The sequence below is a fragment of the Lagopus leucura genome, unplaced genomic scaffold, assembly GCF_019238085.1.
Source record: "Lagopus leucura isolate 7727_CA_CO unplaced genomic scaffold, USGS_WTPT01 Super-Scaffold_100157, whole genome shotgun sequence".
NCBI classification, from domain to species: Eukaryota; Metazoa; Chordata; class Aves; order Galliformes; family Phasianidae; genus Lagopus; species Lagopus leucura.
Genome location: NW_024962334.1, coordinates 42,065,658 through 42,187,553, shown reverse-complemented (window position 1 = coordinate 42,187,553; position 121,896 = coordinate 42,065,658). Strand labels below are relative to the sequence as shown.

Below are 121,896 nucleotides of genomic sequence, written 5' to 3'. Positions count from 1 at the left end.
TTTTTGTCCAGTGACAACAACGGATTGTTATGATGACTCTACGCAAAAACTACACAAAGGTGAGTTGAAACTGACTTCTAACTTCTGCTGTAAATGATGGAGTGCCACATTCCTGTATTTTTGAGTACTGTGGCCAAAACTGCTGAAGGGGAAAGACATCTGTCATATACCCTAAAATTTAGCTTAAATCTTTATCTCCCAGGATGGAGCTCCATGTAGAACCTCTTTTCTGTACTGCTGATTTACACATGTGGGTGTAGCTGGAGCATTCTCAAGGCAGAAGTTAATTTTTGGTTTAACTGCACTGCAACAAGAATTTCCCTAGGGATTCAGTTGTCTGAAGCACACAATGTACTCGTCCTATCACTAAACCAAGAATAAACACATTCTACTCTTTACCCCTCCCTATGGATGGTAGCTCTTTATATTTGTTCAGCATGCAAAATGGAAATACCAGTCCCATCAGCCCTGAAATTTTACAGCTAGTTCTAAAAATGAACCCCCCAAGGCTTTTCAGGCAAACCGAGAAGACTTTGTTTTTCATCCTGCTATTGCAGAAGCAAGTCTCTCCCTTTTGCCGTATCAGGACAGCAGAGAGGGCAGTTCTTTCCTCCTCACAAAGGCTGCTGAGGCAGCTGGTGGGACGATGGGCTGGCATCAGGAGCAAGGGCATGCCACGGCTTCTGTGTCTTGCTGCTGGGATTCCCACTTACTAGTGCTAGCTCAAACTCAAACCCAGTTCTTTCCTGAGCCCACCAGACATAATACCCTGTCTGAGTTAGAGCTAGAAATGCGTAAACAAGAACATAAGCAACAAAGCAATGCCCTCTGAATGCAGCTGAGACACCAGCCCACAGTCCGAGAGCGCAGTGGAGAGCAAGAATACCTGTATCCGAGTAGCACGAAGCAAAAGCAAGCATTGGCTGTATGAACTGATGTATGCACAACTGTCCTAGAAGATACATAATACTCCAGTAGTTATATAGTTAAATGTTTTCCTCTTTTTGTCCTCCATCTGATGTTACCAGAGGCTTTCGAAAGCTATCTTGCAGATGAAAGACCTCCTAAATTACAGCAACAGGAAAATAGCTGTAATGGTGCATATATTGTGCTTCCAAGATGAAAGTCACCTTCTTACACTGAGAAAGCCACAGATATTAAAATAGGCAACTACATAAACAAGGTTAAATAATGTAAAGTATGATTCTTCAGATGGGAAAGGAGTGAGCTGGATGAGAGTGGTTTCTGCCTTCCTGTTTATTTACATTTTTCTCGTTATTTTCAGGTAAGCAGTGAGCTTTAAAACACAACTCAAGTTTCAGCACACAATACAGAGCCATGCAAATTGCCACAGTAGGGCTGTCTAATCACAAAGCCTGCCTCTGATAACAGCTAACAATGGATGCCTCGCGCGAAGATACAGACGTTCATACAATGGACGGTGTTTATGGGAAAATTACTTTCTATCTCCAGGGAAGACTGGTTATTTTATTCTGTGCTTACGTGGGAACCTTAGTCTTCACTCCTCTTAACCTTACTTAATGTAACAGCGAATATTTTCCCATTACCCGTTCGAATCCTTCTGTCAATCCTGCGACTCATGCAGCCCATGCCCCCATTAGGCGAGGCTCTGACCCACCAACCCCTGTTCACAGCCCGCATTTTTTTCACCTCCCTGTTGCACAAGGAGAATTTCCAGCACGCATTCGTTCTCCCGTTTGACCTGAACGCAGGGTCTGCCTGGAGCAGCGTGGCCCCCAGCCCTCCCTCAGCTGGCAGCTGCAGAGGTAGCAGCCCGCACCCCAAAGGCAGAGGAGGAGAGAAGCGAGCACCTCTAAGGCTCAGCAGGGCTCTGCCCGTCAGCGCAGGGATAAGGATCCAGCGACAGGAGGAGCCCTCCTACCCCCAAATAAAAGCAAACACCAGCTGCTAATGCTGCATCCACAATACCGTGCTCCACAGACAACGTGACTTTATTCACAAGTATGATTTTTACAGAGGTAGAACAAAATACTTTGTATAATTTTTTTTTAAACTTCTTTTTGACTATATACAGAGAAAGAATATAATAGAGTGGCGAGAAAGAAAAGGTTGTAAATGAAACAATATTATGCCATCAAATACAGTACAAACAGCATGCAAGAACAGCTTCAAATGAAATCTTGCTGGTGTAACTTTATTTTATTTCTAATGTGGTAAATGAAGAGTAGTAAAGAGTCATGCTCTAATTGGATTGAGTATGCCACAGCTCTGCAATTTTGTTCCGATTGTTTTTTCTTTTACAATAAACCAACAGGACAGCTTTCTTCTCACTGTGGTGGGGGATGCCTCTGTAATGTCCAGGGTAATCTTAACAGAAAAATATAATAATCAAATCTACAAAGTGTACTCTCATTTAAAAAGCAAAACCATAGAAACTGTACAGTTTTAAAAAGCGGATTATTTCAACTGCTTCTTAAGAGAATCTTCTAAACAAAGAATAAAATATGCAGAATAAAAATTAGGAGAGCTATTGTTCTGTAACAAAGCTAATCAAACACTTGTTTTCTATTCCAATAAACATTTATTTATTTATTTTAATTAATGACTAGTCTGGAAATTATGATGTGGGCTGGATCTTATTAATGTTTCACTTGACAAATAATGCATGAACTCCTTACAGGTTCTATAGCTGTCATTCCCGTGGGGACGGATGGAGATTGGTTCTGCATGCATGCTAGAGACAGAAACAAGGTTTAGTCATTGGCACAGATTTTAAAAATATTCTTAAATGTTTTAAACCTCCTGTAGCATCTATAAAAATAATCTTGCTTGCTTTGCTACTGAATTAAGATTTGGATTGGGGATTTTCTGCTACAACTCATTCTTGACCCTTACAACTGCTGAAGACTTCCACTGGCTGTTATCCAGGCTGCTCCAGCTCCCACGAATGATGGTCAAAGGCAATGGTTACAGCTGCACCTGACATAGACGATGGTGACAGCAAAACCCACACTGCTTTCCCCATGGCAAGTACTGAAACTCAAGGATCTGGGCTTTGGGAACTAGGCTGTCCTGTTCTTCTGTCCCTCCAAATCCAGTGCTTCTTGTGGGAAGGGTGAAAGCAGGGGTGGGACTGTGCTGCTACACCTACATTGCATTGCATTGGTGGCAAACACTTCCCTGTCCCTCATGTCTGCACCCATGGGACAACGTAAGCACAGGGCTGCTGGCATCTGGCCACCTTCACTGCCACACTGGTGGGAAATGAGGCTTATCTCCCTATGCTTTGAACATTGAGGAAGGATACTGCAAGCACTGGGGTTAAACTGCCCTCTGGCAGCTTCCCCCTTCAGTATCATTTTAAAATTCAACCACCTGTATATTTGACTCGTCTTCATCAAGAACACTAGGATGGTCAATTAAACGTGTGCTGTTTTGGGATGCATTGGGTGTCAACCCTGCCTCAATGACTGTCCATCTACTAAAGATCAAGCATAACACTGACCAGGGAAGGATCCTGGGTCCCATCTGACACTTACCCCACTTAGCAGGGAACACGGGGCAGGTTTCAAATCCAGTGCAAGTGGCCTGGGGCAGCCTGAGTCACATCCTTTATCCAGCTGTAAGGATCACAAACCGCAGTCAAAAGGACAAATAAATACCTGTCCTGCATGAGAAATCTATCTCTGTGGTTTCACCAGGTTTGTATTTCCATGGTTTTGGCATCTCCCTGGGAAATGGACTGTCAGACCCTTCTGGATCACCCTGGTGCAACTGAACTCCATTTCACTCACAGGCCCTGCAACAAATGACTGCCCACATTTATAGATGGCATTTATGGAGAGGTGTGAACAATGCCTTACCTGCACAGATGAAATAATCTGTGTGGTAGCTTACAGTCAGCAGACTAAACCTGGCATCTCTTTGTGGAAGAACTGTGCAAAACGGCTGAATAAACAGGATTGTCCATGACATTCAGTAGGAGATATCCCAACCCTCTGAGTAAGACTGCATCCTTCTGCTGTGTAAATCAGCCCACAAGTATGAATAAAACAACACATCCCTGCCCCATTAGCACTGCGGAAGATTAATGCCCTCTAATTTACACTAAATAAACTCCAAAGCATGAAGACCAATATTTTAGTCTCATACTCAGCCGCTTGTGAAATAATAGAGATCACCCTGAAATTACTATTATGAAATGCAAATATTTGCAGAAGAACAATTAAAAAATATTCCTAAAGTGCAAATGAACAGCTTGTCAGCCATGTTTGTGGTGTGCAAAGGGATGGTCAGGAGGTGAACACTAATAAATCTCAGGGCTGAAATCTGTGCTGAAAACCCATTATCTTTTTGGCAGTAGGCAATGGTACAGCATCTTGCCCTGAGAAATCTTTTTACCCAAGAATCTGAGGGGTAGACTTAGGATGCCCTTATTTTCTTCCTTGGACTGTTTGTATGGATATAACTACCCGTATTTGCAGAAAGCTGCAGTACATGGCTCACAGTAAATCTACCTCAAACAGTTGCTGATACTGCTCAAACTGATCTCATCTGCCCCGATCTGCAATTGTGTGTTAGCTGAAGTAATAAAAGAAACCTGTTAAGCCTAAATTATCAAATGAAAAAGGCAATTTTCTCATTCATACTCCATTAGTTTTTTTAGTTATTGCTAGGAAAGCTCTAAAATGCTTAGGCCATAAAATAAACATGTGGCTTAATGTACAGCACATGTACTTAAGAGGATGATGGCATCTGCAGTAAATGCTCTGTACTGCCATAGTAATGGGATGCACAAATTAAGCAGCAGCACATACCAAGAAAAGCATGCAAAAATGTATGGCGAAAAGTAACAAGTCTTCTGCTTTAATTGCTAAAAAGAATAGATCACCAATATTCATGCCTACAACACAAAACTGCAACCTGGCTGATTTCAATAGATGCCCGTTACCTCTGTTCCAGCAAAACTCTCCAATATTGTATTTTTAACATTTCACTGATTAGAAGTTTATCAAACTTTCAGCCTCCCAAATCAGATTTAATTATGTATTTTCCAGGTATACAATGCCGTTAAGATTTTGGGGAAAAAAAACAACAACCAACACTAAAATGTTTAAATCACAGAGATGTAGGATAACGGATGAAAGTGTCCAAGTATTCAGTTCTGAAAATGAAATTCAGAGTCACATTTGAAAATGTCACTTTCAGGCCCTTCATTCTAACAAATCAGAGTACCTTCCATCAGTAGCTTCAATCCCTTTAGTAGAGTGCCACAACTAAAACTGTGGTTTCACATAAGCAAAATTGCATAACCAAGCCATTTACAGACATATTTTAGCATTACTTTGCAACAGCAGGTATTAGGATTTGAGAACAGAAAAATCTCTGAAACTTATGTGCTTCTTTATCCATTAATAGTTAAAATAGGCGTCATTCAGAAAAAGGAAAAGAGCAGAAAGGTGCAACAAATGTCTGGCTCAGACAAACTTGATGAGGATCATAAAATGCAGATTGGCAATTCTTCCTTCAGCCAGGCTTTTACAGAAATATATTTCCCCGGCTCGAAAGGATCGCACAGCAGAGCTTGAAAGAGCAAAATGCAAAAATATAAAGAGAAGAGTCCCGTTTTCTTCCTCAGTAATCCCAAAATGTCAGCAATCCGTGTCCATGCCAGCTCTGGACATGCACCTGGTGGGCCAGGTGCCTTGCTCATGGTTGGAGGTGCATCTATGCTTGCCTACTCCACGCTGTAGGCACTTGGCCAGAGCTGTGGTGCTCACTGGTCCCCAGGTTCCCATTAATGTGACCAACTTGTTCTCCCCAGTTGCAACAACCGTGCTGGCCTATTTACTTATAGCTCAGATTTTCTTCCATTCACAGCACAAAGCTGAAAAGTAAACAACAGTTAAGAAAATGTTTGCTTGCTAAAGCTCAGCATGAGAAGGTGCAAGCTCCCTTTGCCAGAGCCTAGACCTGTGTTTACTCACACCCTCTGCACAGTTCCATGCCTCCGCTTGGCATTGTAGAGGGACAATTGCCATCCCTTTCAGGCCCCTCACTCTCATTTGGTTTTTAAGGAGTTACGAAATACAACAGAACACTGTTTTCTGAGACTATATTAACTGCACTAGTTACCCACAATACTGAATATTCGCTATTAAGAACAGGAATGTGTGCTTTCCAAGTTTGACATTCAGGTCTTCGAGGATGAGAGAGGGATTAGGTGGACTGTTGTGTCACTTAATCCGAGGCTTTGATGTACTTTCTTAAAATTTGTTTTAAAACCCAAAAACAGAAGACACATTTTAACTGTTGAATTTTATCAGCTTAGGAGTTTCTAAGGACCCTATCACTATGTGGTTACAACAGAAAATACATAGTTAAGGTCAGGTCACGGTTTCCAAGAACATTCACAGGGACTGAGGATGAGGAAACGAGGGCTGGATCCTGCGGGAACCTCCGGGACACCGAGCTGCTCACTGAGGAAGTGCCTTGAGTATTGCATTCACTTCCTCTGCAACTGCTGTCAAAGCAAATTCGAACTGCTCCTGCGGAGAGAGCAAAGGCATATCATAGAATCACAGAATATCCCGAGTTGGAAGGGACCACAAGGATCCTTGAGTCCAACCCCGGCTGCACACAGCAGCACCCAAACCCAGCCCTGTTCTCAGAGCAGTGTCCCAGTGCTCCATGAGCTCCAGCTTTGGGGCCGTGCCCGCTGCCCTGGGCAGCCCGTTCCATGCCCACCGCCCTCTGCGGCACAGCCTTTCCCTCATCCCCAGCTGCCCTTCCCCTGACAGCTCCATGATATTCCCTCAGGCCCTGCCGTTGCCCCTGTGAGGAGCTGCAGTCGCCAGGATGCCTCCCCTCAGCCTGCTCTGCTCTGTGCCCAGCAAACCCAGGAGCCTCAGTGCTCCTCACACCCTTGGCCTCCAGACCCTTCACCATCTCTGTGTCCCTCTTTTGGACACTGTAATGGTTTGATTAGTTTCTTATAACGTGGTGCCCACCCAGCGCTGGAGGTGAGGCTGCACAGCACAGAGCAGAGCAGGAATTCCCTCCCCAGCTGCCCCCAGGGTACGGTTGGCCCTTTGGCTGCAGGGCACACTGCTGGCTCAGACCCAACCTGCCCACAGCCACAACCCCTTGATCCCTTCTCCAGGGCTGCTCTCTCATCCCCCAGTCTGTACACAGAGCCAGGGTTGCCCCAACTCTTTTACAAATTGCTCTTTTAAAAATTCATGTGGCTGGTGATTGCCCAGCTCTCCTATTAGTTAAGAGCAGTCTGCAAAGCCTTTCTGATCCTGGATAAACAACCAAAAAACTTTCCGACGTCCTGGAGCACGGCTCTGCAGCTGAGCATCCTCAGGACATTGTTGAAAACAGGAATATGCAGGATGAACTGCATGTTGCAACAGCAAGGAATAAAATGCTTGGGGATTATTGATGCCACATAACACGTTTGACAGCATCCTGAAACTAGAGTCATTTTAATGGAGAAAAATGTTGGTAGCAGAAACTAAGCAAGTGGGACACAATGATGCATTGCAATTGCTTGGCCAGAAACATTTGGGAGTAGTTGATCATCAGCCATTTCTTCCTGACACGAAGATAGAAACTCATTAACAACACTGAGATATGAAGTAGGCGATACACTGCAAAAGAGAAACTTTGGCTCCTCTCAGGTGTTTCTAGTTGAAATTAGCTAAATGTATACTTCTTCACATTATGCCTACTAAACAGAGAAGTGCCTGCTTTTTGCTTTACCTCTTATTAGTCTTTTCCAGCTTCCTTTTTCAACTGCTCTTCGGTACCCACAAATTACCTAGCAATATTTGGTCCACTTTATTCACATTTAGGAAATACTCAGGAAGGTTTATGCTACTAATTTACCATAAGCATGAAATGAAAATCAGTAACAGATTTCTGTGCTGAGGTAGGGGAGGTGTGAAGGACACAGGCAGGAATAGCCACTACACCTATCTGCAACCCTAACGTGCTCCTAAACTGTCTGGTTCTAAAGAAGGACAAGGGAGCTTTGCTTCCTCAAGGTTAGCAGGTGTTGTACTTTCTAGAGTGAGTAATCTTTCTCAGAAATTTAGCTTAATGAAATATCTGACAGGATGATTTTCTGTCTGCTTCTTTTCAGATGGAAAAAGAAATGTGTGTGTTTCACTTAGAGAATAAGCAAACCAAGGACAGCAGTCAAGGACTGTGCAGAAGCGTTTGGATTTTCTAGAAATATTCCAGTGGTTTACACCAACTGGGGTTAAGAGCTTTGGAGGAAGTGACTTTAAGAACCGAAGTCTGAGATGAACCCTGCCAGGATGCCATCTGTGCCTCCAGTCAGAACAGGGGTGTGCAGCAGGAGCTGCCCAGGGCTGTGTGGGATGGGTGCAGCAGTGGCAAATGGCTGCTGAACGCAGCCAGCCCTGAAGGCGGTTACTGGCCCGACAGCACTCACTTTCAACACTGGAAGTCTGCAGGAAGGATGAAAGGACAAACTATCGGTGAGCGACTCGTAATGCAGGAAGACAACTGACTTTTAACTCCTGCACTTCAGTGTCAGTCTCGTTCACCTTGTCTCAACCCTCTGCATCCAGCTCCTGAGTGCAGATGCCTCAGAGGGCAGCCATAGTGGGCACAGCTACCAAGCAGAAAAAGAAGACTGAAACTCAGAATAATTTATCAGGGAAATCAATGTACAAGAATTCTGCCCTCTGTTTGGTGCTGTCAAAATGGCATTCTTGCACATTTGCTGGACTGCATCCATTGTTTTTTAATCACACATCAACTCACCCTGAAGATTAGAACTCACCCTCATTAGGCATAGAAAACAGTCTGTGGGTCTGCCTGTGCCTGCCTCGAGGTCTCTGCAATTAAAGCAGATGAGGAAATGCTGGTGGCCACCCAAGAGCAGCCGCTATTTTTTGAGCATAGCACAATGAACGTGTGAGCATAGCTGGAGGACAGAGAAGGCGTTCACCCAGCCGCACCACGTCAGAACCAAGATGGGGAGCACAGCAGTAGTAGGGGAGCTGATCCAAGCACTGCCAGGCTGCAGGGTGATGCAGCCAAGTGTCCACATGGTCAAATGCCTCTTCTGAGAGGTTGGTGACTGTCCAGAAGGAGGGAAGCTGCTATCACCTGTGTAATGAGGTACCTCATGTACCCTTCATTTTACCATAAAGAAAAACTTGTAAGATCAGGGATTACAATATTTTAATATTAGTCCCATTGCTGAAAATAACTGAATTCACTGAGCAAATCAGCCCTGAAGTGCCTTTGCCTCTCACAGAGGGGTGGCTCACACAAGAGCATGGGGCATCGCTGCACAGGCCATGGAGAAGGCAGCTCTCACCTTAGGACCCTGAATTGAGCAACACCAACTTCCACACTTAGATATGCATTTTGGAGAGAACTTCAGTGGAGATTGCCAGCTTCCATCAGGTGTGACCCTAAATTAGCGAGGCAAAACAACTCATAAAGCATCTTTACACCAGAGCTCCAAATCGACTGCGAAATGTTGCCATAAAGGAGACAGAAAATAAATGTTTGATCACGAGATGTTTGAGAACTGGGTGTTCTGGGGATGCTGCATCTGAGCTCTTCTCCCTCCTTCTTTCTGCAAAACACATGCAGTGCAGCTCCAATTGAGGTGTACTACCACTCTCCAAAGGAAAGCCTTCACATCCCTTCCATACCTACACACAAGGACAACCAAAGATAAAAGCAACTGCAACAATTTTAACGGAGCTCAGTCTGACATTCTCTAGAGCTCATTCACATGTGCTACTCACGTGGACAGGACTGACTTAGACACCTAGGCTTTGCCTAGAAAATCAAGCTGGGCAGGCATGTTGTGTTGTCAGCCCACTTATAATGCAGAGGTGACATGAACATATTTAGAAATAGTAAGTATAGAAATACATAACAATATGCCAAATTTCTTTAAGACCTTAAATAAAAATTCTCTAGAAAACAAAGTAGGTGCATGCAGTATGCAGCATATATGTATAATACGCATCATAGTAGAGACTGCTAGTGGAAGGACACAGGAAAAAGGAGAAATATTTTTCTCATGACAGAAAACACGCTTTTCACACATTACTTTTTCCTCTCACTTGTGGCATATCAATTCTACTTTATGATTCCCCTGCAAAATAAGTAACAAAACCACAAACCCACTATTATGCTTCTCAGAAATGCAGAATGTCGTTATGATAATTTCATTACCGCTTATTATATACAGTGCTTTTGAATTAAAGATCCTTTCCAGAAGACAAAATGTTGCAAACAAATCTTTCGCATGCTTATTAAAAATGTGGAGCGCTGCCTGCTGGAAACACAATCACACTGCTAAAGGAAGTCGGTGTTTATTTTGCCCAAGGATATTCTCTAACTGGCATTTCTAACCTGACTTTTAATCCATTGTTTTAAATTACTCCAGGAGTCTAATATTCCTCATTTGTATTCAGTTGGGAAAGCACAGGGGTTTGTTTAAATCCCTCAGAAAAATTCTCTGGGGACACTGCACTGCTAGCATGCAACCAGATATTTATAATTTGCAAGACATTAGCTTGAATAAGTGATTTGGGTGGTTTTGAGAACATAAGAATGATGGAAGAAGGAGCAAGAGGTGAGATAAGCCACATCCTGGGAAAATTTCTCATCCTGAAAACACTGGATACATTTGCTTTTCTGCAGCTCTTCCAGAGGGATGTTTGGAGGGGAGAAATATCTCCAGTGAGCTTCTCAGGGGACTCAGGTAACTATTTTTGAGCTAACTAAGAGAAATTATCCACATCATCTCATTCTTTGCTTCTGGAGCTGTTTCTGTTTTTTCTTTTGTTAAAGGCAATAAGCTGTAATTTCTCAGAAAAGAGAGACAAACCAGAATCAGAGCTCCATATTTCTACAGAACTGCCATAAACTGCCATACATTGGGTGCGTTTACAGAGTTTGCTCAGGACTTGCATTTTCCCTTGGAATACATATGTGAGACACTGGATGCTGTGTGCTATAGGCCTTTTTTCCTCCAGTCAGATTAATCAGAGCAGAAGAAAGATGTGTACAATTTTATGTCTTACTTGCTGATATGGGTTAGTTAGCCTTGGCTGGCTCATCTTAATTTTTCATCTACTTACTTACTGGGTAAATAATACCTAATCTGCACCCAGTCACCCCCGCTCCCTGTTTTCCAGTATCACTTCTAATATTAAGTGAGAAGATATAGCATGATTAAAAACAGATTCAGGAAAAGTTATGAACCAATGATTCCTGAAAAACAGATTTATTTCACCTTTGTCCCTTAGCAACTTCAACTCCCTAAATGTTACAACGTTCCTATAGGTTCCCCCAGACCACTTTGCTCCAGTTATTCAGTTTGGGGTTATAACTCTCATTCAAGGTTTTACAATGTCACATTCAGATTTGTTTGGTCTCCATGTAATGAACAGTTTTCTTTATGGTCATGTGTGCATCTTTAACTTGCAGCAAATACCCCCTAATATCATTCCATATAAACTGTAACAATAAAAAAGCTTCATTCCTAATGGAACGAACAGCAGTCACACTGCCAGCTATCCTTAAAAGTTACGTATTACAGCGAACTTTGAGGCTGTTACAACTGATGGTAATTAAAGAGTAAGGTATTCACCACACCATGGGGTACAAATGCAGTCACAATGCTTCATCCATAAAGGACATGGCTTTAGACACGCTGTAAGGTCTTCCCCTCAAAGATGCTAAAAATGACTTGACTTCCTTTAAAACTATATTCCCTTTAATTCAAAGCTTTACTTTCAGAAAAAAAAAAATCAAATCCAATAGTCGCATTCCCTTTAATGAGTTGAAGGCTTTTAGAAAATATTAGATGCACAGTTAAGCACACTTACTCTAAAAAAATAATCCATATTTTAGAATGAAAACAATGTCATTTTTTCACATGCACATTTTCTTTAGTAAACTGTAGACTATCTTGATTGCCGTTCATATATGGCAATCAAGATAGATGTTGGAGACGCTGCAAGAGAGAGAAGTAAACACCAAAGAAAGTAGCCTAGATAAATCTTCAGCATAAATAAACCTCAGTTGGTAGGGAGCCAAACAGTAATCAGCAAGCGACGTGCATTAAATTAGGTCATACCCTCTCTCTTCTGTCATGAAAACAACTACTGTGAAAGACCTTTAATGTATTTAAAACCCCAGTGGATTTATTGACAGTACCTTCGTCTGGACCATGCCTGGTCTCTGGTCCCTCAAGTGCTCCAGGGTAGCAGCAATATCAATCTCTTTAGCACCTGCAACAAACCACAAATTGGGCTGAGTTCAGAGCACAAGATAATCCATGCTGCATCTGTCAATCTCTTGCTATCGGGCTCCCTTTGGGCTAACAGTACAATTGAAAATTATTACATCCATCTCTCAGCAGACTTGGCAGGCAGCTGCAATTTTTGTGTTCATATAGAAAAAGAAGAGGTTGGGGCAGCTTTTATTAACATTAATTCAAGAACAGCTAGAGAAAAACAAATTCTTACAAATGCCTTTGTACCTAGAGCAGAATTTATTTAGCAGAACCTAAGGGTCCACTGTGGCCGTGCCATTGAGTGCCCTTTGTCACTTCTAGGATTATGCATGGAACGAAGGGCCCAACCCACACAAATATTGATGTTGTTAAAACAAGGTTCAGTTGAACTTCTGCCACCTGCCACTGAGATCCTGCTGTTTTCCTCCTGAATTTCATATTCAGTTTGAGATTCTTCTCGATCGTGTCATTTTCCTTCAGTGCCTAAGCAGATATGTGTTACTGGAGAAAAAATCAAAACCTTGCTTCCTCCCGTTAGTCCCTGCATGAACTCCAAGAGAAGAAGTAGGGCTGGAAACCCTTCCTGCTGAGTTCAGCGATGGAATTTGGTCTCACATCTGTCCCGTCTGCATCTTGCCAGAACAACACACAGCACCAAAGCACTGGGCAAACGGGCACCATGAGCACAGCAGGACTGTCCCACTCCCACTCCACATCCCCCACTGCCCCATACATTTGTCACTTTCTAAGAGGATGATCAGTTTGCAAGTGCCTCCATGAAAATATCAGCTGCATCAGAACTGGAATGAATTCATTCAGTAAATGTAACAGTGCCAACTCAGATATTTTTGTTTACTGCTATGAGTTGGGGCATTGTACGTTTCTCCTATCACTCCCCTCCATACTGTATGGGAATTTTCAGGGAACAGCATTAGACAAAATAGTAAGTTTTATTAAAAAGTAAACAAAAAAAACCAACACGCATGCTTAAAAGGAACAGAACAATACATATTAACACATGCTTTTAGGTCTGGTAACAGTGACAGTAGCTGTGATAATGTCTTTGATCTGCTGTAGGTCTTACAACTGCATTTTATCTGGAAGCCATCAGAAAAGGTACAATCTTTGTGAAGGCACAGCACAGGAGCTCATTTCGGTGTTTGGTCCCATGCAAGCACAAATTAGTGGGAATTTCCTGTTCCCCCACTGCCTTCCATGGGAGCGGGGCTATGTAAGTATCTCATGTGCTTTACAGCCTTACTTGTGGCCTCATTACATTCCCAGGATTAAAATATCCTACTAGCACCTTGGCTTGACATTAGAGGAATTCTCTTTCTCAGAAATTAAGATATGAAGAAAATTTAACATGCTGACATGCACAGATGAGGTTAACCACGGTCCTAGTTAGCATCCCTGCAAGGATGAACCCCACTGAGCTGGTGAGCCCATGTGTCCCACGGGCTTCCTTGTGGCTGCAGATGCGTGTGAGCCCTCCCCAGAGAGAGATGCTCTTCATCTGAAGCTACTCTAGCCTCAGGACAACACAGTAACATATTAGGTGCTGGGAAAAGGTTTCTGACAAGACCTAATAACACTCCTTAATGGCCAGATGGGCTTCTGAGCCTACCTTTGAAAGGGTTAATTCCTCCATTGCTGTGATGCAGATTGCAGGCATTTACTGGTGAACCGATGCTTGCTTTTTTATCATCATTAACAGAATGACATGCCTAATAGTATGAACAATGCCTGACAATAAAACCCTGATTTAGCAAAACACTAAAGCATATGCTTGCACTGGAACATAAGAATAGTCCTGGTGAGCCAGGATGCTTAATGGGAGGCTAGCTTTGGAGGGTTTTGCCAACAAAAGTCCCCGCATCAACATTTTTCACTCATCAGTACCCCTGAGCCCACGGGTTGGGATCAGCACAGCACCCACAAACACTTCTGATGGCCTCAGTCAAAAGTAACAGAAAAGTAAAGTGAGGAAAGCACGATTTTGTCCAAGGCACGTGTCCATCTTAGAGACCAAGGGTGGACAGGCAAAGGCAAACAACAGGCACAGATCCATTTCTACCCCTTTCTCACACGCCTCTGATACAATGGTGAAAGGAACTACCTAAGTGCCTGGAGAGGCAAAATTTCATGCTACAAAGACGGGCACCTGTTTTGAAAGAAAAATATCCTGGAACAGAAAATTCATGAGAAAAAGGATGAAATTAATGGCACTGAATAAAGCCAGCAGGATTTTTTTTTCTCTCCACATGAACAGACCTCTCCCACATCCACCAGTACATGTTCTCCATCTATTGCCTTATTATGCCTAAATCAACAGAGTTTGAATATAAATTGCTAGACACAGAAATGTGCCAAAAAGGGAAGATTTTCCATCTTTTCTCCCCGCCAATATTTATTTGTTTAACAATACTACTGGCTTCCGAAAATAAAAGGGGAGATAAAAGAGGGAGCATTTAAAGAATGAAGAACTGCCATTTCACTTCTGGCTGTATTTCATCCTGTAGGGAATACATTTGGGTTCTGTTTGAGATAGGTTCCTTTTTCATACAGGGTTTCATCACGTGTTTTTAATGAATGGGAGAATGTAACTCAGAGTGAGAACTAATGCTGTACCAGCAGTGATGCAAAAAAACAACCACGCAATCCCTCTGCAGCTCAGTGAGCTGAGCAAATACCTCCTAAAGCATTTCCACACCAACACAACGCAGATTTTAAACTTCAGCAATGAACCATCATCCTTCTAAAGACTTTAAGTATGCACAGTAAGTGCACAACAGTCCACATCAGAAACAACTGCGTACACTGAGAGAGCACAAGAGAAGGCGCGAGCTGAATTATACTTTGCCCCCAAGGAGAAAAGCAGTTGCTGAAGTTTAGGGTCACATCCTTTCCAGCCCTTTCTCTCCCCGCAGGCAGCAGAGCAGGAAGCATGCTGGCACTTAACAGCTGGTGCTCCTGATTAGCAGCCCTCAAGGGGTTAAAGTGTTTGCCCTCAAACAGTCATATAAATGGAGGATCCAGCGTGTCAGGAGAGCATGGGTAAAAGTGGAATCCCCAGCTCCTCGTGCAACAACTAATGAGCTAGCCATTGCTGCTGCAGTAGGCTTCACGACACGACCAGCAGCAGCTCAAAATACTTAAAATTATTACTAATTTCCTAATGTTAATTTCATTATTGTAAAAATGAAATCTTCCCCTCCTTGTCTCCTCCCTCTATCCTGACAGAGGACCCATCCTGAAAGGCACAAGACACAAGAAAGACACTTGATGAAGGATGCTCCCTTCCACTCTGCTGCAGCATTGCAATCACTGTGACGGTATGGGAATGGGACGAAGTTTGCAAAGAGGACAAATGTGTTTTTATACATTAGCTGGGAAGAAATAATGCCTATAATGAAAAAGTGGTTTTCAGGCTCAACAAAGCACAGAGATCGTGCACCTGAAAACATACTGGCATTTTTTCAGTTATAATAACAATCAGCATTTGTTACATTAGTTCAAAATTCTGCCTTAATTAAAGCAAGTTTCTAGATTTCATTTTTGTGTAATAAGCTTGAACATACTTGCACTGAAAGCAAAGGCAAAAGTCCTATTATTTTATTCATTACTAATGAAAAGTGCAGCACACATTCTGTGAGACTGAAAGAATTTTATATTAAAGCACAGTATTAAAAGGAATTTTTTAGAATCTAGATTCTCTGAATCTTCTGTATATATAAATAAAATGATCCTTAAATACTTCATCAAAGTAATTATTTGCGGGGGGTTTCTTTTTAAATTACCAAAGCTGAAGAGTTTTCTTTGTGCATGTTTCACAAATACATATCACTCATGAATATTACATTAAAAAGGATTTTTCTAGCTGGGAAAAACTTTCAGATCTACAGGCATACATCCAACAGATGTTATATCCAACATAGATGTTATATCCAACAGATAGGATTATAACTCTGCAGAACAGCTATAAATTCATTACTGCTAGTCCTAAAGGACAGCCTGGTCATTAGGGTGCTATGTTTAGGCTCATTTGACTTCTCTTCCAGCCTGAGATTCCGCCTTCCTGCACTGCTTCAGTTAAATCATTAAATTCACCCTACGTTTCACACCAACATTTATAAAGGAAACCATTTTTCTTCCTACCTTGTAAGTTATTATGAAGGCAAATCTATTTGGATAGTAAGGAGGTGAGGACTTAGATAAATACTCTGTTTTCTTCTTTTAATTCAACACCCTTTACACCTCCCTCGGCCCTGCTTCTGTTCTTCCTGATCACAAAATGATCCCAAAACTGAGTATATGATGCAGGAGTCACGGTGAGAGTTGTAAATATGGGATTATTAGCACTGCTACCATTTCTCCGTAAGGAGACGATGATGATCTGTGTGGGAGTAAGAATTTATCCCACAGAAAAATAACAGAGCACTAAGGGGAACACTGAAATGAGTTGTCAAACACCTTTATTTTTGCAGCAGTAAATATTCAATAGTCAGACATTACCTTCTGAATGCATCTTTTTATACGTATTATGTTCTATAGATTTTGAATTAGACCTTAAAGGGCAAAGAGACTTGTTAGGGCAGATTAAAAACGGGCTTGTTGAAATTTTGAAGGAAGATGCCATTCTTTCCACTGATGTTGCTAGAAGCTGAAAAAGACCCAATTAATAATTGCAAGAGGCTGCTGATTGGCAGCTCTTAGCCTCAGAGTCACTCAGTTGGAAGACTCAAGCCTAACATTGTGAACTAGTAAGAATGCAAGTGAGAAAAAAAATAAGGGCAAAAATATAGTGTCGGCACGGACAATCAGCTGTCTCATCACAGCAGGTCTGCATTTAGGAAGAATACAAACATTTTTCACGTTTGGGTGATGACTGTGTGACTCACACCTACATGAGACGCCTCACGGCCAGACCAACACCGCGCACAGCAGTTCATGCTGCCTTTCCTCTCACTCCACGTGAGTATTCTCACAAACGGGCTCTCTTGGGTTGAGTATAACATTTTCCAAGCTCAGCCTTGTCTCGGCAAGGAGACAGACAGGGAGCTGTGGAGCCCCAAGGAGAGGCATCCCCTGAAAAAGAGCAGACAGTGCCTAAAACCAGGTCTGCCAGGAACCTAATGCCTGCATGGCACAGGGTACAGGGGTACAGAAACACAGTGGGCGCTCTGGTGAGTCTACAGTGTAAATCAGCACTCACAGACACTCTCACAGCTATGCTGTTTCTTGCACCCATGCCAGCTGGACATAGCACGGATATGCCACAGATCTGCACTGCCCCCAAAGCCCTAGATGCCTCCAACTTCCCACTGACAGCCACTAAAGGATGGCCTGCATAGCTGCTCCAGCCAGGGTCTGCACCATTGAGTGCTTAATGTTGCTGTGAAACATTTAATCACACCATATGAGGGGCAAATTCAATCTGATTAAAGAAGAGAGGGTCATAACTAGGGGGAGTGTAACACCACTTCTTCACTGACCATTAGTTTTTATAGCACGCCGGTAGTCTTTACTAACTAGCTGAGTCTCAAAGGCTCAGCCTCATCTTATCTACTCCAGCCATGCTTGAAGTTCGAGCTGGAGTTAGTCATCTCCTCTCCCAACAGCCAGGAGAGGTAGGAAGACCCTGGTGGGCAATTCATTCGCCTGAGAATTACTCTCCAGAGGTTTTAATCACTCTCTGATGGCAACTAAAGAGACCTAAACAACTAGGTTAGGTGAGATGCTTAATGCTAGATGCTTTATTCTTCTACAGTTATATGAAACAATCCGGAGTCGAAAAGAGATGAGTTTTTGCACTGTGGTTTCAGGCTCACAAACGCTGAAATCTGTTAAATCTAATGGTGTTTGACATGCGTGTTTTGTGGCTGCTGCTTTCCCCTTCCCTCACCCCCTGCTTTTGAAACCTTAATGGAAACAGCAAAGGAAAAAGCACCATGGAACCACAACCAAAAGACAGACCAGCTGCCATACATTGTGGGAACACCACAGCACTGAAAAACACTTTGTAGGAGGAACTGCTGCTTGTGACAGCTGATTTGTAACTGCTACAAAATCCAAACAAGAATATTTTCTTGCTTCAACTTACATCGTCTGTGTGCCCATTAACTAAAAACACTGGTAAATACTAGAGTCAAAAGAGAGAGCTGAACAACAGGTAGAAACTACAAAAATAAAAGCAATTTTTACTAGCCCAAATGTCTACTGCTGGAGCTGCTGGAGTTGTGCTACAGCCAGGAGGAACTTTTAATGCTTTTCATGGGAGGAGAAAAGCATCAGCAAAACCCAATGATTTAAAGATAACAAAGAAAATAAATGTATCCAGGCTGGCATTTTTATTTAACACTGATTCTGTGTGCATGTATGTATGCAGTTAGGGATGGATTCAACCTATATCTGAATTTATGAACAATCCATATTCTTGGTCAGAACACGTAAGTGATTCTATACATCTAAAAATCAGATCCAAATGACTATTTCACTACTTTTAAAAAAAAGCAACAAAAGAAAGCACTAAAAAAGCAAAAACCAAAACTATCACCATCACCAAAAAACCCCCGACAACAAAACACATACCAGGCAAAGAAGACATATAAATGGAGAAGGGATGACTTTAATGAAAGTAAAGTGATGAAAAATATTGTGACAGTCTTATACACACATATGCACACACACAATCTACATACATAATGTGATACTGTTCACATATTTTATATTAATACTTGAAAACTGCACTTTCAGCTTACCTACACCTATAAATGTAACTGATGTGGCTTCAGCACAGTGCAGTTCAAAGGAAGGTGATACTAAAGAAGGAACTGCTAGGAACTGACAGGTATTTTAAAAACTGCTACAGGAAAACAATTCTGCTGAGCTTTCACTGATTTTCAGCAATAGAAACTCACTATTGACACACTGGTTTTTAAGGTAATATCCTATATCAATGAAGAAAAAACATGCAGTCCAGGAGCAAATGGGTGCTAATGTGAGACCCAGCCTTTTCCCCCTTTCCGCATACATAAGACTGTATTATAGCATCCTTCTCAACATGCATAGCTTCTTTGCTATGTATAATTTCCCCCAGAAGTTAAAAGAAAAAGAAATATGCCTAAATTACTATATGTGAGGAACTGAATTTCAAAATCTATATTCCATATGTGGTAATATATCCCAGTGTCACCCATGATGACTCCAGAAAATACGAGGGTTATGCACTTAAATTTAACTTATACAGGCGTGCTCACACAAAGGGTAATGATGACTCAACAAGGATTGTGGATGTGCTGCTACTGCCTGCTTATAGTGTCAGCTCCTATGGAGCTTTACACAATCTGCTTCTTTCTTTCTACACCTCTTCTACAAAATGCCAGCTAACGACCCAAAAAGCAGTTCATCTCCACGTGCTGAAAGAAACGTGAAAATCAAGACGCTTACCGAGAAGATCTTATTTCTGAAGATGTCCCTCAGTTTGCCCTAAGAAGTCTCGGAGTCCCCTTTGGAAAATGTGAATTTACTTTACCCAGGACTCAGAAGCAGCTCGCCCACTTGAATCTATTAAATTGGAAGAACTACATTTTACATTACATTTTACTTCGATTTTATGTTGCATGTAGGTGGCAATGCTTTCACAAGACAGTACATGGAGTTGAATAAAATTGGAGTACATTGAGTTGAATCAAAGACTCAACCATTATGGGCTAATTCTTTTACGAGTTTATCCTTAAAAGTGACTGAACTGGTGCAGCTGTAGAAGTTCAGTAATATATATGCACCCTTTAAAGCCAGAAGACCACCATTTGGTCAATTAAATACTTCTCTTCAAATCTTCTATGGACTTCTGCATGAGATTAACTACAAAAAACCAGTTATTCACTTTGTATGTAAGCGTCCTTTTCCAAACATTTGCCCAGCTGCTTCTTGAACCAATACCACTGTACTTCTATGACCAGCTTTTCCACTTTTCCAAACCCTAACCTACCCATTGTGCAAAAAAAATGCCGCCCAAATTCCTTATCTGCTTGTCTCCTCCTTAGTTTCAGTCAATGACCTCTTGTTTTCAAATTAGTCACTATCTCAAGCTGCTTACTGACATCAATACATTCCTTTCAGGGTCTTCTGACGCTCTATGGGGACCCCCCTTCGTGCTCCCTTTCCCAAGGAATAGCCCATGTCTGCTCAGTCTTTCTTCACAATTCCTTTTCCCCAAACCCTGAATAATTAGGTTTGCTTTCTACCACCATTTCCTAGTCCCAATTCTTCTCCAACAAAATCCCAAGAACAAAAAATAAGTACAAAATACATACCTTCCAAAGTAATCCCTGAGCACTAAACTATTGAAAAGAATCCAAAACAAAGAAATCCAAAACAAAGAAATCAATAATTCTTTTTTTTTTTTCCTTTCGAATCTCTATATTCATACAGGAAATCATTTAAAAACACTGTCCCCACAGCACACGCAGAGAAACAACCAACTACTACACCTTCCCCGTGGTCACTCATTCATCTCAGTAAAAATCTGTAGCCCGTTTTTTAATGTATCCTCATATTATTTTTTTTTACTAACTGATGAGTGTAGTGTCAAGAATATGTCAAAATTTCACAACTTTATGCATTAAAATATATTTTGCAAAAGAAAAAAAAAACAACTGTTCTAAACAGTTGTTTTTTTTTTCCTCCCAAAATAGAGAAAGTTTCCTGAGCATCACAGGCTTGACCATAAAAAAATGCCCTATACATTCCCTATACACTTCTGCATGTAGCTTGGGGCCCAGCTCTCATTGTGATTAATTATCTGCTGGGAAAGGCTGCAAGAATGAGCACTATTTGCCTAATTGTGTTTCCAGGGTAACTCATTACATAAAAGTTACAATACATAAATGCAGCTCATTTGAAAAACGGACCTTATAACATATGATATGTTTACAAGGACAATAAGAACTTCCTTCAGAAATTGAAATAGCCACATCTCAGATTTCCATGGTTAGCACTACTGTGAAGAACTGAAGCAGTCTTGTGGATAGCTCAGTATCACACAAAATAAAAGCTAATTTTTTGGCTTTGCCAGCCTGCATTTTTTGCTAGGAGAATCATCTACCTCAGACAAATGTCAAAAAACAGTGATGCAATAGATTCAGATTTACGACATGAAAATAATTGCATTCTAAAGTTCTAATTTTTTTTTCTGCTATGATTTTTTCTTTTCCTCAAGAATTACAATTATTTCTAATTACACTCCTTTCCCTCTTAACCTTACATACATTCCTTTAAAAAGCATTTATACTACATGTTCCCTCAATCAGTGTTACACTTGTGGTATCTGAAGCTTAATTTTCACATGAGAAAGTAGATTCTGGGCTGAAGAAATACTCCCTCATTCACCAAGAACATGTCAGAAATCAACTGCTTGGGACTTGAATCTGTACAACTGAACACTGGAGTGTTCTCAAATTTTGCATAAGGATTGAAAAATAAGCAGACCGAATCCATTTCAACATGACTACGGGCAATAATTTTCTTTCATAAAGTCCCTTCAGAGAGGAATCAACTCCATGACTTCATTATGATCACTAAATCCACACATTAGATAAGCAAAACCTCATCAAGCATTCAGATTAGCCAAAATCATTTGATCATGATGAGTCAGAAGGCGACTCTAGGAATCTTTGGTTTTGTCTTTAAATGTTATAGTAAAAACTGCACCTGCTCAGGACTCACAAGACCCTCAGACAATAGTGTGATGGGGGCAAGGAAAGGACTTGAGGAGATAACCTCTGCAGTCAGCTCAGGCCAGAGTGCATGCGCTCATCAATTATAATCCAAGCTTTTCAATGGGAGAGAAGAAACGCTGGCCTTCATTACATCAAATCTTTTTGCTGGGTTTTAGAATTCTGAAATCAATACTTTAAAAGGAGTTGAAAATTCATATTCACTTTCCCTTTCACTCATCTCGTTCCAGCTAGTTCAAACACAAGAAAATGGATGGTCAGCAAAACCCACATAGCTGCCAGCTGGATTAATATCTAAAAATCAAACTTTTATCAACACTGTCCAAGCCTCCCAGTTCAGAAAAATGAAAGGAGGAAGAACCATAATCTTATTCTTTTCTTTTACATGCCAGAAACACTTAGTAAAAATGTTTTGAAATATATTAGACTTTTAGCTACTAGAATACAACTGCAGAAAGGACAAGAAATCAGAAACTTCCCAAATTTGCTGCAGATCACAGAAAACCCCATACTCATCAGCTCAGAGTTACTGTGAGTTTAGGGTGAGGAAGGAATATCAAGTGAATTCATCTAAAACAGTTCATCCTCTTTAGTAACAAAAGATAAAACCTGTAAATACATGAAGAACATTAAAATTCTTAGCAGAAATCATCCTCAGCAAAACAGTCTGTCAAAAACCCAGGGAGTACTGTTATCTACAAAAACAACCGATTATCATTTTCGGTGCTTATCTGAATCATGAAAGCACCCAAGGAGCTCAAATACATCACTTACAAACTTCTTCCTTAAAACTAAAATTTGCCCTAACCTGTCTGTCAGGGAAATCAGAAGTGACTTTGGTAACTCTTCTAACAATTTTCATATTCATGTAAGAATCACATGCTACTGTAAGGCCAGGCACCACATCACATCGTTTCTGTTATCACTTTGATGGGGACAGGACTAAGGCCTCGTAACTGCTCTGCTCATGAATATTGCAATAAAAATACTTATGGTAATAATGTATATGATATACAGAAGCACTGGGTTGCTGGAACAACTAAGCAGAAGTACATCCTTGCATTTAAAACTTTCCACTGACACGACACAGCAATGACAGTGCTGAATAGACATCGTTGTTCTCTCGCTGTTCCAGTTCCTAATAAGATTATTTAATGTGGCTATTTGGAGCGAATGCACAGATGCAGCCATTATATTTATTGTATAGAGAATAGTGAAATTCATTAAAACCTTGACCCAACAGGAAATCCTCCATGCTGCCATGCTGCTATGGGAGGCCTGCGGGCTGGCAGGCAGCTGAGACCCAGCCCTGGCCTGGGGGTGCAAGGCCTCTAAGGGGACGTTGCCACCCCCTCCACTTCTCCTGTGCATGAAAATCAGGTGCCTTTTTAAATTTTCATGTTTAATTTCACTCTTGCTTTCTCAGTGGAGCTGCAGCCGTCAGCCTGGTGCAGCAGATGTTGAGCACCAAATCCTCAGTTTCTTTCTCCCTGCTTAAGGAGCAGGTCGCTTGCTGGTGGTTTTCAGCATGTAAAATAACATGAGGCACAGCAACAGGCGAGATAGGAGGAGATACCAATTTATAACATGCTTAATAGACTAAGTATTAGCACTAATTCAATGAGCAGTAGGGGAAAAAATTGTTAATGACAAAGGCGTTTACAGTTAACTGTCTAAGAGAATGTGGGGAAGTAAATCATTACATGAAAAAGGAGCTCCTTTTCTCCATCTACCCCATTAAAAACCCCACTAAAGAGCCAAGGCATTTATTGATTGCTTTCTACTTTCCCACTGCCGAAACTAAGTACTCCTCTATTTACTTTGATTTAAAAATGCATTATTGTCTACTTTCTAATAAACCAGACAGTGGAACAAGAAACTCAAATTATTCTAAGTTTATTCTTAAAAGTCCTTTTTTTTTTTTTTTTTTTTTTTTTTTGAAAGACTGAAGGCCTTAATCCTTAAAAGCCTTTTTGAAAGAAATGTTACTAGATGCTGGCCCTGCAGCTGGGCCCAGATTGAAAGTGCACTTACATTTTTATGTTTAGCACTGAAGGACTCTGAAGTTAGCCCTTGCACTCCACATAAAAGCTTTGGAAACGGCATTCTTTGCCACTCGTGCAATTCATTCTCTAAGAAAAGGAAATGGAAAGAAAGATTTCATGTCCAGGGCTTCAGGCCTTTGATCATTTGATGAACATTGGATCCTCAACCTGGGCCTCCAGCTTCTCAGGCCAGACAAAGAGGGCCCCGGCCGCACAGGCTGGGCTGTGGTTCCCTCCCGAACAAAACCTTTGGTGGCCGCACAGTGTGACAGCCTGGGAAAGGCCCACCTCAGCAGGGCTGAGATGCTCGCTCTGCCCTTTGATCTTTCATTTAAACCCCAGCCAAAGCTCCAGGTCAGGGGATTTCGTGCTGCACACCCCCATCGGCAGAGGGGAGCAGGTCAAGAACAAAATGGGGGTGACCGATCTCCAAAAAGCCCTATGACGCCTTTCTCTGGCCAGTTTCACATGACTTGTCTCGTATTGTGAAACACTAAGCCCGCACTTAAAATGGAATTTGACATTACATGGTACAATGGAGTCAATAAATGGCATTCTTCAGTGCTTTTACAACAAAGTCAACCCTCCCTTAAGTGGCTGAAAGCCTGGAGCTAGAAAATACTTCTCATTTACTTTTTTTATGCAAGTAAATTGCATATGTTTTAAATCTAGTTTTCATCACAGCTTCATGTTTCTGATGACTGAAGTGAGCTGAACAAATACCTAACAAGGTGTATATTAATTTTACTTCGTACCATTGCTCCTGCTTTCAAAGACTCGGCTGTCACAAGGAATGGAACAAGTGCTGCGAATATCTCCATATTTCCTCAGAGAGAAAACCTATTTTCCAGTGAGCATGAAAAACTGATCTCATCCCACTGGAAAATCTTCAGGGTACGGCTAAGAAGAAAACAGGCACACAACTTCTTTTAACATCAGGACCAAGTTCCACATTATGCTCACAGGCACAAAACATGTCCCTTTATGTCCATGTGTGACCAGCCACGTTAACAGTCAGAACACAGAGAGGAAAAAGGGGCATCACATCAGTATGCCCCACAGGACTGTGATATGTGGATGCAATAGATGACTGCAAAGCAAGTAGCATATTTTCAAACCACATCTAAAAATAAGAGTATGTTAGAAGGTTTTCAGCAACAACTGTAAAATGATTAGAAGTCAAAGGACTAAATATTACTTCTCCAAATAAATTAATTTACATTATTGCAGTAATCCTTTTACTATAAATACAAACACACTGTGCTTAATAACAGATCGAGGCAGCTTATGAACTCAGCGTAGGAATTAAGAAAGGCAAATAACAATTTTTTATTTATTTTCTTCCTCACAGGTTATTCTTCCTTCTAAAATGCTGTTCTTTCACAGCGTGATACAAACATGGTCAAAGGCATGGGAAAGGGGCATGATAAATCAAGTTGATTAGTATGCCAGGTTTACCTGCCCACTTTTATCCTCCCTCCTTTTAAAGACCACATCAGTATTAAAAATGTGGTTTAGTTCTGCCATACAGAGATTATTTTAGGACATCTCAAGCAATTCCCACTGCAAACCATTTAGTGATCAATAAGATAATGATCCAAATCTCTAGAGAATCCACAGGCACTGCTTTTAACAGAGAATAGTATATGTTTACCACAGGACAGATGATTTCCTACTTGATAAGTTAACTAAGTTTTCCAACATTGAACAGACAGTGGCAGAATTGTGAACTAGATAACTTATTTTCAGTCTCATGCAAAGGTCACTGCAGCGTTTTTCCTCCTAAAAGACAAATCTGTACACAAGGGAACTTGTCTGGTACCACCTCTTCAGTGAAATACAGTGATAACAGGGAGCTGCACAAAGAAAAGGAATTGTGCTTGACCATCATGTCTGGATAGGTGACAGCAGACTGGGCAAAGGCCATGAGGCATCTCAGGACCTAGCCCACATAATCATTAAGCAAGAACTGTTTAGCCTCAAAGTACCTTCTTCTAGAAACTATGATAACTATGCTCAATGATGAAAAGTTAAAAAATTCAAATAGTTCTCAACAGCTCAAGAACATCTGTTCATTCAAAAAGCATTTGCATTTGGGTTTGCTGTTTGAAATCATTATGAAAATAAAAACTTAAGAACATTCAGGAAAATAAATGTACAATTTGCCTCTAATTTTTTCTCAGCTTTTCTGTGAATATTGCTCCCCACGTTGCCATGGCAACACAAGCACATCTTTCAGTACAGAGGAAGTAACAAGCCTTTTGATTCTCACCTTTAGCCATTTTATTGAGAACCATGTCAATTAGAATGTAGGTTCCACTTCTTCCTGCACCATCACTGCCAACAGAAAGGGAAAAAGAAAAAATAAGCCTATCAATGTGCATCTCAACTCAACATAAGGTTACCTGCCATTATGTTATACTCCCACACAGAAGGCAGAGGACTGAATGAGGGTAAATGTAGGGTACTGAGGAGAGAGAAAGCTTGCCCTGAATTAACACTAGCTGTTTGGGGAAGCTTAGCCTGCATCGATAACAGGGCCTGGTTTTATTTTATTTTTTTTTTAATCAAGTTGTGTTTATGCAATAAAAACATTTTAAACAGAAGTGGAAAAGTCAGTAACCTTAAAACAAGACGGCATTTCTGCTATAAAGTGTAGATATAATGTGCTTACAGTCACCTGCATACGAGTTCAAGAACTACAGAATAAGCCTAACCTAAGCGTTATCTAGAACTGTCCCCAAATGTTGTGGATTATACTTGAACAGCGTGGCCAGTGGGATGCATGCAGAGACCTGTCTGAGATCTGAAATATTTGATTAACGATGGACTGCAGTCTTTCTTCAGTGTAGGTCACGAGTGATTTTTCTCTTTATTTTTTGCTTTAACTGTTGTTTAGGTGCAATGACCAGAAGAAAAATTATCAAGTAATTGCTGAGAAACAGCTTTAACTTTTTGTACCTTAAGTCATTCCTCAGAGATGTGAGACCAAGCCTTGGGATGGGAAATGCTCCCTAATGTGAATGCAGCTTGAGTCCCTTTCAGACAGCAATGTGTAATTGCCAGCATGATGCTCTGTTAGAGCTGTTGTTAGCAAACATAATTAAGACTTTAAGTAAAAGCTTTTTTTCCTTCCTCCTCCAAAATTTTTTCAAAGGTGCATGTGTGACCAATTAGACTGTATGTAGGTTTATTAATTAAGCCATTATTTTTATTGATAGCTCAATTTGTGTACAAGTATAAATGAAAGGAAAAATAATAGAACAGTGTGAAGCATGTTATTACGTTCTGTTTATAGACAGGCTGTGAAACTTAATTTTTGTTAAGTCTGTGTAGACAGGTTTTTTTTTCCCTCTTTCAGTTCCTAGATCACTGCTTAGAAAGAGGTAATGGTAATATATTTCTTTCCTATGGCTGTAAAGGGAACAAAGACACAATCTCATTAGTTAAGCTGAACAGCAAGAGACAAAATGGGGATCGAGTCCAATAAAAAAAAAAACTATTGAACGAACAGTAGACATTTTCATCCATTATACGAAGGAAGGTGTAGGAAACTTAAATGGCTCTTCATTTGGTGTATTTCTTTTCTCAGGCTTCCTAAAGGCAATGCAAAGGAGCTTGCTCCAGGCTGCTCTCATCTGCAGAAGGCCTCCTGGCATCTGGTGAAGGCAACTGCCGAGTCACCACCTCAGCATATTTACACCACATGCTCCTCCTCTTCCCTCCCACAAACAGCGGAATGCCACATGTCAAACAACCTGCCTCTCAGTGGGGCTGTTTTTTTCTGCCTTTCCTGTCCACAAGAGTATCTTGAATAAAGAAGTACAACATTCTTCTTCTAATTTAGAATCCCTGAAACCAAACATTAACATTCCTAGAGCAAAGTTTTCCATTGACCTGCCCAATAGATTTTGTTTGCATCTAGGAGTGTCAGGCCAGAAGTTTACTCAATCTGTGGATTGGCTTCCATTCCCTAACACTGCCCTCTCCTTACCATGATCACTAAAAGCAAGAGAAGAAGAAAAAAACTTTACTGAGTGTGAATAAAATAAAGGAGGGAACACATGGAAAAACACTTCCTTAGAAGGAGATGACTGAAGAAATTGAAGTATTATATGCATATGTAAAGATGGCTATACAGTGCTACTTCAAGTCATAACATCCATAAAATCACAGGAAAAAATAATTTTATTACGAAAACAAACCCTAAGCATTATTTAGCATTAAGAGCCAGACGATTTATATTTAATATCTTCATCCTGCCCTAATATCTGTATAGTGGTTCATCTAAAGCTTTCATTTGCTTGCTTTGCTTACATCTATATTAACTTCTTGCTCATAGAAATCTCTGTGAAGCTATTTTAGAAATCGTACTTGCCTGCAGTGAACAACTACTGGACAAGAGCGACCCCTGTAGCACTTGTTTACTTTCCTGAAAAAAAGCAGACACAAAAAATTAATTAAGCGTATTACATATTGCTTCTTCAGACACATATCAAAAATAAGCAATATGAGAAAGCTAATATTACAGTCCTGAAATAAACTAATTCATTATCTCCTGATAAAACAAGCAGTTGTTACATACGTAATCTTGTTTAAAGTTTGCTTCTGCTTGGCTGTTGCAGAGGTCCCAGATAACATCCCCTCCTGGCTAGGCAAAGGAAATGATCTCCTTTCTCCAATGTCTCAGACGTTAGCTCCAAAAAGATTATCATGAGATGTTTTAATTTTAAAGCCAACTTTGAGATCACAAGCTTACTCAAAGAAAGACTGAGGGGCATCAAGCTGAATCCAAAATTAAAAATGGTGATTCTGGTATACTTTACATAATGCGAGCTGTTTGGTAAAACCAATTCTTTCCATAAGAGCAAATAGTAAACGTTCTGAAAAGCTTCTGACAAAAATGTAAAACGTATTCCATTTATTGTAAAAGTAAGTCAAGCAATCTGTAAGATGCACTGCTTCGGGTCTAATGCAAAGGTCTTAAACACTTAATATTTATATGATGGCCTCCTCCAGCATTCTAGCTGAAGATTCTCAGTGGTGAGACTATATCTGAAGCGAAACAGTAAACGTACAGATATGAAAGTCGAACAAAGGCACCTAGTCTAAGAATAGAGCTTGCAACGTTGGCTTAAATCTATTTATACTGTCTTACAAAAACCAAAATCCCAAATCTTCTCTTCTGCTCCAGAATATATTTCGCATATAAAGTATGTTACACATCCAAAGCCCATCAAATATGCACACATATGCTAACAAGGCAAGCTGAATAAAGGATCAAACAGTGAAACGCTTCCTCAGGAAATCAAAACCTTTCATTTTCCTTGTTGAGATGCTTGAGCTTACTAGATCTAGGTCTCCTCTAAAATCACATCATAAGGCAGCTTTTGAGGGATGCCCAGCCACCCTGATGGTGCCCAGCTTAGTGCAAGTGCTGCAACAGATCCTAACTGCTGAAATGAAGAAGCGAGCTGCTGGAATCTGGTGACTGCTACAATGTTGTTATGAATTTTAAAGCACAACTAACCTCCTGAATCATTCAGTTCTTTCTTGGCTTTTCATCTATTCGCTATCATCTGTGCTGTGAAAGCATGCATATAACATTGCTTACAGTATAGCCTGAAGATGCCTAAGCTTCTAAATCTGACAAGGAGTTTGGATACCTGGAATGAAATCCAAACAGGCTACAGAGATGCTGATGACGGTGCAAGAAGCTGGAATTTCACATTCTGCTTTTTACTATCTGAGATTCTAACCAAATGTGATAATAATATTAAGTTCTTATAATAATTCTGTTTAAACATTAGAATTCATGATTTTTTTCACAATCCTTTCTCTTCTGTTCTTTTATGTAAATTCATACTTATATTCTGTGTGTTTTTATATCCCTTGTATGCAAGCAATTAATGCCATAAAAAAACTTTCAGTGAGTTAAGTGACAAGCAAGAAGCACCTGAACTTGGAAATTATATAGGACATGTATATGCCCATGAACACAGACATACACAGGCACTATCAAGCAAAACACTTCTATAGTTTCAATGACTTAAACTGCAGTAGAGTTTTAGCATGAATGAGTCACTTGACTATTCATGCTTGTATCTGAGGATCAGCTCCTTCTGTACGAGGGCTACTCCAAAAGTAATGCCACCTATTTTTAATAAAATTGTTGGCCTTCAGCATCATAGGTGAATGTTGGTGGTGTGGTGGTAGAAGCTGAGCCTTCCCACCAATATTCCATTCCATTCTGTTGGTGTGTGTGACAGATGGCAGCAGAGGGGCAGCCTGACAAAACATTGTCTGATATGGAAGTACATGTAAAGCAAAGGTGTGGAAGTGAATTCCTCCATGCAGAAAATACTGTACCAATTGCCATTCATCGATGCTTGCGTTGATCAAACAGTGGGTGTCAGCACACTGAGGCAGTGGGTGGTGCACTTCAGCAGTGGTGACAGCAACATGAAAGACAAACCACGTTCCAGACGGCCATGCAGATTTTTACAAGCATGGCGCGCCGGTGCTCATTTGTCACTTGTGCAATGGTAGTGACTATGTTGAAAAATAGAGTGTTGCAGCTGAGAATTGGCTCGATCGAGTAGTGTTATTGTGCTGTCTGTATCTGCTGCAGTTCACATGGGAATCATTAGGAGACATTAATTTTGGAGCAACCTACATACAATACGAAAGTCTCACTTTCATTTTTCACATTGTACAGTAAACTATTTTTAAAATGTCTCTAACATCAGCTGATAAAACGAGTCTGCATTCCCCACAGCAGCTGGCTATCCTCCCCCCATCACGTGCACTAGCGAAGGGTAGTTTCTGCATTTAGTAGATTACACAAAGGCTAAGAACTAGAGGGGTATTTACCATTTCTTTTTCTGCTTGTGTGGCTCCTTTGTTCCTTGGCACCGCTAATATGATAGTTGCATGTTGTGACTAGCCACCTACCACAGTCCTAATATACTTTCAGTGACAAATTGAACTAAACCTATCAGAAAATCAGACAATCAGAGACGCACATTAGGGAAAGACACCTTATGTTTATCAGTTTTATTGAAGGGTTTCAAACATTTTCATTATCACACATTTCAGAAAACACGTTAAAACAAAGGGTTTCAATCCAGCTGGTTCATAGCTTTCTCTGTATATAGTGTAAGTAAATATGTAGAACTGCAACAACATCTCACTTCATTCTTAGTTCTGGCTAGTGAGTGTGAGCTGAAAATTCATCAATAAGCAAAGTTCTTGAATGTTGAAGAAAATATATATTTTATATATATATATATATATACATATACAAGAAGAATCAACTTAGAAAGAATGATTAGTAATACAAACCAACCCTTGGCTCATTGAGTGAAAAAGAAATCATCATGCAAACCATCAGCAAGCAAAGGTCAGAGGTCGTTAGAGGCTCAGAAAAGGGGTTTCCCACATTGTCCCTGCAGCAGAGTCACAGTTTCCAATGATCACTTTTGTGACTATGCAACTGGGCTCATATTACTAGCTGCAACATCACAAAAATGACACTGGCAACCGCTAATTAGCTGGCAAAATAAGAATTTGTCCATTTTTAAAGTGAGCAGTGTTAGTAAATGCCATTGCACACAGCAAGAAGTGATAGCATAATAGATATATAGTTTAAGCAAAGCCCTCACATGTGATGCTAATTATTTTTTAGCTTAGCAGTCCCTCTTTATAGTGTAAATGTGCTCCCTCTGGGCCCAAGAAATATTTAATTACACATATCAGTGCATGACTAACAAGCTAGTCCAGAGCAATAATGATTGGTCTATTGTTCAAAATGAAATTAGGACTCCAGAAGCATTTAAAACTGACCAGTGGTTTCTGCACTAGCCTCACCTCTCAGGGACTGTCTTTTGTACAGATTTTTGAGATATGTAAAATAATCTCTTTTTGGCAATTTATACCTGCATTATGAAAGTATGATAGATTATTTCCCAAGGTTTAATGTGTCTGCTAGATTCTAAAACACTGATACATAGCAAGAGAAAGGTAAGCTTTCCGTCAAAGAGGCTTGCAAAATTTACGTGAATAAAGATTGTAAGGTCCATATTTCTACAGACTCTGGGCAAGGTAATTTTGGGAATCCAATTTTTCTTGGTGATGAATTATAAAAAATAGAGGGTTGGTTATGTATATGCTTAATTTCATATATGTATGTGAATATATAAATATACACACATGTCCATATATATATACAAACACACTGAATGCACATAGAAACATAGGTTAAAGGAGATGAGAGCAGCCCCTTCCGAGCACCACCTTACTGCGAGTATGGCAGCGCTGCCAGACATTTATTCTGTGGGCTTTATGACTCAGCTGTTGTAATCCAGCAGAGCTTGTACTTTAAATAGGAAGCTTCAGGTGCAAACATGTATTGTATAAATGAATGCCAAATACATTCCCTTTTTTGTCCTTAAAAAACAGCAACATCAGATGACCAAGAAAACTGAGATTCTTTGACCAGTCATTGTGCATGCCAAAATTCCTTTTCAGAAGGAATTTTACTATGCATTCTGTATTATGAGTTCATTATACAAAATCTGCACGTAGCAAATGATTACAGTACCCTATGCTGGACTGCAAATACATATTAAATGAACACTCAGAATTCAATTAAATCTTAACAGGTTCATTCCCATATTTGCTTTAAATGGTAAGAATAGCAGCTCAGCTACTTCTCTCATCTAGTTATAGTTTTGCTTTTTTAAAGTATTGTTCAACACATCCTCAGCATGGCTCTTTAACCCTTACACGGTATCTCCAACCAGCACCTTGGTGATGCAAACTGAGACACCTAACCCTGCAGTTCACAGATAGATCTTAAGTCTTAACGACTCAAACAGGAGTTGAGGTGCTCCAAGCTTCAGATGTTCTGGTTGTATAGGCTGATTTATAGTCAAGTGACACCAAATTTCCCACTACCTTCAAAAAGCAGAATCAGACACTGTGTTGAACCAGCGTGGTAGCTTTGCACAGCTTAGCAAAACCCATTTAGCAAAAATTCACTACAGGCAACTTCTTCAATACCACCAGCAAAGGAAAACCAACTTATAAAAATCACATTAAAATCTGTATTTGAACCCAGAAAAGAGAACTTCAGAAAAAATTCGGTTACAGTTTCAACTCCAACCTATGACTATGCTTCCTTCCTTCTTCCACTATGGTTCTTGTGGTGTGATTGGAGCACGTCCTTATGATCTTACCTAGCCCCAGCTCTCAGTGACTGCTGTACTCTGTCACTTGACTTGCAATGGTTGAGGTGGCTCTGCCTTGAGAATGCTTGCAATACATTAAAAAAAAAAAAAAAGACTACTGGTGGATAAATGGTGGCATTTGGCCCTAAATTTTTAAGGGCAAAATTGCGCCAGCAGACAACTGAGCAACCAGGTCCTGCTTGGACATAAACCAGCTTATCACCTCAGATGCATATCTCTGCATCAAAGCTCCAAGCACTGACTGAAAGAAATAAGATTGGACCTTCTGGGCCCTGAGCCCTGTATAATCACTTTGGGGGGTTGTGGATAACACTGTAGCACAGAAAAGAAAATGGGAGATCCCAGAGGCTGCTCATGGATTGAGAACCAACTCTTGAAACCTCACAGAGATTCTTTTCATTAGTCATGAGCACACTGCAGTGGATTAGCGGGTACATGCTAACGCCTACACGTGGTGTGCTGGGCATGGTTTGCAATCAAGTGAAGATTACTTCTCTCCAATATTTATCATGCACGGCTTTAATTTTCAAATTAAAACTTAGACACAGCAGACATGAGGGAAGGTGACAAGTCTTCACAGTTTTGCCTTCGTCTGTATTTTAAAGCCATACTGACTTTCTTTAAAATCCTAGAGGGCATGCTTTGACAACATTTTCATCTGCTGTCTCCAATTTCCCCTTTTCTTCAACCAAAGAAAGTCCAGAGGCCTCACAAGCAAACACTACCATGGTAATGCCATTATTGCCATGTGACTCCAGTGTGATTTTCTCCTTAAGCGTGCTCATACAATGCACTCTGTTTGTGAGATGCCTGCAATAAGGATCATAGGAGAGCCACACGGAAGGCCTGGAAGTTCCAGACGGCTAAATACTTGGAAAACAAAGAAGTACAGAAGCACTGAAGAGCTGTACAAAGAGAAGAAGGCAGCAATCTCTAAATGGGAACTGAGCGTATCTATTCGTGAGGCAATAGCAAAAATCAATCCATTGCAGATTTTTATGTTAGTTTATCATTGCAGCATCACAAGGGTGCCCTCCCAGAAGAGAATTATCAGTATTACAACTAGTTTAAGTTTAGTTTCTCAGATTTGAATTGTCTTAAATAAATTTCCATACTTTGTGCTTTACCTGCGGAAATCCAGCAGCGATCTTGTGGAAGCAGGAACTCTCTGATCATTCCAGCTGAGGAAATGGAACTGTGTCACCGTGCGGGTCTCATTTGTCTGCAGGTTCTTCAGGTAGAAGCTCCTCACCAGGAAATCCTCGCACCAGATGTGCTCAGAGACAAGGTTTACCTGCACCCCAGAAAACAAATGGAGATCAAGAATTGCAGTTGCAAGCCACAACTTCAGAACTGCAGGTGTAAGATGCCCTGGATGAAGGAACTGCAGGAAATTTTATTACCAAATTGAGCATCGCTGTGAAAATAACTTTCTCTAGCAATCCGTTGTGTCAGGAAGGGGTTAGCTACCTCTGCTATCTCGTTGGGAACACTAAAAAAATATGCTGATAGTTTTAATGTGAAAGGAAAAAACACGAAATTGAAACCTGACACTGTATGAATGCAAAAGGCACTGCCTAAAAATACACCAGCCTGCCAGATGCTGTGCACACAGAAATGCCCACCATGCATTGCTCAGCCCACCAGAGCGGTCTTAGAAATCTCACAGTGGAATTCATGTGAGAAGTTAAAAGTCAAATTTTCACCTATGTAGAAAAATAAGCATAAAAACAGAACTTATTTTCAGAGCTGGGTCTTCTCAGAAAGGAAGCTTTTTCACTTGTTAGTTTAAATAGCAATAGTCCTTGATATTTTCCTATTTCTATTTGGCACTGTGGTGTTATTTTCTTCCTCTGCTCAGCCAGACAGCTGGAAAAACACGACAGCCATTGTCAAGGCTACATTTCAACAAAACTGATGACACAGTATTTTGGGCTAGCAATGTATAGCAGAAAATAAAAATGTATATTCATTGTTGTGACTGAGGCAAATGGTAAAGATAGATAGCATTAATTACGAAAGCTATATGGATGCTTTTCTACAAACATACACATATGGCTTTCCTAAGGCATAATTCACTAGTTCTAAAAATACTATTAGTCCTATAAAAAATAAATATACATTTCTGTATATCAACCACTTGCAAGACTGTTTTAAAGACAAAAAAATCATTGTCCTTACTCCCCTGTAACTCAGTTCACGATGTTAGTAGGTGCAAGCCACCAGGCAATTAAAACCACCCAAATTTCTGGCAAACCTACGACTACTCAAAGACAAACCGAGGCTACTTAAGATGTACAGGTTAGACCAGATGAAACGGCATTTTGCCCCATATGAAATGAAGCCATGCTCTTCCTGTCCTGCTTACACCCAGTGCTTTGTCTCAGTACCTCGTAGATGTGGTAGAGGTTTGACCCTTCGTCGGGCCAGTAGTGGTAGCACTGCTTGACTCCGCTTTCCGTGAGGGGTGTCAGCATGACAATAACGACACAGCCGTTCTCCCAGACCATCTGCAGACAAAGAAAGACACCATAGCCACACTGTGACTGCCTAATTACTGCGTGACATGTATAATTACTGCACTCAGACACACAATCAAAATTTATTCCATTCACAGGAAATTTATTTCATTTTCATTAGACACTTTTACTCTGCAGCTGCTTTCAAATCCCTGAATAAACCGGCACCATATTTTGCAGGCATCCATGAAATATTAAAGAATTTCCAATGATTTCAATTCACGTCTTCTGTAAATTCTCTCCTTGTTCCTGGTATTGCGTTCAAATGCTTTTCTACCAAACTTTTAGATCCACAAAGGAAGCACTGAACAATGCTTGCAAAACATGCAGCTCCTTGGTGTTTGATGCTGAATACCCAAGGAGCACAGATATGCCATTAGCATTGCGTTGACCTGCTAAAGTCCCATTTGCTGAAACCTGTGTGTCCTCATCCCTGATTCTTCTCAGCTTTCCACACAGCCAAAGCTACAGAACTGCTGCATTGCTGAAAGAGGCATAAGAGGCACAAAAGTTGCACCTCAGCAATAATAAGGAAATAAGCAAAGGGCAAGGGAAAAAAATAAACTGACCAAATATCTTCTTCCAAAAACTTTTCAAATGGAGAAATCATCCTTTCACACAATTGGAAAAGAATTATTGCAAATGTGGAAATACTTTCTTCTTCATTCATCCTTTTGTTTCTTCCTGTTCCCTCCTTCCTATTTTTTTTTCCTATCTTTTTCTTTCAACCTCTCCCCTTTTTCCTAACCCTTTCCTTCCCTTCTTACATTTCTTTTTTTTTCTTTCTCTCCCAGCAATACGAGGGAAGCCCAAGCCATGCTGCAGACAGTGCCCTCTCAGACACAGGTACAGCACAAATGAAGGGGAGCTGCATCTTCACAATCAGCATGATCTCAATAACTCAGACTAGCCACAGAGCAGAGCACAGGAATCTCAGTGGAAGGAGTTGTGGCTGCCTCACATCAACAGCAGAACAAGATGCTCTGGTCTGGCGCATCTCTGTTCCAAACACAGCCCATGGCTGAACAAAAAGGCTCCTAGGAATTAATACCAAGCAGCATAATCACTAAAAACTGTTATTATTATGCTGTACATTGATGTTATATTTGCATACAACTTTCATTGTCTTTTTGCTCGCATATGAAATTACTGAATGAAGAGTAAACGGCTCTTTTTGTGAAGGGTTATGTTTATTTCACAGAAATATTTATAAGCGACTGTATTGACATGTAAATTTTGTAAACAAAAAAGGCCTTTGTCTAAACTGTGCAAAGATGAGATGATACATTCAATTCAAGGATTATTTTTTTTAATTACATATCAAATAAAAAGGTTTCCTATTCATGGATAATGATGTTGTCCTTTTCTTTTAAGAATAGCTTGAATATATAGAAACAAATAACATTTTTTCTTGCTTATTTTTTCCCCATTTTGTAACATAATTGAAACAACTTTTAAAAACAGCTTAGAATCACTTGGAAGAAATTGATGTAGGGTTTGCACAGAATAGGCCTATTTATGATTTTGGAGAGAACCACATGAAAAAAAATTGCAGTTGAATACAAGGAATAAAAGTAATCTTAATTCTCTTTTCCTTCCCCTTGGAAAGATTTTAACATGCAAAATACCCATATAATCCATCCTCCCACCCTCCTGCTAAAAACTGACAGCACTGCAAGAACTGCAAAATACTTCAAACTGATGGACAACTTATTTTACAGACTGACATGGATTCATCAGTTGTATTTTCTTTTGTCTCTGCGTTCCTTTTGGGTCACAGCTGGCAACCTTCACTTTATGTAAGGAAAACGATACAGATTTCATTCATTCTGTCGTAGTTTCACCTTTTTTGAGTCAGCAATTAGACTACGATCAGAATTCAAAACATGTATCTTACTTTAAAACTAGCCCCACTAAATCAGTACTTTCATCACATAACAATTTAATGTGCCTCTAGAAGGTATAGAAGCTCATTGAAGCCATTACGAAAATGAGGAGAAACACAGTTTTTATGAGTGTAATAAAAATACAATGATCTAGACCATAAACTAATCATCGAGCACTCTGCTTGTGCCACCCAAGTGTAACATTACAGAAGCCCACTTGCTTAGAGAGGAATCCTTACAGTTTGGCAGCCCCGCTCATTGGTTCAAAGACACAGCATTTCATTAGACAGGGGCTGTCTGCATCTCTGAAGATTTCATCAAGCATAAATCCAAATGAAAGTTAATTTAAACAAACAATTTGAAAGTTACTCTGGAGTATAATATTTTTTTTCAGTCATAGAGTGAAAATGTCAAAGTCAAATCTACTAAATCAAGGAGGTAACACAATCTAGTGGCAACATGCCTGTTTCAAGCAATTGTTAGTGCATCCTGTGCTTATCACTGAGATGGGATATTCAGCAAGACTCACAGGCTATGACTTGAGCACTACTGCTCTTTTTTTCTCCTCAATAACTTAGATATTCAACCATTAGGTGGTTACCCGGATTGCTTTCCAAATGAAGCAGATGAGGGATGAGCAAAAGGCAGCTCACAGAGTTTCACACAGTCTGTTGCTCCATTTGTAGTTGGTGATGGACTCAGGAACAGCTCCCACCACCCAGCATTCAGCTGTGCTTTAGATGGTGTGGATATGGCCATGTGCTAGAAAGTGGCCCTAGTGACTGGTACCACGGGCAGGTAGCATAGCCTCAGGCCATATAACGTTCCAAAAGCTCTGGGAAGTGCCTCTGGTTACCAAAGGGAAATTTCAACTGGATCCAAACAAGGAAGGATGTTCCACTGCAAATTCACAATAGTTTACGTAGTTCTGAACTTTGTATGATTGCACAATTTACAGGAAGCCACTTCATGCAATATAAGAATACAGAGAATGTAAGGTTCTCACAGCCAGAGCCGAGGCTTTTCTTTTTAGCTATCTGTGTGGAGCCTCACAAAATTAAGTCTTAGACTCTAAGTGTTAATTACTGCTAGGCAAAGAACCATATTAAAAAAAAAATAATAATAATCAAACATTAGATTGCTTAGCACAGTTAGTTTTAAGTTTGTAATTTACAGTAAGACTTGAGAGGAGAAGAAATGTTGAATAGAGACTTCTCAGAGTTTTAATACAAACACTATGCTGAAAAAACAGAGTAATTTTGTGTGACTTGCCTACCTTCAGCCTACATGCTATGTTAAGTATCCCTAATGAGGTTCTGCTGTACACATCATTCTCAAAACATTTCTCAGACAAGAAAAAATGCCATCCCTTCCCATTTATTGCAAATTAAAGGCTGAATCCTGCAGCCCAAAGACGAGCAGTAAGCACATTTGACATCTGCAGGATCCCCTGTTGACAAAACCTACCACGTGTAGAGACCCCACGCTGCGGCTATGCAGTGTGCCAGTCCCACACAAAGGACTTCTGCGTTGGGAGGAATTAAGTTTAGTATAAACTGCAAAGGAGCACCAAACAGCTTTTCCAAATGTCAGGAGAATCACTGGTACAACCACCACAAATTCAATAAAACACCAGCTTTTGAAAGTTAGTAAGTATGTTTTAAAATTGTGTTCGTTTGTAAATTAGATAGCTAATATGAACTCTTTTTTTAATTCAGAAACTTGATCACTTTGAAGCTTCAATTTATAATGATAGATCCAACCCAAATTCTCTTTTTTTTAGCCATTTTCTTCCTTATTTTAGTGATGGGGAAATGACCAGATATGTGTTCCATTCAGACACTGTTCTTTTTGGCCAGGACTAGTGGAAAAGGCCTCTACAATGCAATGATTTAAAGTAGAAAATAACTGGGATAATCAACTAATAAAAATAACCTTTTAAGCACACCAGTTGCATTTTGAAAGAGATCTCCAGAATCAGTCTTTTAACTCCCCAAATAGTTGATCACTGCAGCTGTTTGGATAAACAAGCAAACAAAAACCAAATAATTTCTAATGATGATGAAAAATTAACATGGATAAAAACAATTCCTAAAACAACAACAAAGTAATGTATTAAACCTTACATGAATAGATTACATACATCCTCTACACATCTCCACTGTGATTTCTTTCAGGTTCTCCACTAAAAATAGGAAATGTGTTGTGGAAAATGTTATTTATTGAATATTTTAAAACCAAGACCTGCTGTCCATTTACGAATCCATAGGTGTGCCAAACAGCTCAGTAAATCTGTAGTTTTAACAATTAGCTGTCAATAATCTATGTTTAATTAAAAATTGCAGTATGAAAGGCATTTTAAAACATGAAGTGAATGCAAATTGCTCCATATACCACCTGTGCTACATTTCTGCTGTTGCAGCAACACTTCTTCAGAAACCATTGAGGAGGGCAAACTCAAGCTGGCTGCGTGTTGCAGTAACTCCTGCTGTGCCCAAGAAACATGAACTACTCTTCTTCTTCTTCACAGGAGATTGATAACTCGAGCTTTATGAGTAAACGATTTAAGTATTTAAATACTTCCTTTATTATTGCACTGCTGACAAAACCACCCTAAAGAGGGACAGTCTCACAGAACTGCCAGGAATTAACTTTTCACTTCAGCATCTGAGAGACGGAATATAAAAATGAAAGGGACAGAATTTTTGAAAGGACCACTTCTAAGTACTTCCTCTGACCTGAGCCGTAATTAGAAGTGAGCATGGTAAGCTCACACAGCTGTACTGAACGCTTATGGAATTCCTAATGCTGTATTTTATTTCACGTAGCTTGATAAGTTACTAGAGCTCTAGGGGCTACTGTTCTGTGCCTCTCTCTCCCTTACTGTTTTTCTCTTATTAAATTAAAATATGCATATTTTACACATTGAATTACTCTGTGTCTTTTCATGCGTTCTTCTTTCTGAAGGTGAAAACTGAGTAGACATGCAGAAAGTCCCTTCCCAGGCAAGGAAAATAAAACTTTGGAGCCAAAACTGCTTGAAAGCAGAATGTTCTGCAGAGAAGAACAAAATACCAAAAAATAATTTAGTCCCTAAATTAATTTCAGTGCTCCAAATACATGCTGAACTGGGAGCATCTAAACCAGCAGTGAGAGCAGGAGAGGGTCTGCTACAGTTGTGCTTACTTAACCCACAGGCCCAGAACACGGATTTTGCAAGGAGAAACATTAAGCTACAACCACACGGACTTCTGGCCTTGGGGATTTTCCCTTGGAGATCCTGATGAGTAATCCTTTTTTCACGGGAAACAATCACCAGACACTACTTTCTTTTTGTTTTTCTGAACTTCAAAACTGGAAGGGAAAAGCTAGTATTGGCAAAAAGACACACAGATTTATCATATCTTCAAGACTGCAATTCAAGGACTGTGTTCTTAACATGCTGGTATGATCTGGGAGGAAAATGACAATCAAATTTTGAACTCTGACAATATTCTCTTGAATACGAAAATACTATAAAAATAATTTTAGACTAAGAAATGCAGACTGGGGCAATGAAAAGCAAATGAACTCCGTGGGCTCAAATCAGGGCTTTGGTCTTGGGACTCTTTCTGCACTTTACATTTAATAGTCATGCAATACAAATAGAAAATAATCAAAAGAGCAGCTGAATGTCCCAACCACAGCAGCATAAACCTCTGTTTCAGCTAGTAGTAGCTGCTTGTCTTTAAAAAGAAGAGTGAAGCATAGTCTCAATTTCAGTAATATTTCATGTATTAGCCAACAGTAGAGGAAATATGTAATGAATGTAATGAAAAGCATGGGTTTGATTCAGAACATGTAGGTGAACGTTCTTTTTTCCTCCTGGAAGTATATCCTAACCTGAAACGGTCAACACCTGCATTCTGTCCTGGTTCTATGATGAACTCAGAGCTGTTCACACGTGATTCCATCACTGCCAGATCTCCAGAGGTAAGACTCTGGGAGAACGATCTAGCCTGAGCTATGCACCTTTTCAGGTAAAAGATTGGGAATTTTCTGGCCCAAACAAGTGTTTATTTAATCTTACGGCTTATTGTTGTAGGTGCTTTTAACCTTATTGCTTCTCTGCAAAATCAGGAGAGTCATATTTCTCTATTCCTTTCACAGAGGTTTATGGTGTTCATATACTCTGCTGATTACATTGGTCATGGATACAGGAAATCACAAAAAGGCAACAAATACTTATGTAAATAAGCATCATATCTGATTTGATTTTCCAAGGAAATAAAGAGGCATACAGTAGGCTGCTTGGCAGGGACTGCCTCATCCCTCTCACTGTTTCCCCTACTGTGGTGAAATAAAATCAAAAAGAAGTGAAAGTGCGCTTCTCCCCAGAAAGGGGAAGGGCAGATGTTGGCAGATTTATGAAAGCAAGGCACAACGTGGGACACTAGCAATTCCAAAAGGAGAATAAGACTGTGTTACCCAGAATAGAAAAAGATAGAAAAGGCCTCCTACAGAAATCTCCATTTGGAGGCCATGAACTTTAGCAGACATGCAGTTTATAGAACTGGTGTAATTAAGAACAATATTTTTTTTCAGTCAGTTCTAAATACCCAAACTCCTAGGACTGTTTCTTGCGTATTATCCCTGGTTCAGAATACTTCAAAATTTAAGGCATGTACTTCATGTCAAATACTTCATGGAATTATAACCCAGCACATACGGAAAATAATAAAATTTTATGCCTCCAGAATTATTCACAACATGGAACTCCTGCTGCGAAAACTTGTTATAGATCAGAAATGTTCTACATCCTCTTTCTTTTGAATTATGTTCAAAGAGATGTTGAATTTTCATAGTGCTATGTGAAAGAGCTGAGTGAAGCTGCTGGACAAAATCATCACCTTTCATTCAAGATAAATGCAAGAAACAAGCAAACTCTTTTAAGAAGCTTGATAACTGAAATTACAGAAGTTATCATCAAAAACAAGTGAAATAGGAAGCATATGGACCTGTGAGTTTTTCCAGAAACTGATATGCTTAGTGCAGAGAGAGGCATTAATAAAGGCAAGATTAATCAAGATAAGATGGAAGAACATGTAAAAGGAATAAAGAAACCACGGCACGGCTGACAAACTAGTATTGTGGTCCTGGTATAAGAAAAGCCAAAAGAAAGGTTGGAGCCAAACACTGGGTGAATGAGGTTTGGAAATAAAGAATTCATTTGATTCTGCCTCTATTTATTTCTGTTCAAAGAAATAAAACTCTGTACTTCTTTTGTAAATAAAATGGAATTGTATCAAAGCAAAAACCTGTCCTGATGATGAATTCTCTTTCCAGCTGAGAAGAAAACAACACACAGACCCGGCAAATTGTTTAACCACTCAGGTAAAAATGGATTAAAACCGTGTGAGAAGAGTCATCCTGTCTTCAAGAAATGGAACTGTCAGGTGGAATTCCCACTGAACCAAAATAGAATCAATGAATGAGGTATATCTCAGAAATAGTAATTGGTAAAGAGAGATGAAATCAAGACCAGATGAAATTAAAAGAAGGCCTAAATCAGCTGGAGGCTTTTCAAAATTAATTAAGTAGTGGCTGGAAAATTTCCAGAACAGTCTAAGAGATGACATGCAGGCAGAGATGAAATCTCTGCTTGAGCTACAAACACAGGGAATCCAGACAGATTAGGAAGCCCTGTGGCAAAACAGATCAATGAGGTGACTGACAACACATCTGCTGCAGGCTAGAAAGTTTTCAAAGAAAAAGGTAAATCAGGGAAGTTGGAACTAACTTGGGGCTTGCTGGCTGACAGGAGCTGTGGTAACGATGTAAGGAGCTGCAGAAGTAGACTGGAGGGAACTCTGATACCTGGAAGTGCCTTTGCATCATCAGAAAAGCCACAGTAAGACTTTTTTTTTTTTTTAGCATTATTCTTCTTATGACATCAAGTTGATTTGAAAAACATTTAAAAATAATCCACATACCCCCACACTGCTGTATCTCCAGCTCAAAGACTGCTTCTTTGAAATAATAACTTCCATTAAGCAAATCTCTCTCCAGCTAAGATTAAAATCCAAATTTTACAGAACAGAAACACGCTCAGAAAACGCTACGTCTGATCAGCAGCTCTAGTGGCTGAAGTGAGATGGTACTAAGGAACAATACTTGCTCTTCTTCCGTATCTTACCACAAATAATATTTGTAAAAAAAAAATAGTGAGAAGATTGAAACTTGTCCTCTTTCAGCCTCATAAGGTACTAGGCCTGGATCTGCTTATCAACGGTAAACAAGATGAGCTTGGATAAAGCATCATCAATGATTGATTTAAAAGCTTTGCACACACTGGGAAAGAGAAGACACTGAGCTGACCATGATCCCTGTTCAGGTCTGGGCAATGTGAAAGCAGTAAATATGAATTTGACTGCTGAGTGTCTAAGAGCACTTGCACAAAAATATTGGGCACTGGATCAACATATCTGGTTTTAGAGAGGCCTGACAACAGAACTAGGAAAAAAAGATTATCCAAAACTAATCAGTTAGGTCTTAAACGGAGATAATGAATGTGAGTAACAACACTGTAATACAGAAAACATAGAGATGCACAAGACCAAGCACTGCAGATCAGTGTTTGAGTTAAGGAATTTGGTTCCTTTTTCACACATCTATGTTGGAAAAAGAGAATCAGCAGTATCTACAGCTTTACCCCTCTGCTAACATGCATTTGGTCCATCAGACCACCAAAATGTTGGTCTAACGTTAAATCCACAAAATAAGTACAATGCCTGACTGTTAGAAGAGTTCAATCCAGGTTTAAGAGAAACTAAGTTTAGAAATGGAGTGTCTGGAAGTAAGCACTGAACCTAATTAAGATAGGTCAGGAACAGTCCGGATTTTATGATGGATATTAGTTGTGCTGTAAATGCCAAGAAGTAGTTTTACACTTTCAAGTTAAACAAATATTTGTAGACAAGTGTTTTCCTGAAAACAGCTTGAACTGCTTAAAGGAGTGGAAGCAATTACCCTAGCTTCTTGCTGGGGTAGTCTGACAGCCAAGGAAAAGCAGAGTGGCTGGTGCTCACCGTGCAAATAGGATTTAAGTCTCCGTCTGCAAAAAGAGGAAGCAATAGATCTAGTAAATATTGGCAATGAAAGCGATGCCAAGCTCCAAGAGTCTCTGTTGGAATTGCTAAAGCATAGCATTGTGCATTTAGACAATGAGCAGCTGAATGATCCCAGGTCTCTCTACTGTGGAGTTGGTCACTGTTGTTACTGTCAGTTGGAAAACTGCTCCACTGACCATGCAGAAGGGGAACAAGCAGCCCAGCTCAGCACCAGCTGATTTGAGTGGAGGGAAGGGGAGGAGAACCACTAAGAAAACGTAACAGAAATGAATAATTGAGCCTTTAAACAATCCCTAGCGGCAGCACCACAATCTGAATAAACTACAGAAAATCATATTCAAGTAAACATCAAAGGATTCTGCTCTAAAAGGAGTTAACACTGCTCTCCATGGCAAGTTCCCCTTACTTTACTTCATACAGCTACTGCTAGGTGAAAAATGGATGCAATCTCAGCTCCTGCTTCTGGACATGAAGGGCAGTAACTTCAAGCCATGGCTTTTTACTTTTGCAATAGACTTGCTGCATTTTAGTGGTTATTGAAAAAATGCTATGCAAGGAGTTAGTCTCAGTGCATTTATCACACCTGGTTAATAGCCTGGGCCAGGTAACAAAGCTCGGGACATGAAGCAGCATGGAATGTGATTTACCCAATGCTGATGGGACCAAAAAAAGCAGGTAACGGAACAACCAACAGACACAGCTATGTTGAAGTGACAGATACAATCAAAATGAAGAAACACTTTTCAACGGAACCATCAGAAAAACCAACAGAAGTACATCACATCAAGAATGGACACAGCTTCACAGAGGAGGAGTGAATCAGGGCAGTCAGATGATTTCCTTGGTGCTCAGTACAACTAATCTGGTGGGGAAGAGGGGGTGATCTGTCACCAATGGATTGCAGGGCGAAGATACAACTAAAAAGAGCAGAAGGAAAGTGAAGGAAAATAAAGTCACAAGCAGCATGAGGAAAAAAGGTCAAAAGAGATCTTTAAGAACAGAATTGGGTGGAAGTGGCTTGGATTACAGAACAAAGAAAGTTTCAGCTTTGGTCACCACGTCTGTGCAAGCAGGTTGTCTAACTGTTCAAATCAGAATAGGAGAAGAACAAAATATCTCCTTTACACAATGTTGGTATGATTAATTCTGATTTCTGTGTCAGCCGCAATGCTTTCATACAATTTGTTCTTTTAAAGTCTTTAAAAATGAGAACAGAGTTTCTCAATAGTAAAGACAAAGCTACAGGTAAAAGTATACAACATATAAGCATATAAATGTGAAAGAAAAATACAATTAAAAGGGATCTTAAAATAGCACTGCACGCGCTAACATGGTATTTGATTTTGCTTGTTTACTTAAGGACACATTATCAGGTAGCATGCCTGATACAGGAACGCTCTCATCAAGGAAAAAAAAAAAAAATAAAAAATCAGTCTCCTCAACTGTGTCTAATTACCAAACATAGATGGCAAAAATCACAATTTACTTGAAAATGTAATCCGGAAGAGCAGCTCAACTCACTTCAAGCAGAATGCATTTGTTCCACACTTCTAAAAACAAGGCCCAAAATACCTCAGGTTGAGTATTTAAATACCCAGACACTCAAAGTCAAACAAACGATCTGAAAATCTCCTGATTGCTCTTCTATCAGAGAAGCAGTAGGGAATTATGCTACGAAAAGCATAAAGATTATCTTTAGTAAGGTCCAATTGATACTTATACTCACAGACCTACTGGTGCAGATGAAGAACGAAGGTGATTTCAACTCAGTGGAAGTTCCTAAATCACAATAGCTTTTCTGAAATGCGTACTTAAATAGTCTCTCTCTTCAAAACAAAATAAAATAAAAACATATGCTCATGATGATAAGCTCAAGTCAGCTGTAACATTTTCTACTCAATCGGCTTCCATAAGCTTTCAGACAAACTTTTACACTTTCAAAGGAATACATACAGCATGTAATGTTGGCACTCAGCCTGGCCGTGTGTGTGTTTGCATCGGAGAGCTGCATAAGCAGTTGAAAAGGCTGCATGCTAACACTCCTATTTGTGCATTGGTAACTATTGCCTATACCCCAGCAAAAAAGGTATGGACCTACTTTACTTCATGTAGAAGGATATTAACTCAGCATTTAACTCAACTACCTGTGGTAGGGAAAATGCACAAGCACTAAAGCATTGTGGAGAACTGGGGCATGTGAAAACCAGGTTTTGGTGCAAAAATTCACAACTCACTGTGCTGGGTCTTCTTTGATCTGGAAGTTGAACTGACTTGTGACTATGCTCTTAACAGGGTCAAGACCTCTGAAAATCACTCAGTATGTGACAGCAGTTTAGTTATGGAGATCTGGTCAAATTTGACATTAAAATATGAAGAATTTGACCACAGGTTTTTCCATATAATTTCTAGATCAACTCTTCCCTTCAAAGGGCTTCTCACATTCATAAATTTTAAGAAGATATTTCAGCTATGGTATTGAGTTACTATCGTAATTCAAATACAACAGATTTTACACTCTCTGTGTTTCGAGAATGCAACAAAACATTTGACTTGCAATATAAAATCAGTTTTCAAATAGATGTTTAACTTACCTGCCAGAAGTCAGCAACAGTAGCAGGGAGAGGGCCCTGGGTGGCAATAAAGGCTGGGTTTCGGGGGTCGTGGTCCATCTGAAATCAGGAAGGAGAACACAGACTGGATTTAGTTGAAGGAAAATCCTTTGCTGTGTTACAAACGGAGAGTACACTGGGGCACTAACAAAGGACTTCCTAAAGGCCTGTTACATCCCTCCATTCTTCACTGGCAAGCAAGAACTTTATTTCTATTTATATGCCCAGAGGAGACCATTTTCCATAAAAGACTGATGCTACCACATGAATATCAGCACGTGTGATGAGCAATGTCCCGTGTCTTCAATATGCAGTGTAAGATCATTTACGGTAGCTGACAAAGGCATTTGAGGTCAGCGCTGTGGTTTCATAGCAACCTAGGAGCCATCTGAAACTTTTTGTTTTGTTTTGTTTTACACTGAGTGTTAAGAATACTCCAAACATTTAAAAATGTTCTTCATTTCCACTATCCCAGTCAAGGGCTCATGTAACTCAAGAAAAAAAAAAAAGCAAAAATGGGGAACAAATTCAGTTTCTGGCTTTTTCTGGTCAGCTGAGCTGCCTAAATGCATGGATTTGCCCACAACAGAAGAAGTTCTGCCTAAAGACCTTAATTATAACATTTAATTCAAGGAGCAGAAAATTCACTGAGCAGAAAAAATAAAGAATCTAAGAAACAAAGCCGTGAAGAGTAAATAGGATTAGTGTGTTACAATGAACGTTTTCTAACCGATGGGTGGTTTTCTTGGTTCTAAATCACAGGAACCATTCTGCTGAAAAAGAAGATCTGCTGATGGGATTAAAAAACAAACAAACTCATTCCGACCCTGAACTAGGCAAGACAAAACTTCAAACATAAAGAAGAAAGACACTGAAAACAGCAAGAGTTAACTTACACCCATGTAGCTGAAGGCAAAATTTCTCTCAATGCATGATTCTGCTCTATAAGTAAAGATCTGAATAAGAATGAATGTGAGTCACATTTGCATTAACAGGCATCTCCTGAATTTATTCATAGCCTATCAAAATGTTCAGTGATGGTACATGTCAGCATAAAAGAAGGCACCTCATAATTATATGCACATAAAAGCGGGAAGGACCATAAAAGAACAGATGTAAGTTATTCTAACAGAACAACAATGTGATGAATGTTGCAAAAAAGAAGAGAATCCTTTAATGCTTCTAATTTTCTGATGTATAATTAAACTGGACTTGATATTAAAATTCTCCATGACAACACAACACAGGTAAAACGAAGCCACTGAATAAAAGCTTACTTCTAATTCACCACCCACAGTTTTCAGAAACCTTGACCAGAATGTCTGTAATACCTTCATTTTATTCTGAGCTTCGTTGAGATGCTTCTCTGATCAGCAAACAACTCTTCACAACAAGCAATCGCTCAGAACAAATTTCAGCCTTGCCTCTTGACAAAAGCAATTTTGATAGCAGGACATTTTCTCCCAATCTCAAAATACCCAGTAGTAAATAACTTTCTTCAGAAAGCAGTATTAGTAGAAGAAACTTACAAACCATTTCAAACTGGGCACCTTTCTGTGCGTTTTGCTTTCTGTTACATTTGATGCACTGAATTGGACAATGAAAACAACAACGGATGTGATTAAGCAAAGGCAGGCCTAAAGGTTATTTCTCCTTATGGGCAGCCTGGTCTAGCATTAGATATGTAGGTTGGTGACCCTAACTGTGGCAGGGGCTTTGGAGCTTGATGATCCTCGAGGTCCCTTCCAACCCAAGCCATTCTATGATACCACGACTCTATAGCTAAATACTCTGTTTTGAATCCTGTGATTTAGTCATGTACTGAAATGCTTTCCTACACCGTAACTAAAAATCTTGGCTTACAAAAAGTAACCTGCACCAACAAGAATGTACTGCTCCCCATGGAAACTAGTGTGCATGCATGCAGCTTACTTGAAAATGATGCCACCTGTCAAGAGTTCAAGAGTCTGACTTGGAAACATAACCAACAGTGAACACACAAAACTTTATAAAAATAAGAGCTTAATTTATCCTTAACGCAAATTTGTTATGCCAGAAAACAAAGGCAGAAGAAATCAAGGATGATGCAAATAGTGCTGTCGTGGAGGAAATACTTGTCACCATTCAGCTGGTTGACTCAGGAATAGGCCAATCTTGGCATTTCAGCATTAATCAGCCCCTGTCACAAAGGTGCTGTTGGAACACGGCAAACATTACAATAAGCACAGAGTAGTGAAGTGTATCAGCAGTTTAGCAATAATTCAAAAGGCAATTACAATTATTGCATTCCAAGCACACTGTGTTGTGCAGAGAACAATTATGAGCAGAAACTCTTCTTGCTTGGAGCAAGCAGAAGATGGCAGAAAGCCTCAGCACACTATTAAATGATCTTTAACTGAACAAAAATGACAGCAAAGATTAAACTAATTAAATTAAATTCCTGGTTCCATCAATTTTCTATTTTATGGACAGTTTTAAGGCCATGTATTTTGACCAAGTGCAACCAATCACATTCAGTTTTAACGTGACAATAAAGGACAGTTCTTCAGTATTTTTGTTATGGTCTTTTTTGTTCTCTCAAGGTCACCAAGGCCATCTATCAAAGTTAACAGAAGTTCAAATAGAAAAATAATAGTTAGTAACAGGTTTTAAAGTAACTAATCAAGGATCAAATAAAAGGCTTTTTTTTTTTTTTTTCCCAGGCAAGGATCCCTCAGATTTCTCACATCACAAGATAAAGCAGAAAATTCTTCAAGAATACTGAACGGCAGGTTTCATACTATTGAGTATTATTAAAGTGAAAAATCAACTGCTTGCTAATATTTTACTAAGGAAAATCCTTCAGAAATCATCCTAACTGTAATTGTTCAAAAAAAAAAAAAAAAAAAAAAAAAAAAGCAGGATTTTTTTGCTTCATGTTCCCATTCAAGCACAACGTTCACATGACTGGCATCAGAATTGGTGGAACAGCCTTTTCTCAAAAGAAGAAAGGTGCAATTATTGCAGCAGTAATGCTGTGGCAGATATCTCATTTCCTGATGTAATACGACAGAGGCAAACCTGGTGATGTTCAGAATAGGATTCCATGTTATTGTATTAAGGAAGAAAGGAATCAAGGATCAAATACTAGAACGGGCCATATTAACTGGTCTTTTGGTCATTACCAAAAGCAAATGGGAACAAACAGGATCATCATTCATGTTTATTGCTAGAAAACAAGTGCCACAGAAAACAATCCCTAACTATTAGATATATTAGTGGCATATTTGTGCTTTTCTACAGTAATTTCTAATTAAAGTCAATGTACTCTGTTTCGGAGCAGAAAATATAAATTTACTTTACTAGCGAGTAAAAAACTCCTCTCGTTGTTCATACAAGAGCTCCACTATCCAACTGCTCTGTTTCTCTGAAGAATTCAGTATTTTTGTGAGTTAGAAATCCCATTGCTGCAGGATCTCACTGATCATGCTGATGAAGTACAGCAATATCAATACATTCTGGGAGAAAAATCCTCAAACCTGTTGTATTTGACATAGCAGTACATACAGATCCTTGTGAAGCAGTCTTCATGAAACTGGTAACTGAAGTAAAAGCAAAGATGTCCAGAGGCATCGATGACCATTTTAAACTCTCACGTACATTATACACTGATTCATTCCTGCCCTTTACCTTCTGCCTCAGATTCTCAGATCCTTACTTTCTGCACACTACAACACTGGGCAAGATGTGCTCTCAGCCACACTGTATTCACCTTTACCTAAATCTGAGCTGAAATATTCCTATAAGATCAGAATGACATACAGTGGAGACTAAATACGATGGAAATCAAGTTGAACGTAGATTAATACTTAAAATTTGAATGAATTCAAGGAATTCATTCAGATTCAATGAGCATATACTGTCCATTTAATCTATGTCTCTACATCTATTTACTGTACACTATAAGGCATAAATAATCTATGAAAGTAAAAAAAGTGTGTCCACTAAATGCTTCTGAACTCTGTAATCACTTAAATTTCAGCATTAAAACAAAAGAAGGCAGACCAGACCTCCCCTTCACGTTTGGCTTAAAATTTAAAACAAATTTCCCATCCTTCTTTTAAAACCCCTAATGGAATGAAAGAAGTAAATCTGGCTGTGAATGCTGTTATGAATTTCAGAGCCCATTCCTGGTGATGAAATTTGTATGCTGTGTTTGAACAAACTGTCACGTTAATGACATTCCTCAGTCTGGTGTCTTCAATAATAAGCAAACTGAGTTTTTAAATGTAGTTGATGGGATTTTTTTTTCTCTCCCAGACACCCTATGAGGAAAAACAGAATTCCCATTTACTTTCATGACCTCTGATTTAAAAGCAAAGATTGCACATTATTTACCACTGGATGATTTTCCCGAAATTTAATGAGGACTAAATACAAATATGACAGATGTAATTATCACAGTTTTATTCTGCACAGTCAGGGTCTCCTTGTGCTGTAATTGCAAGCCTTTCATTCAGCAGCCAATAGCAGAGCTATTATCATATTACTTTATTTTATTCCGGAGAGGAGGGAAACAGATTTCTACCCCACTTTTACGCTGCAAATTCTCCCAAGGACTCATTTTGCCTGGCCTGAAGCTACATGAAAATTAAATGGCTACAGAAAAAAACTTGGACTAAATCTCTGCTGGTTCTCTTCAGCTTCTTCCAGGCATACTGAGGCCACCAATCCAACCCCAGTTTTCACAACATGCTAGAGGGAAAGCTGCTCTTGAGGGAGCAGCATTTTTTTTTTTTTAAAGGAAAGAAGATGTGGGCAGGTGGCCAGCTCATTGTCTAGCAATGGGATTTTTATTTATTTTTTTTTAGCTGTGTTCTGCTGCACTCATTTAGACTTAAGGCAATGCTGAGTGATGCCCAGCTGGAGGCTGGACCACTGACCTAGAAGCTGGATACCCAGCAACACATACATGACTGGAAGCCTCCCTACCCAAAGCACAAATATAATTACTTTATTCTGCACTCTTCCCCTGGCAGACAGCTCACATGCAGGGAGGAGAAGTCCTCTTCCAGTTTAGAGCCTCTGCTATTAGTGTTCATCTTGCAGTTCACAATGCGCTCCCAACCCAAGCACTGGTTGCACCACTGCACAAGTGCACCAACAAACATCATAGTACTGACATGGTAATTACTGATGTTATTTAAGTAGAAAGACAACCTTCTGGAAGAAAGAAACAGCAGAATTTTTGGAGAGTGAATAAAGGTACAATCGTTTTTACTCCAAATCCACAAACAGAAAACATCTCAAACAAACAGTAGTAGTGTGTGACCTGTGCAGTGTGAACAATGCAGAAAATACTGCAGAACCAAGGGGCTGACAGAATATTTTGGCAGGCTTCCAAGGTGGTGAACAGCACTGAAAGCCTCCATTACTCCTAAATTCTACCTCTCCGTACAGAAACAATTCCAGATTAACAAAAAATTTACTCTAACCTGAAGATATCTCATTCTCTTGAAATGAGGCAGTTTGCAGGGAATCTTTCTAAAATACGGGCTTGCCAACTAGTGTCTTCCTCCCACCGACCTTCAGGAAACACATTTGAACTACTGCTTTCAAAACAGCACAACTACTGAGTTAGCTAAACAAACTCGCAAAACTATTTGGAGCATCTCTTTCCTTGGTTTAACAGGTTGTCTACGTGAATGTGGGCTGTGGCACTCCTTCCCACACTGTAGGATCCCTACCACAAAGAAGCGGAGCTTAATAGTTACTGTTGGGAGTTTTCTACAGCTATGAAAGATCACAGGTGCTTGTCCAAACCCAAACAGTCGTGTACTTACATACATCTGAGCACACGAAGAGACAGGGAGACAACCTGAAGAAATTCAGTTTGTATGACTTTTCTTACTAGACCAAACTCTTGAATCTGGGAAAGCTACATAAAACAAAATGTCTCCTAATCTTACAGTAGAAAATATCCTTGAATGCTGGAGAGACCAGACTAGAACCCCCTGTAAAACTAGAAGACTTAAATGCTGTGCCAGTGGAGACCCTCTCCCTGCAGTAACATGGTGCATCCAGTCAACATAAATATCTTGCTATTTATATCAGTGGAATATCTTAGCTTCTCCATTCCCAACAGTACTTGATCTAACACTTGTCTCACCAATGTAATTAAGGGAATATCTATTCTATAATCCAGAAATAAAATTGAAACAGTCATATAAATGCATTCCAGATTTTACCCATCAACCAAGCGAATCTGTGTGCCAAAACCAGTTAGACTGTGCCCACATAGACTTCTGGGCAACTTGCATAAGTCCATACTCACTTCTTCGGCAAAAATACAGCATCTGTGCTACTGGCAGCTCTGAACCTGGCTTAGAACCATATCTAACAACGTTGTAGTTCCATTTCTTGAAACAGTAGAAATTAACACCAAGCACTTAAAGGAAAACAGTATCTCAGTCCCCGTTAACACTTGCTTCTAAATCTCTCAGATCCCGCTATGACATAAAAGCCTGAGCAAACAGAATTCACCCAATGTGCTCTAAAAACCGAGAAAAAGAGCACTGAAGTCCTGGAGTTGAGCCTCTGTGTATGATTTTATAAGTGGGATACAAATTTACTGGAGCTCAAAGTTACTCAGATGATCTGATCCCGAGGCCAGTTAAAGCTTGGTCTAGAAATGTTTAAAGATGCCTCAAAACAGCTTTAATCCATGCACATCTTACCCTTGTCCTCTGAAATGGCAGCTGGAAATCCCTGAAGACTGCATGTGCTCTTCTCTATCTTCAGTCAAAGACAAAAGTTTCCTGAAAATGTCTGCTGCATTCTTTGTATTTTAACTCTTTGAATAAAACATTTGTATATATGCAATGAAATGAGGCTTCTGAACTCCAATCCAAGTAAAGAGTATGAAGCTCAGAAAAAAGTTTTGATTTTTTTTCTTTCTTTCTTTGGGGGGGGGAGGGGGAAAGAAAGGGGGAAGAAAGTATTGTCAACAATCTTGGAAGAAAGCAGCCTCTAATCTCATGCTGTAGCAAACTGTCAGTTGCTTTGCCCACATGAATTGATTTAACTGGGGGAGTGATACTCCCCAGGAAAATGAGACAGTAACAGCACACGCAGCCCACTCCATCCTAAATTCTTTATCATAGAGTTTCACTCTAATAATTTTCTCCAGTAATGTGCATAAAAACCACATGCAAAGTGACATGCATCACAGTAGTTTCCATAGAGGTCAAAGACACAGCTCCTTTCTTCCCCTTCAAAAGGCATCCTGACGCTTTCACTGAGAAGCTAGGATAGGGCAACACTATTGGCTCCATCAAACCTGCTTTGTGTCTAAAAATAGAGAGCTTTTCTCCCTATCACCTTTCACAGACAAGCAAGGATCCATACTCAGCATAAGTAGGACAAGAAAGGGCAGCTGGGCCATGCTGAGGTATCCAGAGGCAACAGCTGGGCAGACCTAATTTGCAGTTTGAATGAATATAAAGAGGTAAGGGAACTTGTTACTCCTTTCCAAACAGCAAGCCCTCCAAAGAACCAGGAGGGCTAAAGAAACACAGCTATGCACTACTAGGAATGCAACAGATGAAGTAAGGGAAAAGGAAATGTCACTTCTTGCTCCAGAAATTCATAAGCTTGGAAAGGTTGGTGGTCCGCACCTGCATAAACCATTCCTCTTATGACATTAGCCAGTAAGACAAGCTTAAAGTGAATGAATCATAGTTCACAGAATTGTATGAGTTAGAAGTGACCTTTAAAGATCATCAAGTTCAACCTCCCTGCAATGAGCAGGGACACTACTGCTCCGTCAGGCACTCAGAGCCCTGTCCAGCCTGACCTGGAATGTCTCCAGAGATGGGGGGAGCATCCACATCTCAGAACAACCTGCGCCCATGCTTCGCAACCCTATTGTAAAAAACCTTTTTATTATATCCACTACCCCACCTTTAGTTTGAAACCATTTCCCCTTTTCCTACCAGAGCAGACCGTGCTCAAGAGTCTATCTCCTTCTTTCTTATAGTCTGTCAACCAACCATAGTCTCCTCACAGAAGGACAGCTAAGCAAAAGGCATATCACTGATATTTATCATCACTGCAAATATCAAGTAAAGAAAACTGACATTGTTGTGAGACAGAAGAACAACTACCTAGTGTCTCTGTTGTTCTGAAACGAAATCCACAAGAGAATTGAATGCACTTGCAGGAGATTTCTTTGTCTTCGGTTTCAAAGGACACTGAGACATCAGCATTGTGAGGCAGTGAGATACTCCAAGTTAGCGTATTTTAACAGCATGGAAATACAAGGAAAGATTACTTGGATTATTTCTCATAAACTGTTGCACTTACAATTGGGCTAGCATTGATGTAGTCTGAATTGTCGTGGCTATTTTCAGCTTTCAGACATATCCTGGAGTGATCATCTGCAAAGGCAAACAAAGAGATGAAAGTTACAATAGATAGGATACTTGTATAGAGAAGTAAACTGAAATTCAAAGTCAGATTAACATGCACTTCAAGACAGGCACTTCAACAGGGTAAGCAGCAGACAGGATACTTTCTTCTGACTCCTAATGCAGCGTAAGTTTGATACAACCACAGTCACAGCTTGGCTCAGGAACGAAGCTGAGATATCTCAGGGGCTGAGTATCAATATGTGAGCACCACAATATGGTGCTGCTCAGGGAGTTTAAGATTTAAACTAGGGAAAGTCACTAGGAAAAAAGACGGTACTACAGAAAACACTCCTGTGGTTTTGCAGGGTCATGGGAGAAGCAAGCTGATGGACTTGGTCCATCTGGCTTCTCTTTAAAATGAACAGCAGGAACACCGAAGCACAATTTGGAGCTGGACAGAAAGTTAATCTGTCCTGATCAAACATCACTGCTGCGTGGTGCTATGCCAGAGATGCGAGGAGACAATATGACTTGGCGACGCTCCTAGGAGAGACAAAACACAGCACATCTACAACTGAATGTATGAGTGGAGCACACACAGATGTTCCTGCACTGTTGGCCACGGAGCCAGCTCAGGCATCACTGGTAGAGAACACAGCAGCTCTGGACACAGGAGACCGATTCATGGGGTTGTCTATTGTCACAATTCTTTTACCATTTTTGATTTGTATTTTTAATGGCTGTAGCTCAATTATGTTTACAGCAGGTACATCCAAAACACTCGATCTCTTCATTTAGAATTTCAGAATTTACATAATGGATGGGGTTTATTTGTCTGTATTTAGAAAGTGACAACACAGATGTCTGCAACTGTTCCAGTCATCTAGACTTTTTAAGAAAAAAATGTTTCTGGGTCATGAATCATCTCATCCTGATTCAGCTGTCTCAAAAGGCAAGACAAATTACACTCAAAAAGCACCCATTTCTTTCCATCAGCCAGAGAAGGAAGACTAGACCACATGCAGATAACTTACAGCAAAGATGTCTAAATCTTTACATATGAATCTCGAACAACTTTCATCTGATACATAACCTTTATAGTTCACACTCCTCAGCAAAGCTACCCTGCATAGTGCATTGCAGAGAGAGGTCATGGAGCTGCCCTTCCAGGAAGCCTCTACTTTGTATGACTTTAATGAAGACTTGCTTACAGTCACTAGATTGTCACCAAAGTTTAACACACAGATCTTCTCCTGGAATAAGATTAGATACGTGCAAGGCATGTCAGACAAACGAAGATCCATTCTTGACTATTCACACAAAATGAGCCTTCAACATAGCATGAGGATCAAGAAGATGAGAAAGAGAGCTCGCTCACGTATATTGTTTGCTTCCACACTTACTTTAGCACTGCTATATCAAAAATATGAAACAAAAACGATCTTGTTACACCTGAGATCTTGGGACTAGCCAAGATTTTTTTTTTTTTTTTTATAGGAAGCTTTACAGTGAGCATTGCCACAGAGTGCCTGAGGACAGCTCGGAAACTATAGGATTTGCACAGGTTAAGTGCACTGAATGTGATCCCTCACATATCTTAGGCCAAGTAAGCACTGAAGAGAAAGCACATGCCTTGGACAGCAAAACCATTTAAACTAATCACCAAAGAAAATATGTAAGGAATTTTCAAGTGATGAATGTGGGAGACAGTGGAGACTGATTCATCAGTAGTTAGCAAATAGATGTCAGCATGGCTCTCCAATAAAAAGTCGAGATTCAGATCAGTACTTTTAGAATTTTTTATTTTAAACGCAGTATTTCATCCCTACTCTCTGCTTTAGTGTACCCTATCACTATCCTGCTGCCCTGTAAGGTGAGACAAGATAATACTTACGTAGTGGTGAGACTCCATACTTGCTGCCAGAAAAAAGGGTGCAAAAGAGTTGGACACGTCTCTTTTGTATATATCAAGAGTTTTCACCCAAGTGTGCTTCAGTTGCAGCATCAAGCTTTCATACTGACAATGAACAGATTGGGCTTGCCTCTGCCTGTTATCACTTCAAAGCTTCTAGGAACTAGCATAATAGTGCCTCCGAAACAAGCAGAAAAGGAAAAAATGCAACGGACACACTTTAAAATGAGCAACGTCAACACGATCAACAAGCAACAATAAGCAACAGAGAAAATGCTGAATGTACAAGTGTTGTTTTTTTTTTTTTTGTAAACTAAATATTTGCTGTATTAGAGGCAAAGGAGGAGCGAGAGAAGCGGGAAATGCAAAAAGAAAAGAAATACACAACAGAAAGAAGGAGGAGAGGAACGTAAGAAATATTAGCTCAATCTAAGAAGCAAGCAGGAAAGATGAATGAAAAAATAGGAGAGGAGAAAGAATGAGAAAGAAATACTGCTACTTGCTATTGCAATCTGGGCAAGCTACAACTAGCCATCATTTCAGATGTCTACAATAGCTGCAGACAAATGCTGCACTGTTTTGCATTTGTTATCACTCCAGCCAAACCACAGCTGAAAGAAAAATAAAACGCGTAGATGGAAGTGTATAGCAGAGAGGATTCCTAAACAAGAAGGCTATTACCAACATACAGCTGAGGAGAAATACAATACAAGTTGTGTTTTACATACATACAAAGTATAAGTGCAGAGGATGGAGGACAAAGGATAAAATATACAGCAGATATGAGTTTGTACTATATGGATACTCAGGCCATTAGCAGTGCGCCTGTCTCCCACAGAGCCTGTGTTATTCCTTCGAGCAATACATGGTGGCCTCGAATAACTTAGGTATCTCAAATGGCACTGAATTCCTATATTTAAGCAGTCGAATTGGGCCCCAAAAACCCCAAATTATTTCAACAATCACCAATACTGCAGTACTACACAATCTCACAATCTTCCGCATATCTCACAGTGACCCTGTGACTTAATGAAGATCTGTTACCTCTGTTACTTTCCAGATGAGGATTGAAAGCCTGGCTGTAAAACTTATAACTTACCTAATGCTTTTTGTCTTCTGTGTCCTTTTAGTCAGACACTTTTGAAGGAATAGAACCAACAAGAAATGCTGGAAACAATGAATATGGGAAGCTTCAGGCTGTACGAATTCAGGCTTTGCACAGCAGGGCGCATCTCCCAGCAATCAAGATGGCACATTCTGCCCAGAATGTCATTTTCTTTCTTATAGATTTAGACTGTTATTTCCCTGCCCACACATGAATGTACAAAAACACTGTGCAGAACTGCACTGGGGTAAGAACATGAAGAAGTATTGAGGGCAAAAGCAAAGCAGTCTTAAGACTGTGAAGAACCTGAATCTACCGATCAGTTGTTTTGTCCATAGGTTATCTATACAACGTGGAACACTTCTGAGATCTGAAATGAAATCAAGTTCATTTATCCCAGAGCATTTGCCAAATATATATATATATATTTTTTTTTTTTCAAGATAAACTTACCTATGTATTCCACCACTCTAAGCTATTGCAATGCTTCTTGGTTGGATAAAAGGATGTTATTTACTTACCTAGGTCTAAATTACTTTACTTTTCAGAATTTTTTGAACAAGTAGTTAATTAACTAAATGCAGTGTCAAGGTGATTCTGACACTAACTTGTGTATAGAGAAGATAGGTAAAAGAGTAAGTTATGATATACCTGTGGTACCTATAAAACGGCACCAGTGCGTAACCAGTAAAAAAACTAATATCCTCATATTTTAAGACTGGTTAAGAAAGGAAAACTGGAAGCAAATACAATACAGTAGGAAAGCTTCTTTGAAGCCTTCCTAAGATGAAATCTTTTATATGAATTGGCAATCCTGTTTTATCTTGTCAAGGTGATTATAAATATGAAAAGGGCAGGGTTGAGAATACACTGAATGTAGCATATGCTACTACGTTGTTATCAAAAGCCTATCAACAACATAAAAAAAGAAACCTATGCAAAAAAAACATAACATAAAAAAAACAACATAAAAAAGAGACCTTTTTTTCCTCACCCCTAATTTTAGAGTTTACAGTAACCAATATCTTATCAAAATGCCACACTTTTCATCCACTGAAGCAGTTCTAAGGACCCAACATAACAGCTGTTTACCAGCACACACAGCTTTGGGAAGGGAGAGCAGGAAGTTTTGTACAACTCAAAGAGGAAAGTTCCAAGCACACCCCTAGCCAGAACAGAAGTTTCCATATTGTAACAAAGGCAATAGATTGCTATTTACTCTTGCTAAAGTCAAAAGAGTTTTAAGTGTGCCAAAATGCTTCTAATTAAAGCATCAGATGAACTGTAACCACTGTGCTGGTGTACATGGATAGCACAGGCACAGAACACACTATGCAAGAAGCAAGAGGCAGGAAGTTGTACACCCTTGGCTGATCACTACAGGCTGATTCATCCAAGCAGTAGGATACGATGAAAAGAGAAAGACTGCCAACTCACCTCTGAAAATAGCTCAGCTGTCTAGTGTGGCATGACACCTAAGCTAAAACTCCCTGCTCTTTAGTGCTGCTACAGCTATATTGCTTCTGGACTCACTGCCAGAATGGCCTGAAGGTTCCTATTTCATTGCTTGCTGTATTATGCAGACACACTCACTGCATCAGCTCAACAACCAGCATCAATTTCTGGCAACACCTACAGCTTCCACGCTGCCTCCAAGGCAGGACTCAGGAACAATCTGGATTCATTCATGAACGGAGGCTCAGAGCAGCTTAACACAGCCCGACTGGAAGTCCACATTAACAAGAATGCTTTAAGCATAAAGTTCAACACTGACCAATACATATTATGGAGCAGTTTTCACTTCAAATTATGTCTATAAATGCTATTTTGGGGCAGGGGGATGGAAAAGAGCACAGAGGTATTACACTCCTTTAACTTCTATCCTTTTTTTTTTTTTGTTTTAAAGTATTTTTCTACAGACATGATCCCCAAACACATGAATCAATCAATACTGTCCTAGCAGACTTTTGACCAGCATGATATTTATTCGTAAGAACGTGTATTGCAGAATTACAGTGCTCCTCTCCTAAGCAGCACAGTAATGCAGAAAGAATCTCTAAATTAAGAGGAGAGCCAAATCCCACTGAAACAAGCACGTGGGCACTGATGGGCTCAGGGAAATTACCAAGTAGCTCCAAAAAATCTTCACTCCAAATCTGGCTCTGACATTTACTTAATGTCTTACCTGTCATTTTCCCACTTCTAAAGGAAAAATAGTACTTAAGGCTCTCATAGGGAAAATTAATGTTTTCAGAGCACTTTAAAAATTAAAGTAGCTGTGTATGTTTGCCAAGCTACCCAGCTGGATTGTGGGCACACTGACTGAGAGCATTTTTGTTGCTGTGGACTCTGCATATATTCTCAGCTTCAGTTTTGTTTCATTGGTTGCTTAATAAAACACGTGGCTGCAGATTACCCATGTAAACTATGAGAAATACATTTGCATAAGAAAAATGTGTTCTTTTTATTTCAAACTCAAAAAAAAAAATGGCTGCTTACAGAAAAAGTACATTCTAGGAATATAAACTGGCTCCCTTTTTATTTTCCTTCTTTTCATCCTAATCCTAGCAGAGAAAGAAGCCAGTTTGCAAGCTTATCCACTGAAGCCTAGAGGGGCTCATTCAGTACAGCTGAGTATCTGATAAACAGATCATCCAGCTCTGATTATAGACTGCTGGTATTACTGTTGGATGGACACGATACCAACTTGTCCAAACAAGCCAAACTTTTCTGCTGAATGGCTACAGATGCCACTCTTGCACAGAAAGTATATTCCAACATTGAAAAGCACTCTGGCTATTGAATTTCATGAGACAGCACAGCTGCAGCAGCAGCAATCGGTGGCATAACTGTGCATTTTTGTAACATATATGCAACTTACGAGAAGACAAACACATTCTGAAATGACAACAGGACATGGATCCAGCCATATTCATAGCTACACTTCTCTAGTGTACACATACACTACTCTGTATTTTGTTTGCCTGGCATCTGTAAACTCTCCAAGCACTGTGCAAAGGATATTGAGAGAAGTATCAAGAATTTAAGAAGTAGCCATGGAAATTAAAGTATACATACATGGTACTACAGCCCGGGAGCGATTCTTCTGGGTGTTTTCCTCCTTCTGTGCAACAGTGGTGGCATTGGGTTCAGCCTGATAAGCACAAAGAGCTTCCCACTCTTTCTCCAGACGATTCTTGTTTTTCAGGTGATCTTCCATGTAGGACTGGAATTAAAAGAATACTATATTAAGCATTGGCTTATCTGGTCTCAAAGCTAAAAGGATGCATCTTAGGATGGAAAGCAGAGCAGGAAGACATAAGGTAATGATTCAGAGCTTCTCCAAATAAGTACTTGCTCAGAACTTGTTTCCATTGAGAGCTCAGAAACTGCCTTTATCCTAAAGCAAGGGAAGAATGGTCAGGAGTGAAAAGTAGAAGTAGAAAGAAGTAGAAAAGAGTAGAAATCCTGAGCTCTGGGACACACTCAGTCTGACTGCTAACTCATTTATTGATGTGACTTTACTTCAACCTCATTTGTGCTATACAAAAACCAGATCATTAATATGTACCAGCACTAACTGAGAAGAAATGCCTGAAATCTCCAGATGTGGAACTTAGTGAGCAAGAAACTTCTTCAGTGCCTAGAAAATGTACGCACAACTGTCTGCTTCACTGGACAACAGAAGAGTAATGAGTACCCATCAATAAAAACAAGTTGCTACGACAACATCTGTAGTCAAACAGAAGGCTTTTAAAACTAATGTTCAAGCACACACACAAACTCAAATCATCAATACAGTTCCTGAGAATTTAAAAATTGCCAGACTTAAGTGCAAAGACAAGGAGTTCATACTGTGCCAGTCCAGGTGCAGAGTGAGCCTTGCACTGAGAAGATGGTGTTAATATATACTGTTAAAGACTATGCCTTGTACCTGCTCTTCAGTAAAAGCAACTGTGTTTAGGGGAATCACCTTCAAAGAAAATTTAATTGGTATCCCAGGAATGACAGCCCACCAGAGTATATTAAGGCAGATCTTAAGTCTTTGAGGCTCTCACAAGACAAGACGTTCTGTACAGCACTGGGTTAGGAATTCGCATCCAGAGGTTTTCCAAAATTTAAATAAGAACCTGCTCCTTCACCCCAGGGTCCTAAAACTTGTTCCGAATAGATGAGGGAGAGACCGCAGGAATGTTTAGGAAGAATCTCTTCCCCTCTCTGCAGCAATGAAATAAAGAATCTGGTACTGCAGGTCTACTTACCCGTCCAAATTACTTTCCAGAGCAACAGAGTAACCACACAGTACACCCAGCTCATATCTGTAAATTAAGCTCTTCAATACCCTTAAAAGGTTGGTTGGTATAACCCAAGGGGCTCCTGCTGGACCATGCCCTGCTGCAGTCCCATCTACACTTGTTTAGGAAACATTCTTATAAAAAAAATCCCCCTGGAAGTATTAAAAAAAAAAAAATTTAATTGCTTAATTTCCCCACCACGTGGCACCTCTGTTGTACCAAGGAGTCTTCAGACATGCTTTAATGAAGGGCAGTCCCGTCCTCTCAGCAGCTTCAGCAGAAGGTGCAAAAAGCTCCAAGTTCATCTTCTGCCAAACTGAGCACTGCTAAAGCTGTCGCTCACCGCACTCCTCACTGAATTGGGCATGGGAACACTTTCACCTACAAAACTGCTTCTGACACGCAGCTATGTCTCTGTGCAAGGTTTGTTGCACGTGTCCGTCTTTCCATGAGATTTATAAATCATGCTTGTTACCAAAAAGCAATTCAAGAAGTGATGTTTCCAGAAAGACTGGCTAAATGTTCCTATAAGGAAGCATACTGTGCTAGAAGAAAGGCTTCTGAAGGATGCAGAAAACAGTGGTGGCCTAGATACAAATCAAAACACCCACTGTGTGATTGCTTCCTTGTAAAAATAGCAGGAAAAAATGGCAGGGAATGGGGCCTTTGGCTGCAGGATGAGGGGCTGGGGGCATGAGCAGCTCCATGAGGGGAGTAGGTCAATGAGAACAGGCACAACCCAGGCTGCTGGGAGGGAATCACTCATCCCCCGGCACTCTGCTTGAATCCATCATAGAATCATGAAGGTTAGAAAAGACCTCTAAAATCAGCTAGTTCAAACACCAAGCCATCCTCACCATGCCCACTGACCACATCCCCCACTGTCACACTTCCATGGCTCCTGAACACCTCCAGGGATGGTGACTTCACAGCCTCCCTGGACAGCCTGCTGCAATACCTCATCACTCTTTCTGAAAAGAATTTTTTCCTGATACCCAAACCGAAACTCCCCCAGAGCAACTTAAAGCCGTTTCCATTTGTCCTGACACTAGTTATCACTGTTAATTATGGCTAATTGTCCTTGCCAAATGGCTGCTGCTGGTGAGGAAAGGGGGAGATCTTACTCTTTTTGTCCAGTAAATCCTGGCCTGGACACTGCACATACCAGAAAAAAATAGTCTTTCCCGTGGCAGAGAACAGTTGGTGCATAAGAATTGTAGTGAGGCAAAGGGGGGAAAAAAAGCAGTGACATCTGACAGCATCACTGAGACAGGGCTCCTGCTTGAGGAGAGTAGTTCTGAACACAGCAGGCAGAGCTCAGGCAGACATGGGGCAACCGCCAGACCCTTCCCATTCTGAGCTCCAGTTCTGTAATCAGTTTCACTTTGACACGTCCATCAACTCAAACTTCAGGAACACTTTCTGCAGATACACAGGTCTGTCAACAATGAACTTTTCCAAAATATCATGGGATCCATGAAGGAAAGGGTTGATGAATGCCCAATTCCTATGGGAGGGTTGCACAGAGCATGCAGGTTCCTGCTGGCTCCGACTCGTCTATTTGATGACCTCAAAGATTAAGTTTCACGAAGAAAGCTAAAAATAAGCTTTAAATTGTTGAACATGACATCGCTAAGATATTTTGATTGCTTTCAGTGGATATGAATTTCTAAACAACTTATCTCTCCTCTAAAAGGAATATTTTCTACATTTAACTTCCTTTCTCAAGGAATTCTGAGTGTAAAAAATGAATGCACAAGTGTAGAGACTGAAACTTTCACTTCCACCACAATCATATTCCACCTAATCTCAGTACCTGCATCACGCAGATGAGATTCACAGGGCACTTCCGCCAGATCTTGAAAAGGCATTGGGACTATATGAGCAAACCTGTGGAAGGCTCTGCTCAGTATGAACATCTGCTTTATGCACACGTTTAAACAGTGGCTGAAAAACAAGCCTGCTTTAAAACATTCAGAAGTCAGACAATTCCCTCAGAGTTAGGCAATCTTTCATTTACAGTCCTTCAGAGCCCCTACTCTCATCCCCATTTTGCTAAACAGAAGCTTAGTGATTTTGAAATGTTCTCATGGGAGCTGCTGATGTACATTAAATTGAGTGGAACTTCTGATATTTTAGAGATTGTATGTCTACTCAGATCCACTCCTTAATTAGGATGTTTTCATGAGATGTTCTACAGTGTTTGCCTGGTACAAAAGAAATTCATTACCAACACGTCAAACACACACATAATTTTCCCTGTCCACAGCAGCAGACAAAATAAATAGAGGTTGTCACCACTGCTACTGCAGTGCTTCTCAGAGCCTTCTACAAAAGGCAAAGCTCTGGTCTCACTAAGATGCCCACATCAAGACACGTCCTGCAGCCCTAAGTACATGTTACTTTTTTAATTAAGTAGTCTTCTCAACCACCTCACCTGACATACCTTAGTTTACATTGTCTTAATTCTCCTTCCACAAGGCCTCAACAGCAAGTGGAAGCCTGGTCTGCACTCTCTTTTATGCACAGATTAGATACTCTTGCTACCAAACCTGAGGATAACAAGGATGGAACATCATCCCTCTGTCATCAATGTACACAGAAAGGGGGATGTGCAGAAACAGCTATCACTATTGTGTGATATGTACCAGTCATAAGGGAAAAGATTGGCTTTCAGCCAGAGGATGAAAAAAACATCTCAGGGACAGCGAATCTCTGGCCAGGAGATCCTGTGCCAGGGGCAAATGCCAAGACAGACTCACATGCCTGAACACAGGCACAAAGAGTCCAACAGCCTGGCTTGGATTTGGTAACATTTCCTGAGTGCTTGGTTGATGCTATGTTATGGCATCAAAGCACTTTCTTTTCCTTCACTTTTCTCTTTACTCTAGAAGTAGCAATACATTCGCTGCTGCTAAATTAAGGTTAACCAACATCGTACTTAATTTTTTTATTGGTCAATCTCCAAATACCTTCTTTACAGACACTGTGGCTTGCATCTGACAATCTATTCATTTTAAAAACACCTATTTTATTAGCTGATGTTCAGCTATTAGAAAAAGCAATTATTTTTGACGACATACTCCAAAACGGTACTTGATTAGGCACTCTTCTCCTGGCTAAGGATGTCTCCTTTAATGAAAAGACAGGCAACTCTTAAATTGACAGACTTGACAGCTCTAATTCAATCTCAGATGTCAGCTGAAGAAGTGGATAGGACATTATCTCAATCCTTGTGAATGGTGACCACTGCAACCCACACCCTTCACCTAACAGCACGAGAACCACTGCTCTCAGACCGCAGCTGCTGCTTCCAAATGCACAGAGAGGAAATCAAAGTAAGGACCAGATACAACAGCACCTCAGCTGCTGTTGCTCTGTGCCTGGCTACTTCAGGGAACAGGAACATGGGTGAGCACAGCACTGCTGCCAGGTTCATAATGCACCATTTCTCCAAAGAGAAACATTTCTACATCATCAACTCCAGTTGCTCTGGGATAAGTCTCATATTCAGCCGCTGGTCCCTCTTCTGCATACTCTGGACACTATTAAAAAGTGAGCAGCCCAAATCAGGTAAGAGCAAGAGTAGTTCTATATGCTCTTGGGGCGCATAACTCCCAAAGGGAATCAGTTCCTCCAACACAGACATTCTCACCAAACTGCCAACCTCTCCATCCTTCCTCCCCTCAGTGCCCTAGAATGGCACAGCACACACTACAGCCTCTGAATGAATCAAACCCTCAAACCCTTCCACAGTCCTGGCTGGTCCTGCATCACTGCATGGAGCTGGTGAGGTAGGGAAGGTGACAGGGACCAGGCAGTGTCACAGTGCTTCTCTGGCTCCTCAGGAGGGTTTTGGATAAGAGTGAATCAGACTCAGCTATTACAGAGTAACTGCAAGTGTGTACTAACCACTAAAAAAGAAAAAACCCACATACTAGAAACCATTCATTTTATTATTCCCACTGATTGGCATATGCAAAGGGTTTTTTCTTTTTAGCTTCAATTCTTTCCTGTAGGCATTCCCAGCATTTTTGTCATTCTACTCAGACCTCTGCCTTCCTCAGTGCATATTTCAGTCATTGCATGTATTCACTATAAAAAAAAAAAAGTGTATTATACTTTTCCGTTTAAATTCAATTTACTTTCAACATAGCACACGTTTCTCTCCTTCCTTTTTCTGGCTCAATATTTTATCACTAGTGGGTTCAGAGTAACTTTCTCCTTTCCATTCATACCACTCACGGTGCTACAAAAGTTTGAGAGCTCTGATTATCCACCTCCAGGCTTACAAATAATGCCTTGTTCTCCCTACTTCACAAAGAAATTTTGCAAGCTGCATATAGATGTCTGTATCTAAAGGGGAAGTCCAAGCCACAGTTCATTACTATTCCTTAAAACACAAATATTTCTGGACTATAGACTCTTCTTGTGGAAATACTCAAGTATTTCCAACAAGGAAGAGAGCTCCTCATCTGAGATGGCTTTGTCACAGGGATTCCAATACTACGGCTTTCCTATTACAGACTTAATTTACTACTCATTGTCACCAACCCATGTATTTCAGCTCTATTCTACTCATGAAAAATATTATTCTTCTATAAAACTTCCTCTTGTGTGTATATCAGTGTCCTTACTGTGCTGGTCCATGAACTAACATATCTATGTAAAACATACACCTCTTCTCTCATGGCTTTCCTTGAAAGATAATTTAACTCTATATGTTTTATGTGTTTTTAGGTCTAAGCTTTCCAAGCTTCTGGATCACTGCTCTGTCGTCACTTCTGTGCAGCTCCTTGCAGTGTGATACCACTTGTGAAAGTCATTAAGTCACTGCCGTCCACTTCCAGATTACTGTCTAAAAGGATAAATGTCACAGTAAGCACCACCAACTCCTGTACACTGCCAGACACTACCATACAGCATTTAATCATTACTCTTTCTGCATCATCCTTTAGCCACATTTCAGTCCACATGATTGTCTTCTTAAAAAAACTGACATTAATTTTTCAATTAACTATTCATGAGACAGTTTCAAGGCTTTATTAAAATGTAGATATATTACATCTGTTGTTTTCACTTCATTTCACTTGGTTTTGTAATTTTAGTTAAATAAAAAGCAATCAAGTTTGTCCAGGCAAGATTTACTCTGTATAAAATTATGCACTTTCTTACTCATTGTGCTCTTATTCAATGGAAAGGATGGAGGAGATTAGCAAACAAAGGAAAGACTCCAGTCTTCCCCATCAGCTGAAACAGACCCTCACAGTTATCTCCCTTTTGTGCCCGTGAAAAAAATCTCTCCCTAGATAATCAGCAATTTCTTTTTTAATATGTGTTCAATTATTTTCAAGAACTGGAGTCTAGACTCACATAATAGTGAAGAAAACAAGCATTTCTCTTCTCCTCTTCTCCCCATTCCTCCTTCTTAAAATTATGATTGCATTATTCTTCCCTCTCTGGCACCCACACTTGTCTCGTACAGCTCAAACAAAGCCCCCAGACACATCACTGTTAGAATCTTGAAAGAACCATATTCAGACCACACGAATATTTCTTCACATTTTATAAGCATCTCTTACATCTCCTAAGAGTTTCATACTAGTACTGAAGTTACTTTGGGATCTCCCTTGAACACAGCTACCTTTCTTTCTGAGCTTCTGCAATGCTCTTACAAAGCCTGGAGGCTGCAAGCCTAGCACATGCGCTTCCATAAAGAATGTTCTTGGTGGTGACCCACGTAGAAGAAAGCATGGAAGTAGAGCCAAACCACATCCATATCTTTCCTACCTTTCCTCTTCAGCAAAGCAGACCTTAAAGACAGGATGCACTATCTCAGCCAACTTAGTTCTTTAAATGAACCAAAGCACTGTGAAAATCCCAGTTTTCTCCATTGGCTACACTTCCATTGAAACAACACAGATGTTCTGATCCAACCAACCAGCAAAAATGTAGAGCCTATTCATGTTCTCAAGACCAAATCCATGGCAAATCCAATTTTCAATGTTACTTGTAGAAAACTGTGATATTATTGGGCTACTTAAGTCACAATATATGTATGAATGAAATAAAATCAAATTTTTGTTGCGGCAACTAATTTTTGTTACCTCACAGAACATGCATCTGACATACATCTCAATAAATTAACAACAGGCTATAAATTCTCACATACTTTCAAACCTGAGGAACATTCTGCATCTACTTATGCCAATGGAAACACTCTGATGTCATGGGAGCCAGGATTTTATCAGCTGTTTTGTCAGTCTTTTCATTATTGAGGTCCTTAGTCTCTTCTTGTTTGTCCCATACTATCCTGGATCTCCCAGCGTTATCACTGGGAATGGTCTATAGTAACCATAAATGGAAAAAAAATATCAAGACACAAAAGGCTGAAGGTGTGTATTTAGTCTTTATAAAAAGCACTGAGAAATTACTTTATCTCCTTGGTGTTGCAGTCACATTATTACAGTAATGTGTTTTGATTAATTTTTTCTTCTATTTCTCAGTATCTAAATACAACAGTGAAAAGAATAGTTTCGAAGCCTTTAAAATTAAATGTTGAAAAAGCCACTCTGAAGCTTTCCTAGTATTTTGGCACAAAACACTACTAGTATATACATAATACTGTAGATAATGAAGGAAAAATAAAAAAGGAAGGTAATTCTCTGACAAAGCAACTACTCAGTCTGGTTGAGAATAATTTTGCTAGGTTGATTCAAATCAGAGACGTATTACCAGGAAATTAATAACCTCCAATGGTGATGCCAGCTAACAATAAAAGATGACATTCCCTAGTTTCAGTTACATTTTTAGATGTAAAGACTATTGTAAACTACTAAGCATATACACAGAGCACAACCATGCTTCAGGTATGCCATCTAAAGCATTTCAAAACATTTATCCTTGAGTTTGAAGAGGAACACCATCCTTGCATGATCAGTGTACGACATTATCTACCTAATGACTACTGAGCGACTTTTGTCAGAATGACTGTAATTCACAAGTACATTAGATGGCAACTTATGTTCTGCTTACCTAAATTAATACACCCTTGATGTAGCTTATATTACTGTCTCCCCTTTCCTTAATGGTCTGATAATAGAATTTTGTAACTTGTAAAAGGATTACTTCAATCCAATCAGCAGGTGCTGGGATCAGTGTGTGTCACACAAACACTTGCTAATCCCTTTTCTTATAGCTCCCAGCTGCCAAAGGTGCTCAAAGAAATCCCAAAGAAGTATCTGGATACAACACGGTGTAGATTGATGCAAGTTTTCAGCTCTAGAAAGAATCTTAAAAAATATACATGACACTAAATACTACCCAAGTTGGGAATCGTGGAGGCAGATGTGCTTTTGAAAGGAAACACAACTAGGAAATTAAACATTAAAAAATAGAATGTTTATATTTACTCTACTAAGCTCTCACTAAATACAGCAGAAGGTGGAAATTTACTCTACAAAGAAACCCTTGTCAAGGATTATCAGCTACTTAATGGTGCTTTCTAGGTCTTAAAATACAACCACCTCCATCTCTTCCTCCTTACCCTCTTCCTTGAAATCTAAATTATGCCTATGAAGTTTCACTGCTGCAATTATTTTGCTTTAAATAAAGCTCAACAAAAAGAAGATGATTACCATAAAAGGAATAGAATCTGTTCCCTTACAATCTCTGTATTTCTATAGCTCCATCTGTCCAGCTGTATGAAAGAGCTCACATTACTTCCGCAGGAGAGGCAAGTATCACTGCCATTTCTTGGATAGGAAAAAGAAAGGGCAGAAACACTGAATTTCCTGGGGTTGTCATCTGAAATCAGGGTCACAGAATATGCTCCTAACACAGCCACTATGCAGGGAAATTCAGAATTCAGGCTTCTCGACCACTGTTTTTTCCTTTTCCCATGACTGTGCCCATAGAAAGACCTGACACGTAGACTTCATGAATACCTGGTAACATTTTGGTAACTAGAATATACCAAACACTCTCATTTCAATGGAATTGCAACTGGTTTTGGTTTGGATGTTTCATTTAGAAGAATAGGGTTTAAGTAGTTGATAAATACAGGTATTTAATTTATGCACATTAGCTTCTGTTTGTGCAAGACATGCCAGATTAAATAATAAAAATGTAAAAGATGAATTAAACAAAATTCATTTCCAGTCCTTCAGTACATCTCGCAGTAGATCTCAATAAAATTGTTCAATAGTTAATAGCATTTAAATAAAAGTTATATCAAAAAAATTCAGGGGACCAGGCCAAATACTGCTCTTATACAGCATGTGATGAGTTGTGACATTTCTTAAAAACAAAAGTGAATTCAAAACACCAAAACCTCTCTGCTAAAGGCAACTTCTCACTGTAGCAACTACAAAGAGGGCAGTGTTACCAGAATTGCCCAAGGGAAGCTCCTTGGGAAGGGCTCTTTACTTCCCTTCTGTCTTTCACATATTACACAGCTGAACAAGAAGTAGAAGAAAAACTTCCAAAAGAATCCAAGTCCTTGAATACTTTCTGATAAACACTGGATGTCCAATTCCATTCTCACAGGAAATTCTCATTTTCTTCTTATTCTTAAAACCTATTTTTCACAACCTCTTCTTCTCGCTATGTATTTATACTAACAGTTTGAACATCATACCCCAATCCAAGACATAGCTGTGATTTATTTATTCCTGCTAATGACACTGTACACTTAAAATGAATATTTTAAAAATAGATCACTATATACTAATTACCTGAAAACACAAACCCAATTCCCTGCCTTCTTCCTCTCCAAGCTCTGCTAACTCAATTAAGCATCTAAATTTGGGTTCTCAGTTGGATACTGTATTTGCAATTTTAGATTTTAATGAATTAAAGTCTGTCTCTCTTTTTAGAGCACTAGTACAGTCACCTTCATTTACTATATATAAAAATCACCAAGAGGTAAATAGAGAATTCTGAAAATGTCATGTTTAAGAATAATCTCCTCTTCAAGCGTGGACAAATTCTTCAGAGATAATGAGACGAGGAAAACCCAGGTGACCATGACCAAGCACATCGAAGTGATCCAACACACAATATGTTTGGACAGTTGGACAAAGCATGCCTTGGCCAGACAGTGGCCATTTTTAAGGGTAGAAAGGAGAATATTATTTCTAAACATCTGTGTCAGAGCAAGGAGGTAAACAGCAGTACTCTTACTGCTCTTCTGAAAGGCATAATTAAAAGTCACACTGTTTTTCTCCAGGTTCAAATCACGACTCGCAAAAGAAAACCCTTCTACTTTTCAAAGACTTTTTTGGAAAAAAAATCCTATATACAAACACGCACAGCTATCTGTATCTGTACTCTTTTGAAAACTGAGAATCTTCAGCATGAGATCTAAGAAGTCTTCCACACTACATCCACAACCTGCAGACTGTGTGTAAGCACAAATGAGCATATGGTCACCTGTGAGAAAAAGCAGGGGGAGAACAGACTGAGTAATCAGCATTTTCCTTCGAAAACTCACATCAGCCAGAACCAGGAAACTTCAAACCGCACAAACGGTCAAATCTCAGCACTCAAGATGATTTTGAAACTGTACTAGGAGACAGATGGAACAATGCTGACCATGACAAAGATGTGCCTGGTATCTGCTCAGCTCCCAAACAGACAGAAAACATCAAATGTTAAGGCTGCCTTTAAGCCACGTCCCTTGAGAACTTTAGTTGAGGCTGGCTCAACTCAATGACTCTCAAATATTTTTCTCACAAAAGCATTTAAAAGGGGTTGTGAAGTGGAGATTGAAAAGCTTGAGATGTAAACTGCAGAAATACAGCCTACTCTTTGGACTCCTGGTCTTGCATGGAAGCATATGAGTTGGTAAGGGATCACACTGCAAAGAAGCTTGAGGAACATCGATCTAAGCCACAGATGAGAATACTTTCAGTGATAGACTGTGATAATAATAAGAACAGAAATGCAACGTGAAAGAGGACAGAAAAAGAAGCCAAGCAGAGGCAAACAGCAAAGTAAAAAGATGAAAGACACTGCATTACTAAAAAAGAAAAGCAGAAAACAAAACATTACAGTTGTTACAGCTGGAAAGATTACTGTGGTGAAAACAGGAAAAGAAACAGGGAAAGAATACTCACCTGTATCCAAAGATCTAGGTTTGCAGGAAAGGCTCCACAAAGGAGGGATCTCCAGAAAGAGACCTTCACTAGTAACAGTCAGCCCTTCAGTGGGGTCAAGGAGAGGTGGAGCTTGGACAAACAGGTGAACTGCCTTCACCTGTGCTCCCACAGCTGACTCAGTCCTTTCCTCAGGTGATCAATCAGTGCTTTAGGCCGTGACTCAACAGTTCCCATACACAAAACAAAACCAACAACCAAAGTAAATGAAGAAAATGCTATGGAAGAAGGCATATCCAGTAACTGCGCACTTTGCCTTTTCCTGGGAACTCTTCTCTTTGAGTACTGAAGCAACAAGAAAGCACTGAAAAAGTGAGAGTAGCAGTTTTGTGTTGACAGCACAAGTTGTGCTTACCGCTAACCAGAAGAAGAAAGCAAAATAAAGAAGCTAACAATTGCTGCATGTGTGCGTGTGTGCAAGGGCTAAGGATCTAGCAGTCTTGAAATATACGCTTGAAGTGTATTTCTTCTCAATTCAGAAGAGACCCAAAAATGAGTAGATGGCATCTTTTACATCACAGGGATAACTATAACCATACATTGCACATCATCAGTTTGCTTCTCATAAGCTTTTCAAGGCATATTTAGTATCTATCATCTCTCCAAATATGGAATAGTTCGCTATTATATAATGAGGCCAAAACTAAACTCACAGAATACAATATGACAAACACAAGGGCAGCACTCTCAAATTCTTTCACGTCACGATTTCATGTCTTTAAAATAGGCCAACAAGGGACAAAAAATGGCAAAAATATTACCCTTTAACATGATTCCTTGTTTATTAGAGCCAGTAGGATTAGCTGTGAGAGCAGAGCACTGGAACACCAGAGAATAGGGGTCTACTCCTGGCTCTACTTCTGACCTTAACAGTTCCTTATCAGGGCCTGAGCTTCCTGGAGTGAAGAGACAGGATAATGATACTGACCTTCAAAAAGAACTTTTAACCTACATGCTCAAAAGTGCCTAAGAGTATAAGAGTCACATTTTTATTATTATTAATTTGGTTACTGAAGTTAGTTGAAAAACTCCCACTGACTCTGATCAAAATTTCTCCTACAGGCTCCCAAGCACCATCTGAAGGGCAAAGTATCCCAAAATTCAGCGGTTAGCACACACATATGCTAAGTCAATGGTTGGTATATATACTCTGAGACTGCAGTTTTCTAGACTCTGGCAGAAGTTTAAAGTAGACTTTAAGAAACAAGAAATAATGAATAAGAAAAAAGAAATAAGGAAATAATTATTTCCTTAAGAAATAATGCATTAGGCACTGTTTGCATATTCCATGTATGCTGGCAGCAACTAGGCAATATTAAGCAACAAAATGTGTAACGCTTTCAGTCAAACTGGTCAAAAGCAGATTTACCAAGAGGTAAAAGGAGCTGAAGGGGACATAAAACAACAGGCCATTTCTCAGGCAGAAGAGGAACATTTGTAGGACTACAGATATTAAATTTGCTCTGTAACCTTTGTATTTAGGAGTGAACTCGCAGAAATTCCCACATTCTGCACATAGGTACGGCTCAGAGCAGTGCCCTGGCAGTGCAGGAACATGGGGCTGTTTACTTAGTGTTTGTTGTTTTGATGGTATCTTTATACAATGTCCACCTAACTCACATGTATCATGTCTTAATCAAAGCACTGAAATGATCCCTATTTATTCTGCTGTTTAGATTTGTCACTGGCAAAGGCACGTGACATCTCTTAAGTTAGCTTCTGTCTATAACGGGATGCAAGCAAATTAATAGCGTTGTTTAACTTACATCTCCTCCAGTATTTATGTGGCAGAGACCACTGCAAATTAAATTTCATAAATTATCACTCCTTTGCTCTTCACCATTTATGTCACTGTAAATTTGCCGTCTCCTCATCCTGAGCAATGACAACAACCTCCCCAACTTCAATTGTATGCTCCCGTAAGAGATGGCAACTGCAAAGATTTCACTGAGAAGTTTAAATTTTAAAATGTCAACTAGTTTTCATTAACATTTGAAAGATGTGCGTATTATACCTCTGCCCACCAACAATTATTTACGCTTCTACAAGGACACTGCTGCTGTGCATGGTATTTGTATATAAGCACACAGGGAGGTGTTGAAGGGCCCACTACTGAAGCTTCATCTTAAGGTATGATGTGACACTGGTAAAAATAAAACCTGGAAACACACCATCATCTGCAGGAGTAAGAAAGCCTCTCTAAATACGAGCAAACTTTGTTACCAGACATAATTACAGCCTTTCTTTTTTTTTTTTTTTGCCACATAGAAATATCAGGGAGATCTGGGGCCCAATTCTGATGCAGCTCCCACCTGCTAATCAGCAGCGTGCAGATGCAGCCTCGGGCACAGTTTCACCTCTCAGATGCTGTGCTGCAGCTTTTTTCCATTGTTATCTCAGCCGACATCTTTACTTTTGTCAGATGGATATTGTACCACCGCCCTGCTACGCATTCCAGGAATACGAACACAGCAAGCAGCTCGGCATCAGCTCACACATGAACAGCCCTCACTCCCATAAAATATTCATTCATTTAAAAAAATATTTGCACCCCGCTGTCAAACTTAGACAAATTCATACTGAGTCTCAGAAAATAGCTGTTTTAATGGTAAATGATATTCCAGAAACCTCTTTCAGGCTAAACACTCTCGTCAAAATTATTTTAATAAGAAAGATTAACAATTTCAACATTAGCTGCTAATCCCCTTTCATTTGAAACTGTGCTGATAAAATTCTTTGCTTGTCATTCAAATAGTAAGTAATAATTATAGATTTGGGGCCTCCATCTCGTGCTTCATTAATAGTAAATTGCATGGAAGTCTGCAGCACAGAGTCAGCTTTGATACATCTCAAAATGCAATTTCCATAGCTTTCCTTAGCTATGTACAATTAATTACAAAGTTAATAAGGGGAATATGTTAATGAAAGGGAAATTATTCACTCAGACCACCTGGTCTTACCGAATTTCTTTAATACATTTTCTTCTTTCTGTGAATTTGGATGACAGCAAGAACACAACTCAGAGTATGCTTTACTAATCCTTCAGTTTTTTGGGTTTTTTTTTGCAAGAAACTAAGATCTACTTAAATAAGAAAATAATGTAATCAGTACTAAATAACTGACTGTTATTTGTTTTCTCACACTCAGTACCTTTTTGATGTTAAAGCAAAAATGCTTAAATACATTTGCAATGATCAGATTCTCTCCTATGCTCAGAGTATAACTATAAAGGATTCAGTAAGGAGACACTGTCATTTTTTATTTGTTTTCATTAAAGGAATGTGTTGTATATGCACATATTTAATCGAACAAGTACAAATACACATACTTCAATTCACTGTGCTGTGACAGCCACTGGAGCTCAGTTGCTCTGTATGTTAGGGCTAATGGATGCTCATGGGAATATTTTAGGGTGTACAAACAGCCAGGTCAGAAAGAGGAAAACCTCCACATAATTCATCTTTCAAATAACACATCTGTGACACATGCTCAGTGAAACCTGTTCTTAAGACATGCCAAATCCAGAATCCAACCATCTTTGACAGACATTAATGTATTTACTACTAACCACACCGAGAAGAAAAACAGCTTGGAACCTGGGCACCATTTCTTGTAGCAATTTAACACAAAAAGGGCACAGGCTAATTCTCACAGCAGTAACAAGTCATGCTTGAAGAAGGTAATTCTTGTGAGTACTTGCCACCTCTCCCTCCTATTCTTAGTTCAGTGAAGTGGTACAGCAAGTGGACAGAAGCAAGGAATAACTCTTAATTCTCCTATCTCTTAGCTGTTGTGGATTCCCCATCCCTGCAGGCATTCAAGGCCAGGCTGGATGTGGCTCTGGGCAGCCTGGTCTGGTGGTTGGCAACCCTGCATATAGCAGGGGGTTGAAATGAGATGATCATTGTGGTCCTTTATAATCCAGGCCATTCTATCATTCTATGGTTCTACAATTCCCCAGCTTTTATTTGTTTTCTTTTGGCCAGCTGGAAAAGCTCATGGTGCACCAGCACACAGCTTTAGGACAAGAGGATGAGGAAGACATGAGAAAGCTGTCAACCAGAAAAAAAAATGGGAAGACACAAATCCAGCCCATAGCAAAAACCAAACAAACAAAAGTTATACAAAGAGAGAAAATCACTGCCTAAGTGCATGCTTTGCAAGGACACACTAGGGGTGATGGAATATTTGAGGGTAGTAGCCTTCCATTTTATCTGGTTTTGACCAAAAAATAACACACTCCTCCTTTATGAAGCAGTAAATACTATGTCATCCACAAACATACTTCACAGATTATTTATTTAAAAATTTTTCCACAGCTGTTTCGTGGGTGCATATGCAAAATTTGATCATCACAGGAGTGTTTTTCCAATGTCCTACACATTGTATTTTAAAAATAACACCCAAACTCAGATACCTTACTCACAAAACAGTGCCAAATTAAGATCTCATGACAGGAAAAGTTTCAGCAAGTATTTTTGTTTGTTTGTTTGTTTTTTGTTTGTTTGCTTTTGTTTGTTTGTTTAAATTTTGCCCTGAAGATGAGCATAAACTGATTTAGTTGAATCAGTGGAGGGTTTAAGGTGCCTTCATGGCCAGCAGGGTCTTAACCATCACTGTACAGCAAACATGAGGAGAAGGATCCCTCCAAAATATCACTGGAGATTTCCTGGGTATTTTAAACTGCAGTCGGTAAGTTATCACAAAAACATAGTGCTAGTATTATGTCCTCTCTCTATAAACACCACATAGTTGCAGTTGCATCCTGAACCTTCCTCCCACATCTGAACTTTGCTACCAGTTCAGAAATACGCAACAACAGGTAATATCATCTCATTATACTGCGTCCAAGTGTGGAGCCCCCAGTACAAAAAAGACAGGGAGCTGTTGGAGAGGGTCCAGAGGAGAGCCACAAAGATCATCAGGGGACTGGAGCACCTCCCCTATGAGGACGGGCTGAGGGAGCTGGACTTGTTCAGCCTGGAGAAAAGAAGGCTGTGGGGTGACCTCATGGCAGCCTTTCAGTACCTAAAGGGAGCCTACAAAGAGGAGGGGAATCAACTCTTCGAAAGGGTTGATGACTGCAGGATAAGGGGAAATGGTGTGAAGTTGAGGGAGGGGAGATTTAGGTTGGATATCAGGGTGAAATTCTTTACCTTGAGAGTGGTGAGGTGATGGAACAGCTGCCCAGAGAGGTTGTGGATGCCCCGTCCTTGGAGGTGTTCAAGGCCAGGTTGGATGGGGCTCTGGGCAGCCTGGTCTGGTATTGAATGGGGAGGTTGGTGGCCCTGCATGTGGCAGGGGGTTGGAGATTCATGATCCTTGAGGTCTCTTCCAACCCTGTGATTCTGTGATTCTGTGATTATCCTGACTGAGAAGTCCTTCTGAGTAACTTTTAGTGCCCTTCTCCTTACAAATAGGCATTTCCACTTGTTAGATCCAAAATACTATTAAAATTACTTAATCTGCTACAAACACAAATACAGAGAGAAGCAGAACCAAAACACTATCGGCCTCCTTGATGAGTCTCCATCTCTGGTTTCTATCTCTAGTGCAACTTTCAAAAGCAGCTGAGGACCCAATGACATGGCTTGTTTTCAATACAGAGGAACAAAAAACAGACCTCTTCATCAAACAACCTCCTACCTCTTCCTATGGTATGTGCTACAAGGGGTAATAATCTTGCCTTGACAGTACTTGGACCATCGCTAGAAATGGAGAAAAGCTGAGAGATACAGGAAGAAACGCAGACAGCCACCAGCTTTTGTTCCAGCCATGGCAATGATGCTTCCTTTTTACTGGGTGCATCCAGCCACACAAGCTAGTCAAGCATCAAGTATTTCACCCCATACAACACTTTAAAGACCGCCACTCTACAACGTTGGCAAAGATGTTTTCTTCATTTTTTCTACTAAAAGCCTTTCTTGGAAAGGTACAAAGTAGCTAAAAGTGTTCAACCAAAGCAGCTTGCAGGGAGCCGAATTGAACACCTCCCTGTCAAGCAACAGATCAAGATACATTACAGAAACCTGGCAAGTTAACTCTAATGGTGAATACATTTGGGAAAAACAACCAACAGGGGGAAATTCAGGGGGGGAAAAAAAAAGATTTTGAAATTAATATCAATCTGTATTCAAGAGGAATGTTTTTCCTAATTTAACGTTGATTGTAATTGTTGTTATTTCCTAAGGAGTATTCAACAAGATTAATATAGCAAGAGGGAGGCAACTGAACATGAAACAGAAATTAAAATGCAAAAAAGTAACTGGTTCATGAACACATTTTCTCAGTTTTATTTAAGAAATCTATGTAGTACATCCGTTGATAGCATTTCTGGCTCTATTTGCAGAGCCATTTTTGTAAGCAACAAGACTTCTTGTACTTTTTTGGAAGCTTCTCTTTGTTACTGTATCTCAAGTCCTGACTTTAAATAAACAGAGGCAAATGTTTCCAAACGATTTAAACACTCAGAGAGAGAGAGAAAAAAAGCATCCTAAAATGAAAGGATAAATGTCATTTCATCAACAGGAAATCTTACAACTCTGCCTGTCCCTGAAAATGTGACAACTCAGGGAGAAGGGTAAAGATTTTCTCATCCACAGTATTTATGTCCTTTAGGGGCTATTGGCTATCTTGTCACTGAGTGATGCCATACGCACAACAGCCTTTTCTCATGTGGCTCCTCTAATCTGACTGTCTGTGATAAAATGGCCTTTAGGGCCAAAGCTTTCTTGGGACTTGCATTTCAAGAGACTCCTACATCTATTTATATTGGTGGAACTGAAAGATAAATTGGGATTTAGATCCACTTAACATACGTGTAAGGAGCTCGTGCTTTTAGCTGAACTTTGCCACTGACTTGTCTTCCTTGCCATGCGAGGGAGGATTTTTTGGTTGTTTTCTCAGTCGGAAGCTTTTATAAACAGAGTATCTATAGTCTCTGAATTCATGAAGAACTACGGAAAAATTAACGGCCGTAGGAGGAAAAAACAACATGGAAAAATAAAACAAACAACAAAACCGCTAACTAATCAAACACCGTAACTGCGACAAAGACCCTGTTCTCACTTCCTGCACTCCTCACCTTTGTCTCTGCTGGCATTAATCACCCCGCGGAATGTGTCTCCAGGCAGTGCAGTATGCTCAGTATGCTCACACACTGCTCCTTGGCTCCTTCGCTGAGGAGATGTTTTGTGTGCGCTGGGATTAAGCTCAAGGTGGAAAGTACGCCTGCATCTGGCACAGTGCTATCAGTCCTTAGTGCTGCAAGTTCTCTGTTTAGGAAAGTGGGTTTAGATGCCTTCTGCTCATGCTTTCATTGCAGCTTTAAGAATAAAATCCCCAGAATTTCAACAAAATTTGGTTGAGGATTTATTTAACATTCACTTTTTTTTTTTTCCTTGGTGTGTGTCTTCTATCATACAACTCCACACTCCTCCACATTCAATTCAAAGAAAATCTACAGCAGCTACCTCAAGGAGTTCATTTTCAAACCAGGCATACTGAAGTCATCTAAAAATTACCATGCAGAAACTATAAGATACCAATGTTATCAAAAAGCCCCAGCTGCAACCTTGGAAACTATTCTCTCCTTGTCACCCTTCTACGTCTCACAAGAAACTCACACACAGGGTGGTGACGCACTGGAACAGGTTGCCCAAGGAGGCTGTGGATGCCCCATCCCTGGAGGCATTCAAGGCCAGGCTGGATGTCGCTCTGGACAGCCTGGTCTGCTGGTTGGTGACCCTGCACGTAGCAGGGGGTTGAAACAGGATGAGCATTGTGGTCCTTTACAACCCAGGCCATTCTATGATTCTGTGAAGAAAACTTACACTGATTCAGCATCAGAATGAAACTGCATGCAAAATTCAAGTTATTGGGTTTGACTGGTTTTCCAGCAGCAGGTCTTTGTCCCCTAGACACGTTTGTACCCCAAATAGTGCTCAAAGACCATGAGAACTTCCTTATGACAAGCAGTTCTCATATCAGGCCATCCCTTGCTTCTCTATGTGGAAGGTCCTTTTGGTTTAGCACGTATAATGCAAGGGCAAAGGGATCAAGTGGACTTACACCTCCTCCATGCAAAGCTCTCAATTTCAGTCTCTTGCTCATTTGTTCCCACTGCCTTGTTCAAACCCATAGCAATACTTTCTTCTCCTACTGAATACCAGAGTACATATGAACTACCACAAACCATTATTTTTTCCAATACATACAGCAGTTTCATATCTTCAGGGAGAACACTCCTCAGACTACCAGCTTAAACAACGACCAAAATTGATCTTGGAAATTCGCATTTTCTGATACTCTAATTTATGTATAATGTTTCAGATTTTGCACGTGTATCTTTTGAAGGAAAAAAACCCAACAACTCCAACACAGAAAATCACTTCTGCTTCTGCAAATTCCCTCTCATATACAGTATTCAGAAAATTACATCAAAATGTTGTCAAAAGCATAAAGTCCCTTCTTGCACCACAGTTCTTTACATAAAAATTCATAAGGTTATATTTATTTTAATCAAGCAAGCATGGAAATGTATGAAGCAAAAGTGGGATCCAATCTACCTAACTTACATGCTGAACTTGTTCTTGAGTATGAAAAATAGAGAATCCTTCATCTAAGTTGGAGATACTCCTTCTTCGAGCCACTGAGAAGACATCTGGTCATGCTCCAGACATCCAGCTTGAAAAGGGGGTTGGACAGGATGGAGAAATCCCTTCTGACCTCAACCATCCTATGATTTTGTGAGGTTGGAGATGTCAGTGGGATGATGCAGGCAGCACAGCAGAAGTCCCAAGAAAAAACCTCTCTGCTTAATTCTCTGAAGACCTTCATAGGTACCCACTCTCTACATCAACTACAAAGGGAATTTATGAACTCAAATCAGCAACACCACTTTATCAAGTATCTAAAATGTAGGTAAAATTAGGAGTCCCAGTAAATTATACTATATATCTCCTGGACACCTTCAAAACCCTATGGTTCTTCTCTTGGACTACAGGTGGAAGTTTGATACTTTATTAGGACTTCTCATGTAACATAAAATATGGATGTACACATGTGAATAAAGTGGATGGAAATCTGATTCCCAGTTTCTGCTCTTTCCTTTGCTCTGACCTTCTAGAAAACAATCATTTTCTTGCAGAACAACAGTGACTGAATCGAGGGCACCTCTTTGTTGTTGCTTGTGCTGAAACCAGCCAGTCAGTGCGACAAACATGACTGCATAAAACATGCTCCTCTAATTACATTTTCCAAAGTGCTTGTATTTTTCAGAAAGATGATAGAATCAAAAAAGTGCCATATGGGCCATCCTCCTGCTGCAAATGTGAGGAAAAAGAATGTGAAAAAGGAAAAAGGCATGGAACATTGGTATGGGTCTCCTGAGTCCTCCCTGCTTCCTACTGCCAGTAGTACAAACTGACTCATGCTACTGTCAACAGTGCACAGACACTGTCCTTGTTGTACAGGAAAGTGACAGATCTCAAAGATTTAAGCCTACCTAAGGAGACTGCCCCACAGCCACATGGGTTTGGCAGATTCCTGGTTTCTCCAGACCTCAAGTGCTACAAGTGATCAGCTAATCACAAGCAGCTAGTCCTCTAAGAAAAGAGTAGCTGTGGCTGGCCAGAGACTCCAACAAGCTCAAGGTTTGGGTGGTTTGGACAACATTTCAGGTACAGCCAGACTTTTCCAGCAAATTAAATGACCTTTGCGGTAGCATTTCTGACCAACGGTACCTGTGAGCAAGAAAGGGACTATGCGGAGTCACTTAGCAGCTGCAGGTTTATTTATTCTAAGTTATTTCCATTCAAGATTTATTCTGTTTATAAATCAAAATAAAATATTTCCTGCTGCCACTTTACACAGTAATCTATTGTTTCATTTTCTCTTGGGAGGCTTTGGCACCCATGAACAATAAAGGCTGAGGAGCCCTAACTCAGCTAACTGCTATATCGGCACACACTGTGGAGCTGAAAAACACGTTTATAGAGAGCTATAAGTGCATTTACCCTGCAAAGCAGATAGCATTTGCTATCCTTGCTGGGCCCCTTGCTAATATTTCTTGTTGCTTTTTCAAGCACTGAGATATCTTTCATAAAAAATATCTTTAAAAATTCAGAAGATGAGAGGAATCTAGCAGCAGGAAATAGGAAGAACTGGGAAAATTCTTGCACTGAATGATCTGTAAGATGTGAAGTGGGGTCTTTTACTCCCCTCAACGTGTAGCTGCAGGGCAGAGGCAGGAAGAGCTCTGTCTGGCAAGTCTTCCTATTGCTGAAGTTCATCAAGTCACAGCCTCTCCAGAGGCAGAGAGATTCAGGCAAATAAGGTATTAAGGATATGTGCATTTATTTTTGAGCAAAACACACACTGGGCCAGCTCTCTGGTTTCAGCATGACCCACAGTGACACAAAACAGGAGTAATTCTGATCAAGTCCAATCATCTGCCCAGTGCTGCAACTGCACGACGCTGATCTTCCCATGTAAACCTAACCTGGCTTTGCCTTCATCAAATCATGAATTTATGGTTTAACTACTTCCCTTAAGTAAACAACCCAGTGCCCGCCTGACCCTCCTATTAGGCTTGCCCTGATATCCAAGCTAAATGCATCCTTTTGACTCTAACTCACATTTTTCTCCTATTTGTATCATCTGTGTCCATTAAGAACAATTTTTCCCCATCCCATATTTCAAAGCACAATACACAGACTTCCCTGACTCACTGACTTTTATTTGTCCAGTTTAGACTACACAAATTAACTATTTTTATTCTCTCTGTGTGGTTCGTACTCTCAAGACATTACAGCATTTCTTTTACCCTCCCTTGAACCCTCACCACCTAAGATACAACATATGCTCTTAGACAGCTAACATATGTATGAGTTCATTCAGGGTTAAACAGCATTGACTGTATTATGGACACTGAACACCATAACAGTGATCTTGTGCAATCTGATTCTATTTAAGTTTATTCAAAGACTTTTTTTTCATATAGCTTTCCTGCAATTTTGCAGAAATTCCCATATCCAGAATAAGAAAAGAATGTGATCAAGTAATTGGAATGGTTTGGAAATATCAAGTGCATTTTACCATGTATATACATAAGGAAATTTTGCTTTTACTTCCATACAAATATGGAACACTACCACAGGAATTTGGATTTATTTTGAGTTGGACAACTGGAATACTTTTTTCTCAAGCATTTTATATAACTGTGAAAGAAAAATCAAGTGAATTTCACTCCAGTTAGGCAAAAGTGGGACAATAGGAAGTGTGACATATGATTTTCTGCCATGGCAGAAAACCCTTTCTAAACTGCAGTTGTACATCAGTGTTAAACTTAATATTTGCAGGGACAGGGAATAAGTGTTTACTCAGGATGACATTCTGGGATAAAGAGTCTGTTTTTCAAACTTGCCCTGCTTTTGCTCAGTTTTATAGCTGACCTGACCAAGGCTGAAGGTCAGTAACATGGCTGGGGTCAAACTAGCTCTCTGGGTTTTGCTTGCCCTCATTCCATTCTCCGTTAGATAAGATGGCTTAAAGAACTCAGAGAAGTTCTACAAAGAGTACTTTCAAATGTAAATCCTTTAAAAGAGAAAGAAATGGAAAAAGCATGACCCCAAAATATCACATAATGGAGACAAACTTCCTCTTCAAAAAACCCACAGGTCAGCCTTCAGAGCTGCACAGATGTGCATAAGTCAACAGGGAAGTGTCCAAAAGCATGGCAATGGTACCAAATGGAAAGGGTCCTTACTTGAAATCAGTCCTATTAAAAAATACTAACTACTACTGAAAAATAGCACAAATCAAACACAGAAAGTGAAGTAACACAAAGTAACATGATCTTTGCCATTACCTAACAACTTCTCAGTCAGTTTCAATGCACTCTACAAAGACAGCAAATACTTAAAGAAGTAAAATGAAGCACAAAACCCAGGGATTACTCCACAGCTCTCCCAGTAGACACTTAGCAGGGAAAGACAGAACCAAGCAGCAAGTTCTGACCACTGGCCTCTGTTTTGGACTGCTAGAGCTGTTCCATGCATACAGGCAGATTTTCATGTGTCCATTTCCTGCACTGACACTAATCTCAAACTAAGTTTGGAAGTAACCCAAGTTTTCCAAATCAATCTCCATTAAGACAATATATTTGTATCCTTTCAAACATAAAAGAGATCCAGCTTAGACGGAAGAAAACCTGATAAAAATAACAAAATGAAGGTCTCTTTCCAGGGGTAACGAAAATGAAATTGTTCCATATTACTACGTAATATTCTGCTGCATTCTCAGCTCAGATACCTCCGCACAGTAAAAACACACAAAAAGCAACCTGATCAGAAATTTAGCATTTTCTTCAGCTGTCCAAACGGAACTAAACATAAATTACTAGCACAAAGGGACAAAGCACGACTTATCTTTTTTGAAGCAAGCACACAAACAATTTGTACGTCCAAGATAAAAAAATATCCCCCAGAGAGAAATATAAACAATATAATGAGAAAGAAATAAAAATCCCTTTATTTTACTTATACAAAGCTAAGATTACCAAGGAGGTTCAGGAATATTTTTACACGTGAAAAGGTAGTCGTCATTTGTGTGTAAGTTAACTCCTACCAAAAGCTGAGCGGGTACCGCGCATTCTGATGGCATTTCACATGCCTTGAAGAAAAACTGCCTTACCAAGATCATGTGGCCAGTAGAGATGTCCATGTTGGACTGCACCGGCTCCTCACACCAGGACGACGTGCTGCTGCGAGCCGAAGGGCTGGGAATGGGCCCATCACTGAACTGGGAGGAAACACTATTGATTCGAGAGGCACGCAGGGGCTCTGGGCGATCAGATGTCTTCACGGCCATGCGCTGACGGCACAGCTCCTGTGGAGACAGAAGGAAGAAGCAACCTACAGTTATGGAATAATTACAGCATACACTCAACTGCAGACATACAATTTGCAATATGTTTCCAGGCTAGAACTGTTGGCTATGTTTTTTTATTTCTGGGGGGAGGCTCTCTGCATCTACAAAATTCAAATACTCTGTGAAATTATTATATGATGGCTATCCGAACCTTTCGAAAGTTGAATTATGACTGCATACTCATCGCCTTGAGAATAATACTCTGGAGCTTGACTTTGCCAACAGATCTCCCTTTTTCCCCAACACTGCCTTGCCTTCAGCACAGCCACTTCTGAACTGCGTAACCTACTGAAGTTAATGGGGTTGCACAGGAGTAATCGAGAGCACTACTTGGCCCTGAATATGCAAACTCAGCAAGCTCAAGGCAACTGAATTGATGTGCCCTCCACCATAAATTCTAGTTGATAGATGCATCATTTCTCTTCATTAAAACAGCAAACTCACAATGCTTCCTCCCTGATGTGGGGCAGAGAGGATGAAGACTGACAGTAATGAAGAATAAAAACAGAAATCTGTCACTGTATTGTTTAGGCAGCTTTGGCAAAGAAAGAAAATTTGAGCTATCACACAGCCTAATGCAAGCCATGTAAAAACACCAACACTGATTGCACTACAGATAAGTATTTTCACTCACATTTCACTTTCACTGTGCATAGAATTCACATAAAAGAATTCACATAATGGTGGTTAGGTAACAGAAAATTCTGTTGGTAAAAGCAACTCTTTTCAGCATAGAAGTCTGACTTAAAGGGGATAAACAGACCCACACTTCTTCTGTGATTGTAGTAATATTCTTAGAATCACTTATCTATAGTAAAGTCTCAGACAGCATAATAAAATTATCATTTTTTAGCATATGCCTATTGTCCATGAGAGACACTTGGCTGCCTGTGTTGCACAGCAAGACTGGCTAGTCCACAGGATGTGGGCATATTGCAGGCGCAGTGTGGCTGCACATTTGTCGTGGATTACTCATTCTGCACAGATGAGCCCTAAGAGCACAGTTTTTTGCCTCGAGCTAACGAAATAATACAGTCTGAAGAATTCATACTGTTGAAATGCTGGGGCCTCTGTTTTCTTATTCACTGATAATACAGTTACAGCCCAAGTGCCATCAGTAGAATGATGTGAAGAACTCCATATATCAAGCACAATAAAATCTTTTTCATACAAGATTTAGAAATATAACTTTAGGAGAACGGTTTTTATTTGACCTTGCAAACTTCAGGGTATTGAAGACAGATCCTAATCCATGCAGTAGCAAGCATGCAAACAGACAAAACCACTGAAACCATTGTATGGAGGCTCCTCTTGTCTCAATGTGGCAATGATTAAAGACCCCTCCATACATCTTCCATTTGCCTGACTTCTACCAAAGCTTCCATCTGCCTTGTCATTAGAGGTGCTTATGCAGAATTCTTCAGGACTTACAAAATATTACAAAATTCAGTATTTATGTTTTTTTTTCCCCTCGCTTCCACTAGAACATCTTCTGTCACTTGTTACTTCTACTGACTTCTTACCAATTTTAATAGACCAAATATTAGTAAAAAAATCTCAAAAATAATTTGAAATTGAGTCACATTTATTAATGTTAATTCAGTTAAACTACCAATATATAAAAAACCAGACTTCATTATACATTTTTTTAAATATAGGGACAAAGAAAAGGTATCTCTTTTTCTGAAGGATCACACATAATCAGAAAAGACAACAGTCCAAAATGGCTTTTGTTAACCTCCAAATGACCTTATAGCAGTGCAATTTCAAATCCCAGCTTCTAGCAGATTTTGGGAAAAGTGAAAAAAGCACAGAAACTTTTTAGACAGAAAAATACATCTGCAGAAAACCAGAAAGCTCTCTGAATAGACACCAGCCACTCTCAGAGGGAGTGGCTGACTGAACTAAGCAAAACCATAGTAAGTAAAGGTATAAAAATACGTAGTCTATCACAGAACTGCTAAGATGTGTCTTCTGGCTAGCATGCCACGTGGCATAGATATGAATTTGTTTTATTCAGCTAGACATCCTGACACTTGATTCACTTCAACTCTCTACTAACAATAGCATTTGTACTCAAACAGGATCTTTGTTTTTAAGTTGATCTGTTCCTGCTGCTCATGTCCTGCCCCAAGTCATAATCCTCCGCTTTTACAAGTGGTTGCTGTGCAAAGGATTATAGATCTCTGCTAACAAAAAAGAATCAAGAACAAGTGAACTCTATGAAATTAATGTAACATTTTTATGCAAATGCTAATGATAAAAGAAATAATACTACAGCCAACTGGTGCGAGATTATATTAACTTCCAAGTAAAAATAAGGTCTTGGACAAATAATTTAATATGCTACTGAGAATCTTTGTTTTCCAGCCAGATTTTAATGTTAATGGTCCTCACAAAGGAAGGAAAGGTTGAGAAACACTACAAATACAAATAAGGTTTTTTTTAAAGAGTAACTTTATCCCAAATATCAACATGATTCTTCCGTGACGTACATACAACCAGAACAATTATTCCCAGAACTGCTGTAACTGTCAAATACAATAAACAAAGCGAGCATGTCACTGTACACAGCCAGAAAACATGCTTAATGTAAACAGGAAGGTCAAATCAGAGTCACACAAAATCACCACTGAGGTTCTTGATTGGTGTTTTAAATCTTCAAGACAATGGCTTTTCCCTGCCTGCAAACGGATTCTGTTTTTGTTTTAATGTATCCCCAGATTGGTCCAATGGCCCTGGACAGCCCTTCCTTCCCTACTCCCAGTAGCCCAGGCTGAGCAACCTGCCACTCGCCACACGCCTCGGACATCTGCAGCTTCTTCCAAGACACCCTCTGTTAAACCTGACCATTCTTGACTTTCTAGCATAGCTCCATCTACAGCCTAGCCTTTCTCTGCATATAATTCAGGTGTCATTCTTCATTGAAAAACATCAGCTACACTTAAAAAAAGCAATCATAAAGCATAAAGTGAAACATGAAGAAGTGATCCTCTTCAGCCTTCAGGCTTCACCTACATCACCATCTACAAAAACTTCAACACAGAGTGCATTTGGAGGATGCAAATGGATTCCTTCAGGACACTGGGACTAGGGAGGTGCAGCTCAAAGTATGTACATATCTAAATGTGGGATTCAGGCTTGCATCACACTCAAGGTGGGCTGCTCTGGCCCTGTGAAAAGCGTGGGGAGTATGGGCTGTTCCACACCTGGTGCCTGAAGGGAAATCCCACCCCTGGGCACTTAGGGAGCTGTCATCACGTCGCAAGCACACAAAGCCCTGGGAGGTTAAAATCCTCATTTATAGGATACCTGCCATCTGTGCACCTCACTGCACACTCAGGTATTCTCTTCCCAGTTCTCCAAAATCTTTACTCTCCTAAGCATTTAGCAAACTACCATCCACCAAGCCATAATTAGAGCTAGAACTTGGCTAAAACGTCAAAGCCTCAAACAGCATGAATGAAACAAACAGCTGTATTTCTGTATCGTCTCAGCAGATGCGCTATTAAAAATATTTGCTAAGAATGAATTCAGTTTACTGCTGCACTTCTATATTTAGCAGAGTGGCTCGGGCTATTTCTGCCATACTGCGACTTTGTAACGTCTAGCCTTTGTTTGGGTATAGTTTGGGTGCCATTCGTCATTTAAAAACATCATTTACACCTCAAAAAGCAATCATAATGCATACAGTGAAATATGAAGAAATGATCCTCCTGACCCTTTGGGCTATGATCTAATGGATGGGTTGGACATAAACATTTATTTAAAAGGTAATTTGAAGTTTATGACATTATTTCCCATCACATGGGAATTGCTATCATACTGAGGCACTTACTCTGTTTTTTATTTCCCAACATTTATTATCAAACTTATGTGGCGGTCACATGCAATATATAATGGAAAAGTAATATCGCTGCGTGACAAAAACTGCCATAACCAAGATAAATATTCTGTAAATAATGTCCAGTTAAATGAGTTCAAAGTACAGCACGATGATCATCTGTAGAGAGCTTTTTATTTGAGACATAATTGATAACCTTAAACAAACCATAAACACTACTCTCAGAAAAAAGAAGGCTCTCTTCCAATGAGGTTTCAAAGTCTAACACTTGGTTGTCCTCACAGAGATACAGAAAAGCACAACAATTATTTCCTAAGGTACAACAAGTGGATTTTCAAATCCCCACTTGTGAATGAACCACATCACAGCACAAATGGAATTTATCCAAACTGAAAGAAAGGGCATCAGTAGACTTGTGACTAACGGACAACAACTAGATAGAAAGCCAGTCGTACCACACTGCTTTGCTAGAAAGGGTCTCTGAACCTGCAGGGTTTATTATGAGGTCCTCTTAACCAAGGAGGCACTGCGCCTCTTTGGAAACAAACCCCACAGATATCTCTCATGTGTTTTATTGAAATATTTGTTTCAGAGAGAAATTGATGTATACACTTTGAGGTGGGGGTAAGGTGACAGAAGGGCTTGATACTAAAACATGTCTGAGTAATGGTCAGTATTAAGTTTTTCCCCTCGTATTCAGAGCTTTAGGTCCTGCCAACACCATCCCAGTAAGGTACAGCCAACATGCACCTCAGTGTTATATTCATTTCTCTAACATCACCCACACATTATAGATTTTTCTTTTCAATATATCAACGAAAATAATATTTATCTCTATATATATTTTAACTGTGCCTCAGACTTGAATAATCCCAAAAAGGAAGTCAAGGAAACAGGCCTGATATTTCCACTCTTTTCAAAATCTGCTTGGCAAATCCACGTGGAAATCACCTGACTCAGTCCAGAAAGAAGTGCAACACAATTATGTTCAGAATTAAAAGCAATGTAAGAAAGAATAAACAACTTCCATAGCACAATTACTAGGAAAATGCAGAGACGTTAAACAAAGAAATAACTGTTTATTAACAATGACTGACAGAGAAGCATACACAAAGCCGTTTCAACCTGACTTGCCAAATATTCCAGCAGAAACAAGTAACAAACATACGGAAATCATTTTATATGCAAAAATCAACAAAAATGCAGAAAACATACAGAATTCATTTTATATGCAAAACAAAACTGTTTCGTAGAAATTTTAAATTAAATACACTATCTAAATTGTAAAATTTTTTAACATAGTAGAGCCTAGGGTAAATTGTAAAATACCCTAGGCTCTACTTTGTAACAAAATACATAATGAAAACTAAGAATATAGACAGAATCATAGAATGGCTTGGTTTGGAAGGGACCTTAAAGACCATCTAGTTCCAACATTAACTTTTGTAAGTTGAGTGAGAAATAAGAATGCTTTTCTTAGTTTTAATACATGTGAATATTAGTCTTTAAATTACAGAGGCATTATTTACAGGATGAGCTGCAGCCAGCTGCACGCTTACAGCATGGATTTAACCATTTTGCAATGGTTGCAGTCATCATGCAGTGAGATTTAAAGGATGAAAAAAATAAAGTAAGCTCATTTTTTTTTTAAACAAATGGATCCAGGACTACAAACATCATTACTCTCTAACTAAATTTGCTTAGTGTTACTATAGGGTGAAGCTAAAGTCATTTGGCTGCCTTTGTTTTGCTTTTGCATACTTAATATGCTTGCAGGTGTTATAAATTCAACTTTAACTTATTTACTGTGTTTGTAGCTTTGGGGATAATTACAGCTTTATTACCATTTATTTTTTGAGTAACTGAAACATACTTTCAAGCTTTAGTTTCATTTTAACATCCTTTTTGTCCAGGAGTAAAGGAGCTGTTCATACATGTGGAGTATTTACACACACGTTTTCTACCACTGCCAGAAAAGGCAACTACTGAGATCAACCTGCCTTCGAGAAAGGAACAGAGAGAACACTGGAGAAATGTCTGTAAGTAATATTTAGAGAGATCCCATTTCTGACATGGCATCAAATGCATCATTACATAGCCACACCGTTTGCTTTGTATTTCTCTAGACCTTGCTGGGGAGCTGTGTGTGGGGACAATTAGAACAGAACATGCATATATTTGATTGTTAGCATAAATGTGCTCTGCAACATTCAGCTGGGAGTGACAGTTGTTGTGACTACCTGCACACTCACACCACACCACCATCTGTATATTTGCAGCCCAGTGTATGGGTTTTAATTTGTTTTAAATGACCTAAAAGGCAGGGCTGCTGCTTCTTAGTCAAACACCCATTTTCCTAATAAGACTCCAATTTTAATTAGAGCTTCAACATTAAAAATTTCAACTTTTTTTTTTTAGCATTCCAAGCATTCCCTGGCGGGGATTCACATAATTATGACTCCCCTTTCTTCGCATTCACAAAGAAAGAAGGAATCAGACAGCAAGGCAAAGCAAAGAAAGCATGGTAATCCTCAGATGGAGAATGACTTTTTCTTCACTTGCATTTATTTGTTTCATAACCACTCTTTAAATTCAAGCATTTGCACTGTCTTATCCTAAAATCAAACAAACTGAAAGCCGTATTCCATCATGATCCACCACACAGCTCTAGAAATCTAGCAGGAGTGAATATGCACCCAACGAAACACACCAACTACCCAACACTGTTCAAGGAAATATCGTTATTTTAACTCCTCTAGTGACTCCCACCAACATAGTGGACATCTAGACAGCTCAGGAGCTCAAAAAGGGATGGGCCTTTTGCTCACCAAGAAGGAGATGGCAGTAAAGGTTGGGTAATACTGCCCTGAAATAAAGGGACCGTTTCCTCTGCTACCCACAGCAGGAAGGCACAGGCTTCTTTGCAGATCATGCTGCTTCCCAGGGGTCAGGGCAATTTGAAGACCATGCTTAGTTTACACTGCTGGGGATTTTTGTCCCACACAAAAACACAAGAGACCACTCTGTGCAAGTAAGATGGCTTAGATCTCATTTGTGAAAGGGAAGAGTCTCAGGAAACAGATACCTGACTTAACACGAGGGAAGTGAGAAGGACTACACAGACCAGAAGACGTAATGAAAAATTTTTATGTTTCTTTAAAATGATTCAAATATTTTCCTCAAATAATGACAACATGGTAGTGTGTTCTTCCAAGCCTCAAAGAAACTGCAGGGATGCAACTAAGGGCCTACTAGGGCTACTAGGAAGGACCTGTACTCACTCAAGTTCTACTGGTCTAAAAGCTGCCACGTTTTTCTCAGTGCTCCTGACAGTGTCTGAGCAAATCCAGACAATGCCAATTCTGGAGGTGGCAAGATCTGAAATTCACCTATGTGCCACAAATAAAACCTGCACGTCATCTGAGTAATGTATTTTCTTGTGTTTACAACCAAATCTGGTTGTCTGAATTGCATTTCCCACATTACAGGTGTAATTGCATGCAGTATGTGATAAGTAAATGGAAGACTTGGAGGGGAAGACACGTTAAGGGCTAATAAGGATGTTACAGAATCTGAGTTCAGCCCTCAACCCTACTAAGAAGCTGAGATATAGCACCCAGCTACAAACATGTAGTCCTGTATCCACAGCAGTCTGCACAACTGGCCCTACAGCCATACCCTTTATGTGTAAATCAAACTTCAATAATTTGCCCATTTTAACCAACTCCAGTACAGGCTGATGTGGGCACAGCTGCAGCTTACTATGAATCTGCAGAATAAACACATCACTAGCACAGGGACAGCAACACAGCATGCTTTACAAATGAATGGTAGTAATGACTGAATTAACCTGCAAGGCCATGCAGAACCATGTACAAATCTCTCATGCTTTGATTTTGTCTCACACACCCCAAGCCGGACCGGCTTCCAGCAGACACCAAAGCTCTGAAGAAAACTGCCACAAATGTTTCCTCTTCCACTCCCAGCATTTATAGCTGCCTGGGGCCCAAAGCAGGCAAAACTGCAGTCCCAAGCCAGCTGTAGCTTCTCAGGAAAAATACACATTAAATCTGTGAAGTCCACTATTTTATTGCCCTGCAGGACTGAAAATGGGAGATCATTTCTGGTAGAAATGAGACTCTCCAGCTTGTCAGCAGAACTCAGCATCCTCTTCTAGCTCAGAAAGAAACAAACAGTTACAACCTTATGTCCAAAAACACTGTTCTATCCCATTCTGGAGATTATTATTGCTTCTCCTAAAGTCTGCATAACTGCATTCATGGTAACACAGTCACTAAAACCAAGCAGAGAAATACAAAAAGAAGTCCTACAAACTTGTACAACTCTCAAATCCTTTCTTTGTGGAAGGGTGGTGACACATATCAGACATGATGCTGGGAGAAGGAAGTATTTATCAAGAATGGCCATCAGCAGTATTTTTTTCCATAATATCATCTGTCATGACAGATGAACGTGCCAGTCATTACACTTCCCTGCCTTAAAACTAAAGTCATTTCTTTCTACTCCTTCTCCATCGAAAATAAAAATGAATTCACTGTTCAGCTCTGCTTGGAATAGCAAATGCAAATGTTGCCAACAAGGAAACATGGTGAAAATAAGGAATTTATAAAGCATGGCGGTCTTAAGTAAGTCAGGGCAGGTTATTAGGAGCTCAATATGTGGTAGTACAGTGAAATCCTCCTGAACTCTGAAAAAAATATTATGTATGACTTCTGTTGTATCTCCGAGCACAGATATTCTATCACACACTGCAAAAGCCTACAAAGATTAAAAATGTTGGTCAGTATTTCTACATATCCACTTCATTACCATTACAGGAGATACCGGAGAAAGTGAGAGGGATTTCGTACTCCAAGCTCAGTACTGATGTGCAGAGGTACAGGGGGACCTCACAGACCTCACATCTAGAGTAAACAAGCACAGCAGCGAAAGATTTTAGCCTGTATTTAACATCACTGCGTGTCTTTGCTCGGTGCTACCCAGAAGTGAGAATAAGGGTTTCACTTCTCATCTTACATGCTTCCTACTTTTCTATGCTGCCACTTGTTACTGCTTCAGAAGAAATAGCTTGTATTTTCCATCTCTCTTCGTACCCATTTTCCCTGCTATTAATCATTCTTGTCACTTTCTCCCCACTCCCTCTATTTCTGCAGCATTCCTTCTGAGATGGAGTGACCAGCATCTGCTCAAGCCTCACTCATTGATTTTTTCTTAATTAACTTCTAAGATCCTCAAACAAGCAAACAAAATTATTAGTTAACATTGCCTGGAGAGCCAGTGCATTGAACCAGACCTTCAAAACCAAGTTCAAATTGCGATCAGATTGGTCGGCAAGCCTCCTGCATGCTTTACCTCACATTCAAGAGCTTTCCAGTGAGGTTAAACAGGAATTGCAGCTCTTTATTTCACTATGGGGAGTGACACCATGGGGACTTTACACACTCCCATTCGCATTTTGTTATGTATTGCATTTCCCCAGAGCACAGGAGAGATGCTGTATGACATAATTTCAGTATACAGTATGAATTTACATATGTAGATCATTCTTTCCCCTAAATCTACATTCAGCTCCATGGCATTGCTTCTCCTGCTATGACCGACTGCAATGAAACCTCTCCCAGTAAATCACCCTGCTTCAACCCGTACCAAGCATTGGTCCTCCCCAGAATTAAGTCTAACCGAGAAGATGTAAAAAGGCAAAACCCAGATTTTGGTGGTTTACACTGTCAGAAGAGCAACAGTGTACTGAATTTTTCCTTCCCATCTTTCTCTTGCTCTTTTATTCATACTGAGAAAGATGAGTAGTTCTCTGACATCTGCATATATTCCCCCCTATACATTTTTGAAGATTAGTGGGATGTCCACACCAGCAGTACTAGAAAGTAGGAAGGGTTGGTAGTTATGACCTTACTGCTGCTCTCTTAAAACCTCTGCTCTCTTAAAAACTGCTGCTCTCTCATTTCTGCTGTTGCCAGACTAAGCCAGGAATAGCATTCCCACTTGCATGAAATGAAAGAATGAATTTCCAAGCTAGATGATATTCAACGTGGGCGAGGGGAGTGATTCTAATCTGCTATGGTAAACACGCAAACTCAAACCTGAAGTGAGTTTTATCATGGTAATGCTGTGCTATCTACATACTGGAGGACAAGAGCAACCACTTCTGAACACAGCTCTGCAAAGCAGAAGTCCTGACTAGAAGGAAAAAACAGGAATCATCGGGAAGCCTGCACCATGTTAGCTAGAAAGGAAAAACAGAAAAACAAAAACTGTATGGAACATGAAGAGCATTTTATCCACCTGAAATATTACAATTAAATAAAAAAATAATAATAAATTCCCTGATCAAAATATCTGCTTGTTCAAAATGCAGCATCCCAAGCAAACATCAGTAAAACATCACTGATGCGCCTTTTGCAAAAAAAATCTAGAAATTGCTTGGGAAAGCTTAGAGAAAACCTAATGCATTTTCTCTTTTGGCCAAGCCGCCTACGCTGAATTTGATTTTCTCCAATTCAAAAGCTGTTGTCTCCCATCCCTCCAAGAGTAATTTTATTTTTTTGAAAGATCTCACTTCTAGGAGTGCTGTTTTACAGCCTCTCTCTTTTAGTCTCTGTTCGGTTATTTTATTAGAACGCAAGTGGCTGAAAGAAGGGAACCTAAGCTGGAATATGCAGCACTGCAAGGTGATCCACACTGCAGTGTCATCCACTGCTGCTATGAGGGTTTAGAAATTGTGATAGCAACAATCACAGCACAAAGAAGTCAGATGAATCATCTCTGTCCCTTGAACTGAGAAGCATATAGATCTCACACCTGGGGCCCTGGGAAGATGGCAGCAGTTGTGTAGCAAGATTCCAGGAAGGCTCTGCTCTGGTCAAACTTCTCTCACAGTTTATACCACAGCAAAACCAGCAAAGCCATCGCAGCCCACCCAGAATGCTTGGCTTTGCAACACCCAATTCCCTCCAAGAGCTTCACAACCAGGCTGCAGGCAGAGGGGAAGCTGAGGAAGTAACACCTGCTTTTGTTTCTCTGTCCCATGAAACAGCCAAGTCCAAACAGTTTCATAGAATCACAGAATCATAGAATGGCTTGGGTTGGAAAGGACCTCAAGGGTCATCAAGCTCCAACCTTGCTGCTGCAGGCAGGGCCACCAACCATCATATCTAATACTAGACCAAGTTGCCCAGGGCCCCATCCAACCTGGCCTTGAACACCTCCATGGTTGGAGCATCCACAGCCTCACTGGGCTTTATCAGGGAAAAGCCTGAGGTGGCAATGGCCAGCTTCAAATCCTTCCTGAAGGCTGAGTACAGGCACACAGTCCAGAAAGGACAAAAGATTCCCACTTCCTTGAGTGAGACTGATGTGCACGATGAACACAGGCAGTAGGAAGAACACTTGTTTTGCACCTTTCAGACTTCAAACCACACACTGCAACCTGTTTCTGCTCCCAGGCAACATGTCCTACAAGAACCAACAAACACCTACAGCAATTGCTTATGTACACGGAATGAATCTTTACTCTCTTACTGGGAACGTGACCCTGATACAAGGTTTATTCTGCAAAATAAAAACCTTCCCAGCTAAAAACTTTCAAAAATACACATATTTTTTCCCCTCTAGCACAGTACATGGAAGGAACAATAGGAAAGGCTCAGGAAGCCAGATCTCAGTGTTAACTGAGGAGTGTTCAGAAAATGTACAATAGAGAAACGTGTCAAATCTGAAACACGATAGCAGAGTTACTCAAAAAAAAAAAGAAAAAAGAAAAAAAGAAAAAAATCTGAAAACAGAAAAAAGGGCAGAAGGATGTAGGAAATACGGGCCTGAATATCTTCTATATCACATCTGAAAAAACACCACTGAAGACACTGCAGTTATTCCAGAAAGAAGTCAGGACACTTGAGATGATGTATGGCTTGGAACTGCAGATTAAATGCTCTCCAGCCCATTAAGCAGGGCTGTGCTTACCGCTGTCTCCTCTCATGCCCAGGCACAGCACGGGATGGACTCATCAGAGGCAGAAGACCCACTGCACATGAGTCCATCCTCAGCTCCACTGGCACCAAGCTGACCACAAGAGCAGCAGTAACGGCATTTGCCCTCTGAACAGGCTGCTCACAGACTCACAAAGGTGCCCAGTGCAAGAATACAGTTATTTTCTTTGGCCTTTGCTAACTGTGCACAGAGAATCATTTGGGAGAAGGCTGGGCGACCCAGCCTGATGTGGTGACAGGGTCCTGCCAACCATGTCCATTTTCTAGGTGAGATAGGTCCCATAAGTCCAGGCTGCCTCCAGGCTTTCTTGTAAGAAAGGCCCATGGGGTGGTGACTCCGGTTTTCCCAGTTATTAAAAATGAGTCACCATCTCCCCTCTAACTATTTTTCTTCTGAGCGCTTTCTTACGTTCTTGCTTGCAGCACTTTTGTCCTTGCTCCATAACACACCAAGTCCATTCTGTCCCCTTGGATAGGGAAAAAGAAGCAAGTACAGGAAGGGGAGAGCCTGACCTGGCTTCACCAAGGGAAGGTGTGACTAATCCAGTGGCCTTCTATGATGGAGTGGAGTGACAGCATTTGGACAAAGGGAAGGCAACAGATGTCATCTACCTGGACTTTTGCAAAGCCTTTGATCCAACACATTCTCATCTCGAAAATGGAGAGATATGGATTAGAAGGATGCACTGATTGGAGGATGAGGAATTGCTTGGAAGGTCACAGGCAGAGGGTTGTGGTCAATGGCTCTGTGTCCAGGTAGAGGCTAGTGATGAGTGGTGTCCTTCAGGGGTCTGTCTTGGGTCCGGCACTCTTTAACATCTTTATCAATGACACAGATGAAGGGATTGAGTGTGCCCTCAACAAGTTTGCTGATGACACCAAACTGAGAGGTATGGTTGGTACAGTAGATGGAAGGGACACCACCCAGAAGGACCCTGATAAACTCTAAAGGTGGGCCCCGGTGAACCCAATGAGGTTCAACAAAGCAAAGTGCAAGGTTGAGGTAATCCCAGATATGTATACAAACTGGGAGAACACCCTGAGAATAGCCCTGCTAAGAAGGACTTAGGGGTCCTAGTTGCTGAAAAACATAACACGAGCCAGCAGTGTGTATTGGCAGCCCAAAAGGCCAATGGTACCCTGCGTTCCATCAGAAGAGGGGTGGCTAGGAGGGTGAGGGGGGCAATTGTTCCTCTCTACTCTGCCTCTGTGAGGCCTCATCTGCAGTCCAAGTCTGGGGCCCCCAACACAGGAAAGATGTAGAATTTTTAGACAGGGTCCAGAGGAGGGCCATGAAGATGATCAGAGGGCTGTACAACTTCTCTTATGAAGACAGGCTGAAGGAACTGAGTTGTTCAGCCTGGAAAAGAGAAGACTGCAGGGAGACACTACTGTGGCCTTCCAATATTTAAAGGGAGTTCATAAACATGAGGGAAATAAACTTTTTGCACAGACAGACAGCAACATGATAAGGGGAAATAGTTTTAAACTAAAGGAAGGGAGATTTAGATTAGATTTCAGGGCAAAGTTTTTTATTGAGAGAGTAGCGGGGCACTGGCACAGCTGCCCAGAAAAGCTCCGGATGTCCCATCCCTGGAGGTGTTGAAGGCCAGGTTGGATGGGGCCCGGGGCAATCTGATCAACTACTCGATGTAGTGATTGGCAACTCTGCCGGTGGCAGGGGAAAATGAACTTGATCCTTGTGGTCCCTTCCAACTCATGCCATTCGATTATTCTATGATTCTGTGATACCACCTCCTCTTGGCCCTATCCTGCAGCCTAGCAGCAGAAGGTTATCCCCTTCAAATCTGACTCCACATGGCACCTGTTTTCCTTTCATGCAGAAGAAGGGCTTCCCTGGAGCTCCTCACTTCCAGGAGCTTAAGATCCATTTTATAAGTTCCTAAGTCAGATCCACATCTACACACCTCTTGTTCTGCCCCATTCTGCTTTGGCCATCCACCAGCCAACATCAACAAAATATCTAAGCATAAGGCAAGTTCTCTGCTAGCCACCCTTACATATTTCTCAACTCTTTCTTCTCCCCCTTTATTACTATGCACTGCTGTATGGAATGAGCATTTAGAAGACTGAAAAAACTGTTACATTGCTATATAATCATAGAATCATAGAATGGCATGGGTTGGAGGGAACCTTAAAGATAATCCAGTCTCAACCCTCTGCCATGGACAGGGTTAGCACCCACCAGCTCAGGCTGCCCAGGGCCCCATCCAACCTAGACTTGAGCACTCCCAGGGATGGGGCACCCACAGCTTCTCTGGGCAGCTATGCCAGGGCCTCAACACCCCACGAGCAAAAAATTTCTTCCTAACATCTAACTTAGATCTTTCCTCTTTTAGCTTAGGTAACAACACTACATACAAAGTATTTGTAGGTTACTGCAGGTCTATCTTAAGATAAAACACTGATTAAAGAGAATTGCTCATGTAACACACAGCAAAGAGGCCTGAAAGGGCAAGAACAGCTCTTCCAATACATACAGCTCCCAGTGTATATTTTATAGTCCTGTTGCTTCATAGTCACACAAGACAACATTTTTGCTCTTTTAATAAGGACACCAGAAAGGAAAAGATTAGAAGTATGTTCTGTCCTTTGTTTTCCCAAAAGAAAACACATTGAGCCTTATGGCAAAACTTGCATCTATCCAAAATCCATACTAAATGTATTCCTTACTGACAAGTTTACTGAATGCTCATGTATCGAATATTCATCATCCTCAGTGATAGCTTAGGTTTAGTGAGAGTTCTTAGAGGCAATTTACATAGATGTGAGCACTACTGCAGGGCACTGATCAGCCCACCTTACTTTGCTCTTGGACCTGATATTAACTTCAATAAAAAACTTGACAAGGAAGGTCAGCAAACTTATCTTTTTAAAATTTCATTTAATTCACAAAACTATTTTCTAAGGAGTTGATATACAGTATTACTATTGTGTTAACCTCTAATACTACAAAAGCATGTTTGCTTATGAAATCAATCTAGAGTTTAAAAGACAAAATCATATTAGATGCAATGAATTATCTGTATTTAAATACACAAAGTGGGCATGATGGCTACGCAGAGTGGATTCTTTCAGTGGGAGCCTTTAAAAATATTTGTAGCAGCAAAATCCCTGTTGTAAATGCTGTTTTCTTAAAATCTCTCCACAAAACTACCAGCAGGATCAAATCTTTCAAAGCACTGAGAAGTTTTTAGTGGCTCTGAATCCAGAAGGATCATGTAACTAATAAGACTGAAATTGACAAAGGAGTATATAATTTATATGTAGTGTAACACAAGTAACAATACAGAACTTAACATATAATTCACAATTATAAGCCTGCCAAGTCACGTTATTGGAACAAGCTTTAGATCAGGGGATGATGTAACCCAGCCGCACTGACGCTGCACAGCTCGCGTAACCTTGAATATCTCAGGCAGCTGCAGAAGGACCTCACTGTAAACTGCCTGGTCTTTGCCCCCTCGCTTTCTAAAGGAAGTTATTTTGGCTGAGGCCAAGGAAAATTAAAAAGCACATTATTGATATAAAATATTAAAAGACAGCTCTCCGAAGCCAGCTTCAGCACATTTTAACTTCTGCCTTTAAGTTCCATTATGGCCAGTGTTTTACAGAGCATCACCAGCGATGCAGAAGATGATGCTCACAGTAAAGTTCTGCAACTGGAAACAGAAAATCACTGATTTACCGTCTTGCCCAACCCAGCGTTCTGCACACAGGGGTCAGAAGGCAGAATTCGGCCAGACTCACCAATACATCACCCTGAATCCAGCAGAGCATTCCTAAATAGCGGTAGTTGCTAATAGGCACTCATTACACTAATAGATTGCTCACTAATGGGTGTGCTGACGGAGCCCCCCTCGCAGCCCATCCCCGCGTCCCTGCACCCGATTCTCTTCGGGTGATGCTCCAAAGCCTTCAAAGGGCATGAGGAAAATCTGCTCGGTGTGGTGAAAGGAATCAAAGAGGCTCTGCTGAAAATTCCTAAAACGCTTCTGCCCTAATCTTCTGGAGCAGAGAAGGGGCTCGCAGAATACTAAACTTGCTTTTCAAAGGAGATCAAAGCAACACGAGCAACAACTGCAAACATGAACGGAGGTGTGCGCATGGGCACGGGGAAGGCAGAGAGCCTCTCTTCAGCCGCCCACGAAGGCTCCCGCTGACTTATCTACCCGTTACACATGCGGTTTGAAAGGACAGGAGACGTGTTTAAAAGGTACACACAAACGCTCCGCCTTTGGACGGGCTGTGTTTCATGCACACGCAGCGTTTTACGAGATACACTGCTGCCATTAATTCTGAAAAGCTCCTTACCCACAGTCTAATTAAAGCAGCCTATAATTTCGTATTTGTTTAGCGATTCAAAGATAAATGAAGTTGTGGCTGTGTATCTCCCCTTCCCGGTGTCACCCTGCAGTCAGGGTTAGTCTCACAGAGCGTATTTAACACTTTGGCAGCCAGATGCTTGCTTAGGAAATCCCCCCAGAACAGATTCACAGCTCAGCCACTTCCAGCAGATATTTTATTTGCCTGCTTCAACCTGCCCGTGCCCCCTATGCCTGCTTCTCCTCCAGAGCCCCCCGTGTGAGCTGCGCTTGCACAGCAATGCTGATGTGCGGTCCCAGCAGCACTGAGGTTGGCTCCCAACTCTGGCACTCAGCACTGAGGAGCCCCAGCAGCCAACCTGCTGTTTCCCTGACAATACAATTTGTGTTTCCTCCCTCCCAATCTGCTATTCCGCTGCGTAAACTGGAACCGAAAATAAATAAATAAAAATCATGGAAAAGAAAACAGCTGTGGGAAAAAACTCTGCTAAGTTCACAGGGTGAGGAAGGAATGAGTAAAACCCCAAGTGAACTCTCCTGGCTGAACTGGGTTAGGATGAAAAATGCTGCTGCTAAATCTTGAAAATTTAGGTCAGCCTTGTTTATGTGAAGATATAAAGCACTGACATTTGGAGAAGCATGTGAACTAACGCAGTATTTCAGCGTTCCTTCTGAATCAGTGGGCCACGAGGCCCTTTCATACCGACCAATTTCCCCTCCTTCAAATTAAAAAAAATAAATCTGAATTGTCACTTTGGCTGCAACCAGCAACACACTGAAGCATCGTGTTTTAAAGTCTAGTGGCCGCAGCTGCTGAAATATTTTGTATTTTTAAAACAGACTGAGTTAACCAAGTAGATACTTGGGAAGCATTTAACCGATGTAGAAGAGAACAAAGTAGGTACAATTTCCAAAGCTATCTGCTTTTTTTTCATCCCTGTGTGAATACGGGTTGCATTATAGCCCTATGAATACCAGAGAAGATGAGGAAAAGGATAATTGCTGCTTTTCTGAGACCTAATTGATGTTATCCGAAACACGCATCACACCAGATACCCGTTCCCTTTAACACAGCTCAACATATGGTGATTCTGACAATGCAAACAGGGCTCGGTCCTATTTCTCCTCAAATCCACGTGAATGGTTTATTATACACAAAATGAGGCCCAGTGATTCATGTTGCTAAAACGCTACTTAGCAGCAGCGAAACTGCTCAAGTATTTTGCCTGCCTATACTTGGGCCTCCTACGGCGGCCACTGAGACCAATGGCAAAATTCCCATCTCCTTCCATGGGAGGGGAGCCAAGCCCTTAGAAACCTTTGTATTTAAGGAAAAACAGTTTTCCTCCCACTCACGACTACAGTTCTCCTGAAAAACCAATGGAAATGCTGAAGAAGTCAGGTGGTTCGGATTGGGCCCAAAGGTCAAGAACAAAGAATATGAAGGCAGTTCTGCTATTGAAAAACTGAGCAGCATCCTCAAAGCACTGCCTGGCTTCTTCGCCTGCTTGTTTGTTTGTTTACTGTTATTATTTTGAACAGAAAATGACACTTCTAGATCTGACTAGGGAGATATTAAAACATATATAAATCCTGGAAGAAGAAATGAAGCGCACATTTCATTTAGTGTCTGGATTACAGCTTCTTATTAAACAAACCAGAGCTCATTATAAAATCAATATCAACTTAACCACTCTGCTCCCAAGAGAAACGGCAAAAAAGGTCACTCCAAGAAATTCAAACAATTTTCCTGCTGGAAGGGCACGATTTTAATTACAGATACTATTAATTAGAGCTGTCACTAAGAAGATTGTCCTGTTAATTATCACAAATTCAGTTTCAAGTGTGATTTTGGAACCTGGAGGGCTTCCTTAAAAAAAAATAAAATAAAATAAAGGATTTGTGTATTCATGTTTAATGAAAAAAAAGGAAAAAAGAGACTACCTATCCCTTCTGTGATTGTGGATTGAATAAATCAACAGTAAGTTCCCTATTGATAACCAACAAAAATGTTTACAACCGAGATCTCTTTGGCCAACTAAACTCAAGAGGACAAGTTGCTGGTTGGGCCACACATTGTCCTGGAGGACACCCCATTCTTCCACAGGCAAAACAATAAAGGACTGGAAATGCTTTTGCTCTCGCTTTCTCTTGCTTTAGAATTCATTACATTTAAAGACCTAAAGGAGATCTGAGGATTTTCTCTTTACAGAAAGCATTCCATTTAAACTGAAAAGCAAAACTGTTCCTGAAGATACCAATCACAACAGAAACATCTGCATTTATCACTCATTACTACCATCTCTCTGCGCCCAGCCTGGGGAGAGGCACTGCACAATCTCCTTTCCAACGCAGAAGCGGTACAGACAGACCCAAACTTCCCGAGTTTACTCCTGCACGACTCCCAGCTACCAGTCTGAAGCCTCAGAATACAGAAAGGCCATCACGCCTGATGCTGAGCAGAGCAAGAAGGTAAAACAGAACTTGACAGAGAAAGGCCACAAGGAGGATCCTATCGATGCGCAGCACACACGGGTACTACAACAATATTTACACATTCTCGACTTCTCTCTCCCAGCCACACTCCAAATATTTTGGGCTAGAAAACAAGAGCTGCGTGGTGTGCGACCAAAATATGTGCACTGCCATCACCAAGAACACCCCCAAGAGATCAGCCCCGTGAGCTAAAACAAACTCCAGCAAGATGCAGCCTCTCTCCACCCAGCTCTTGAAACTGAAAGAGAAACTCCAATGTTTTGTGATGCGTTCCAGCAAATCTCAGCGCGGCACTCCCGCCTTCCTGGCCACACATCTGCCACCATTGTTCTCCGCCAAACAGCCCCCATTCGCCTCCCCATCTATCAGCATTACATTTCATTTTATCTGAATAATGGCAGAAGGTGGCAACAGATCGGGTCAAAGGCTCTTTTCATATCAGACTCTGAAGAAGTCGATTACTCAGAATGAGAGACATCTTCAGATAACCGTGCGAACCATCCCTCAGAAACGCTAAAGATTTTTCGTTATTAATAGCGGCAGGGGTGACAGATTATGGATATTAATGTTATTTTTCAGAGAATTTCAACAGCGAGGGGCTTTCTTTTCCTTCTTTGAATGTTTCTAATTGGACACAAATTTACAGCCACGAGGACTGCCCGGCAGTAAGGAGCTGCTCCTGGGAATATTCACAGATGGGAGGGGGGGAAGCACTGAAAACAAACGAGCCCAACGAGTGTCTCCTGGCTGAACGGGGCTGGGGAGGAGAAGAAGGAGGAGGAGGAGGAGGAGGGGGAGGAAGAGGAAGGCCGGCACTTACCTGATAAGCAGCGGTAGCATCGGATCCGGCGTCAGCCCCCAGGGCCGAGAGCTTCTCCTTGAGCCGGTGGTGGGCGCGGTGCCGTAGGCAGTAGACGACCCCCGATGCTGCCAGGACCCCGGCGATGCAAGCGAGGGAGAGGAGGGTGAGGAGGAGAAATTTGGCCGACTCTGCCTCTTCCCCGCGCTGCGGGAGCGGCGGGACGTGGCTTTTCTGCAGGGGAGGAGAGAGAGGCAGCGCCTGAGTGCGCGGAGCGGAGCGGTGCGGGGGCCCCGTCGGGGGAAGCCCCCGGCAGAAACGACTCGCAGCGGGGCCGGAGCTCAACGGCGGGCAGGGACAGCGCCGCGACCCACCCGCTCCGTCCCGTCCCGTCCCGTCCCCTCCCGTCCCTTCCCCGGCCGTGCCCTCCCCTCCCGGCTTTCCGCTCCCGAAAGGCGGAGGCGGGCGCTGGGTGCGCGCACCGCCGGGTCCCCCCTCCTTCCTCAACCACACAGAACAACGAGGGAAAATCCGTTTGTTCTTTTTTTTTTTTTTTTTTCTCCTTAGAGTGAAAAATAAAACACGAAACAACAGGGAAAAAAAAAAAAAAAAGAAGTAGGTGGCAGTTCTTCCTTTTGTCTGTTACAGAAGAAAAAGGATTATATATAAATATAAAAAGAGCCGGATAGGTCCAAACTCCTCCAGATGACTATTATTTTTGCAGCAATAGGAGAGAATCCTTCTCGTGCATTTCACTTGTCTCCATGTGCTAAAAAGTTGTACAATAATTTCCCCTCATTAACTTCATTATAAGCTATATTAGCAACAATTAAAAACGCAACATGAAAATGAAAAGACCAGGCGCGCAAATTGCAGCAGGACTCATTTGGCCCGCGTTCCCCCTTTCACAATTACCAGGGAAATGAATTGAAAAGCACGCCCCTGCCTCAGCCCTGGTTGCTACAAGATGAGAACAATTAGCAAACTCCTTTCCACCACCTAATTTCGCGTGGTAACAAAATGGATTTTTCCCCATGAATGCCTAGCCGGCCTATTCATTATCTCTCCTCTATTAGTAATTTTCTGCTCCGTATTCAGCTAGCCAGCTCTTAATTTCCTCCTGTCTTGCAGTGTACACAGTGGCTCTTATGTCAGGCCCGGTCCATTTTTATCTTGTAATCATAAAGGCCACCAAAGCAATTATCGCTGGTCTTGACTGTAAAAGCTTGTCATTAATTAGCCTCCTTGCCTTCAGTACTGCGGATTAGCCGGGGCTGAGGCTGAGTTAATGGAAATGCGGCTTCAAGGAGCCTCCCGGATTTTCTCGCCTGGATGCTGGGAGCGAAGGATGCTCGGCCGGCTCTGGGAAGCCCCGGGGGCGGGCGCGGACCCCACTCGGCCCGGCCCGGTTCAGCCCGGCTCGGCTCGCACCGCCCCCCGGCCCCTCCTCCCAATCCCACCAGCCACCAGGGGGACGGGGCCGCTCCCCCCCCCCTCCACAGGGGGCTCCAGGGGCGCCTCCCCTCGCCCCCACCCCGGGCCACCTGCCCCGGCCGCCGTGGGCTTGCAAACCGAGCAGGGAGGGGCAAACCCGACGGCATCACCCGGGGGCCCGGGGATACGCGGGGCTGCCGCGCTCTGCCATTAGCATTTTAGTGAAAGGGACGCCGTCCCCTCGGGGCCAAGGGTCGCGATCTGCATCTCAATAGGCGGCCCCCGCTAAAGGGCCGCCGCCCCCTCCCCGACGGCTGCGCCCCGGGACGTTAATCCGCCTCTCCGCTCCGCTCGACCCCCCGATAGCAAGGCACAGAGGAGCCCCTCCGACCCGGTTCGGGCCCCCCGCGGTGCCCGAGGCCACCCCGCCCCCCCAAGCCTCCCCCAAGCCCCGAGGGCGCGTCCCCGCCGCGCAGCCCCGGCTCCCCCACCGCACTGCTCACGGATCTCCCCTTTCTCCGCTTTTAGCACCGCGGTTTTAAAACGCTTTTCCCTTCGCCTTTCGCCGTGTGAAAGAGCCGCGCAAACGCCAGGGGGAAAGGGCTGTGCGAGGGAAACAATGAAAATGACGGGAGCAAAGTGCTGTCAAGCGCCCTGAGTAAACACGGGGGAGAGAAGGAGCGTGCTTTCCCCTCGACTCCCGTAGTTATAGTGACGGGAGTGCCGCTTCCAACTTCTCGCAGCGCCGGGATCGAGGGGCGGCCGTGCCCGGAATAAAGCGGCGTGGGCCGAGATCCGCTTCTCGTAACGGAAAACGCGAGGAAACAGTCGGGTTTGGGGCTGTGGGGTGGGGGTTGAGGGTTAGGGTGCCTTGTTGGCACCACGTCGGGAAACGTTTTTCATGGGGAGCCCACGGAGCCGCCGTCCCTGGTGCAGGGCATCAGACGGCCAAGAGCTTGCAAAAAAAATCCAAAGCAAAATAAAACACACAACCTTCCAAGGGAAGGCGCCAGGAATGACCAGGGAAGAGGAGTTGGGGAAGCGGCAGCCGCACCTCCGCCCCATCAATCACATCGGGGGCAGTCAGCCCCTCTCCCTGCCGCCGTCGGGGCGCGGAGCTTCCCCGTCTCCCCTCTCTGCCACCAGAGTCGGTGAGGAGGAGCAGCCCGGGGGTCGGGAGCCGCGTCCGGCTGGGCGGCCCCGCGTACACCTCCGCCGTCGGGGAGCGCAGGGCTGGGGCAGCAGTGAGGCCCGGCCCCGGGATGCGTCCCGACAGGAGAACCTTTGCTTCCCGGTGCTTCCAGAGCAGCACCGCAGCCCCGCTGCCCTTCCAGCGCATCAACCGTCAAACGATCAGCGAGGTCGTTCCAAGCTCCCTCCTTCCGTCCCTCCCTCTCCCTCCCAGCCAGGAGCTGAGATTTCCCCTCGCCCAAACCTCTCATTCTTCTTTCCCCGCAATAAGGCCCCAGCCTGAAACGGAGCCCAGGGTTAATTAGAGGCGTCCTGTCAGACTTGACTCGAAATTGAAAGAAAAATGTTTAAATATTTATGAATTTGACATTTACAGTCGGATGTCTTTTAAGGCAGAACACCTCTCCCTGTGCTCGCTCAGGCTGCCACGGTGCTCGCCCGGGGTGGAAGGGGAACAATAGCTGTTGCATAACAAGAAAAACAAATCACCTTTCTTTCCCCTAAGGCTCAACAAATAAATACACCACATAAATTACACATAATTAAATATTAAACTCAGCTACATGTAACTATGCATTTTTTAAACTTTATAGAGCTGAATATATTGACATCCCCCTGAATGATTTCCTTTTCGGAAACACATGTACTGCGAGTCCCAATGAAGGCAAAACCACTGATCCTAAACAGACAGCTTAGAAAATAACTCAAAACACTCAGGCTATGGTCTTTGCTTGCTTTGCAATGGCCCAATCCACGATAAATACTAGATGACAAAGCTTCGCCCATCCCAGAGCATCACACCTACCAACCACTTTCACTCTTCCATTCTATGACTCTACACTCACCAGCGCTCACTGGAGCTACACCGCTTCCATAAGGGTTGTGCTGTTGTTGTCACGATTATTTTAAGAGGGAAAAAAATGCACGGGATCTGATCTCACATTGGCTTTCCCAGTCCCTTGGCAGAGCACATCTACACTCAGCCCAAAGTGAAGCAGTCAATAGTGCAGCGTAACGCCGGAGTCACAAATCACCGCTCGAATCAAAGCGCTGCGTCCCGTTCCATGGTGTCATCCCATGATTCAGCACAAACAAATCCCAGGCAAGTGGCAGTAAATATTTAATGGAGGATTTCATGTAAATAAGTTCTCACACCTACGATGGAAGAAGGGTAGAGGAAAGCCTTTGTGACAGCGGAGAGGGCTCTGTGCAGGGCTGTGAGTGCTCACCTTCCAGATGCCCCAGCAGAATTAACTCCATTATTCCTCCTAGGACACAGGACCTGATTCTGCTCCTGGTTGAAGCAGAACTCTCACAGAAGTTGAGGTTTGATTCCACTTTATCAGTGTAAGGAGGTATTTCTGACAACGCTCAGCTGCTGCACCCAGCCTTCCCTCCACGATGTAAAGGCAAAACCACTGTGATTCATTTAGGAATAACCTCACACTGCATTTTTTTTGCAGCTTGTGAATGTCTTGATTATTACATTGCTATCAGGCAGATTGGTTTCTAAGCAATAATAATAATTTAGAAAGCAGATTTCTTCATAAACATGGGCAAAAGGAGCTACTTGAGAATATGATTTGTTTCAAAATATCAGAATGCTAAAAAACTCGAGAGGTGCTATTTTTAATTTGGAATTCACTATAGAATCTAATAAATGAAAGAAGTGAGGCGGAAATAATCATGTATTAATTCTGTGCATTACAAAATCTTTTCAGAAGCTATTATCAGAGCAAGAGGCATTGTGGTTTGGATTCAGGGTGGGAGAAATCCTTTGTGCAACTGAAAGCTATTGTTCCTCTGTGCAGATGAAATTGTACTTGCAAATCTGCCATTCAAGGAGCAAAAGAGTGCCTGGGCAGAAGAAAAGAATTCTACAAGAAAATCGTTCCTCTTAGAAATGAACTTCAGGAAAATAAGTTCTAGCTCACCAGCTTCTCTTGTTTTTCTAAAAGGACCCTTTGCTAATAGGCTCGGTGCTAGAAGGGAACGTGTGTTATTTCCTTGATAGAGGAAGCATGAAGAAAGGGACGGGTAGGGGTCTGTGTGCGTGCATCTACAATATGTACTCTTCTACATAGATATATATGTATTTGCTTGTTTAAATAAATCTAAACTTAAATCCACTTCTAACAGATTCTTGCTGCAGGGTGATTGGGGATAGAGGGAGAGATGCTCTATGCTCTTTAAGTTTGATAGGTCACCAGAAACCCAGAGGCGCACTCGGCATCAGGACAAACCTGGCTACCTCACTCTGTCCCTAGGAAACCCACAGACACAAAAGGTTTTCCTTTGTGAAATAAGAAAGCAAAACAAAGGGAAAGCAGAAGTTCCCTCGGTTTGGTGCCTGCCCCCTCCTCACCCAGGCAGGTCCATGGGCCACAGGGCCTTGGGATGCTCACAGCATGAGTTTCGGTTCAGTGCCACGCTGCCAGGCTGCACAGCCCAGGCTACTTGTTGGTGCTTTAAGGGGATATTTGAAGAGTGAGGAAGAGGTGTCTGGGGCTGCTCTCAGCCTCCCTCCTTGCACCCTCCTGCCCGGCTCGCCTGGTGCTTTCAGCAGATGTCAGTTCATCACCTGAAATGAGGTCAACGTAATGCTTTCACTTGAGAGGGTGAAATCGGAGGGGAAGGTGCTTTTGGCTTCTTGTAGGGGTCGGGAAGATTAGACAAATCGACGGGCACAATGGGCAGATGGATTTCTGGGAACTGCAGCTTATTCAAATCACTGAGAAAGGTCACTGCGAGAGCCACAGATCTATTCATCGGTGGGGGCACAATGATCTTTCCACAACCTTCAACACCACAAAGCACTCTCGAGCGTCTCTATACCTTTTAGTAGGATTAATGCCGCCAACAATGACTGAATACAATCAAGAATTCAGTGAGTTCAAAGATCCCTTGATCAATGGTAGATATTTTCCTCCTAAAGGCAAACAGAAGTGAAGTTTCTGGTTAGAGTTACGAGAAGCGACTATAGGCATTGTCCTGAGTCCCACTACATGGTGATGCTGAGATGCCCAGAGGTCTGAGAACCCCGAAGAAGTCTGTGGTGTAAGGTTGCAAAAGAGGAAACGTATCGTAAACTTCAAGATTTTCTCGAGGCTCTTAGTATTAGTTAAAGCACGGCATGAAAGCCTACAGCATCAGCTGAGCTGTGCTGACGGACACACGGACAGGAAACGGGACAGCCACATCCACGCCTAAAAAGGAGGAAGGCAAAGCCGGAGGTGCGGAGAGGAGACGCCGGGGTGAAGAAACTTCCATTCCCAGCTCGGAGGAGCGACGCGGGAGAAAGCAGCAGAACGCGAGCACCGGGACGCCCACTTCCTCCTTAGCTTGGGCTTTGTCAGCCAGAGCGAAACGGATAAGCAGAGGGACAGAGCAGGTCCAAGCCACGAAACCTAGCCAAGAGGTCGGCTAGCGACAGCTGAGCTCGGTCAAATATCTCCGGCAAGGAGCAACGCGAACCGCTGCGCCAGCGCCGACTTAACGCCGATGCCGAAGGCACATCGCACAGACACGAGCTAAAAGCGCCCTCCGAGCGGCTCTCGGAGCGCAGCCGGAGCCCCGCAGCGGAGCGGCCGCCCCGTCCCATCGCCGGGCCCCGCCGGCCGCCGCCGCTCCCCCCGCGCTCCTCCCGTGCTCCGACGGGGCGGGCACGCAGCGGCCCCGCTCGCCCCCCGCCGCCATCCCCTCTCCCGGCGCGGCTCCCACCGCCCGCGGACCCCGCGCCGCGCTCCCCCCGCTCCGCCTTTACCTGCTGCCATGGCGCTGCCGCCGGCGGGCCGCCACCGGCTCCTCCCTCGGAGGGCTCGGCGCACCTCGGCGGGCTCCGGCCGTCCTCCTCCGCTGCCCCGACTTCCCCCTCTCCTCCCCTCCTCCTCCGCGCAGACAAAGGCGGCGGAGGCGGCCGCGAGCGCCCCGCGCAGCTCCGAGCGCTCCGGGCGCAGCGGGCGGCCCGGGGCGGCCCCGCGGGGCGCGGGCGCGGGCGGAGGATGCCGGCGCGCCCCGACGCTGCCCTCCTTATATCGGGCCGCTCGCAGCCCCTGCCGGCTGCCGCACATGGCCCATCCACCGGTTGCTATAGCGATGCCTCCCCTCCACATGTTGCTGGCAGCAATTGGCTAAGGAGGTCTGGGCTGTTCAGAAACCCTTCGCCGGTGTGAGGCGATGAATGGACACCGCCTGTGTCACTCATTTGGAAAAGCTGTTCGGGGTTTCTGTTGTGGATGTGGGATTTTTTTCTTTTTTTTTTTTTCTTTTTCTTTTTTTTTTTTTTTTTTAACGTGTCCCCCCCTCCCGTCATTTTTTGGTGCCACTCTCGCAAGATGGAAGCGGTGGGGGCAGAACAATGACGGAGGAGCCAGAAAATAAAAAAATAAAAATAAATCATCAAATCAGGACATCACAGTAAACCTAAAGAGCATGAGAGCATTTGCATGACAATACCGCAAAGAACCTCACAACGTCTCTTCCTCAACGGACTTTCCTACGTTAAAAAATAAAAAATAAAAACAGCCTAAGGCTGAGCACAGAAGGTCCAAACTTTTCCCCACCCGCCCCCGTTCCCAACACCGCACGAAGCGGGAAGGGCGCGGGGCGCTGCGGGGCCTCTCCAGGACATCTCGGCCCGAACCCACAGAACGAAGCGGCCCCTGCAGGTGACAGGTCCCACGAAGCCCCCTCCCGCTTCCCCATTGTTTCCACTTGCCACGACAGCTGGAGTTGGCAGGCAGGGACTGGGGAGGGCTCCTCTTCCCTTTCCCTGACCGCCTCCCCGGGGCAAAACCCGCCTGAGTCAGGAGAGCCCCAAATCCCCGGGCTCAAGGATGCTGCCGTCTCGCAGCCCCGGGAGCCGTCGGGGGCCCGACCCGCTGTGGCCGCTGCGGGCTGTGCCTTCCCGGCAGGGCTTGGGCTCTTCACAGCCTTCCCTGTGACACTGCAGCAACCCTGGGGGAGGCTTTCCCTTTCCTCTTCCCTTTCCTTCGTTCCCCGTTTTCCTTTTTCCCTTTCTATTTCTTTATTCTTTTTTTTTTTTTTTTTTTTTTTTTTTTTTTAAAAATCATTTTTCACAAGGCTCCTTATCCCTGAGCCGCCCTCCACAGGGCCTGCCCAGGGACCCAAGGAAGGGCCAGGGCAGCCCATGACCCCAAAGCATTGCTCCTGCCCCAGCATGACCCCAGTGAAGCCTACAGTGAAGTGCCAACAGCGTTGTTCTACTACCTCTAGAAAGAAGAGAGCTGTCACATCACACCCCCACCCAATTGCCATTCCCATCTCAGGTTTAGGAGGATGTTGCTGACGTTGACAGAACACAAGTTCTGACCATAACATTTCTGGGGGAGAACAGGTGCTCCTCACGTTCCTCCCCAGCTCCTACCCACAGAAACCCCTTCAGCATCCACCAATATTCAACCAGCTCCATTTTTGGTGCATGGCCTCAGCGATTGCTCTATTGCTGGCACTCCTTCCACCAGCCTCCCACCCCTGCAGCACACACAGTTTGCTTACTAACATGTATTACTCAGGTTGGAAGATAAATGAACCCGCCAGGAGATCTCATTAGGACACGTGTGTTTGCATATTGATCCTCCCAATGAAGTGTCTCAAACGGATACCTACTTCCATTCCCTTTGGTGTTTATATTTCTCATTTACAAATATTGTAATTATCATTTGCTGGGCAAATGTTACATCTTCCTAGGGCTGCTGGGAGGCAAATTGGTGGAGCAGGGTCACTGACCAAAAGGGCCAAGAGACAGCATCATACTACTTCAAATACACTTTCTTTTTTTTGTTACACAACAGTGACATTTTGAGGAATTTAGAGTGAAATTTGAAATACTTTTCATTTCTTACATCATTTTCATGACTGTTAACACTTGCTAAATACAACACTTGAAAAGACTTCAGCGTCAAACCGCAGAGGAGGCATTATTTTAACAGATTAGTTAATGTTCTGTTCACTGAATGCAAGATGTGCTGCCAGCTGAAATAAATGATGTTAAATAGTTTACTGGTTTAAAACTTGTAAAACGTTTTTGAGGCCCTCATGGTACTGCTGCTCACAGCCCTCATTTGAGAGTCAGCAAACCAGTGCTTGGTAAAACTCATTTTCACTTGAATAACTTACATTTAGGCCACCTAAACACTTTTTTTTTTCCCCATATGATTTAATACATTCATAAATAAGAAAACAACACAAAACCAATCAGTGGCATTTCAATGGAGGATTTCTAGAAAGTTTTGTGCCTTTTTCCTGGAAAATAATTGTATGTAAAAATGACTTTGAAGCATTTCCTCTATTTTCAGCACATGTAAAATATTGGGATTTGGAAGGTTCATGGGAACATTCACTCAAAATAAAGAGCTGCGTTTGAACTACGCCTATGCAGAAAGATCCTACTGTGGATCTTACAAGTGAAATGAAAGTGATTCGGGAACGTAATTCCAGTTTGCACAGCCTGACAGGCAGCAATGCTCCATGTTTGCCTGGATTCCCCCTAAAAATCTCTTCTTGCCCAGATACCAAGAAATGCTCTGACCTTCTGCCCTTGGTTTCTGACTGGTGCCATGCTGGAAATCTGCCTGCAGTGTTTTAAGTTCAGTGACTCCTACAAATGCCTACACAACGTACAGCACAACTTAGATTTTCAGTCTTTTAAGGGGCGTAAAATTAAGATAAAAGCCATTTAATCTCATCTATTGCTTTGTTGCCACCTTGTCAAAAAATTTTACCTAATCTACTCTGGAGCCTGGCTAATTATACCAACCCAAGAATGCTGCACAGAATTTCCCATAGATTTGCTGCACGTGTGTCTTAACATCAGAGTTAAATTTCCTTCAGACCTCTGAAAAAGAAGAACTCTTTTCCAAATACTCACTTTCTGAACATGGAACACGAACATGGAAGAATGTTAACTTCTGAGCTTCACTAAATTGTCTGTCTTATCTCTTTGTGTTCATCTCTGAAGATCAACACCAGCCACTTCCCACTTCCAAGCAAATTCTAGAGCTCTCAACTTTATTAAGAAAATGATTTCATTCTGGCTAAGATTTGAGTCTAATTAACACCTTGCATTTTTAAACCGATCAACTAAATTTGAGCTGCATACTATTCTTCAGAGACAGCTTAAAATATTAATTAAGAGTGCATTTTCCATTTAATTACATTAACACCATTTCAATAAATAAAATAGCTTTATGCTTCATCAAATCAAACAAACTTGAATGCAGATTTTCCTATTGATTGTTTCTCTGCTCTCATTGGTCCCTATGACTGTCTATTTTGAAATGGGAAAGAGATGCAGGAGGTTTGGAGGTTCCCAGCAGTGAAATGAGGTACAGCTCTCCAGGAAGGTGAGATCAGCCCTCCAGGAGGTTGATACGATCTGTCCAAAGCATTTGTAAAGGTCCATCATTTGTAAAGATGACCAGGGATTTAAAAAATGGATACATATATGGGCATTTGTAAACAAGCTAAGGTTTCCTTTTATTACACTTTTCCAAATAAATGAAAACAAATACATCAGATCCCATCGTACTCTTGTCTGAGATGCTTAGCTATGCACAAAGTGTCACCAAATGGGTAGATGAGCTGAGTTTAGTATTCAATCTAATTACAGCAGGCGTGGTTTAGATGTGCAGGTGAACCTCTTGCTAGAGATAAATGATAGGACGAGATGGAGGCAGTCTTGTTAGGAGCTATGTAAAAAAAATAGTGTCATTCTCCCTGATTCAGTAATAATTCTACCCTTCAAATACTTGAGTGGCAGCTGAAGGAAAATTAAATATTGGAGAAAAAGTTTCAGAATACCCAGGAAGCGGCAGCAGGTGTTTGGGAACATGTCCCTTATCTGTTGCAGAGCACTCTGAGCCCCTTTGCCACTCAGGGCCTGATCCTGTCAACCCCAACCTGAGAAATTATTTATAAATCAACAGAACTAATGGGAATAACAACTGGAACACAACAGTAAATGTTTTCATGTTATGTTTTTCATGTTTTCTATGTTATGCTTTGCATAAAACAATATTTCATAAAAATGCATGCAATACTGAAACCTTAATTGCGTTGAGATTAGGTTTACATCCAGAGAATATAAAAATATTAATTTAAGTTTTAGCATCAAGCGCTGTTATTATGAAAGCCTGATTAAGAAGCCCCTATAAAAGTGCCAACTCAAAACCTGTTTAGTGGTAAAACACGATGAGAAATGTGGGATTCTCTACCAGGATCTTGTTGTAACCAAATGTGGCAGTCACTGCAATGCTGAACTTGTTTTACACATCAGCACAGTGCACGCCAAGAATTCAGAGAGCTGTTAGGTATCAGTTTTCTCTACTGTAACATAAGCAGATTAGTTTTGTTAGAGTGTTATTTTAATACTGTAGTGAAAAGGTTATTTATTCCCTCTTTCCTGAGAGGAAAACAAACTAGTGCTGTTTACATGTGAAAAAGAATTTTTGGAACAGTAGCCAGTGTTGCAAATCCATATGAGATCTGAAATCAAGATGCTTTTTTTCTGTATTTGACGCAAGTATTGCTCTATCTTATCTTCTAAGCCTCAGGACAAGCACAGATTACATTAGAAATCCGTTGTTCATTATACTGATGGTATATCACCTCCAACCTACATGAACCTGACTTTAGAACGTATTTTAGTTTTAAACTGTTTGAATTATAAATTGCAAATAACTACAATTTCTAAATAAAGTCCTAAAGTAGACGGGTTTCAAAATTCTTACATGCTTCGTACACTTCTGTTGAGTTTCTTCTTCCATGGACATTCTGACTACAGAAAAAAGCTGTCTTTGTGGAAAACACAGCAATGCCTCCTAGAAAACATATTCAGGTGGCTTTTTAGTTGGTATAGGATGTTATTTTAACAACTGTCAGAGTACCATTAGACCAAATCAATGCTCCACTAGGTATCCACTCTATTTAAGATTTCTGGCTGGTGTTTCTTTGGGGTCCCTGATCAGGGTCTTCTGCTTTCAGATGTGACACAGATAGAAATGCTGGAAGTCACACTGGTCCTGGAGCTGTGTTTAAATGGTGATTTGTCAAAGCTGCCAGAAACCTGATAAAATCTATTAATAATTTCACTACATCTAACAATGATCCCCTCTCTCCAGTTCTATATTTTAGAAGGCAATTTTTCTAGTATTTTTTTCTCTTTTCTCCTCTTAGTGAAGTAAATGAGAAAATGCTTTCTGATTTCAATTGGTGTGTAGGCAGGCCCTTGGTCAGTACAATACACAGGTGTGTGCTACACGCTGTTTTTAACGTAACCAGGTTCCTAAAAGTTCAAAAACCTGACAAAAAAGAGAAAGATCCTGAGCCATGTAGGAAGAGGGAGCCTGGATAACTTTCAGAAAAACCCTTTTCCTCTCTGACTCATACAAGCATTGAAGAGCATTGACAAATTTTTGCCTTTTCTGGCTATAGAAATGGACAAATGACTACATCAGTTAATGTAACAAGCTATGAAACCTAGATTATTAATCACGTGTTGCAGCATGCTAAAATAAGTATATCACAAAATCATTTTTAAAATATGCACATTAAATGTTTGCCTTCAGATTACACAGGGAGTCATAAAGATGGTTAACAAAGTACTTATCCTATGGTTTGCATTTTGCATGTAATGAGGCATGCATGTAGACATTCATTAGATTTTTTCAATTAATTTCAAAACAAAGCTCTACAGATCTAAAATTCTACAAAGAGTAGTAATAAAGAGCAGAGTTGCAGCTTTGCTAACAGGTGTGCGTCCATCACCCTAAACACAGGTGTGCTCACCAGGCTTTCATCTGCACTTGATCACTTAGTGTTTGAAGTGATCATCACTGAAGACTCACTGTTTTAAATGGAAGACTTGTACAACCAAAGTATGGCTTGGGTTGGAAGAGACCGTTAAGATCATTCATTTCCAACCCTCCTGCTGTAGACAGGGCTGCCATCCACTAGATCACAGCTGCCCAGGGCCCCATCCAACCCGGATGGAAGAAGAGCAACACTGCTGATTTACACAAACAGGAGCTTTCACCCTTAAGCACTGGTTTTAAAGGGAGAACTGAGGGTTATATCCACACACTCACCACTGGATTCCCATAACTTCATCAGAATTTTCAGAAGGGCAAAGAACACAGGATCTCTGTAAGAGCTTGATGAGACAGACACTGACAATGCAAAGCTAATTGCAGTGGGAACATTAAAGCTACTAAAAAAGATCTTCTGTTTATCACTTTCCTGTACAATATCTGCCCTAATAGATAAGGCATATGTATACAACAATAATTGTGGGAATTAAAGGCTGAACATGAACTTACTTTTTAAGCTTAATATTTAAAAATTGGATCAGCTGTAGTCCTCCTATTTACTACTAGAAGGCTGTATGACAGGAATATAATAAATGTTCTCATTTATGCACTTGCTGTCTGCTTGTAGCTGGGTGGTTGATGGAACTCCAGCTGACTTCAGTGGGAACTCCATGCACGGGGTGATGGATTTCTCAGGCTTTTGAAAAGAAAAGATCTTGCCTCTTCCTAGCTACCCATTCTATACATGGTATCTTTGTTCAAAAAGCTTTCCAACAAATCTCAAAGATTCCTCTTGAATCAATATCAAATTCTCAATTGCCAATAATACTAATGATACAAGCCTTTCAAATGCACAGCTTAGGAAAATTTAAGAGTTCTTGCAAAAGCTACATATGGAATTTAGTTTTCCATAATGAATTACACATTCTCAAACTCCTGATTTTTATGTGTTATATTTCTGTATGAATTCAAAGAAATTCATGAGAAAGAGCACTTAAGGAAAATCTTGTGCTGGCAGTCCTTCCAGTCTCCTTGATCCCATCTCTGTGCTCCTGAAAGCACTGTGGTGGTCTCAGGATAGACTTCAAGCACACCTAGGAAAAAGCTGTGAGTTTGGTGCTTGGATCAGTCATTTCATGCATGAAAGTATAACTCTCAGTCAAACATCTCAAAGCCAGGTTGCGGGCCCCAGCCGAAGCTCAGACCTTCTCGTACTACCTTGCATTGCTTAGGGGACAAAAGCACACTAAATCCTAGAATCATATCATGGGATCACAGAATGGCTAGGGTTGGAAGGGACCTCAAGGGTCAGCTCCCCTGCCAAAGGCAGGTTTGCAAACTGATAGATCAAGTACTAGATCAGACTGCCCAGGGCCTCATCCAATCTGGTCTTAAATACCTCAGTGATCACAGTGAGAGAAAAAAAAAAGAGAAAGATTATATCTTAGAGTATTCCACTGTCTTTAAAATGTTTAATTTTTATTTATTTTTTATTAAAACCACATGATTAATATAATTAATAGAGACATGCTGCAGTTCAGCCATTTCAGTAAATGGAGAAGATGCAGCAGAGAAAGGCACATTCAAAGGCCTTGTTTAAAGTCTTCATTTTCCTAAGGTAATCTCTTTAGTTCACTATGTTTAATCACCTTTTTCCTCTAACTAAGATAAGTCTTGAGACTGATTATTCTGCGTTCTATAAATACTTGACCCTGCATTGCTGGGAACTGCTTTGTGTGCCCATGTCCTTGTTGTAACCCCACTAACCATGCTCCCTGTTGTATGCTTGTGCCTCCCACCCAATTTTCTTGCTTCCCAACACCCAAATCAAGTTCAAGAAACACAGAAAGCCCTTTAGATCCCCTTTCGAGGGCTTAAGTGAGGAGCAACCAGTCTCTTGGCATCCTGCTGGTTCAAAAGAGCACACAGCAAATATACAATTTCTTCTCATGTACATTCAATATAGTAATTACTCTACTGTTGATCACAATTAAAAAAACAACAGATACAAATAAAATCTCTTTAGAAAAGTTACCATAGAAACAACACAAGAGAATTCCCTTTAAAAATGTCGCGATTTTCCTCACATTTAAATATGGGTTCTCAGGAATTACTCACGCACCATTAAAAACTGCAGTGAGTCATTACTTTAAAAATAAACACATAAATACACACTCCTTCATAGATGGAAGGTTTTTCTTGTCTCAACAAATACGTATTATAACATGACCTAACTTTTGATTTTATCTCATTCCATTGTACGTCCCTAGAGAAAAGCTGAACGCTGTCATCTCTCATTCAAACACCTGTTTGAGGAAGGGAAGGACAAAAATCAAGAGTGACAAAACACACAGAACACGAGAAGCACCAGCAAAAGCTGCTCAGAGAGGACGAATAATTTTGAATACATATATACACCAGAGTTGACAAGATGAATGGAAAGAAGAATTTCTGAAATGAGACACTGCAGACATAACCCACACATAGGGAGGATTTTAATGCTGTATCTTAAAATAAGGAATTTTCAAAGTGAGAAATTTCCTTATGTAAAGTGATCGAGGCTATGGTAATTCATTTTCTGTATTGGTTCATTTCCATTTCTTTGTGCCAATCTGTAGCATAACATCAATCTCACGTATTTTCCTACTCCATCCTTTGGCTGCCCCATCTGTCCTTTGCTTCACTGGCAAAACCTCACAAATTTTGGTGGAGTAGAAGGTCCATCTGCATAAGACAATTTGATCATATGGAAGCAGAAGAAAATATGCCAGTCAGAGTGGAAGGTGCTCCAAGCAGTAACAATGCAAATTTGGAGAAAATTCAGAATTGGTCACAAAGAAAGCTGATAGTTTATTCACAAACTCTTGCATATGTAGAGAAGATAATAATACAAAGGCATTGTGCTTTTCCTTTGCATTACTGGCTCTGCTGTAGATAAATAGCATGGCTGAATGGAACCAGATTAATGATAATAAAGACAGTTTTCCCATTTTCTTTGTGGTAGAGCAAACATGAAAGTAAGAAAAACAACAAAATTGAACTAATTTTTGTTCTGAGGGGTCTTAGAGAAATGTTTTATTTCTTTCACTTTCTTGCTGCAAGGAGTCTTCAAAATTCAATTCTGAATTTCTAGCAGCAGTTGTCTTCCCATTCCTGCTTTTTTCTTTTCTTTTTCTTTTTTTTTTCCCCACTTCCCTCATTTTCCTTACAGTTTAATAAATGCCAAACAAAATTACTTTTTCTCTTTCCAATAGCATTTGAATTTGTCAAGGTGTTGCAAATTTTTCCCATATTGGAGAGAAATCTCAAAATGTTCTATTAGAATGTTTTGCCACTTACTAACTTATATAATCATCATACCTTTATAGTCACAATATGCCTTTAGTACTTGGCTGTCAGAATTGTCTTTTTCGTTGCTTCTTCAACTTAAGGACACGGAAAAAGAAGAATAAAATCAAGACTCCAGTACTGATACGATAAGGGGAATGGCATTAAACTAAAAGGGGGAGATTCAGGTTAGAAGTCAGAAGGAAACCCTTTATTCAGAGGGTGGTGAGGTGCTGGCACTGCTGCCCAGAGAAGCTGTGGATGCCTCGTCCCTGGAGGTGCTCAAGGCCAAGTTGGACGGAGCCCTGGGCAACCAAACCTGGTGGTGGACAAGCAGCAGGGTGTTGGAACTGGATGACCTTTAAGGCCCC

General features: G+C 41.1%; 1 protein-coding gene across 1 annotated transcript; it reads right to left on the bottom strand.

The window, feature by feature from the left end:
• Window positions 1-3,552: 3,552 nt before the first annotated feature.
• On the bottom strand, window positions 3,553-108,519 carry LOC122189779 (receptor-type tyrosine-protein phosphatase N2-like). The gene is made up of 13 exons (XM_042889155.1): window positions 108,174-108,519; window positions 107,915-108,107; window positions 105,768-106,248; window positions 86,001-86,195; window positions 61,934-62,081; window positions 55,792-55,865; window positions 47,431-47,508; window positions 35,716-35,835; window positions 34,453-34,619; window positions 28,453-28,506; window positions 26,347-26,411; window positions 12,211-12,284; window positions 3,553-6,530 (listed from the first exon to the last, which is right to left on the bottom strand). Exons 1-13 carry the CDS (start codon window positions 108,517-108,519, stop codon window positions 6,459-6,461), a joined length of 2,067 nt encoding a protein of 688 aa, XP_042745089.1. The 3' UTR covers window positions 3,553-6,458.
• Window positions 108,520-121,896: the final 13,377 nt, after the last annotated feature.

Bases quoted from the DNA above. Each gene is read 5' to 3' on its own strand.
- LOC122189779 (XM_042889155.1), bottom strand. From the start codon at position 108,519: ATGCGCTGGAAGGGCAGCGGGGCTGCGGTGCTGCTCTGGAAGCACCGG. The intron at 47,509-55,791 runs GTAAGTGCAACA...TCCTGATTTCAG, and splicing joins ACATCAATGCTAGCCCAATT to ATGGACCACGACCCCCGAAA. The intron at 12,285-26,346 runs GTGAGAATCAAA...GGTTTGTTGCAG, and splicing joins TCTCAATAAAATGGCTAAAG to GTGCTAAAGAGATTGATATT.